Source organism: Seriola dumerili, unplaced genomic scaffold (assembly GCF_002260705.1).
Source record: "Seriola dumerili isolate Sdu_G_001 unplaced genomic scaffold, Sdu_1.0 BDQW01000134.1, whole genome shotgun sequence".
NCBI lineage: Eukaryota > Metazoa > Chordata > Actinopteri > Carangiformes > Carangidae > Seriola > Seriola dumerili.
In genome coordinates this window covers 1150093-1294271 of record NW_019174389.1, presented here as the reverse complement: position 1 = coordinate 1294271, position 144179 = coordinate 1150093, and the positions used below count along the sequence as shown (strand labels likewise).

The 144179-nt window shown below is 40.9% G+C and overlaps 3 protein-coding genes across 5 annotated transcripts; 1 reads left to right on the top strand and 2 right to left on the bottom strand.

Annotated features, from left to right (window-relative positions):
- Positions 1-847: 847 nt before the first annotated feature.
- LOC111224475 (splicing factor, arginine/serine-rich 15-like) lies at positions 848-25378 on the bottom strand. 3 transcript variants are annotated; one of them, XM_022748974.1, is made up of 18 exons: positions 25202-25378; positions 23748-23831; positions 22509-22553; positions 22195-22356; positions 21973-22090; positions 21680-21813; positions 21416-21562; positions 21235-21308; positions 20452-20548; positions 20084-20167; positions 19783-19868; positions 19110-19297; positions 15944-16044; positions 15729-15842; positions 15463-15619; positions 15278-15372; positions 2018-2156; positions 848-1903 (listed from the first exon to the last, which is right to left on the bottom strand). In XM_022748974.1, the coding sequence occupies exons 1-18, from the start codon at positions 25229-25231 to the stop codon at positions 1470-1472; spliced, it is 2289 nt and encodes a 762-aa protein (XP_022604695.1). In that variant the 5' UTR covers positions 25232-25378; the 3' UTR covers positions 848-1469. The 3 variants fall into 3 exon arrangements, with proteins under 3 accessions (XP_022604695.1, XP_022604696.1, XP_022604697.1); XM_022748975.1 differs by having other exon boundaries at positions 848-1900; XM_022748976.1 differs by lacking the exon at positions 23748-23831.
- A 4279-nt stretch (positions 25379-29657) lies between these two features.
- Positions 29658-43577, bottom strand: urb1 (URB1 ribosome biogenesis 1 homolog (S. cerevisiae)). The gene is given in 38 exon segments (XM_022748973.1): positions 29658-30130; positions 31741-32319; positions 32580-32821; positions 32945-33151; positions 33283-33392; positions 33624-33767; positions 33990-34096; positions 34301-34412; positions 34495-34655; positions 34749-34851; positions 35246-35414; positions 35510-35573; positions 35654-35764; positions 35856-36043; positions 36156-36479; positions 36552-36756; positions 36880-37717; positions 37813-37998; positions 38082-38300; positions 38400-38599; positions 38838-38996; positions 39103-39241; positions 39363-39479; positions 40025-40144; positions 40259-40371; positions 40461-40583; positions 40695-40827; positions 40920-41093; positions 41216-41353; positions 41469-41664; positions 41745-41875; positions 41980-42105; positions 42191-42276; positions 42359-42455; positions 42554-42683; positions 42790-42941; positions 43033-43172; positions 43439-43577. Coding segments are annotated over 38 exon segments (6861 nt in total). The 5' UTR covers positions 43572-43577; the 3' UTR covers positions 29658-29945.
- A 22992-nt stretch (positions 43578-66569) lies between these two features.
- On the top strand, positions 66570-139932 carry LOC111224439 (protocadherin-16-like). The gene is made up of 20 exons (XM_022748923.1): positions 66570-68291; positions 120700-120888; positions 121590-121821; positions 121947-122183; positions 122612-123640; positions 124615-124802; positions 124892-124988; positions 125384-125541; positions 126995-127841; positions 130281-130520; positions 131452-131577; positions 131719-131928; positions 132060-132926; positions 133037-133150; positions 133232-133443; positions 133764-133915; positions 135469-135599; positions 135900-136186; positions 136289-136430; positions 136980-139932. The coding sequence occupies exons 1-20, from the start codon at positions 66570-66572 to the stop codon at positions 139568-139570; spliced, it is 9771 nt and encodes a 3256-aa protein (XP_022604644.1). The 3' UTR covers positions 139571-139932.
- Positions 139933-144179: the final 4247 nt, after the last annotated feature.

The window sequence follows — 144179 nt, the reverse complement described above, 5'->3', positions numbered from 1 at the left end:
TAGGTTCATCATGTTTAGGAAAACATGCTTCCCGGTCTCATACATACCTGTCACCGCCACCGTCGGGATCTGGCTGCTTCCGCCCTGACACAGAAAGCTTCATGGTTCAAACAGCGGTGTATAGCCCATCCACGTCCTCTCTGAATCCTGCTGCCGCTCCAGGATCTGCCTGTCTACGGACCATGCGTGTTGTTTCCACACCGCTGAGAGGGGCGGAGCCCGCGGGCCTTGGAGACGGCGTACAAGTGGATCATGAGAATGCCACTTATTTGGTCTCAGAGCCAATCAGCTGCGGTTCACCTCGAATCGGCATTCAGTGAGTGTGAAATGCACAGTTGTATGTGAAGTGTTTAGTTTTATAGTCATATGAGCAAACACAGAGAAATCTATCATTGTTTTTTTCTGACGCATTATTTAAATGCTCATTGGTGCAGTCTGTCTGTGCTTCCCATCCCCTGCTCACACGGAAGCCTTTTCATCAAGGACAGCAAAAATATTGCACAAGGAATGTGATACAGGCTGAAGTCCATTTAAACAATCAGAAACAAAATAAGATCATGGTTTAGCCAGCTCTATCATAAAGATCCCATATCAAAAATCAAAATCATGGGCATGTTCAATATGAGACACTGCAGATTACTATTTTTGAGTAAGTGTATGTTCCACAGTACACAGGCTATGTCTGTTCCACAGAAGGTGCCTGAAAACTGTTAATGTTGAGTGTAATAAAACTGATAATCACCTCTAATGCAGGACAATTTATAAAGTCAACAGTTTTCTTACAGAGGTTGAAAATGTCAGATTGATCAACACAAATTAAAACACCTGATCAAATGGTAGTCCCCCTTTTAATATTCACTGCACATGATCCATTAAGGTGTGATCTTAATGTACAACAAAGGCTGGCCATGGTAACAGGCATTACTCTACCCTCTACTGGCAGGACATGAAATCCTCTTCAGCTTCAAATGAAAACCATCTTCCCTGGTGAAGGATGAAATATCAGTGTGGTACAAAGGAATTTTACTAAAAACAAAATACCAAAAAGGTATGAATCATAGATTTTTACACTCTTCTTCCATACACAAAAACCCCGGTGAGGGAATAAGCTCAAAAATACAGACTGCCTTCTCTTTTAAACCTCCAACTACCAAGATTACAGACTTAAGCATATACTACACAACTTCAAATATACAAAAAGATAGTAAACAGCTACAAGCACGTACAGTATTTACAGCAAAGTCTCTTCTCTGTTGAAATCAAAGGAACATGGGTCACATTCAGAACACCCTGTCTTGTTTTTCATTTGTAACTTCCAAAAAGGTTCTGGTGGTGTAAAATAAAGTAGGAACACAAGCCTCTGCACCCCTCTCAGGGCACATCAGTACTTGTTGAACCAGATGTCTTGATGTTTATTAGTATCTGTCACAGTGGTTCAGCATCCATTCCCGTAAGGTCCGAGCCAACCTCTACCATCTCCCTCTGTGGAAAGGTGGGCACCCGAACCCTGGCCTCCCATTTCGGAAATGCCTACCTTCTCTGTCATCCATGCCCTCTGGTCCCATAGAAGGATGTCGATGGAAAGGAGGACCACGAGGAGGGAAGGGCATTGGCATTCTGAACCTGTCTGGTGGAAACATGGGTCCTCCGGGCATCATTTGCGGAGGCATGTGTGGCATGTTTGGAGGTGAGAGGAATGGAGGTAGATGAGGATTTGGCATGCCAGGAGGAGGCTGCAGAGGAGGCATACCCGGTCTGGGACCCTGTATGACTGCTGGGCCTGGCAGGGTCATCACTGGTGCTACAGGAGAGCCCAGCTGGTTGTCACTGCCTGCATCTGAGAGTGTACCTTTTTCTCTATTAGAATCCTTGGTGGAGTCCTCTGGGGGTTTTAGACTCCCTGCTGCAACAAAAGGATAAGACAATGTTGTCATATCATCATCAAGGCCAAAGAGAACTTTTAATAAACATGAAGGAAGAAAAATCCGCAGTACTTTCTTCTAAATAAATGTCTTACCTGGTGCCAACTTTGAAGGGTCAAACTCAGGGGGGATGAACGGGGCTCCTCCTGGAGGCATGGCTGTAGGGGACAGCATAATGGGGCCAGGGAAAGCAGGTGGACTTCTGATGGGTGCTGCCTGTTGAACCGCTGGCACCTGGAAGACAAAGAAACACAAAGACATCCCAATTAAGATTAAAGTAAAATGAGAAAGAAATCCCTTTGAAGCAGTGAACTGAAGAAACCGTATTAACATCTTCTGACTTCACACCATGAGGCACTTGACTGCATGTTTGAAGAAAAAAAAAATGGGTCTGGACGAGTAATTTCGTACAGCATTTCTGAAAGTTTCTGCAAGAAGACAGTATTATTATTAATTATCATACTCCAGAGCTAACAAATCAAACTACACGCACACAAAAAAACAAAACAAAACATACACCATGTCAAGCATTGTTAAAAAGGTGCAAAAATAGAGGCAAACACACACAGTAATGGTAAGCTTTGTATGGTAAAACAGTCTTTATTCATTGGATATAATCTGCAACAATCTGTAGTCAGGTACCCATAAAAACATTGAGCAACTTAAGTCCTTAGGACAAAAGGTCAGATTTCCTTGAGTTGCATCGCTTCCATTGAAGCACGCAAACAAACGACACTCAGGTAGATTTGATCTACTCATGAGAGGCTTGTTCGAGTAACTCAACTCACAGCTACTGCTCACCTATTATAAATAAGTTTCCAGTTCATCATTGCTTACTCAGTAACAATGTGAAAGTGGGAAAGATTGGATCAGAACTAAGTGAAAGTGTCAGAAGTCAGAATGTTATTCTAAGCAAAGAGGGGCTTTCTCAGCATCAAATCATGACTAGACTACAGGTTTCTAAGGGGGCAGTGCAAGGAGCTCTAAAACGCTTTGCAGGAACTGGATCAGTTGTATCCAAAGCACGATCAGGCAGACACAAAAGTGACCACACCATCGGAAGATCAATACATCAAGCTTAGTTCCCTGAGAGATAGAAAAGCAACTTCATTACAGATACTGAAACTGTTAAATAAAGAACACAAGATTTCAATCAAGAAAAGTACTGTTAAAAGAGGGCTGTCTTGAAGCGGCCTCAGAGGACTACTACAGTTTCTAACCTACTTCTCAGGAGGGGAAACAAGGCTAATGCTTGGGGTGGGCTAAGAAATAAAGACATTTCACAGTGGATGACTGGAAAAAAAAGTCCTATTTGCATTTTGGTGTTGTTTCTGTGTTATTGCTCTATTGTTTCGCTGCATGTTATGCGTGTTTCTCTGTGATTCTCTTTTTCAGCGTCACTGTAAATTTTTATTACATTGATGGTTCTACAAGTTTGAGATTCATGGCAGTAACAGAAAGGTGTACGTAAGGAGATGAACAGAAGAATGATACCGCAGTGTATCAAACCCACAGTGAAATGTGGTGATGGGCATATTCAAGTCTGGGGGTGTTTTGTGTACTCTGGAATTGGACACAGGATTGACTACACCCTGGCCAAGGAGAAGCACCACTCCATTCTTCAGAGACAGGCTACACCCTCTGATTTGCAGCTTTGTGGAGACTGATTTATACTGCAGCAGGATAATGAGCCCAAACACACCTCAAAGCTTTGCAAGACCAAGGAGTCCCGACTGTCAGGGGCATTCCTCCACAGTCACCTGACCTCTACAACACTGAATATTTATGGGGGCACTAAAAGACTGGGTATGCCAAGCATTTTGTGATATCACAAGAAGCTCTTTGGAACATTGTCAAATCATACTGTGCCACCTTGAGTGCATGGCATCATTAAAGCAAAAGGGGACACATTCATGCACATTTTTCAAAGATTCAACTTTTCACTCAAACTGTTAAGATGATATTATCATTTGTAATGAAATAAAATAGTATTAGATTTGAAACAAAGGCAAAATATCTTGACTTGGTGGTCCTTTGTACCCCACTGTAAATAATTGAATATTCAGATGTTTATTCTGTATATACAACATTGTGACATAATGCTGCATATTAAGAGGCTGGATGGACTCAATAGCCAGAATACAGAACAATTAGATGATATTATGCATCATGAGATGTTCAAGTCCTTAACTACAAATGAAAAACTGTTACCCACTCATACTGAGAATAAGAAGCCATTTTACAGGCAAAGTATGTTTATGCAGGTCATGTTGTGTTATACATATTCCATTCAGTATAAAGCAGGTCCGTGCTGAAATAATTCTGTGTAAACTTCAGGGTTATCAGGTGAAAGGGAACAATTTCTATAGCTCTATAGCTTTCAAGTCATCTTCCATTGTATTTAAATTACCCGCCAGATCAAACTATATATGACAGCTTTGTTACTTACCCCTTGCATACACTGACTGTAGTTTTTGACCCAACATCACACCAGGCTCAGATTTTTTTTTTTTTTTTTTTAAATATGCTGTTCAGTCCACTGCTGTCCTTCTTCCTGAAAACAATACCTACAGACTATTTTTACAGCTCAAAGCTGTGTGTATGAGACAAAGGGTATAACCACCACTGACAAACAGGGGTTGCAGTTGTTGTTGTTGTGTTGAAAATATCTTTAATTTTGTGCACATCACTACATAAATACAACTGATTTGTTGACACTAGGCACTTTTTAAACACTGCAACCACACACAGTTAATTTACGCTAAGAGCCATCCGATATGGGAGGATATTTGCCGTTATCGAGGCAAATTGTAGTAGGAAAGTTGGGAATTTTAATTGGTGGAGCTGTCGGCGACAGCTGAAGGAAGCTGACACTTTAGGTTAATTATTAAATCTAAAAAGCATTCCAAGGGTGCAAATCACCATCCTAATAACTGAACAATTCACTTATTTCCTACAATACCCCCAAACCAACCAAAATGTTAATTTAAGTTTCTTGTCCCTGCAAGCATACAGTCAGAGTTTGATAGAGTTCTCAGTTACTTTCAGAGTTACAGTCAACACAATGGCTTTGCTTTAGGTAAAGGTGAGGAGCTAGGTAAGGAAGTGTTAAATTCCTGAAAGGGTACATAGTTCACAAACTCCTTGACAAGGAGATAAAAGCAAACATGCACACACAACTATTCAGACACACTGCCACCAAACTGCCACTAACTTTAATACAAACATATTTACAGGTTTTGAGATATCCTGCTGACCAACAAGCTAACAACAGACACAAGCTATGACTCTGAAAGAGGCCAAGGGTTTCCCTCTGTGATCAGTCTCTGATAGATCACTGAACTGCCACACACAAACACTTCACAAGCTACATTGCACAGGCATACTAATTACTTCCTTTTATCAATGACATAACTGTACTTGTATATTCATATTTAAATTCATAAAACTTGTCAATGACTTGAATACAACTATCAGATGAAGCATGAAGCGACAGTAATTTTCTTCGCAGGCCTCTCAGCTGAGATGATTGTGATGATTATTATATATCAGCGAACACATGGTTTATGCACACATCTGACAGTGACTTCATGAAGAATATTCAATTATAAAACATAAGAACAGGGGTATATGGGTATATAAAATGCCTTCAAGCATAAACATTAACACATAATTAAATCTCTAAATGGCAAGTTATCAGTGTTTGGAAAGTAAAGGTTATACTGTTGTTATGATGAATGACCGAAGAATGACTAAAATTAGTAATGAAGTGACAGTGAAATTATATCAAACTTGTAAATGTAAACTGAAGCAAGGTCTGTTACAAAAGTCAGAATACAGGATGTAAAATAAGAAATATGTTGATTATGCTACACGCTGCACCATTTACTGTATAACTGCACTGTTGAGTAATTCAATTTGATGAGGTCTAATTATTGAGACACATGCAATTTAAACATTGACGTAAGACCTTTGCTGCATTCATTTAATTCAAACTGCTCATTACATTTGAATTTTTTCCTCAGATGGAAGTAATGTGTCATGCATTCAGCCTACATTCCGAAATCTATCATTAAAACAAATTGCATTTCTTCCCATGAATGCATGGTAACTGCCGGTCACACTCACCGAGTTAAAACTCAGCCTACCAGATGCTGCAAGATGCCTCAAGTCTCTGCCTTGATATTCACTCCTTTGTGCCAAAGCTGTTTGTAGGCACACTGGCTGAAAGGTAAGTTCACCTATACATTTTGTTGCTGAAACAGAATTAAACATGCTGTTACCCTTCAAAATGTGCCTGTCTGACCTCCCACTACAAAACATCAGCACAACAAACATACAAAAATACCTCTGTTGATTCATGTGTTCAAAAACAATTACAGATTTGTCTCATGTCTGCATGTTAAAAAATGTATATCGCCCATTAAATGGAAATCATCTAATTCTGTTCCACCTAATTTTAATCATGTGTTGTAGGACTAGATGATCTCTGCACAGGTGATTCATAAATTAATCATTAATCACAAATCAACTATAAACATTAAAAGTACTGAAGACTATTTAGAATAATTTATGTAATATTTGGTGAATCAGTTTCATATTATGAAATATTACTGCAGCTGAATTCTGGCACCCAGTCTGGACTGTTCTCTGTAGGGAGGTATGTCTACTGCCTGTCATGCATACATGTACACACATCAAACAAAGGCATATTACTAAACAATAAATAAAACACACACATCTAGGCCTAGTACAGAATTTAAAGGTACTATATATATATATACTGTATATGTATACATCTATACATTGTAGCAATGTAGGTATTAGTCACACAACACAAGATGTGTGAAAAGAGAAGAAATAGGCACCAAGACAGAACATACTTTGTGTTTCAAGAGAGAATTTGGACATTTCAATTACTTTTTTTTTTCTGGAAACACCTAGTGGCCGTCAGACGAACTGCAGGTAAAAGGCACTAATACACTGGATTGAGGATTTGACAAGAGGTGGTTATTGCTTAATTCACCAGGAGCCAAATTCTGGTCGTTAAGTAAGTTCTGATGGTTCAAGCTTTGGAATCGTAACATTAAGAAAAGGCATTTTTCCCTTTGTGAATACAATAATTAAAGTAACCTGAAGAAACACAGTTGGGCATTGCAGAGAAAGATTGGTGTTTACTAGATTTGACTGTTGTGCTCACTCAAGAATCCACTGATGCTCGATCATTAATGATAATTTGTCCATCTTCGCCTAAACACCTTATCACTCCTGGTTAGTGGTGTGTATTTCTGTCTGCTACAATGTCAACTTTTATACTGCCATTAGGGGGCACCAATGTTGGAAAATTTCAAATCTTACACATAGTGGCTTTAAGCTTGCCACTCACACATGCCTTAACCTTATTTGAATTAGTGGGGGTGCAGGTTTTTTTTTTTTTTAGTTTTGGCTCCTTTTTTCTAAAGTTGCCTACAGCAGCTTTAAAAGTAGAATTCTTTTTTTTCTTTTTTTAAAATAAACAACTAAGGCTTGATGGATGTGAAAAGGATCCAATTAAAATTTTGCATTATCGTTTATATTAATGTAAGAAAAACAAAACACTTTACACTAAATGATTCCAAATCATTACCCAAACATATGAGATGTACAGAGTATCATTTAACTACCTGCAGCCAAGAAGTCAATCACTGAGGCAACATAATGACAAAAGCACCTGCCATATTTTTCTATGTGCACAACCTTTCGTGTTGTTTAGCAACTACAAACACACAATTAAAAGAAAGAGCAACCGGTACATAAGTCAAACAGCCTTGATGCTGTCAGCAACAGGGGGTCTACTCTTACCCTGGTGTTTTACTCCATCAGCAGAAAATACAGGATAACAGCTGCTTCATTTTTCCTGCAGGCTAACTCCACTGAGGAAAACCTACAAGCCAGGCAGGTGGGCTCGTAGGCTTTGATCAGGACTCTGATGCATATCAACTCAGTGCTTTCACTAGTCAATATAATTCCTTTGTTCTTTGTTTATACCTGCTACTTATATAAGACATGAAAAGACAGTAATGAGGCAGCTCTACAATAACCTGGCCTTCAGATCGAAGAGCTCAGATTATCTATGAGTAAAAAGATGACAGAAAAAATTCAAAGGTCCATTCCATTATGAATGAGCCTTTCATTACCTCTCAACCATTCCACAGTATCATCCAAGAGCGGGAATCCCAATATCCAAAGATCATTTCTATAACACTCACCTTTGTGAGGACTCATGTGAGTCTGGTGTTCTCCACACTTGGATATAGACCACTGTTGTATTACTTGATGCAACTGAAGAATTCCCCTCTTTCCTTGAAATGTCTTTTCACATGAAAATGACTGAAAGGAGAAGACTGCTCAGATTTTACATTGTAATTCATGATAATAATAATAATGACTGAGCTACCTGAACCTTACCAGTACACGTAAGAAGGGGGAGACAGACCTGTCATGCATAAAACGTGTAAAAAATAAATAAATAAATAAATTTTAAAAAAGTATCAAAAAGGAAAAACACCCTGAATCTCTCATCATTCTCCTTACCCCTCCTGTCTAGCACAAATTCACAACACTGTATTTCTATTCTAAGCACAGGGTCAATGGTGTTAAAAATGCAAAATCTTAGTGAAATCTTAAATCCAAAAATCAACCTAATGTGTAATTACTATGATATATATAGTAGACTATTGATGACACTATTGATGATTAGAATAGTTTTTAAGCATAAAACGGTACCTTTTCAACAAAACATTTTCTAAATAAATATCCACATAAAAAAATTCATTTGGGATTAGCTTTGCAATTTTTTCATCATAATTCTGCAGCTGTCCGGTAGACATATCATGAATGCAATTTTTATGTTTTTAATATATTAATTTAAAATTTTTTTAAAGGCACATGATTATTTATAAGTGAGCAGTCTCTCTTAAAAACTGACAACTGTTTAACATAAAATGTGTATTATTTAATATTCTGAAAATATAAAATATATATATATATATTTTTCTTTGATTCAACTGGGAAAATTCAAAATCTAATGTCCAAGTGAGAAATTTAAGTCTATTTCATACATTTACAGAATGCTACTTTACTGGCTGCTGAATTTTGTAACTGTTTTTGTTTTGTTTTTTTGTTTTACATTCTGTATGTCCTTAAAGTTCATAGTAGGCAAACAAAGGGGGAGGGAGTCTTAAGATGCAAAAAAGTGAGAGATTTTAGAAAGCTCCACATATGCATGATGGCATATATAACACAGAAAAGGTTTGATCAGCAGCTACTCTGGATTGCAATGTTTTTGCATCTTATGGCTCCCTTCCTCTGTGTACTTTTATTGAGCCGCTTGGGAAGTCTATTTCTCCACTGTTTTCGTGGATTCCATAGCAAAATACATGTTTTCAATGTTACTTAATTTACTACTGAGTTGCCGACTTTTGCTTATTTTACTCTTCCCACTCATATTGTTTTATGATTTGATTTTGTTTTTAAAACAGTGGAGAAAACTGGCTTCCAAAAGACCATAATTACATCAAAAAAAGTGGGGGGGTGGGGGGGTCTGGGGTATTTAAATAGAGGTTGACATTTTGAAAAATAGACCCTGTGTAAACTACACATACGCCATCTTTGCATTCTCTTCAGTTAGAGTTGTCTTTTGTGTGCTAAACTTTTGTCCTTGCCTTGGCCTCTACCATGTTTTTTTACCTTTTCATTCCAGCAGTTTATTTGTGAAAAAGGGCTGCCATTTTTTGTTGTATCCGCTTTACCTCAACGTGCCTGGTTACCTGTTGGAGCAATAGCAGATAGTTGCACTGGAAATGTCCTGTGATGTTGCCTGTTTGGTTATTTAGGACTCAGAACACACACACACACAATGCTTCATCATCATCATCTTGAAGCCTGTGTACCTGATGAGGAGCCAATTTAGGCTTGAAATGTTGTATTCTTTCCAAATGTAAAGAAAAATATCTTTAAAGCGGAACAGTCAACAAAGTATCTTCAATTATTTGGACTCAGCACCTGGACATGAAAGTTGTGCATGTTTCACACACTGGTTATTTATCAATGGAAAATTGATAAATACACTACCAAACATGGACCCAGGGATGCAGACATCCAGGGTCGTTTTAAATTTTCTGACCTTCCAATGAAACGTTGAGCTCATACAAATAAGCTTTAACATCATACCCAATCATCAAAAAGTAGAAGAGCATCAGAGCCAAGTTGTCAGGAGTGATGTTTGGCATCTGGCATGAGATTAGGTAGGAAGTAGGAAGTTATGTACAATTCACAGGATTAGAGATCAGTCACTTGGCCTTGCAGTGAAGAACAGATTTTTGGTATCAAAGAAATCTCTAGATATTCTTAAAAAGCTCAGTCCTGGATATTCAGGTGGGAGGGAAAAAAGAAACCTCTATAACTGAACCACTGTAGAGGGTCCAGGGGAATACTTCTGAATCCTGAGATGAAAATATGGAACACAGGAGAAGATACCCGTTTTTTGGGGGGGTTTTTTTTTAAAGCTACTGTAGGTACCTTGCAAGAGTATTAAAAAAAGTGGCACAAACTCCGTCAACCCCACGGTGTTGAGCAGACATTGCCTGAACACTTCAATTCAACTGCATGTTCACCAGGCGCTGCTTAGCCATGTGTGTCTTTCTTGACACCTTTCTTCCTCGACCACTTCTCTCCTCCTCTCTGCTGCACATGAAGATTGCCGTCAGTGAAACTCCATCCTTTTAGCGTAACATACACTGGCCAAGTCACGTTAGTTGACGTGTTATTTGACACCCGTACCACACACCACACAGGCCATACAGACACAGCAGAGCCAGTCAAAGTACAGTAGCTGAGATGTGCTGATCCAGGGAGCAAATGTGATGAAATTGCAGCTTTTCTGGAGAGTTGACTCGTATTAGTGCTGGAAGGACAGTGACATGTCCTGACATGTACATGTATGCCAAGACATCATTGGTGTGTGGGATTATGTAGATACAAACACAGAAAACATTAGGTGTCGGTGTTCTGATGCATGTCAAACAATGCAGTCTGAGCAAAACGTGTTGCTGGGCCAAACAAAGCCAAACTTAGCTTGCCTTCAATGCTCAACTGATTTGTACAGGATAATGTTGTAAGTATCTATTAACGGAAAAAAAAATAGTTTACATCAGTTTGTATTACTATCTGAGTATCCAAACATGTGGTCAAGTAATCCTGCAATGTGTAAAAGTTTGTCTGTGATTTGCACAGGCAGAGCAGAAAACCAAACACGAGGTAACTAAAGAAGAAAAAAAAAAAAAAAAAAAAAAAAAACTCCAGACCTACACGACTCACATGGATGCTATGTCTTTCATTCAAAATGGCGAATATGCCAAGAGGTGGTGTGTTTTCAGGTATTAAAAGTGGTTTTTCAAAAGCCATCACATCCAAAGAACCTAAAAGATCAATAAAATTCAGTGGTCATTATGTGGGTATTTAAAACTGCTACCGCAGAACTTTTTTTAGTAATAAGTTATTTTCAAAAAGAAAAAAGGGTGTAGCTTCAGACTTTCAAGGCTGACAAGTGCAGATTTCTGTGAAATCCCATAATGCACAGAATAAGAGGGAAATTTAGAGAAACAGCGAGACTTAACGCCGCAAGACTTGACTACTAGTCACTTCCAAATTCAGCCTGTTTCACCAAAAGAAAGGCTGTTCTAGCTGAAATTTGGACAGAATATATGGCAGTTTTTTGCTGCCATGTCACATTAAAAAAACAAAACCTATACACTAACATCAAGAACAGGGAAAGTTTCTCATCCTGCTCAGGGGACACTCCCCTAAGGTGCTGTGATGAAGTTATATATGGTAGCTGGCCTAATGTGACCTTCACGAAGAGTAGACAAGTCAAATCTTTCAAATTATCTTCGAAAGAGTAACAAATCAGTGATTCATTATCTCTACTAATTGATTTTTTGCATCCATGTACATTTTATATTCTTTGGTATAAAGCTTTCATTAATTGCCCTGAATTTTCATCTTGCCAAGAATGGCAGTGTGATGAAAGAACTGCAGGAGGTATAACAAGCTGTTTCACAGCTTCTAGACCAAGTTTAGCACCAAATACATCTGACCTTGTGTCATATCATGATTGTACAGGCAGACATTTGGACACACATCCCTAGTTAGCCATTAACATTTGGTTTTATTCATTACTGCAAAAAAACAAAACAAAAACAAGTAATTTAAAGTGCTTATTTGAAATTTTTTATCTAGTTTAAAGTTGGCAGCTCCTTCCCACGAAATACCACAATATATAAACTTCTACAAAGTGGCATCAGTGTGAGCAACAGAGTGTTGCATTTTAAGGTTTTTGTTTTTATTTCTATATTATATATACTTTTTCAAATAAGGCAGTAGCCTTGGCCCTCATCATGGTCTAAACTGCCAAAGTATTGCTAATGTTTGAAAGGCTGCAAAGCTGTCTAGCAAACTAGAGCTAGTATCTTTTACTTATCTTGTCCAAGTACAGAGACATAGTCATAGCATAACAATTGATTTTAAGACAGACAGTTTTGTAGTCAAGGATCAATTATTTTATCTATGGTGTTTCAAGCTGCATGTCCAGTATAAAGACAGGCTAACTGTCTTTAAACTGAATCTTACTGCATGTAAGGCATGGACAGTGAATATAAAATAAACAAAAACTAGTCTGAACAACCTCTTAAAGAAAACTTCTTAGGAGTGGCAGATGTGATTTGATTATAAGTTACCATTTATCCTTTCATGAGCAATGACCCTGGCATAGTTTTGTTTAGCAATATTCCTCTAACCCAAAACATGTCTTAACAACTTCAAAAATTATATCTCCTGTCAAGTTTTTATTATCAGTTTAGTGCCAGATTTAGCATAAGTTGCTAAAGGTGCTGTCGGCTTACCTTGTCTCCCACTTTGACACTCTTCCTCCCAATCGGACCTTTAAGTCCCCAGCAGCCTACGGTCAGATACTCTCGGCCTTGTGACATGTAAGCAACTTTTCTTCCAAGTGAGGTGCTCAGTTTAGCACGCCTGGTAAGTATGGCAGGTTGCACATAGTCCAGCTGGATCATGTTTTATTTAAGCTAGTTTGCAGACCATTTATTCAGCATGTGGTCATGGGAGAATTTAAAATTCGAACAAAATTGCTGAATAAAAGTTGGATTTTGACATCACATTGGACAACTGGCATTTTTTTCCCAGATTTACTCAGTTGCTTCCACTGAGTTATTGCATGCTAACATTCAGTTTGTATATTCATATTGTATCACGTTTGCGGTTCACACCCGTTGCAACCAAACAGATCACCAAGCTGATCCATCTAATCACATTTCAATATTTTTGTTGTCATTTTATGTTTTGTTTTGCTGTCCACCACTGGTGGATGGTTAGGAGAAATTTTTTGTAATTAGATGTGAAAACATTTCATACACAACTACTGATGTCTTTGCCAAACCCAGACATTTTGGATAAGAGAACTTAGTTACTGAAAACAGAGAAAGAGTAACAGAAATGCTTCCCTCTACACATACCACAGTAAAGTTTTTTGTATTACCCACTTTATTTGAATACGTTAAACTGCACAATACAAGATTACTGAGTGAAGATGCAAATATTTTGCAAAGAAAAAGAAGAAAGGGATGAATAAGCAGTGTTGAATGCAATGCCAATCAGCAGAGGAGCTTATCTGAATTTTGGACGAAAATCTCCAAATTAGATTTGTTGAGATTATTTGGTGAGTCTGAAACAATCCTTATGAGGCAAAGAAAGATGTGAATGACATGGTGTCAGTTCCTATTACAGAGTAAATAACCTGATACTAATTAAAGATGGAAACATGACGATTTCTCTTTTCATAAAACAGGTTAAATTCAGCACTCCAAAATACTATCATATCTGACATCTGTTGCACTCACCTTAACTGAGAAAGTTTTTTAAAAGTCTTGGACTGCTGTGACATGTAACCATTACAGGCTGCCTGACCTCATTGACAAAGTTTCACAATATTCAAGCTCAGTGTTCAAGGCCAATGAGACGAACTACGACTGAAAGGTGAGTCTCTCAACGTTTTACTGTGGGGTTAGGTGAAAGAAGGAATAAATCTGATAGATATAATATTTATCCAATTTATACTATATTATAATCAAAATAAGTATCTTGACATTTCTGCTTCATTAGTGTTACATTACAACACAATTAACCTCTAAATTAACAATTTACATACCATTTCCTGGCTTTTCAAGTAATATAATGTTTTATCTTGGCCTCGATATCAGCAGCCTATTTGTTGTGTAAACTAGACCAGACAGGACAAGTCACTCACAGTAAAATGGTAGATACAATTAGCATTGACCAAGCCTGTGGGTGATAGCATGGTAAGTGTCATTGCTTCAAATATCAGTTGGTTTAACTATTAATGAACTCAATCAATAGCATAGCAGAAGCATAGGTTTTGTTACAATGGTTATGTTTGGCCTAACATAGGCTACATCCACACTACGTTTTAGTTTTGAAACGTATTACATTTGCTACGTTTACATCTGGCTACTCCAGAGTTTTCGAGTCTGTAAAACTGAGACTTTTGGAAATGCTTCCAGCCTCATTTTAATTTGAAAACTCTGGCTGCATTTAGGTTTGGACTTTTGGAAACAATGACATAGACAGCTATGCTTGCTTCCTGACTGGGACTTATCATTCACAATGTATCCCTCCTAGAATCATGGATTTGATGGATAATGGTCCTGGTATTGCTCTAATATGCTGCCGCATTCACTTTGCGATGACTCCCAATCTATGTTTACCGCTGTCATGACCGCCTTATCTTAACTTTTACTTTCAGCAACAGTTCCACCTCATCTTCAGTCCAAGCAAAGAAATCACTGCTATTACTTTTCGCCATTCCTCATTCATAGTATTTCAGACATGCAAGTCAGCAGGTCAAGTATTTTCTGCAACTAAGCAACCAAATGCAGAGTGACAATCTGCTTCCTGTTTATACCAGCCTGCCATGTGTTTTCAGCATTCAATGAACAGTGCTTAGTACTTCTAACATCATACTGCATTACAACTACTACAACATTTCTTATCATTTTTTGGTTTTGAAAAAAATTAGTCATTCACTTGGGAAATTTCTTTATATTTAAATATGCAGTTTTTTTGAGGGGAAAATGAGAGGGTGGTTCAGATAAGCTCCACTACTCATTTGCAACGATAATTTATTTTCCTTATAGCCTCCACAAGAGAGATTGTGAATTACGGCTCCAACACCAAGGTCATTCATTAAAAAGAAGGTGTTTTAAAGACTGTATTAGCATTACCTGAATGTGAGCAGGGATCGTTCCATCTGCTGGTACACTTTCCAATGCTCCATTTACAGTTGCCTGCTTATTGAGGTCCCTGGCATTATTCCATTCTGCATAATGGAAAATGTAATGACAACATAAGAAAAAGTGCATACAGCAAATGAATCTTGGCTATGCTAAATGAATAGCTAAGTGTTTACCTGGATTTAGTGTCTCTGTGTCCAGCATGCCCCCTTCCCGATAGCTCTCCAACTCCTCAATTTTGACTTTGCTCCAGGGAATGTAGGTAACTCCCCGATCCACATCCCAGAACTTTTTGTGCGCCGATTTTATACCTTTGTTCAAAGCCCAAGCAATCTAGGCAAGAATGACAATAAGTATACTCATCATGTTATCAAACAAAACAAGTTATACAGAGCCAACATATAAGTGGAAATAAAAGCAAAATGCTTAAGAGATGGTGTACCTTAACTGGTTTCTGATTAACTTTGTACGACCCCCTACTGAGCTTGTTCAAAGCTGTGTAGGCATCTTGTCTGTGAACCATTACAATATAGGCACAACCCCTCGGAGGAATCATCTGAACACACAGAGAAAAAAGTAGTAGTGACATACAGGATAACATTAGCTTTAAATTGTAGATGCTCACAAGCATCTTTGATGCAAATTGTCCATACTTACATTGATGGACTCAATCTGGCCAAACTCTTCCAAAAGAGACATCACGTCAGACTGCTGTGTTTTCTTGTCTAGTTGTCCAACCCAAAGCGTAGTGGTGCAAACTACAAGCAAAAACAGATTAAAAACAGTTTTAGCATCTATTTAAATGGGAATACTTCATACTTGTACTGGTGTGTGATGGATTGACTTTACATTAGAATTTACAGCTCAATTGTAATGGTTAATCATTGTCCCTGGGCAACTAGAAAGCATGAAATGGATGTCAAATGTAGTTGTCAGGTTCATGTTGTTATCTTTTTTTTTTTTTTTTTAATCTCTTGAAAACATGAGCCAACAGTTTTAAGTGAATTCCACTTAATGACTTATGAACCTGTCTTCACATGGATTTGTGATAGAGAGGGAAAAACAAAAATTACGTTCAAGAAAATGAGTACATACAGTATTTCTGATGTCACCTTCATGTATATGCATGCATAAAATCACTATGTGATATTAAGATTTGGCAATAAATTCCATTGAATTTGGCAACCAAAAGCAGAATACTCTTAGAGGGATCCTAACTTAGCCTAAAAATCATAGGAGTCCTATCTTAGGAGGGATTTAGGAAACTGAGCACAGAAACGACAGAAACTTTTACCTTAGTGAGGAGGTGTGGTTGACCCCTTTGCTAGGTATGGCACATTCTTTTAAAGGGTGTGATTAGTTGATCAAAACAAAGGCCCTGTTCAGACCTGGCATTAACACCTCGGGTGACAAGATAACAAGTGGACAGCTCTAAGCACAGGTGTGAACACACCCAAGATGCGTTGAGGACGCATTTGAGATCTCATCACTTTGACCACATTCAGAGGAAGTCTGAGCCACATGTGGCCACATTCTTTTACAACAGTATTAATGCAAATGTGTCCTGGGCCACACTGAAGGACCATCTACTCAACTGACGTCCTCTGCCACAGTCTAATTAGTCCCGCCAGTTTCATAACGAACTCAAAATATTTTACTATTTAAACTGGTTGAAACCTTATTTCAGTGAAGACCTGTGAGAAGCGCAATGATTCACTCAGCCCCCCATGCTTCTTTCTCTTCATTATGAATACTATTTGATGTAATTTTCTCCTCTGCTTAAGACACTCTTAAGCCTCTTAAAAGTCCTCCTCCCTACTCCAAACAGTTTTTCACCCGAATAGCTCTATTACGTATTACAAACCTTTACCATATCTAGTCTTCACTGTAAGGGGAAATTCTTGGAAAATTTCATAATTCTAAGAATTGTCTTAGAATTTTGTCACTAGTAGCAACTCTTTGTACTAGGAACCTTTATGAATATAGCCCCAGATGTTTCCATGCCAAGCATACATTTCTAAAATTTGCTGTTGGGCCCTGAACATCTCATCTTGTCTAGTGCCTTTCATGCCAATTATCTCCACATTTTGACATTCACAGATTATAATGTCCTTTGGTACAAGAGGTGAGCTGATCATGATAAGTGGACTTTTAGATAACCACAATACAGAGGATTGCCAAACAGTAGCAAATCATTCTTCTTGTTCATACTGGCCATTAAAAGATCCCTGCCTAATGCACTTCCAGTGTGAGTGATGGAGAACAAAATCCACAGTCCTTGTTTTGTGTAAAATGTATTCCAAAGTTTGTCTGAACCTAGTATTAGGCTTCAGCAGTCTGAATTATACAAATCAAGTGGACAACTTGCAAAGTTACCATCCTTTTTTAAGTACAAAAATCCCCTCTTTTTTTACCATCCATCCACAGCAGCTCAACAAGGAGCATTGGCCAAGAGGCCAAGGGAATTTCATAAAAAAAAAAAAAAAAAACTAACTTTGGAAGACATCCACTTGGCTTGACAAAGTCAGGCTGCTTAAAACTCATATTAATTTCAGAATACATTTTGCACAAAACAAGGACTGTGGATTTGGTCCTCCATCACTTACATGAGAAACATGTTTCGAATGGATTTAATTGCGAGTATGAAGAGGACTCATGTCTGCAGCAGGAAAAACCTGTTTTAATGTACATATGAGTATCTGACTTTTACTTGTATCCTTTAATAGTTTTTAAACAGGACATTAAACTTGTAAAAAATAAGGTGCATCAGATTTAATAGTCCACAGCTATTACTTAAATGTCAAATATATATTTAATCAACATTAGGGTACACATAAGTATGGATTGGACCTGGTATCAGCAGATACTCAATGTTGAGGGACTCCTATTGGGCCAGAAAGAACTTGTTTGGGTCATGCTTTCTACACACTTTAGAAGAATGTGTGTGAGTCAACAACGCCCTTTAAACGTGCATTTTACCTTCCTTGTAAATGCTCTAGTAGTTTCACGTCTATGCCATGCCTGAAAAATAACCAGTGCCATTTTTCTGTAAAACTCTTTTAATGTGTCTATTCAGTCAGAAAATAGAAATGTTTCTGTAACTCCACAAGGTCAAGTGTGAGTTAAAACAACCCTATTGTCAGATACACCACACGCAGGGTTGTTGTATTTACACTATAGCCCAGCCAGTACTGTAATTTCAAGGCTGTTACTGGTGTTGATAATTGTGAGTTCAACAAAAAAAAAAATTGATAATGATATATAGAGCTGAAATTAACATAACATAAACAACAGTATTGATGTGGATCCCCTATATTGTTCTTCTTTGCTAGTGTGTTTTAAAAAGACCAAGACAAATATATCAATATAATGCATATACAAAGTCATTACTATTTCTCATACTCAAAGAACTAAATAAACCACATCAGAGATAATATGCAGGTTGACATTACAAGACCATCAACCAAGTCACTGAATATAATAAGAAATATAAGTGACTTATAATAATCACTTTGGGTCCTGGCAGCTTTGATAACTTGTTTTAATAAATTAAACTATTTAAGGATTACTCAAAGAACAAAATCATGAAAATAACTGATGATGGCAATTGTTTGTTACAGGTAGATAAAGAGCAATGTTGTTTATATATATAATATATTAGACATAATATTATATCTATCATATTTGAAATCAAAGTGGCTCCTGTCTACATGGTTACACATGGTAGATATTGTAACTGCAACTTGCATGTAGTGGTGATTCCAGCCACTATGGACTGTATTGTAGGTGACATTCACAAGTGTGTTTCTGTTGTAGCACATACCACTGAGTGTCTGGCTCTTCATGCTGGGAAGACCCTTCTGTCTGCGCTCTCTGTCCCTCTCTCTTTCACTCCTGTCTTGAGAGCGTGAGCGAGATCTCCATCGCTGTTCTCTGGAGCGAGAATGAGAGCGTCGATGCCTTGACCTTCTTGAGCGGGACGAAGATCTTGATCTTCTCCTCCTGGGAGATCTAACACACACACACACACAACACAACACACACACACACACACCACACCACACACACACACCCACACACACACACACACACAACACACACCCACACACACACACACCACACACACACCACACACCACACAACACACACACACACACACACACACACACAATCAGCTAAGCATGGTGTCACTCAGTAGTGAGTTATCTTTTTTAGCATTAGCTGAATAGGTAGATGACAACATGAACACAGAGTTCTGGGAGTCCATGACAGCAGCTGCATGTCAGTGCCTGTTTTGCGCCTAATTGCTCCAAGCTTTCTGATGTGTAATTTACTCTTCAGAAGAATATCAATTATTTCTTAGCCCGATGTAACATAAACAACAGTTTCAAAATGCACTTTGGCAAGTGTAACGTGCCCCAATAAAAACGGGACTGCATTAGAAAAGATGCAACTGAAATCTTCTACAATCATCTATGATGAGGACAGCCTCTTACCTGGAACCAGATCTGGATCTTGATCTCCTGCCATAGCCTCTGTGTCTACCCTCTCGCCTCATATTTGGGTCTTCTCTTAAATTTCCCTATTACAATAACAACATGACAATTTTATTTTTCCCAAATTAATGAGCAGAGGATTAGTCTATTAGAATAGACTAGTAAGAAAAACTGCTGTGAAAAACTTTTGACATTCAAATGCAAATGGATGACACTCTAGCTGGAAGCTAGAAGCTGAAAGTCTCTCTTTCACAGGAGAGACATTCAATCAGGTTAACCTAAATTGGGTTTGAAGATTTACCCGTGAATGTGAATAAGCCTCATTTATGGAGTGGCATCCATCTGGTATCATATGATGTTCACCATGACTCATTCCTCCACTGTGCTACAGGATGACAAAGGGACAGCCAAAGAATAAAGTTAAAAACCATACACCACAGGGACACTGACCACAGTACAGCCGAACTAAAGCTTGTAGCTCCACACGGGTCATCCTCTACGCAACCAAAACATAGAACTGTAACGTTTGTGGTTTGACAATTCATAGGACAAAGGATGAAAAGAGTAACTTAATTTGCTTCAAACAATTTGTGGACAGCATGCTGTATTATACTTGAGCGTATTTGAAAGTTAGTAGAGTTATTATATAAAGCAGTTATAACTGGATACCTCTATACCACCAGTCTGTCCCATCATATGTGGATGAACATTCTCTGCGTTGGGCATCTGACCAGGGAAGTGGTTAAACACATTTTCAGGAATGCATCTGTCATGATAAAATGTACAAACAGTGAGAGACTGGGTGTTACAAACCTACATGCAGCCTACCTAAGTGCAGATAAGACTAATAACATTTATAACATCTGCATTCATTGGGGGCTAGGGCATTGTAATATAAATGAGAGATCAATAATATTCTTATAGTCACTGTGCTTTTAATGTTGTGACAAGTCAATATCTGCATAACACAGCTATTATCACTGACTGATGTGTCACTGGTTATATGCACATTGTTAATGTGTACTTAAGATCTAGAATAAAAAAAAGGTTCACTGCAGTGTAAAACTTGGCACAAGATGTATATTGTTGGCCGTTTTGCTTATCTGTCCTTGAGGTCATTCCCTCTTCTTAAAATGATATCTACTCCTTTTCCCGCAACAAACAATCCAGACTCTATGAATATGAAAATATTGTTCATTTAAAAAGTTTAACTATAAGTTACAAGATATGTCCTACTTCACTGAAGAGTACATTCTCAGTGTTGTTTGCACTGAAGGATTCAAGTTTCCACATCACATTTGTTTAAGTTAAAAACTAGACCAGGACTGGCTTTCTAATGTAATTTTGATGTCATAAAACTAATATTGAAGGCCTATGTTGTGTTGTTGTTCCTGCACTTAAATACATAAAAAGTACAAAAAATACATAAAAAATGTATTTTATGAAACTTACTGTGACTGGGCATTAAGTTCTTTAGGAGTTATATCCTCAGGTTCATCATCATAGTCAAAACGATCAAGGAGTTTCTGAGGAAATATATATATAAATATGTATTACACAGTGAAGTAAATGAGAAGAATAATTTGTATATATCCACAGCAGGTTATGTTGCGAAACTGAGCTCCAGCATTACCTCAGCTAAAGAGCTTTTCTTTTCTGTGTGTGCACTGTAGGGGTTGAGCTGGGCCACAGGCATCTGGGGAGGGTTTGGTATGTTGTTTGCGATGGCAGCTGCCAGGGTCTTATCTGCCTGCTGGAAGTTTTGGAGAACCCTCTGCAGCTAAATGGGGGGAAGGGAGGAGTCATTCAGAATTTAAACAAAACTGCCATCATCCAGTAACACATCTGTATGATATTTGTAGAACTGCTGGAACAAATAAATTAATTTATTGCTTACCTCCTGACCATGGGGGGACTGAAACAGCTGTGCCACAGCAGCTAAGGCATCAGGACTGGGTAGCTGGGGCACAGCAGGCACAGCTGAGGCACTAGTGATAGCAGGCTGTATCTCTGGTTGAGGGTCAGCAGGAACTGTTCAGATACAAGAAAATGATTAACATGTTTGCATAATTGCATGCAGGTCATCAAACAGTGAACAAATTACAACCTCACTTTAGCCTCAGGTAACAATCACATGTATTGTTACAAGCGCTCAGAAATTGCCCAAAGATAATATATTAATTTCTCTACCTTGGAGTGCAGGGGGAGGTACAATGGCTCCATTAGCCATATCCATCAGAGGCTGAATGATGTCCATGTCGAACACACCATTCTTCTGCCACAGGTTCAGGACACGGACAATTTTGCTCTGATTTAAAGAAAAAAAAGCAATACAGCTCTTGAGATATTTCTTATTATCATTCAGTGTAATTATATACGACACCAAAAGCAAAGCAAGCAAACATTGAGTACCTTATCATCCTCTGGGCAACGGTAAAGATTTTGAAAGGTATCTGTGAAGTTCTTCAAGAATCTGGGCCCAAATACATCCTTGTCAACACCAAACTGATGACGTGACTGTCTAACAATGGAGTCGACCACATACAAACCAGGGACCTTTAATTCTGGCTTGCACTGATGTAAACAAACAAACAAAAAAACACAACAAAACAACGACAATTAATTGGTCTAATTATGATAATCATAATTATGGTCTCATGACAGAAATGTAAAGTGCCCTCAAATGTTTTATATTTATGTACAGCAATAAGCTCTATGGTACCTACCTTCTTGATGAACTTTTCAACAATCTGGACAACATGTTTGTAAAGCTAAAGAAAGACAAAAATTAACATCAGTCACAGAAGACTTGATAATACTTTCAATCATGTCAAGTATAACCGTAGGGGTCATGAACACAAATGAAAAAAATTCTCATTTACTACATGATTTCTTTAATATGACAAATAATCATGACATTGTGTGAATGAAAAATGAACCTGCCATTTTTTAATTAGATGCTAGGTTTTCACCTGACATTAAATTAGATAAAAAATTATTACTTTCCAAGTTCTTCAAAAAGTTTCAAAGCCCATTATGACACAAACATTCGTGTTTATTTTAATGATGCCCTCGGAAATGTCACATCCAAAAAGTGAGATCAAGACAGTAAACGCATTGTTAAATTCTGAATTGGTACATAATTACAAACCCCTGTAGCTTGGAATGATGGAAAAAAAACCTGTGTCTAACATTATGCTATGGAGAATAAAGCCTTCAAAGGTTTCAGACATTACTTGATACAATTAATCTAAATGAAAAGTGGAGACTGATTATAAAAATAAACATCAAACCAAAATGTCTGCAGCAATTTTGCAAACTTAACACAATAGAATCTAAGGCTGCAGTGGAAAGGTCAAGAAAACTGTCATTTCCTTATCACTTTTCCTTGACCTGAATGGAAAACGTCATCTGGTCAAAGAAAGATGTGATGGAGAATTCATAAGGACTTAGGCATCATCTCCTTTCCTTTCATACAGGATGGTCCAGTGTACCCTATTCTAAAGGAGATAAGAAATGAAGCGCTGAAGCTCCTTTCCTTAACATTTAGAGAATTCCACCAGCTCTTATGGCTGCCACCTAGATACTTCCAGGTAATTTAGCTCTGTGAAGAACCTTCCTAAGCAAACAAGACCTTTGAACTGCATCCCAAGAGTTATGTCTCCACTCGTGTGCCCAGTACATCAAAACACATATCTTAGCTTAATGATAAAAAAGCCCATATCAGAAAATTCCCTAATGTCTATCTATGTTTTGTCACTAGCCACCAGAAAGGCTGGAGCTGGACTGCCTAGCTATTGCTCACTCACTGACTATCCAATAAGTCACTGATGAGCTATATTGGTAGCCATATCTCAGTCAGTTGAAGCCACAGAAATATGGGCACTTCCCAGGACAAAGAGCAAACTCTTGCATTCAACAATCCACACTACCAGAGGTGAGTAGTTGTGCAGTAGTCACTTTACCTTTATAGCTTTGATGGCTGATTTTGTCACAGACATCATTTTAGCACGGGATATTGGAGGCTTCATGTCAATCATGGAGAACAACTGAGGGGTTTTGAAAAAGAATTGTATAAGTTCATTTTAAAAGAAAAATACTAGTTTACAATAACACTGGAAAACATGCTGGTCCTGCTGTATAAAAAAGGCAAACTAGAGCACCAGACAGCCATTTCTCACTAACAAAACAAATGTAGTAACAGCAAACACTTTCCTAATGTAATTAAGAAAACAGGTGGCTTAAACAAGAGTTTTTCATATGATAAGGAATTGTATGTACAGTTTTCCAACAACCTACACAGACTACTTCACTTGAGTAAATACAGGTTGTCCCCACTCTCACAAAACCTGGGTTTTTGCAATATTTTAATTACTAGATATTCAACATGTCTGCTCTACATAAAGTGATTCATGCTCTTTTTTTAACTTGTGAAATGTTTAGAACTTACACTTACACAATCATATGTCTATGATCATTTTCAAGCGTCTTTGATTTATAAGAGTGGGTTAATGTATATAGGTAACTCAATGAAAATGTTTATTGACAACCTTAAGCTCACCAATATAACTTTACGGCACTGTTTCCTATTTCACATTTGCACCCAACTTCTAGAAGAACGTGCTTGAAACAGAAATTATATGAAAGGTCACCGCTGTTGAACGCATTTTCAATATCTTTATTCTACATGGGTTCATCTTTGAAAGTGCCATAATCGTTTTAGGAAGCTGCACACAGGTTGAGATAGCACGTACTCAAATGTGACATTTTTAAATGTACCACTCCCTACTCCATGCATGATGTCCAGCTACCCCCACACCACACACACACTTACTTAGGAAACACAGCGAGGCAAGACGACAGAGTGTGCAGGTGCTTATTAAAATGCGTTTAACAAATGCTATCCTGTATAACCTATATGTGGTGTGCGTTAATAACGATGGACTCTGAACTTCCTCAAAATAAGCAACATGGGTTGGTAGCAGGGCTGACGTTACCTGGCAACTGAAAGATGACATTAACGCCAGTTTTATTTGTAAAACTGATAGCACGACACATAATGTTAACTAATTCTACAGGAGTGGCTAGGACGCTGTTATTATCCTGCGCTGGCTGACTTTTCATCGTGGTCTCAACGATGCTAAGTTAGCTAGGCACTGAAATCGCAGGCCTTGCAGGGTTACCATTAACGTTGAAGCGTTGTTGAAGCCATATTTACCTTGAAAGCGCCCACACTTAACCAAACTAATGTTTCCCCCAAATGTTTACTAATTCTATAGCTAACTATATTTAAGTTAATTATAGTTACTGTTCGCTATCCTACAAATTAGACAACTTAATCCACCTGACATTAGTTAGCATTAACGTTAGCACTCGGGTCTAGCTCTTTGGAGTGGGATAAAACAAGAGCAAACTTTACCTCCATGTTGAACGCGTTCACTGCATCCATGGTGGTTGGTTATACAGAAAACCGGGTTGACGAAGGGGATATTTCGTTGCTTTATCCTATCATTCGCGTGTAGTCATAGAGCTAACAACATAACAACCAGCAACATTGAAACGCTCAATTTCTGGTGTGGTCACATTGCTAGCGAAAGCTCTACTATGCTAGGAATTGCTACTAGCTTCGCGGTTCCACCCCGTGCGTGATTGCGCATCCGTAAACGTGTGACATCAAGAGATAATGATGCCTTCAATACTATCGGAAAATTGTCATTTAAAGTCATTTGGATCTCTTATTGTATGCAATCGCTTTCCCATATGTATTTCTTGATTGCCAACATGGTGATCAACTTCACTTTACTCTTTTCTTTCAAAAATCATAAAATTACCCGGGATCCACGCTTCGGTCTAACCACGATTAGACTATCATGGAGCGGCCATGAAGGCGGCCTGTCTGCGTAGTGGTGATCATTTGTGACCTGAGCCTCCAGGACCATTCCCACTGCAAAGGCTACTTCAACTGCTTGTCACCGTTTTTTACGCGAATGTTTATGCGGACTTCAAGGCTGGCCTTCATGATGTCCACGTATAGCCACTAATAGTAGTAGTATTGGTCTAAGAGTGAAACAAAAGCCTTGCTAAATATATGGGCTGGTGTTAACGTGCAGAAACAAGAGAGAGACGAAAAAATCATTCAGTTCATGGTCCACGAGCTGGCAAACTTAGGTATCCAACGCACAAAAACCAAAGTTAAGCAATGTGTTTTCTCACATAACATGTGACTGTGAAGGAAGTGTGTATCCCATTCAATTGAGAATCATCACTGTATATGTCTAACCCTTAACTCTCTCTATTCCTAGCAATTGATAAAACATGGATTTAGAGGAGGTCCTACTTTGCACCGCTTTGGATCATATTAGGAAAAATTGAGTAAAAAACAAAAAAAGACGCTGGATACACACTATTCTCTTAAAGTTGTCGCAGGTCAGATTTTTTTTTTTTACATCCAAGGCTAGGAATATCACCTGCTTCTCAGTGCTTCAAATCGTAAACACTAGTCAAGCCTTGCTGAGCTCCCGTTTTGTCTCATTCATGCCCCCAATTAAAACTGAATATTATTGATATCTAGTTTTTATGTTTGATATAGACACAGAAGCATTAAGCCCTGGTACGATTTATAAAGACCACAGCTGCAAAGTGAAAACTGGAAACACTGGTTCATGTTTCATCAGGTTCACAGAGAATTTTGACCATAATAAATTATACCCTTCTACAAATCATAGAAACTTTATTTTATCAAATAAAATAGCACATAAAACAATACAGATGTTTAGTAACTACTTTCTACTACTACTGTTCTTACAGAGACTCATTGACAAAGGACTAACAGTGACACAACAAAAAAGTTTTCTCAATGCAATGATCTTTTTGCCACAGACCTTGGTTGGAGAACAAGCGGGACCTGAGGATGGAAGAGTGAGCATTATTCTTATTATTTTTATTCTTATTTACTTTACACATTCTAATCCCACTACAGAACAGTAGCAATAGGCTGATGGCATTAAGTCAGTTACTCTTTATTTTAAATACTGCAGCATGGCTTTACTTAACAAATGTCGGCATTAATAGAGGTATATTTTCTATTTACTTAAAAAGAATTAAACATTGTTTTAATGTCTTTTATCTCTGTAACAGCATTTATGTAGCTGTTATTAACTGTGATTAACAGCTTGTATACTGGCTTATTTTACAAATTAGTTTTGGCTGTAAGAAATGATCCAAGTGACATTATGAAAGTCATATAAGTCATTTAATATTGCTTTATAACCTCCTGAACAGTGTTTGAATAAAATATTTAAATAAGGCTCTTATTATCCTGTATTGGATGATGTGATCTTCATAACTGGTAAAAACTTAATGTACCACAGCAGCCATAATTTAGTAGAGAAATATATATATATATATATATATATATATATATACTGTCTCTGCAGTTACACATAGTTAACTGTTATTCATCAGTGCCCATTGATTTATTTTTGCATTAGGTGGTATCAGCTGTAGTTTCTTGTGAATTTGCAACACAGTCTATATAAACCTATATAAAACTGTCTTTGATTGAATAAATATATAAATAAATAAGATATAACAACTCAGAAATAAACAAGGGAATACTGCATCATTCAGCAAGAAATGAGTGTCTTATTAGTCCTTAGAGGCTTTCCATTAATGGTCTGAAGTGGTTCACAACTGATGTGTTCTGGAGGGAACATATCCTTGTTTCTCTCACAAAGATTATGAAGCACACAGCATGTCTCTGCCATGTCCTTGACAATCTCCACACTGCACTCATTCCGTTTGCTCAGGCACCTCCATTTACCCTTTAGCCTCTCAAACACATGCTGGGCTACACTGAGCACTTGTCTAATCTGAGTATCAAACAGCTTTTGTTCTGTAGTAAACCAGCTTGTGTTGATGTACGGTGTCTGAAACCAGTGTTGGGAAGGTTACCCTGCATCGCCAAGCATAAAGCAGCCTCTGTCTGTCCCACAGATCTTGAGCAGCCTAATGGGGACAATTAATTGAAGAGAAATAATAAATAATGACAAAAATATTATCAATTATGACATGTCATAAGCAAAATATTTCTGAAAACAGAAATCAATTAATAATAGAAATAAAGAAATTTATGATAACGATTCCCTATTTTTGGCACAGGAACTCATCTCTCAAAGAATATATATAATGTGACACTTCCATATTATGGCCATTGCAATGTTCTTGCATATTACTGATCGCAAAAAAGTTATGGAAGTCTTCCACTGTCCACATAGTTTTAAGTCCTAGTATTGTATGTGACTAGGATGTGACTACAAACTCTCACTCATGGGTATATTAAGGAGAAGCTCTCACCGCTTTCATTCATGCATCATAATCAGCAGGGAGCCGATGCCGTCGACTCTGCAGACTCTTACTCTCAGCATCCATGTTTCGTGGAGTTTCAGGCACTAACAGACAGAAATAAACCCGCACATACATCTGCTGCAGCTTCAGCTGCCACGCTGTTTACTTGTATAGGCGCAATTCTCTAGACTTCTATGCAATAGAGTATTCACTCTCGGACCAGAAATACTAAATCTTCATGATCGTATCTTAAAGTGTGTGCTGTGCACTAGGGACGCCCCCTAGTGTACTGGAGTGGGTAGTACCAGGATGTTTTGAAAACTACCAAAGATCCATCAAATCCTAGGTAAAAAAAAAACAACTACTACTAATAATGTCCAAAAATAAAATAAAGTGTAATAAGGAGCGGCTCATCACACCCACTCATTAACTGCAAACAGAGCACCAGAGCACAGCATGAGGTATTTTCATTGGTCATGTCACCCTACCCACTCAGTTTCCTGGCCAAACCCACACACTGCATTCATCTGCTGAAATATAGTCAGCACAACTGACAGGAGGGAAGAACAGCTGGAGTGGAACAGACAAACATGTGGGTAAGAAGTGGAAGGATTTTTCTAAAGTCTTATAGACTAACTTTCTACAGATACTGTTTTTCATTTTCATTTTTCTCTGCTAACTTTTAAACAGCATTACCTCTCTCCCAAAATGAGAAAATGGCTGTAGAGAACTCCAACACCAGCGCTGTTCCCTATGAATGGGAATATTATTATGATTATCTTGATCCTGTGATTGTGGATGAGAGCAAGCTGAAACACAATAAATGTAAGTCTTTGTGCTTTCTATAATTGTGTATTTGTCTTCTTGTGTTGCATGAAGGTAACAACAATTCTCCTCTTCCCTTTCAGATTCAATTGTTATAATATTTTGGATAGTTCTGGCTGCTTTTGTGGGATCCCTCTTTATCACTTTGAATCTAATGTCTAGCAGTGGAAACTTAACACGGTAAGTGTGAAGCATCATCTTTCAATGTGTCACTGCCTTGAATCAAAGCAGAGGGAAGTGGGTTTACAATAAACTGACAGACAGACAGAGCTTGTGTCACAATGCTCTACAATAACATTTAAACATTTCCTCTTATTATTATTGCAGGAGTCACAGATGCAAAATCAAAGGAAGCCAAAGTATATCATCAGCTTGACCTGAACCTGAAGGAGAACACTTTTTATGGATACGTACGAAAATGTTTATAAATTGAGGTGATGAAGACAAATTCAGACTGATAATAATTTAAAATGCAGCTGTGGAGATGATGCCAGGGAAACAGAGAAAAGTTAGATTGTCAGTATGTTAGAGAGTAGTCAATGATTCTGCTTCACTGAATACCTACAAAATGCAAGGCTACATTTACCATTAAACAAAAATGGTCAGTAACTATTAATCATGTGTGTTAAAAGCAGTGTGTGTATGTGAACCCTAGAAATGAAAAGGACGAGAGCACAGGTGTGTTATTGGGATTCATCCTGATGGCAGCTTTACTGCATTGAACCCAATTTCTTGCACATAGTCCACAACATTCTTTGTGTTGTAAAACCAAAAGTTTACACATACAATTACAAATAATACAGGAACCATGTGTTAAAAAAATTGACAAATGTATGACAGATTTGAAAATCAACCTTTTTATAACAGAGGGTTTTATAAAATATCTTCAATCTTTTTACAGGAGCAAAACAAGGCAGAAAAATATCAGAGAATACAGTGTTTCTTTTCATTTGATCTATTTCAAAGAACACAGTTGTGTTCAGACGTCCTGTTTAACTCTTCAAGGAGATGATGTCATTACAGATGGCTCTGATGGCTGTTTGTGGTGATTTGGATGCTTTTTGTCTCTTAGACTTGGCTCTGGTCACCAAACTGACATGAGACAGGAACAGCTCTGCTGATGTGGCTCCACTCCACAACTCATGGATGTACAACGACAACAGATGCAGCCCTGCATCTGGAAAGGAGAGAGAACAAAAGGCTTAATTTCTTTATAATGCAACTAATTACAAATGAGCTTGAGGGACACATCAGAGAGACCGTACTGACTAAGAAAAAATAAACATACATTTACGTAGGTTTAATAATCCAAGACCATTAAAAAAAAAATCTCTATTATTATCAAGCAGTGGTGGAAGAAGTATTCAGATCCCTTTCTTACCTAAAAGTACCGATACAAAAATGTAAAAACTACTCCTTTACAAGTACATAAATGTCTGCAGCAAAATGTAGTTAACGTACTGAAGTAAAGGTACTGGTTTGGTCTCTCTGGCTGATATATTATTAAATATTACATCAATTGATTATTTATACTGAAGCATCAGTATGTAAGCAGCATGTTACTGTAGCTGCTGGGGTGGAGCTAGCTTGAACTACTTTTATATACAAGGACACCCGATAAATCTGAGAGACTGTGAGATCATAAATGGGAGAAGAAAGAAGAAAATGTTCAAATACACAAATCTGTTTTCAGTTTGGATTTTTGGTGAGATGCTGGACCGTTTGAACATTCATCGACATAAAACCAGGTGAGAAGTTTACAGGGAAACATTTGGAGGAGCTGTTAACTCAAAGACAACTAAAATGTGACACCAACTACAAACTGCTTTTTGTAAGACATCAGAAGCCAAGAAGGTCAGAAACCACTGGTTTAATCTTTAACAACGTGTTGTATAATCCACTGTGTAATATCTTCATCTTAAAAGTAACTTGTTACTAAAGCAGTCAAATTAATGTAGGGGAGAAAGTACAATATTTTCCTCTGAACTGTAGTGAAGTGGAAGTATAACGTAGCGTAAAATGGAAATACTCATGTAAAGCACAAGTACCTGAAAATTGTACTTAAATACTCTACTTGAATAACTGTACTTAGTTACTTTCTACCACTGTCACCAGGTACGCATATTGTCTTTGACTGATGCATGAGAGTGTGTCAAAATCAAGTTTCTCATCAGTCTTAATCTGTGTGACGTCTGTACTTTTTGTACTTTTGAGTGGCTTTGTGAATGATATTAATATTAATGATATTGACTACAAATGTGATACACATAGGGCTTTATATCGACTGATTGCAGTGTTTTGTAAGAGCAACACCTCAACAGCATTTGGGATTGGATGAGAATTAAAATAAAAGTTGCAAAACCTAACAATGTCTTTATCCAGTTACATTGTCCACTGCTGAATTGGACAAATGTTCTTAGGGCCCGAGCAGCGAAGGGTGCGAGGACCCTATTGTAACTGTAGTGTTAATTTTAAAGTTATTTTAATATCATAATGACAGTCATAGGACACATATGCCAGACTTCTTTCATTCAGAAAGTTTAGTAGTTAGTCTTATTTTGTAATGTATGGATTTTGCATAGCCCAACCTTCCCCCAAATTTCACTAAAAGTTCCTCCCCATCAAGGTGAATTTTTGTCACTCTTGTTAAAACCTTGGGCAACCCTGCTCTAAACGTCTCCGTGACGCCCGTGTGTCAATACAACAAAGAACCTGTGGTTGTATGCACGCACACTAGCAGTCACAAATGTGGGAGTGTGAGTCTGTGGATAAGATGACAGCTCTTACCATATCTAGACTGATCACGAGTGGCCTCTGGCAGGCAGGCGGAGACGACCGCTTGATGCAGCTCTGGAAGGTGGCCTTGGTTCTCCAGTAAGCGTATCATAATGTTGGTAAATCGCTGAAAGGTTTCTACTCTCGCCAAAACATTGGATTGACACTGAGCCTCAAAGGCCTGGTGGTAGAGTCGAAGGAGGTCAGCTTTGAAGCCAGGATCCAGCAACACAACATCCACAATTTCCCTGTGTTTTATCACCGCCTTTTCAAACCACTGCAGGAAGTCCTTTGTTCTGTTTTCATCATACGAGTCCTCCACCAAGCACCTCAGGGACCACTTGGTGAGCAGGTGCGCAGTATCACTGGCCAACCGACTGGGATCTAATTTGTCTCTTGGCTGAACCTGCTGGGTTTCAGAGAGGGGAAACACAGGCTCGCAATGAACAAAAATACTGCTGAGGTAATGTTTACACGCTGTCAGGGGACTCTCTCCTTGTTTCTCAGTTTCAGTGTCGTCTGCCAGGTTCTCTTTTTCGGTGCAGGCCTGGGAAAAGGAGCCTTTAGTTCGCGCCTTATCTTTCCCCATCCCTGAGGAGGAAGATGAGAACAAAACTATGTTTATCCCATTAAAAATACATGGAATGATCTAGATACTGTGAAACAGAACAAAGCTCTAAATTCTGTAGTTTGCAATGGAAAAAGTATGAAATGCAATGGCTTCATTGTAGGCCCTGAAAGCTTCGTATTAAATATTAATCATAATTTTGGGGAAATTAATGTCAGCCATTTTAGTCATCATCTCCTTCAAGCTTCTTGGTGTGGCAGAATTTCAAGAAGGATACACTCACCCAGCAATTCCTTTACTTTGCACTTTTCAGCCAAGACCTGTATTTGGGAACAGAGTGCCGTGTTGCAGGACAGGGAGGCCCAGCAGAGGAGCAGAGCGAGGGCTTCGGTGCAGGAGAGAGGCTGTGGGAGGAGTGTGAGCCACTCGGCCTGTTTATTTACATTGAGAGCTGTCCCACGATGCTTCAGGATGGAGCAGAGAGTCTGCAGGAACGGGCTGAGCTGAGCAGCCTTCACACCCAACCTGACAGGAGGAGGTCAAACAAACACTGACATTCTTGACCAAAAGACAGTCAACATTTGTTATGTGTGATGTCAACTTTTGTCAGCAACTTCTGACAGCCAGTTTTAAGGTGAAGTGCTTTACCGGAGGTGTCTGCTGATGGTTAACGCCACACACAGGAAGTCACTGATGAGTGGGAGAGGGAGATACTTCACTGAGCTCTGAGGTTTCTCCTCTTTAGATGAGGTGGTTTTAGCTCCATCCACCTGTTTCTCCTTCTGCCCGAGGTTAGTGAACCACAGCATGTGGAGCAGATCTATAATAGCACTTAGCAGCTGCTGGTCTCGATTCCTGAGGAGGATAATGCGAACAGACTAATGTAGAAAATCTGAAACTGACTAAAGAGATTATTGTGGTAAAATGAATAATAATGTCAAAATAAAGAGCCAAAATAATAAGGGGGACCTTACTGCGAAGCTTACCTTTTTTCAACCATCTGTATCATCCAGGTTAGGAGCCCACAGTTTTTGGTGAGGTTATAAGCTGCTTTGGTCACACGGGCGGCCTGGCACAACACCCTGATAATCTGTGCCTAGTGGAGAGAAGTCACATGCAAAATAAATCCGCATTATACATTAGCTATTTATTTGTTTTCCTTATGAAGTGTATTTCAGCACATCAATCACCCTGTCCTCTATCTAATCTGTGAGTTTTCATGCTTATGTTCTTAATTCGTCCCTTTATTCACAGAGTTTAAGACTCTGTCATTTATCTTGACTTCACTGTTAATGTGTTGAATCGTTGTGATTTCCGCAGTGTGTACCTGGGCGTGTTCATCACACAGGGGGCTGCTGCTGAAGCCTAAAAGGCTCTGAAAGATGCCTTGTTGGTCGCACAATTCATAGCAGTGTCCATCACTTATCCCTTCCTCCAGCACACCCAGGATCCACTCGCGTTCCATCTTGTGCTGCAGAAAAAGCAGACAGTGAGTAATCCTCCCACAGAAACAGATAACATCAGTCTAAAAAAAATAGCCTGACCTAAGCAAAACAAACAAGATGAAGGTTGAAAGTTGTTGACGTACAGAGTTTCTTTGGACAGTCATTTATTTGTTCAGGGTAAAATTCACCAATCAAGATTAATGACTTGCAGAACAACATGTTTTCAGCAGTTTCCTGTAATACTTTACCTCCAAATCGAAGCCATAGAAGAGCTTGAAGAACTCAGGGACTCTTCTGAAGTCCAAACTCTGATGGGACAGCAGGAACCTGTTTAAAACCACATACATGTGGTCCTCTGGAAAATCAGGAAAAACAAGGGGGAAAAAAAAGGGCGATGAGCCTGAGGCAGAGTCAGCTATTGCAGTGGTAGTATATTGTTTATAGAAATGAAACAAAGCATACATTAGTTCAGTCTAAAACAAGTCTTATATCCTTAAGTAAATATTGTGGGTGAAATGAGACTGGTCAGGGACTAACTCAAGTTTTCAAGGTTACTCACCAGGTTTTAACATCTGCTGAGCCGCTTTTGTGATGTAAGTGGTCAGGACAAAGGGAAGTCTTTGATTCTGCTGTCGGACTCCATTCTTCACCGTGTCCATCAAGTACAGCAGCTGTTTGACCGAAACAAGCCCGTAAGTGTTTCTGGAGGTGATTTCTTTCAAACACGCACACACCACCTCCCTGTCTCTTTACCTGTCTCTTCTCCCTGAGCCGAGCACCCTCCAGGTGTTGGTAGAAGCAGCTCAGCACATGGTACGCTGCCGCCCTCACCTTTGGGTCGTAGCTACTTAGAGCCATTACAGTTAATCCAAAAGCGTGGCTGGATACAAACTTGAGGCAGTCAATCACACACTCTGTCACATAGAGGATGAAGAATGCGACACATGTAAGCCTTGATGACCAAAACAGATGAGTAGGTGAAGGTAGGTAGGTTGAAATATACTCACCTGGCTGCAGTATGGTGCTGAACAGAGGCAAAAGAAAACAGGGATCGTACAAATTCCCAAGGTCCTTCACTCTGTTATTGCTGTACAGGGGCTCCTTGCCTTCCTATAAGAGAGGGAAAATATATATGTTAAAGGTCAGTTCATCCAATTAACAAAAAACATTGTCTCACGGACTACTAGTGGTATCTAGTCATACAGATATGTGAGGTTTCATGATATCCCATCAGTGAGATTTCTACCAAGCACACCAGTACAGTGGAGAGTCAGATTTCATTTTTGACGCTTTAAGAAATGAAAAACCACACTTGAAAAACCTAACTGTGATTGATTTGGAACTACTTTCAACCAAATAAATTGTTCAGAATATGTCAAACCAAAACTATCACCACACGGGGTATTTGAGAAAATATATTTGTGATTTGGGGAAACTGAGCCTTTACAGTAACTTATTGTACAAGTGCAGTTCCCGGAAAGTAAATATAAATTAAAATATCAACCTCCAGGATGATTCTGCGCTGCTGGGGAAAGTGTGCAATAGTGTGGAGCATCCTGTCACTTTTCAGCAGGGCCAACAGGTCGTCTGAGCTCGTCTGCTTCCACAGAGAAGCTCCCAGGCTTTTCCTGGTCTTGTGGTGCTCTACAGCTGCTGGGCCCCACAAGAAGGATCTGCATTTGGAAACTCAGGCTGAGTGTTTGCAACAAACAAGCACACTTTTTGCATGGACAACATTTTTTTTTTTTTTTAAACGAATGGAACTTACTGAAACTTCAGCAGACTGACATGGTTTCTTTCATATTCCTGGAGAAGCAGTAACAGATTCTGATCTGCAAAAACAAATTAAGATGTAAGAAGAAAAGACAACAACAAACACAAACTTGCAAAGGCCTTAGATTTCATGTTTTACCTGAAGTATTCAGCGTAGCTCCATATGCTCCCAAAAGTATAACAAAGTGACTGATGTTACAGACTGTTGGGCATTTCTTCACCAGACAAAGAAGAAGGGACACCAACGCTTCTGAGATGCAAACAAAATAAACATGGTTGTATTCAGTGATTGAGGAATAGAGCTTTAGGTTTGTAATGTAGTCTCTTTCTATGTGCGGTACCTTTAGCCTGATATCTGCTCGGCTCTTCATCAGACTCCAGCATGGTGGGCAGGAACAGGGAATGGCTGCTGGTCATCATGTGAAGGGTGGATAAAGGTATCAGATCCTTCTGGACTTCACCGCCACCATACAGCAGGTTCAACAGGCTGCTCAACGTGTTCAGGAAGTGGTGATCCCTGTACCGATATCTACAGTGGAAGAATATTTCATTAAGGGTCATTCATTAAAAAAAAAAAAAAAAAAATATCTGATGTGACAATGCTGATTAAATAGCAGAATAGATTTCAACAAATATCTTACTTCAGTCCATTCTTGACAAAGCTGTTCCATTCAGATGCAGTGATGTCTGCAGCTGATGTCTGTGTAAAGAGGATAGATTATTAAATGCATGAAGTGAAGACATAAATGTAGAGTATGTATGAGGACAGTAAACCCACTAGGAGTGTCTGCAGTCTTTCCAGGACACTCTGCTCCTGCTCTGCTGGGGAAGTAGCCTGATCTTTAGAGTGACTGTAAGAGGTGATGAGACACTTGAGGGCAGCAGATGTGACAGACTTCCTCCAGGTTTCTAGTTCTTCTGGGCAATCGGCAAGTTTCTCAGTAACAACGTCCACTAGTTGCCATCTGGAGGAGAAAACATTTAGGTAGTAACACGTAACACTGATAATTTGCTTTCTGTTAAGAGTTCATGATTACCTTTCAAGACTGTCCACTTTTTGAAGAGCACTGGGCAGATTGTTGATCAAATCCCTGATGTCCTTGATGTTTGCAGAGAGTTTGATCAGATTGGCTAGTGTTTCAGCAAACTGGCCTCCAGAGGCTTCTGTCAGGTTTCCCAGAACACACTGGCACAACTTGGTGAGTAGTGCTTGCTTCAGGACTTTTAAAACTTCTTTTTGCACTATAAAAACACAGCAATAGAGCATATCTAAATTAATATACAACATGTAATGACAGAAGAAAAGAGTGATAAATCCCGCTGCTGTATGCTTTTAATCAACAGAGAACTTGTTTCAGGACAAACCTTCTTTGGGTCTGGCTGGGTCCTCTCTACTTGCCACCTGTAAGTAGGTGTTGATCAGTGGAAGGAATGTTTCTGTCTGGCCTGAGAGCTTCTCCATGTTTGCTGGCTCTAGACACCACACCTCAAAGCAGAGGCGGTGGGTGGAGGAGTTCTGCAGCAGCAGGGAGCTGATGGCCTGCGTGTCTGAGAGAGGCTGCTGGAGACAGTGCAGCAGCACATCTGTGTGGATGAGTTTGGCACTGCTTGGCTCACTTGACAGAGTCTGGAGTAGGAACGCCTCCAGCGCAGGGCTGGAGCAGGACAGCAGCAGTGTGCCCAGGCCGTGGAAGTGTGCCTGTGTCAGAAAGCTGCTGTGGTCCTGGGAAGGGTTCGATTTACACTCTGTAAGGATCTGCAGTGCTGCATGACCGTAGACACTAAGGTTTGCCTGTGTGCCCTCGCTGCCGGGAGAGATGAGGCTCTCCTGGGGGAGGAGTAGCAACTTGGAGACCACCTCCCTCAGATTACAGGGGTCCATGTAGCTGTGGAGAGACAAGAGGGCGTGGAAAGGTCTGGACTGTGTCTTGGCAGCCTGAGAGCCCTTCTCCATTAATTCCTTCAGAGCAGCTTTTTCTAAAGCTCCCATGTAGCTACAGAGAAGCTCCAGGCGACTCAGATCACCAAGAATGGGAGCGCTGATCTTCAGCAGGGCCAGAATGTCATCAGTCAGCTGAGCACACAGATGCTTTAGTCTGACAGGGTTCAGAGTATGAGGAGGCAAAGCAGACAGCTCCAGCGCCAGAAACCACTGCTCCAAACATGGATGCTTGAAGATGGAGCCAAGAGCCGAAACAAGGATCTAAAGAGAGAGGGGCCCACATTAGATGCACTAAATCTAAAAATAGACATAAACTTCATATTGTTGGTCACTGTAAAAGCTGAACTTTTTCCAACCTGCTCTTTATCGGCTTCTACTGTGGATGACTGGTTGAGTTCCAGGAAGAGGTCTGATCCTTCTTGGAGGTCCTCTGCTATTGGCTCAGGCTTTTTGGTTTCCTGAAAACCAAGTAGCTTTGTCACCAAATCCCGGAGCTGTCCCATTAAGGTCTTCAGAATGGCAGCTCCTGTGTCTTTGGAGAACTGTGCAGAAAAATATGATGTGATGTGTACACTTTCAACTTGGCATTTTACTGAATAGTGAGCTTGTCTTACTTGTCTCTTACCGTGCCAAAGATTTCCACTGTTGATTTGATGTAGAGTAAGATCTGTTTGATTGCTACTGGAAACTCGGCCATCGAGATGAATGCTAGAGTTTCTTCCACATTTTTCGTGAAGGTGTCCTCAAGCAAAGCGCTTGGTCCTTGGCTATACGCAGCTTTCATCAGTGCAGTGTATGAACTAGGGGTTGGCAGACCCTTTGAAAGGCATTCAGAGGACTTGAACTGCAAAAAACAAACAAACAGAGGAACTGTAATTTTCTACATGATGAAATTAAAAGATCACCCTTTTTTAACCACTCTCTTGGTGGCACTAAAACTGACCAGTTCCTCGCGGCACTGCTGCGGTAGCCATCTGGAGTAATACTGATGAAGGCGTGTGACTGCAGGATGAGGAGAAGCAGCGAGTTCGGAGGATACGAGCTCTTTATCGTACTGCAGCAGAGCCAGACAGAGGGGGAGTGGCTCTCTCTGACAGTGCAGCACATCAGAGAGCACAGCTGATAAGTACTCATATACAACTCCTGAGGGAAAAAGAGACAGATTGTTATCAAAACATATCATACAATTACTTCTGAAATATTAATCAGAACAGAGAGAACACTTCAAGCATGAAGATGAAAAGTTGCACTTTTGATGCAGCAAATTATAAATTGTCAAGCTGCAAAAGAAAATTTAGGTCTGCCCCCAAAAACAGTTGCTCTACTCTTCACTTTTTGACTGAATAAGTTTTCTGTTTGTCCAAATTAAGACAGACTTCACCTTTGTTTGCTGGCAGTTTGTTTCGGGCCTCCAGAGCGGCAGGTACCACCACACTGAAGGGGAAGGTTTGGATAATGAGGTCTTCACTCAGTGCTGGACCAAATTTCTCCATCTCACCGTCATTACCGTCCATAATGACATCCAGCATGTCCAAGACGTCTACAACATAAGGTCAGATTGCAAAAAAAAAAAAAAAAAAAGTTTCACAGACATGCTTATGGATAGAAGAGATCACTCTGAGATTCCATCTATAAAAAATGCTCACCGTCTATGTGAGAGACAGGGATACTTGCAGCGTCGCCCTCCTGGCTACTCAGGTTAGCTTGCAGATAAGCTGCCTCCTGGACCAGGCTGGCAACCTTATCTGTGTATGTGTAGGAGTTGCACACGAGTTTCACCAATACCTAGAGTCAGAGACCAGGAGTTCAGGATCATATAACTGCTATGCTACGATTCAAAATTTCTTATTTTGTCTAACCAACAGCAAGACAGTAACAGGTAGAAATGTTGCGTAGATGGACTCACCCTCTCCAAGAACTGGATGACAGCCTCTTGTTGATTTGGCTCTACTCTGGCCAGCTGGTCGAGCCAGAGCTCAAGTTCAGTCCAGGTGTACTCAAACACCCCACTGTCCTTTAGCACCTGAATACAAGTCAGGAAACACAGAACAGTGGTTACCTTTTACCAACACTGCTGGGAGAAAATTTGGTACAGTTTATGTGAAACTCTTGCAGTTAAATATTAACATAGATATATTTCCTAAGCTGCTCTCACTTCATTAACTTCATAAATATGCAGTTTTACCACTGTATTATTACGCTTCAGGACAAACTGCTTTTCTTAACTGTAGGGACTGAACCAACTGCTAATTTACCCCCTGGAAATGATGCTGTACCCTCAGATGAAATAATACATTTTACAAACTGTCAAACTACAAACTTTTACTCTTGACATCTACTGCAGGGAGGAACCTATGCTAATGTATTTAAAAAGTGTATTTGAGTTTTTTGTTCTATTACATTTTGTTGATCATGTGGCTTTCTAATGTAAAGAGAAAAGTCCCACTGTTTATGAGGGGTAAACAGTTATCAAGATTTAAAGTTATATCAAATATCTAAATATCTATGTCTCACGTATAGTGTAAACTGAAAGCAAATGCACAGAGGAAAAGAGGAAATGTTCCTCACTTTCAGAACCAGCATCCGTGTGGAGGTTTTCAGGTGGCTGCTGCTGCTGCTGACAAACATCTTCAGAAGCAGGTAAAGTACTGACTTCTCCCCAGATGATGATTCAGTGTCTGCAACATCCTGGGAATAAAAGCAATACAGATCACAATGCTGATTACAGAGCAACACCCTCTAAACCACGATCACTGAAAATGACACAGTAAATCATAAAATAACACAGTGTAACTTCTTCACCTGTATGCGGAACCAGGAGAACTTGCTTGCGGGGAGATCTAAGGCCAGCTGCAGTATCTGATACTGCAAAACTGGGGGGACTTCCTCTCTCATTCCTTTCTCTGACACAATCCCTGCAGAGGTTAGGACAGTGATTCAGCTTGAAAGGCGACTGTTAAACATCACACCGCTACCGAAAGTCATACCCACACTCCACTCTTACCTTTTAAGAGCTTGCTGAAGTCAAATTTGCACTGGCTAACCAGATGTGGCACCACTTTCTGGTAGAGACAAATGACCTGAAGAATCAGAGCCTTGAGCATGATGACCTCAGCTGTCTCAGCATCTGCTCAACATAAAATACAGGAGTCAGTCCACTGACATCGCTTTTCTTTTCCCCTTACCTTCACAGGGCTGACCAGAATAGACAATATAAATGTACTGTAAATGTTATTACCAGGCACTTCGTTTTTATTATCTGTCTGTTCACCGCTCCCTTCTGTTTTGGCCTTTTTCTCTTCACCGCTTGTCTTTTCCTTCTTGCTAAGGGACTGCCACTTTGCGACTATGCTTGTCATATCTGGCAAAATCTGAAGCAGGGCACAAAAAGCAGGTACTTGAGTTGCTGAGTGGTGCCTCATTATTATTTGTGTGTACAATAACAGCACTTTCCTGAGCATACCTTGCTGAGTGTCTCCCTGTACTGCTGCACCAAGTCCCCCATCACATCAAGAGTGTACACATCCGAGCTGTTCCACTCAGACTTATCCAAAAGGTACTCTATATTCTTGTGGGCCCTTTTCAAGATGAAATTCATCATGGACAGAGTTGTGAGCTGCACTGCTGTGTTGGCAAGCTGTCAGATACAAGAGCAGATATTCTGAAAATAAATGTCCAAATACTATACATATTTAATGCTTTTTTTCCCCCATTGTCGGCCGTGATAATGAATTTATTTTATGAGGCTCGATCACTTACACTGAGTCCCTGTGTAAAGAAGGCCTTGTTACAGACAGGAGGAAGAGATATCACCATAATCATGGAGAGCAGGCGAGGAAGAGGGACGACCTCGCTGGTTTGAAAGACTGCAGAAAGCTCTGGTTGGGCCTGGTAGATCTGACACAGAAAAGCAAACAGGAGGGTTATTGTCTTTAAAAAAAAAAAAAAAAAAAAAAAAGCAATTAGCTAACACAGATGTCTCAATATAAACAAATACACTAGGAATAATTACCTTTTTAAGTAGCCTGACATTGTCCTGCCAAGCACTTTTGAGGCGGGGGGTGTATGAATACTGAGTCTCCTTGAAGTATCTGGCCAGAATATCAGGGCTGGCTTTCAGTACGTTCACCACCAGCTCTGCCACCAGTTCATCCTCTGTGGCCTGCTTCAGCCCCACCAAGAACTGAAGCAAGACAATGTTACCAGATCTGGAAAAAAATGAAATCACATATTAACATGAGGGGTTTTCAGAGGAATAAAAAAGTAAACTTGTCATCAGGTTACTTACCTGCCAGCTGTGCCAAGGCTGGCATCATGAAAGCTGATGCCATGCTTACGGGAGGAGCAGAGGTCAAGAAGGAAACTGTGAACAAGCTCCCGGATGACAGATATCCCAGCATGCTCTGAGTTCTCCGACATCTTACGAAAAAATAAATAAAAAAGTTAGACCCACAAGTTGAGAAACAAATTTGGCTGACAGAGCCTTCGTTTCAACAAACACAAGAGAAAAGCAAATAGCTTACTCTGTTATCATCAGTGGTTGCATCCACAATCCCATTCCATTTGTACAGTGACGCGATGTTCGCCAACACGGCGGGTGTGAAAAAACGCACTTTCTGTGTTTTACTTATGCCCTTGTTTAGTAAAACCTGCAGAAAGACAAACGACACAGATGTAATTATCAAGTCTATACACTTGGTTTTAAATGAAAAGTGTGAGCAACTGAAAACTTACTCTAGTCTTCAGTGTGGACAAAATGAGATTGACGACAGACATCCTGTCCTCCTTCAGACCCGTGCTCAGGATCTCTGGCAGGAGCTCTGACACACAAAATTAACATGTCATCGACACACCGGAGGGAACAGCTTGTTGTGTAAATTGTAATCCATATCTAATTATTACCTTTGATCTCTAATATCTGTCCGACTGTAGCATTATCTCCAGACACCAAAAAGGACAGCACAAACTGGATAAAAGCCATGCGGACATCAGGTTTTCCCTGGAAATGTACAGAGGTAAATGTAAGCATAAATATCTAAAGAGCCCAACAACTCCCATACACACTGAAAACCGGTAAAGATAAATGTTACATCACACCTTTTTGTCCTTTCTCTTTGCCAGGCCAGACAGCGCTTTATTGATGTGAATGTGACTTAAGACTTCTCTAGCAGCTTCTGGTCCTTGAGACACCAAGGCGGAAAGGAGACTGAGGCACTGACGGACAAACCTGTGAACGTGAGTTATAACAACATTAGGTCCATTGGCAGAAGGCACATCGTAAATTGTGCTGAGGATTGACACTAAGGGCCCTGTGCTGAGGTCAGTAGACCAACCTGTGGTTTTCTGAATGGAAAGATCCCTGCAGAAGTTTCATGTAGCTAGAAACAATCTTTTTCACAATAGCATTGCCGACCATGTTGAAGTGGGTCAGGTCACTGGCTGTCCTTAGAAGGATCATCTCCAAGCTCTCAAAAATCAGCATCATCTGGACAGAGGCAAGATTCAATTAGAGACTCACTGGTCCAAAAACAGGAAGTCAGCCAGTCCCATCCACTGAGAAAAGCGCTTCATCTTACCTCACTCTCTATATGCTTTTCTCCCTCTAGCAATTTGAATATCTCTGCACACTCCATAGAGATTTTAATATACCCTTCAACCACGTCATACAGGTCAGAGCATGGCAGCTTCTTAGCGGTTGATATGAATGTCTCGAGCCCTGCAGGGGATAAAAAAAAAATTTAATCAAAGAAGAGGAGAGGAGAGGAGATGAGATGAGAGGAGATGAGAGGAGAGGAGAGGGGATGAGAGGAGAGGAGAGGGGATGAGAGGGGATGAGAGGAGAAGACTGCAGACAGTGTGTGTGCAGGCAGTAGAGATGGTGCTCAAACACTGACTGCACCAAAGTGTATAAAAACACTACTTGGACTTAAATGACTTCAGCGAGATGTGTGTAAAAGCAACAAAATGTGCATATACACTCACCCTTAATGGCTGTGGTGGGCTCCTTTAGCATGGCTTTAAATACGGTCCCATTGAACTCCGCTACTTTTTCTTTTTTCGCCGGAGTGTCTGACTCCGCCGAGTCTTCGCCGCGGCGCTTTTTACCCATTTTCATTTTTAGAAAAACAGATTATAGTGATTTATAGGTTTAATTTCACTCCCCTGCCATAAAACTTCTGTCACAATCTCCCACGTTGTGGTGTAAACAGAAAGCTGTGCAACGAAATGTCGTCCGGTCGGAAACTTTATGATGCTGACGCTTAGTTCCGCCCTCTTTAACTTCTGTTCCCTTCATTGTTCCAGCTCCATTCTCTACAGCTCTATAAGGCTTAAGCTGCATTACCATTGTGTTCCCGATGAAGCTGTTAATACCTCTTCAATGTAGATCTACTAATTAGGCCTAAACAGCTATAGCCTATTCTCTTATTAGCAGCCAAAATACATAAGAGGCTATTATATACACACAAACAGATAGGTGGGTGCATTCCATTTACATTTGATACTGTGTAAACCTGCTTGTAGCCCTTTCCATAAATGATACACTGAAATACTAGGCTATTATTATTATATCAGTGAATCTTGAAGAATGTCCATTTGCTTATTGTAATATGTTATTTGTAGCATTAGATCTGTAACCACCTGGGAAAACTGCCAAGAAAAATGTTTTGGTCATGGTTGTTTTCTCCTGCAGTTATATATCTCAGGTTAGCAGGATGAAAGAGGATGAGCAACATGTGCATTGTCATAGTCTACAGTAGTCTGACCCATATGTTTAACGTTCGATGAGCATTAGTGTGCTAATCAATTTGACATTGTAGAACTGCTCGTTGCTCTATATCTTCTGTAGCAGCTGGTTTTGTCTCACAAGAAAGCATTCAGCTATATTATTAATGTATTAGGTTTGAATATTGTGATGAAGAGTCCTCATATACATTATGATTAGGTAATATCAGAGACAACACAGATGTCATCAATTTCATAGAAACCTCTTAACAACAATTTCATTTTGTAAATCTTTGAGAAGATAAGCGTTTCTGTGCATTTTTTGTTTTTGTTTTTACAGTGTCCAGTTGTCAACATACCTTGTTTTAGTTTCAGTCAAATACAGCATAATAATTTTGGGAAAACACATTTTCCTGAGACCACATAGACATAGTTGTGGTTTAGCTTTGCTAGCCTATTTTAAGCGTATGTGGTTTTCAACCAAAGTAGAGCCTCCTCTCAGTTATTCTTTCAACAAAGTTTTGCAGGCCGTGCCCAGCAATATCTCAAGGCTGATGTGAAACTGATAAGAGCCCAATGCTCATTAGTGAAACAATTAAAAACACAAGGTTTTCTGAAATATAAAATCAATTTTTGTCAAGTTGTGGTAATTGTCATGTAAAAAGTCTTGCAGTGTCTTTTAGTTTGTAATTGGATATTTATTAGATGATAATGAAGAGGGAAACTCAAGCAGCTCATCTGGTGACTGTGCTCAAAGCTTCATTAAGTAAGGCTGCATTATGTTTCGCTTACACATCACACAAAGACTGCATTTACAAATGAAACACATGTGCTGTCAGTGATTGCTGGGGTAGACAAAAGTTATTATTATTTAGAGGTATGAATGAGATTGTAATCTGTTCCACACAAATGGGAATGGCAGCATAAAATCTGCAGTATTCTCATGAATAAATGTGCTCTTTCAGTTGCCATTCAGTCACATGACCACCAGGGGTCACCTTTGTTTGGGTTGAGGTTGAACTTTGATGTTTGCGCAAACTTTTCACTGAGAATCGACTTACAGGTTAACTGGCTCACAGCAGCTGACCTGATTATACAAGACGCCCGATTGATCAAATGCCATCCTGTCCACAGACATGCTGTGAATCACTTTTAGAGGCAGATGCAACATGTCGTATGTTGTGAAATAGTTTAGTTACTGTGAGGAGCTTCCAGATTCACTATGTTAAAAGATCATTATGTAAGATCCACTGTGAGGTTGGGCCTGCAGGCAGTCTGCTATTGTCTGGGATGTTACTTGGAATCCTGGTGATTTGATTATAGCCCACTGCTTCGCATGCTATAAAACACATCTGTCTGTGGTGCAGAAACAGCCAAACACTACTTTGAAGGCATTTTTAGAATAAAGGTCTAAATTGGGCAAATAGGACTTTGCCTGTAAGACATTACACCCTAAAGTATTTGTGATATGACAGGGCAGCAGTGTAAAACTTTATTTTGAGGTTGTACTTCAGTTTTCCCAATGTAATTACACAGCTACTGCTAATACACTGTCTGATGACTCTGATTTGTGGGAAATAGTTCAAAGGGCTTGGGACCCATTTATTAACTCCCCATTGTTGTGAAGCTTGTAATGTTTAATTTTTGTTTATAGGAAACTGCATAGGTTTAAAGTGTAGAAAACGAAACTGTGACCATGTTGTTTTATGTGTAAAAGTGTTCTGATGTAACTTAGCCAAAATGTGATCGTAAGCTTGTTCACAGCTACTGACTGAACAGAATATTTTGCAAACGAATGCCTGGGTGAAGCATGGCAAACCAGATTAAAAATTATCTTTTATCATGGTGCAGCGATATAAAACTGTAGATATATAATCTAAAAAGGACTAAAATGAAAAATTAGTAAAACATCCCTCTGAAACTAAAATCTTACACTCAGAGTTACAATAAGAAAATGTGATCCTAGCCAATCTTCTGGCTTGACAGTTGAACGTGATGAAAATTAGTCTTTGAATTTTTATGCTTTTCATCACAGGTAAAATTTGAATTTACTTACTGGTGTCAAGACTGATGCTAATACAAACCCTATAACTGTGTTCATACTTCACATTCATCATGTTTGGCTTCTGTCTTGCCTATAATTACAGAAGCCCCTAATGCTGAACAATGTTTATAAAGAATAACAATTACATGTTTAATAAAAAGTCAGAAATAATGAACTAAAACTGAAGCCTTCACTCTTTCAGGCAGCATGGAATTAATCTTAATCACCTGATCTTTGTAAGAAAGGGTCTGTTCCCATTTTCTACACGATTTTTTTTCATTCTGGTGAAGTCTCTAATTCCTGCAGCCATCGGGAGTGCTGCCCAGTCACATTCTTGGTGGTGGAAATGAGGAGCCCTCTAGCACCTGCTGCCTTTATCTGAAGTCTGACTGAACAAAAACACAAGCCTGACGTGGCAGCAGTTCTAAATTTTTTCTGCAGTGTAGAATTTATGACAATAGAAGCACAGTGACAATAGGAAATTGATTTTTTTGTTCCATTAAAGCAGCCAGTTGAGACTTTGACCTTGCTTTGTCAGGAGATCCCTCCTTCAGTTACTTACTTGACCAAATTTTATTGACATGAAATTTTGATTTTGATTTCCAACCTCTCTCTGAATCAACTGATTAGTCTATGCACCACTGTAATACCCGCATTGTATTGTAAACTGCTGCAGAGCCGAAAATAGCATTTAAGGCGCCATGGTGACCGTAAACTGTTCACTGTTCACAGGTTAGAAGATATCAATCCCTTTAACATGTGCTAAACTGGTGTGTATTTGAACCCAAAGTCATTAATACACCAGAGAGAGAATCTGCTGTGCCGCCTCATTAGGACCTGTTGCTGAAGTGCTGCTGTAGTGGGACCAAGCTGCTATGTCGGATGAGAGAGGAAGCAGGAGTGGCACAGCTATGCAAAGCCTTTTCCGGTCCATAAATGCCATGTTTATTTTTGAAGTTCTGGCCTGATGTGCACTACCTCCTAAAATACCATCTCTGTGAAAGAAAATGTCGGGTGTACAAAGCCTGTCACAACTCTGTCAGGGATGGTCAGGCCGTTATAGCGCTGGGATGTAGGAGCGGGATGTTTGTCAGTTCAAAGAGGTTTGAGCCACGTGTAGCTCAGGCAGAGTGATCATGTCAGCAGCAGGGTAAACGCCTTCCCTTTTTTGCAGTGGAAAAGAAAAAAAAGAAGTTATTTATGACACTGGTCTCTTTCATGCCACAATGTGCTATACCACTCAGCACTGATATACGAAGGAAAAAGCATTAGAAATTGAGTAAAGCATAATTTTGCTGAATACATTAGCGTGGATATTTTTTACGAGTTATTATTTTTTTAAGGTTTATTACAAAGTTTCAGATATTCCCCTTTCTTTCATATAATACACACTTAAAAATTGCACACTTTTCTCTTTCCTTTTGGTGCAACAGTAAATCATAAGGTTATATACTATACTTATGTTTACTTCCTCTATTACGATGCCAGTGGATCTGGATAGAGATGCTGGGTGGTTTCCAAGGAGCTCTTTTCCACAGCTGAAGCCACTTTACCATGCCTGTTTTCACCACAGTGCACCACAGGCCCTTCTGTGAGGTTGCTGTGCTTCCGTTGTGAGCCTCTCACAGCCTCTCAGGCCCTGCTCACGATAACACTACAGCCAGCGCTGTTGAAGGATCAAAGATCACCCCACGCCTAACAAACAGCTAGACACTTGGCCTATCAGAAACATCTGGGAGTGGTCGGTTGCAGCTGTTGGTGCATGCCCACACCCCTGAAACAATCAGGACTCAGGCCAGATGTAGAGATCATCTCACGTAAGGTACAGATGTTTCTGTTCCTCAGAGTCTCTCACCACAAGGAGAAGTAGGATGCTTTCTGAAGTCCTATTAAATTTAGACTGTTTGTGCTGCACCCAGATTGGGTTCGGTGCCTTGGGATATGCCACCGGCTTGTGGGTTGTCACTATTCGGCAAGCTAATTGAAAACAGTGCTGCTTTCAAAATGCTTATGGAAAACAGTGGAAAAAAAGATGTTGTTTTTTCCAAATTGGTGAGTGTGAACCACTAAATATCACCTAGTTTGACCCCACTGATGATATCAAATGTTGCATAACCTTTTCATCCATTTGACATAATAAGCATTTGTATTGCAATTCTAGAAATATGTTGCCAAAATTTGATGCCTCTTTAAGTGATTTTATGTTTACCACAGGACAATCCACAACATCCCATATCGCCTCAGTGTCAAATCCCAACAGCTGGGAACCCCACTGGGGTTTTTGCTGTCACGCTCTTGTGTGGAAGAAACATTCAGAGAAGTAAAAGTGACAAAACCACCAGAGAACAACATCCCTGTTGGGTAGTTTCATGTAAGGCACGATATCTTATGAGCTGATATGTTTGGATGTTGAATATTGCACAAAACGCGTCACTGAATTTTAGCTGCTTTTAAGTTTTTAGACATTTTGAGCTATTATTACTTTGATTTTGAAAGACAATTTTTTATATTGCCCTATAATGTTTGATCTGAGCCAATCTCATCCTCAACGCTCAATTCATTATTTCACTATCGAATAAAAGTTATTCTGCTGTGACATATATTATGTTGCTTGTAGAAACTTTTCACACACAGTACAATGTCCAATGAGTGATGAACATAGAACATAAAAATGCAAGCGGCTTTGTGTCAGTGTCCAGTCTTGGACATGATACATTCGAATCGACTGTGGACATGTAAAGTTAATGACTCGTAGACATGAAGATACCTATAGAGTGATGGCAGAGTTGACATATTAATGCACTGGATATGATGCTAATACCAGACCTGGGATGGTCTGGAGAGAGTCTTCCGCTCCTGCAGTCTCCCCGTGGTGATTAGAAAAACACTTTGGTGAATATTACACCCTGTTATTCTTTCCCTCTGCTGTCTCTGCCTGTTCCCTCTCTCTGCACACCATTAAAACAACATCTTTGGCACAGGCTCACCGAGCACGACACAGTTTCGTCAAGTACCCTCACTGTGACCCCCTCCTCCTCCATTCTCATGAATGAAATGGTTTTGTTCTGTACATCAAAGGGAGGTCTACTGTTTGTACTGGCTTTTACTTTCTGTATATCTCTTCCTAAAGTCTTTCCCTGCAGTGTGAGCATGATGAGTTAGAGCTTCCTCATAAGACTTGCGGGCCCTGACAACATCAGTGCCCCTGCTATGCAGTAGTTTTTTAGTCTAGAACTGGATGATCACCCATCGCTGAAGTCTCATGTCTGCGTTACTTTTGCTGTCTCTCCATCATCAGTCTGACCTCCAGCTGCCTGGTGGTCTTACTGTGGAACCACGCCCGGACCCAAAGGCCTTTAAATCTCACAGGATTGTTACCTGTCACACGATGTCACTGCAGAATACTGGTTGAATCCTGCTCTCATTTCTTTTCAGATCCTTACTCCAGATATAAGAAGTAGAATGGAGAAGATCAGCGTGAGCAGGCAGATGAGGGGAGTTAACAGGGGTTTTCTCATACATCAGTTAGCAGATGTGAAACAGCAGCTTTTCCAGACAGTGATAAATCTCTCAGGAGCTTTTCTGTGAGGGCACAATGTTTTAATTAACAATCAATCTCTTAATTTATTGGAGGCCATAGGGAAAAGTATCATTTGAATGCGAGCCATGCTTTCTAAATTACTTTCGTTTTGTTTCTTCTTTCCATGTTAATTAAAACTTCTCTGGGAGTATGAGGTTAAATTTCAGGTCATGATAAAATCTACAAGTATTTATTATACACATAGAGCTACAATGCTGTCAAAAAAATAGTTTGTCCAACCTGTTGTGTCTCACATTTTGCGTTAACAGATGTAGTTTACTGGTTTCCTCTACCTTTCCTAATTTACTTTCTTACCACTGGATCATTGAGAATCTCTAATTTGACTTACATGCTGTTTGACCTTGGGGAAGTGGTTTGCAGGAGGAGTATATAGGTGTGAATGAGTTCAAAATTGAGTTTCAAAATTTCACATTTGTTGAGTATATTGTTTTGTCCATGCTTTCAGTTTAATTGAAGAAAAAAAAAAATACTCTGAAAGGGTTTCAGCCTTAGAAACACTGATTCTGCACTGCTAACTGGTCTACTGACATGCAGAAGCCACAGGCTGTCTCCCATGCATCCTGAACTTCTCCCACCCTTCTTTGATCATACAATTACTTTATCTCTTACGACAGCCTTGCCATTTGTTAATTATTTGGCTAAAGGCGTTGGCTCTAAGTTCTTGAACTGATGAGTAAGAAAGAAATTACTCCCTGTGCTTCAGGAAGAGGATTGGGCTTCAAAACCTCAGGGAATCATCAAAGGGTAAAAAGGGGATGTGGTTATTTACTATATCTGAGGTTATGAAATAATTTCTTTCACCATTTAAATGATTACACCGGTATATTTATCTGTAATTTCTGATGCGAAACCTTGCCTGTGTATTTTTAGTTGTGGGCTCAGCAGCTGGTTTATAGAGTGCTACTGATTATAGTGTTTGTACAAACCAAAGCACATATGGTTTTGACAGTATCATAGCAGCTCTTTTCATGAACATCTGTGCATGACTAACACTGAAACATGACATACTGATGTCGACTCTTCCCATGGGCCATTTATACATTAGAATTACTCCCGATCACCTCTGTACTCCATCCCTCTTCTTGAGTCTACTCTGGATTTCTGTGGCTTTACTGTTTAGCTTTTTACCTAAACTCTTGACACAACTTTATTATGTTTCCCAAGATGGGCTTATTTTACATGATAGGCTGTGTTGCATGCAAAAGCAGACTTCACTTGGGTGATTTAAAGTCATAGACGACAACTGACCAGCTGTCCAGACTTCAGAAAATGGCTGTACATGGTCACAGCTGTGAGTTACTGCCTTTTGATTTCACTATATTCTTCAGATTCTCACAGTATAAATATGTAGTAGGATTCCTACATTCAACAGCTGAGCCTGGCCAATGAAGAACGCAAGTCTTTATAATTTAAAGGCTTTGCCCCAAGGACAAACAAAACAAGCTGTTAAGCACATATAGAATACATACATTTTTATGTTAACCACTCAAGATGCCATCCCTCTTTTATTTACTTATTGCTCAGTATATAGGCAATCTATATTTGCTCTCTGATAGAGAAAAAAAGCCTTTATTAAAAGGGTAATCAGAATAGTATTTTCTTTAAGATGCTTTGGGGATTGAATATGATATTACCAACTCACAGGCTGTGGTGATCTGTATTAAGTCTATCGAGAGACTATTGCATCATCTGTTTTAAGGATTTCATCTGCTACTTTTTAAGTATTTGTGTAAATGGGGCAAATATTTCCCTTTCCACACCTAAACTCATGTAATATATAGAAATATAAATGAAGTGTAATGATTGGTTTATCTAATGTAATTGTAGTCTTATTATTAATTCATGACTTGTGCTCATGACTTTTGTATTTAATACAAATGAAGACCTTTGAACACATGTGCATTTGAGACGTGTGGAAGTTGCATTACTGAAAATTTATGGTGGCCAAAGGATGAACAGACAAGTGTACCAGACCATAGAGTTGGATGTTGACCCAGGCAGACCAGGCAGCAGAGAGTTTAGAAAACCCTGAGGATAAGGATAGTTCTCTCGGCCGATATGTTTCAAACAGCTTCCGCTGCTTTCCATCATCACCACTGGGATCCGATGAAGGATGGCTTTTACTTTATTGTCCAAAAAGATGCATGTCTCCAGTGCTCACTTCCTCAGACAAATGGCCAGCTACACTTGACCTCTTATCCCTGATTCCTGTTGGGATTTCTGCTCATAGCTGAATGATGATGACAATAGCACTTCCTCTTTAGCTGTGCACCTGGTGGTGAGCCTGTGGATGCCAGGATCCTCTTGTTTTTCGGAAAACAAGACAGTTTCAGCTCAACATAGAATTCATATTTAACCGTACTGGAAAATTCAATAAACTGACCATGAATATTAAACTTCACAACAAAAATGTAGGAACAAAATGAAGAAACCATCAAAGGAACACAGAGGAGTAAATTAATCCCTTGTATACAAAAATGACAAATTCTGAGGTAATCTTGTGTTCTGCATTGCAACCCTGTAAAACAATAAGCCTGTCAACAGCCTCTGCGTTGCTTTTGATGAGATTTTTTTTCTAATTCTGAGTGACATAAATAAAGGATGGAAAAACATGTAAATACTGAAGTTTCATGTATTGAATTGGTTTATGCACTGCATTCAAGAAGCTGTTTTGTATTTGCATCTGCATAAGGAACTGTTTAACATTTCTAACCATTCAGTCCTGTTTCTTGTTATGTAAATGTTTGCTCATGAGCATGACCATATGTATCATGTGACCCTTGGACAAAGTGTTGGTAAAGTTGGCAGCCTTGAGGCTTGATTCCTTACCCCCCAAATACATAATTGGCAAAATAACATTCTTTGCACACAAGTCCCTTTTTGAAGCCATAACCACAGTATAAAACAAATAAATCCTATTGATATCTATAACAAGAAAACTGCGCTTGGACCATCAATGCACCGACATTGCTCAAAGGAACATTGGCAACTACCAGTTCATGTGGAACATAATGAAACTGACACGTCTTTTGGCCACCATTAGTATTGGGTCTGCCTCCCCATATGGACTTGATTTAAGGAGGTTAACTATACATGGACATTCATAATTTTGTTTTTTTCCTGTTAACTCAAGCGGGGTTATGGACTACTGACTACAAATCATTATTTACTTTTCAGTATTGATTATCTTTTGTCTATGTGCTGACAGTGATTGACAAGTTCATAGGAACTTGTGAAATAAGATGATTTTTTTTCTCCCTCTGCCATAATACTGGGATATAATTTATTGGTGATAGGAGGGTGTGGGTCATTTATGTTTCCTGTGGAACCAACTGAAAGCTTCACATCTGCCAAAGAAAATGATCACAGCAACAGACTCATGGCAGAGAAAAATAGTTTCCACTGTTACATATTATTTCAGTTTATCCTGTCACTCCATCTGTATGCTGCTTTGAATGAGAACCCTATTTAGTAACATTGGCTGTGATCTGCTGGTGTGGTCAGGACATACAGCTGTAACAGAGTAAGAGATGCAGGAATTCACCCAGGTTGCTCCGTGCTGACCCTGATAGTGATTGTTCACTTCAGTGCCAAGGCTTATTGCCATGGTGTGCTTCAGAATGACAGACCAAGTAGAGTCAACAGTTTCTAAACTCTCTCAAGTGACAGCATTGTGAAGTGTGGAGTAATGGGATTAGAGTTTTTTTTTTTCCTTTCCTCAAAGAAACGTTTGCTTGAACAATTTAATTGTTTTGGGAATTCCAGGGCAACCCTCTCAATGCTGTGCATTCCTTTCCTCAACAATATAATGCATTCCTGGAGAATAAAAGTGATCTCCATCAGAATAAGTTAGACTCCCTACAATGTCTGAGGAATTTCGTCCTGCAGGAGAACGACATGTTGGACTGTGTGATTGATAGTGTATTAATCAGAAAGCATTCACAGTGGACCGCCCAAAAGGTTGTGATTTTGCTGAAGTGGGTGTCATTGATAAAAGCCAGACTGCTGTTAACTGGGGCAAGCAGATCTGATCCTGTGTGCTATTAAAAAGCAATGAAAATTTGAAGGAGAATATAACATTAATATATTTGGATGTTTACGGTTAACACAAATACTTCGGAGTAATGAAATCAGTATGTATTCACTTTAAATTTCAGAAGCACCTAAGGTTAAATTTCCAAATCACAATAGAGCTGCGTCCTCCAGCAGGAGAAATTCTTTTGCTGACATGCTGAATTACTCTCACGCTCGGAAGGTCTTTCTAGCTTAATTTCCACTCCTCTAGTTACTGGACAAGCTCTTTACTGCATGGCTTTAGGGAAAATGCTACTTTTATTGATTTTCTTCTCAATTGTATATGTATTTTTTTTACTTCCACTGAGATTGTTGTCAAAAACATGATCTGTAGATGAATTTTCATTAACTATAGGTGTTCGTACGATCCTGTTTGGTCCATCCAGTTTGCCTATTTTTAAGGGCCAGGACAATAAGGACACTTAATGTCTGACTGTGATGACTATGTACCACTTTTAATGACAGTTAAGCTCACAGGATTAATATAAGGTTTGTAGGTTGATTATTCAACATCTTGTGTCCCAGAAGTCCATACTCTACTTTCCACTTGTGAAGACAAACAGACATCCTGCAAAATTAGACTAGTCTTTACATATTACAGCTGTATATGACCACAATCACACACACACCCACACACACACACACACACACACACACACACACACACACACACACACACACAAACACACTAACACTTACTCACTTGTACTTAAATGTGTCACTTTCTAAATCCTTTGACAGCCCCTGTCTCAGCAGGATATGAAGTTCTCAGTTGATGGTAGGAATTAAAAAGCTACACCAACAAACATGGTCCCAGAAACACAGGGCGGAGAGCCTGTAGCTGTTTTGCAGCAGCCTTAAATTATTTAAAGGTGGATTTTCCTCTATTACTTAGTAGATGAACACATTTTGGCAATCAACATACAATATGTAGGAGAAAAACAAAGGCGTCCCAGCCAACTCACTGGCTTTGTCATGAGAGAAGGGACGAGAAACACAATATTGTTGTGGTTAGTTAGACTTCAGACTTTTTTTCTTTATAGCATTTTTAATCCACACAAGCATTTGCAGAGCAGGCAGGGTCTTCGTCAGCAGAGCCCTGCTTTGCATTTATGTAGTCACACACATTCACACCTGGGACACACAACCACAGCTTTCCTCATGGGTCCCTGAGCACTAAATGCTCCTCCGGGGTGATATTACTGCAAATGAACACTCTGCATGTTTCGTACCTTTTATTCAGATTTGCAGTGAAAAGACTATCTCCTCCCTTTATTTTCTGTTACAATGTGGACGATGAGCCTGCAGTTTATAATTCATAGAAAGCAGGGGTAACAAATTTAAACACTAAAAATGAACCGTGATGGTTTATAGGAAGAGTTGCTTTTGAGTAAACTGCTATGAGAGCAAAGGAAACAGATATGTTCTTTTTCTGGAAGCTCAGACAGAAAATAATAAAGTTTTCACGCTGGGTTCACAGGGAGGTTTGACCCAGCAACCGCAGAGCGATGGCAGGATCACCTCTGCAGGCAGCTCTTTCAAATACAGATACTGTATATCCGACCCTTTCATGTTTTTAAATGCATCTGAGGGCAAAATAACAGAGATGTGGAACATGGGGTAAAGCAAACTAAACATTCAGTTTTACAGACTGTTAATCTACTTGGTCTGAACTCTTCGGTGTCCCTCATTGCAACAAATAGAGAATTTATAGTGACTATAGTGATCATCATCGACTGTACTCACTCACTATATACCACCATGGTAGACTGCCTATTTTTCTCCCTACAGTAAATTTAGGTCATAAATATCATATTGTTTGAAATATAATGACTCTGAGCCTGCGGGCCTTGATTTCAGGGTCCAGTCTAGGGTACCACAAAGAATTTAGATTTTTTTTTCCCCCTTTACTATAAAGATTTATTGTTGCAATTTCTGGAGTCGGGAAGCAGTAGTAACACTAAACAGAAATCTATAAAAGATCTTTTACATCATGATTAACCAGAAGATGACAAAGAGCTGGTACTCCCAGAATTTTTCTGAACGAAATGAAAACCACCTGTGCACTCAATATCTAATATCCTCTGGAAAAGAGCATGGATACACACAACACATGCACACAGAGATATACGTGACGTGTGTTTTAATGCAGTGCAACCTAAAAGAAAACAAAAAAAAAAAACTTGATGAACTTATCTCAGGTCTTTTGATTCGATTGTGTGTAAAGTGTGTAAAATACCTTCTGAGCTTGTCCCATTCACTTCATTTAAAGGTAACATTCAACAAACCAAAGCTCATATTTCCTCAAATGCACCGGATCTGGAGAAAATGGTCCACTGGTGCTTCTGGTTAGTGTTTTGTCTACATTAGACCTCCGCTCAAGCACGTGGCCAACCCCCTGAAACACCGCTGTGGTTTCTCCATCAAATATTCTACACAGTTCACTTCAAATACATAAATACTGTCCATTGAGTTATGGTCGCGATGGGGCTGTGGAAGAGCAGCAACGTGTAACCAGGATCCTTACTGACACAAACTGACAGATGAAAAAATATGGGTATGTTGAGAAACTAAAATTTGTACTTTATTGGCTTAAGTAACAATTTATGTGTTTGGTGTAATTTTTTAATAGTTTTTAGTTAATAATCACATTAAATAGTTGATTCAGAGGAAGAGCATTTTTCAAAACTTGTGCTCGAGTTTAATCATCTTTGTTATTCCTTTTATTTCATTGATAAATAAAGATAATTATTTTTTACTGTATGCTGTGAATCAGCACAATGCGGTGAGATCATGCTCTGTTTTGATTCGTGTTCATACATGCTGTAAAAAGCAAGGTCTTATTTTTTTTTACCTAAGGCACACTTGCAAATGCAAACGATGAAATCCTTGTGAGTGTAACAAACACAATGCAGTCTTCTGTGATCTCTGGGTCAACTGCTGTACAAAGCGAAATAGAAATCAAATGAAAAGGTAGTATTTACAACCTCATAACACAAAGAATTACAAGGAAGGAGGATATAGGAACAGCTGAATCCTATTCAGCTTCCCACAGTATTAATATTGCATGTGGCAACTCAATAATTATGGACTTCAATGACTGTGGTGCAAAAGTTAAATTCATAATGTTTTTCAGGGAGCATGCATCACATACATACGTAATTTCATTTTATCAAACTGTGTGTGTATCAGGTTGGATACACATTTGTTCTGGATGACATGAGGTCCTCTGCTAAAACAGCCTTTCACACACTTAACTGTAATCTTGATTAAACTCGATCCGTTTATTATTTCTTCCATGGACTTTCAGCAAGGCTACAGGAGCCAAGCTCTGTGGTTTCCCCTCTAATCCATGTCAAATGTCACTAAAATAGCCATCACAGAAAAATTACTAAGACCACAACCTTGTGATGTGGACAGCATCTAACCTCAAAGTAGAATTGCAGATTTATCCACCATTACAGCACCTTGTTTTCTTTATTCAGGGTCTCCGATGACTCACAGGAGGACTCAAGATGCTCTGAAGACGAGGCACTGAACCGGATTAATGCAGCGGACAATCTCATGCATGGTAAGAGAACATGAAAAATTCAAACACTGTGAAGTGAACTTGGGTAAAATGAATGTGATTTAGGTTTTAAGAGTTAGAGAGCAAAAAAAAAAAAAAACAAGCTTGAAACCAAGTCGTACTTTTGTGTGCCACTAAAGCGCTGATGCCAAATGGGCAACAGATGCTTCTCTGATGTTTTGATGCAATTTATCCACAGTGCAATACCTAATCTGTTTGCTGTTGTCTCTTCAAAACCATAAACAAATGCATCAGCCTGACGTTTTTTATATTTAGCGTCAGTACATCGTTTCATCTTTCATCATTAATCAAAGCCAGAGTAGACAATCCTGTCAAGGGAGCCTTTTGTCTGATTAGTATGGTGTCAACAGGATATTTGGCCATCCGTTGTCTTGTCAATGGGCAGGGTTTGCACAAAATTAAAAAAACAAAGGATATTTGCAATAAAGAAAAATGTATCTGGATAAGACAGAAAACGTATTATTTGTTTTGCTTAATAAAACACACAGTGACAGGCTGCACAGATAGTGGGTCCGCGTCATAACTTGAGATGACAATATGAAACGGTCCAACATGTTATCAAAGAAAAGAAATAAAAATAAACAAAGTACTTTGTTTTCTTTACAACTGCTATACATCTTAGTACACTGGCATTTATTGGATACCTTTGATGACTCCATGGTTTTATCTTACTTACTAATACCTACTTACTTCATTTCATGCAATCTGCAAACACTATTTGGTGTACAACGTAATATTCAACAGTTTTATTACTCTTTTGATGCTTTGCACTCTAAACCACAACTATCTTATTCATAAAGAACACAACAAAGGACAGTGTCATTATAGTTTGTCTGTCTCCCAGTTTCACCAGAAAGTGGCATTAAAAACATATGAGGGACCGATAATGCATTTGAAATGATGATTGTGCATGTAGTAGTAAAGCTGAAGGCTCTTCTGACTAAGCAAAAAAAAAAAAAAAAAAAAAGTCATCTGATTTTTGTGTTTGTGTGTCCATGTGAATGTATATGTGGACTGGCGGGTATGTGTGTGCATGTCAGCGGGACTTTGCCTCCTCTGCTCTTCTCTGTCACAGTAATAATGAGTAGCTGGCAGCACTGCAACTCATTCCACTTGGTGATATAGCAGTTCACAGACTGAGAGTGGGAGACATAACTAGGTTGCTTGGAAGAAAAAGGTTTAGCCAGCAAAAATGTTGAATTGTGGTAGGGATCTGACTGACCAAACTATTTTTTTTCCCCCCAAAGTTTTATTTGTCTTATTCAGCACGATACAGCTATGTTGGTTCTATTCATACTTATTCCATCATAAATCATGTGTCTTTATTTTGTTACACCAAGCTTGACTCAGTTTTTAAATGGTTTTTCTTTAATGATGATAACAACAAAAATCAATCAACCTACAAAAAAAAAAAAAAAATGAAAGCAAGATGATTAGTTGCACGCATTCACCCCACTCATGTCAACTGTTTCACAACAACAAATAAGACTTGAGACGGCCGAGCTCCTTTGTTGTGCTCTTGTTTATACTCTAAATGGATAGTGACAAGGGTTTAATAACTTTCAGAGCTTACAGTGATTGACAAGAAAGCGAAAGCAGGGTTATGGCTCCAGCACTATTAGAGATAAAAGCAGAGGTCCTCTTGGGAGCTGACTGGAGATGTAGGCTATACACTTCTTTAAAGAGTCACGAGTTGTGAGGAAACGTTAGTGCCTCTTTTCTAGACTCCTAGAAAAACAGCCCTAGGAGGTTTCTTGACTTCCAACATCTGAGGGAAAACACTGTCTGTATGATGTATGATAGGCCTCCTTTTGTTGAGCTTGTTTGGTCAAGGTATAAGGTGAGCCTCACTATGGCCCCTGTGAGCCACAAAGTAGAACGTGATGCTATCAAATGTATATTTCCAGACAAACTTGAACATGGATTAAAGTGAACTATAATGCATTTCAAAAGAACGCTGGAAGCAGAGATAAACCTGTTGTTTAATATCTTTAATATAACTTTTCATTTAATATGTCTTTCTATAGCCACTTCAACTATTCAAACACCCCCACTTGTCAGAGTGTAATCAACTTTGAATACTTTTTCAATGTGCTCACAATATACTTCATTCAGGATTTCTCTATTGATTTTAAACACTGTACAGGGAGTACAGAACATGTCTTGAAGAGTTACACTAGAACTTGTCGCTAATATCCTCTGAATGTTTCCCAACTGTCACCTTGAAATTCACCTTCAGTCTCATATTATGTCAAAAGAGTGTATGTTGCTGTATTCTTTGGTGGTGTTATTCCAGAAGAACCTTGTGGGTTTAATGTGTCAAAAACATTCAGTGTAGCCTACATTTTTATATCCTATACTGTAACTATTTAACTATTTGACCTATTTGAGCTGAGCTTCTCCCAATTTAAAACCTCAGAAATGAGTTGCCACACTCACCCAAACTTCAGAGCCGTTTCAAGACTTTTCTAACTTTCTTTCAGTGCCAGAATAGTTGAACCTGTGCACAGCTCCATGACAAATCATGTGGACCAGTGACCGAGCAATGCTGCTGATTTACACTTCCCTCTCGTATAGGATGGTGGCACCAAAGTTCAGCAATAACCTGGCCTGTCTCTCTGCAGTCGGCGTGGCTCCTTGAGGCAGCAGCAGCCGCAGCAGCAGCAACAGCAGCAGCAGCAGCAGCAGCAGCAGCAGCAGCAGCACTGGAGAGGAGAGCAGGAGGTTGCTCTCCGTCACGTGTTGAATAAATTAGATTTAGAGAAGGGAGGGGAAGGAGGGGGGGGGGGGGGGGGTCATCAGCGCGGCCCCACACTGTTTGGTTTCACTCAGCGTGCTGCAGCAGTGTGTCTCCGACCAGACAGGCAGACAGTGGATGCCGATAAGTTGATAACGTCCACTGGAGGAGGACGACAGGAAAGTTTTTTTTAACTACTCATAATCGCCTGACAAGGAATTGGAAAAATAACTAAAATAGGAATTTAAAAAGAATTTAAAAAGAAACTAAGTGTGAGCAGTGGGAGGAATCTCTGGCAGAGGGAAAGCAGGTTTCTGAAGTCCTGAGATGGATGTAACTTTCACTTTGGGCTTTGTCTTCACAAGGAAACAGTGAGAGGAGAGATTTTTCAAACTCGGCTTGTCCTCTCTAACACAGAGCAGAGGAGCCGATGAATGTGAGTATCTATCACTGCATGACACACATCTCCTCACTCCACCAGTAACCTGATGCGATGAAGTTGTCCATCAGTGCAGTTTATCCACAACCACACTTTTCCCTTTCATTTCAGTAACGTTTAACACACTTTACAACTTACTCGCTGACCCTGTGTCTGCTGTAGAGACTTTCCAGTGGGAGGATACATGCAGCCTATAACTCATTCACTTAAGACGTTCGTTACTTTTTTTTGGTTTCTATTTCTTTTCATGCCCACACTTCTATGTAACGGTATAGGACATACAGATTCATTGTAATTATATGTTTAGCTCGTTCATTTCAAACGCTGTTCCAAAGTTGATTTAACAAACCCCTTAGCGCAGGCGATTTCCAAGACATATGGTATTTTAATTTAGAGCTGCCACCCTTAATGTTTTACATGCAAAAAACTGTTTATGAGGTTATCATCAAGTTATGAATGTTATGAAATGTTGTTGCGTTTGTGTATTAGATAGAACTCTGCAGTGTTAATACTGCACAGAACACCCTCAGCCTGCGCGCAGACTTTGAAGAGCAGCCAAAAATATTTGAACTGCATGTCAAGTCGCACTTTTTTTTTTAAGCCCCTCTGAAACATTCCTCTCAAATTGGTCAACCTATGGAGTTATTGTATTGTCCTCGGAGTGCTGCTGCCGCCGCCGCCGCCGCCGCCGCTGCGCCCCTCTGTCTCCCTCGTACAAGCACTTGAACACATACCAACTGATTACCCGCATGTCGGCACAGTTATTGTGTTGGCAGACTCGTGCTCATTGACCGTGAAAAGGTGTTCCTTTCCCTCAATTAATAAATTAATTAAGTCTCCACTGGGTTCCATCAGCGCGCACTTTAGTTGTGAATGTGATGGTTGCCATGGTGCAGCTGCGTAATTGTGCTGCCTTTTTTTTGACTTTAGACACAACAAGGGCTGCAGGCTCCTCCTTTTCTTTTTTTTCTTTTTTTTTTCCCCCCTCACCACCCATCATCAGTTAGAGGAGAACTGCGGAGTCCTGCTTTTGGTGTAGCCTAATAATTGTGCCACTTCTACAGCTGTTAAGTTGTATTGTTGCCGCCACTTTTTGTCTATTTTATACTTATCATAGTAATTTGGGGAAAATTGACCAGACTATAATAGTATCCACACCACTGAGGCTTGTAGTAAGTTGTAATTATCAGCATTTTTCGTTTATTCATCAATATATCCATCTACCCACACATGCCTCCATTTCTATACCTGCTTAGTTTCTATTTAGTTCTAAAACGTTTGTGATAATAAGTATCAGTTTCTCTGTTATTATTGTAATGTGTGTCATTGGACTCTGGGTTGAGTTAAAATGTAGAGAAAACAAACAAAAAAAGCAGCATTGATGGATAAAACCAGAATTTGGGCCTCCCTAGCTTTTATAAGAATCCAAGGATTATGTCATAAACCCTTGGTGCAGTGCATGAAGTAATCATTTCACTAGTCTTGTCTTTGTAGCCTGCATATGCTGTTGATGAAGCTAGTGTTCCAGACTCCTAAAAAGGAATGAAAAACACAAGATATGTTTCTCCCAGGGTGGCCACCCCAACACCACCCAGAACGTCTCTTGTTGCTTTACATTTGTGGAAATTGCTGGGCTGTAGTTGCTGCGGTTTTACTCATCTTCTTGCAGTGTCGTCATCAGTAAAATAAGTCAAGTCTACATCAACCCATGGGCTTTGAGGGTGTCGTGCCAGAAGAACACTGTCAAATTTGAAATTCATTTTCTCTTTAGTGACAGACTCTGTCAACTAAAATAAACCGTCTATGTCAGTGCTGAAAGAAAGAAAGTTTTGTGGACACACTCAATTTTTTGTAAAATCCCAATCAGTCCTGTCCTCTTCAGAAACATGCATGTGACGGTTCGCATATGTGCTGAACTTTGACCTCAGCTGTAGTAACGTCCAAACCCTCCTCGCGCCCCTGCTACTGTAACTCGATGCACATATGTTTTTAATGATGCAACCACTTGTGCTGCAAACGCAATATCAGATGGTGTCATCTTCAAAGACATAAGGTGTGTGTTTTTTTATCTGGAACATCTTACACAAACAGCTGAACTAACCCATGCTGTTCTTGCTGTGGGAAAGAGATGATCCCTCTTGTCACAAACCCTCAGAAACCTCCAGCTCACCGTGAAAAAGTAGTCTGTGTGTTTTCCCGAATATCGTGTTTGTTATGGCCGGGGAGTGCATGTGTATCTGAGGCCTGTGATGGTTTTTCCTGGCCTTTTTAACATGCCCCGGGACCTAAGTTTCAAAGACTAATGCAGAGCACAGAAACGTGGCACTTTTGAGAGGCAATAGTCTGGCAAACATTCAGAGCTTTTTAGTTTGCTTTGTGCTAAGCCTGTCATCCTCGCGTCCAGTCAATCTGCAGTTCTGTCTGTGGTTTCCATTATGGCTCCATTGAGCTTGAGGCAGCCTGGCGTGTTCCTGAAACCACAGAAGTTTTCTTTGAGTTAACTGAAATCATGACTTGGAATTAGAAGCTCATTTTACGTAGTCTGCCACTATAGTTGTCCCTCCTGGCCTGTTGGTGGTGAAAATGGTTTGGTTGTGTTAATTAAAATAGTGCAGCTGAAGTACAGTGTTTGGGGTCAGGTTTGTGATGAACTAGGATATGTACTGTATCTCTGGAGATCAGATACTCTGGTTAGATCAGTAAAGCACCACATTAAATTTGTAAGCGACTATATCAAATATCGCAATATGGTTGTTGTTTAAGATATTAGCTAAAGATAAGTGTTTGACAGTTATTCAATATCCCAAGATACGTCTTCTCAGATGAAATTATAGGACTTGGCATATTCACTGAATTAATTGTGATGTTTAACAGTTTCTTTTACTCTTCACTGTTAAAAATCACATTTATATTTTATGAGAGGTTTGGCATTCCTAGGCATTGGCTCATGGACGGAGGCAGCACTGTTTGTTCAGATGTATTGTCCATTGTAGGGTTTTCCAAACCAAAGGCCTGCTTGTCATGATAGTAGAATAAAAAAGACAAATGTTACTTCACAGAAAAATGAAAAGTGAAAAATAAATAAGCAAATGTATTTTCAGCTGTCATGAAAAGTGGATCTGTCACATTTTGCCAAACATGATCTAGACCACAGTGGAGAGGTGGGAAATGCGCCACTGATGGCCCCAGCATGCACTGATGCCATGGATTTTTATGCTGATTCCAGTCATGCTAGAAAAAAGTACCCAGGATGGTATCCAATGTATTCAAACAGAGGTTTTTATTCTGCATGCAAATCCTAGAAACCTTGGATTTGGTTGGTTGACTGTGTTTAGAGGATTCAAAAGAAACTGGGTCAGTGCCATCGTTACTACTAACAATGAAGTGCACGTGATGTGTTATAGGCACATGTGTTGGTTTTAGAAAAAGCAACCACGATCATGCTTTTATGAAGCATAAAACTAAATATTTTAGTGTCGTGGCTGAAGGTACATGGGGGTTAATCCTCCAGCAGTTACATCATCTTAACAAAACTCTTCACCAGTGTTTAACTACCAGTGGGAGGGACTCGCCATGATCTAGGACAATGATGCAAGGAAAACATCTGAATCCAAGCCACAATGGGATTGGCTTACTAAATACAACAGCTTTCAACCATCAGCAGCTATTCTGAACTGTTTTTTCCGGATTGCTTTCCCTGAAACCCTACGCACGAATAGGTTGTTGCCTTTTTTTATCCCAGCTGCTAACTGGCTTCTAACTTCCAGACTCTCTCAGTGATAGATGCCCGGGTAGATGACAGTGGTTGTCGTCAGTTTGGTGAGCGTGTTAGCTTTAAGGTGCAGAAATTTCTTTTAAACTTCATGCTGAATCTTTTTTACTCCATTTTTACTTCTCAACCTGGTATTGTGCAATTAGCCTACCCGAGTGTGTCTGCTACATCCATTAGGCTGCGCAGCTCTGCAGAGGTCCTCTGCTGTAGCTCAACCAGAGAATGCATTATTTCAGTTGTGGCATTTGGACAACGATTCTGGCCTTGAAAGTTATTCTTTGTGCTTTGGAGTTAGCTTTGTAAAAGTGCATCCCCAGTGTTGCAGTAAAGTAAATCAATACTGAGACTTTAAAGTTCAAGTGCTGTCAAGACTTTCAGGGTTTCATGGATATGCTTATGTTTTAGCAAAGAGCAGCACTCACAAAGCAAACCAACATATGGTGTGCAAGGGTAAATTTGTAGTGCTTGCTTTTATGGTGCTGTCATTTGCAATTATTATGGTCTCTGTGGAAGTAATATGACTCAGGACTGAAAGCAGAAAATTGATCCAGAGTTCATTTTTATTCCTAACAGTTAAATAATGAACTAGAATTGAACTAGTAGCTCCGAAAATATGGTAAGAGCTCTGATTTTCATGTCATAATTCAAAACAAGTAATACTCCAAGGTTTTTCACTACTCACACTACATTGAATTCAAACCAGTTTGAAGTTAAAGTTAGTATGTTCGGTGTTGTGGGCTCCGAATCATGGCAGACTGAAATTAGCCCTGGAATCTTGTGTGCATATGGCCAACTTCCAGCAGACCTCAATTACAATGCTGCAGAGCCAGAAAAAGGGAGAGAGGTAGACTGCATGGAGCCCTTCAACTCTGCTGTACAATTCTGTCACTCAAACACACTGTCACCACTGTGGCTGAGACACATCGCCACACTGCATTCAGGGGAGGTACTTAGTGCACACGCACACATGCTCACACATGGATACACAGATGTTTTGTGAGTGTTTCCTTGCAGGTATCAGCTAAACCACTGGGGGGAGCCTTGAAGAGCTTTCACTACAAAACCCAATTCCTCTAAATTTAATACATTATAATGTGCTTCTGAATATATTTCCTCAAAATTAAAGCTAATTTTACTTTGCAAACAAGTCAGAGTGGTTATGAATAACATTAATTCAGACAGAACCACAGACAATTGGAAGCTGGTCTTTTTATTTAATGAAAACGACACAATAATTTTATGTGTGCCAGACACTTGGTGGTTTTGGATTATTCTGCAGATGGTGACAGTCTTGTTGAACAAGTTCCACATTGCTCCACAGTGTCTCTCAGTCTCAATTACACATCCTCTGCAGTGGTATGGGTCTATTGCCAGAGTGTGCCTATTGTTTATTCAAGGAATTCTAACACCCTCACTTCTTTTGAATATCAATATTTGGATATTTTTTCTTCTTGATTTAACACTCATAGTCTTAATTCTCACAAGTATTGGAAGACAGATATGTTTTCTTGGGGAGAGTTAAATGTTTTAAATGGTTCTTGGAGCGGTTTCTCAGAACTGCTCATTCCATGACAGCTAAATGTGGTGGCACAGATAAATATTAAATCCGGGACCTCACCTCCTAGACTTACATGAGAGGGTACTGTTATGGTGAGCAGCCTGGCAAAAATGATTCCTGCACCTTTTTAATTGGAGTTGAATAGTGAGAGCCAAAGACTCCCCGTCTGAGGTAGTGTGCTCCGACCTGTGGTTTTGATGTTTCTTTAGCAAAGGAGAGCTTTCTGGTATGTAGAAGGAACAAGGTGTTGACTTATTATGTGAACTAAGAAGTGTAGGAAAATGTTATATGCAGGGCCTATTGTATTTGCTGTGGTTGGGAATACAGCCCATAAAACATATGGGAAAGTGTTTAAGGCATATATTTGTTTTTCTTAAACTAACTTACTCTGTATTTCGACACAGAAATAATACACCTTCTCTTCTGCTGTTGTCAGGTTTTGACATTGCTCAGCTTTTCCTCTTTGTGTGCCTCCAGGTTTAAAAAGAAGGAGCCAAAATGAAGACAGCTGCCAAGGGTTTTGGGAAGTCTATAATGGACCCTTCGCATCGTGAAGGTTTGTGGAATAGAAGGATAATGTTAATGGTGTATGTGGCCTTGGAGCTTCTAACAGTCCAGTCCCCAGTGGTCCTGGGGACTCTTGAGCTACAGCTAGATGAGGAACAACCAGCAGGCACAATTGTAGGTGACATCAGTGCCGGGCTTCCTCCTGGCGTCACAGCATCCCTGTACTTCATCTCAGACCACGAGGGAACAGGCGTGGGCAACGATTTGGACATAGACGAGAGCACGGGCATTATTAAAACTGCCAAGGTTCTTGACAGGGAACTGAGGGATAGATACAACTTCATTGCAGTCACCATGACAGGTGTGACCGTGGAGGTGACCATCAAGGTGAATGACATAAATGACCATGCCCCGACGTTCACAAGAAAGCGGGCGACATTTAAAATCCCAGAGCAGACAGCCATTGGGACAAGGTTTTCTCTTGAGCCGGCTGTGGATGCTGATCAAGGCCAATTTACGACACAGGGCTACCTTATTAAAGATGGAAATGTTGGCCAGGCATTCACCTTGGAGACCAGGAAGGGAAGCAGTGAGGTTCTCTATCTGGACTTGGTGGTCAATGCCATTCTAGACAGAGAGAAAAGATCCACCTACACTTTATCTTTGGAGGCCTTTGATGGTGGTTCCCCCAAAAGGACTGATCAGATGACATTAGATATTATTGTACAAGACATAAATGACAACGCTCCTGTTTTCAACCAGAGCCGCTACCATGCCATAATATCTGAGAACCTCCAACCAGGAAGCAACATCCTGCAGGTGTTTGCCACAGATGCTGATGAAGGGGACAACGGGATGGTGCTTTATGAAATCAACAGGAGACAAAGCGACCCGGACCGCTACTTTGTCATCGACTCCCGGACTGGCGTCATCACGCTCAACAAGCCGCTTGATTTTGAGATGAGGAGAGTCCATGAGCTGGTGGTCCAGGCGCAAGACAACGCAACCCAACCGGAGGTGACCAATGCGTTCGTCACCATCCACGTCAGAGACTACAATGACAACCAGCCCACTATGACCATCATCTTTCTCAGTGAGGACGGATCTCCCAGAATCTCCGAAGGTGCACAACCAGGCCAGTATGTAGCCAGGATCTCAGTCACTGACCCAGACTATGGAGAGTATGCCAATGTCAATGTGTCGCTGGAGGGAGGAGATGGAAAGTTTGCCCTGACCACTAAGGACAGTATCATCTATCTGATCTGTGTGGACCAGATTCTGGACCGGGAGGAGAGAGACACCTATGAGCTGAGGGTGATGGCGACAGACTCAGGCACGCCTCCTCTCAGGGCCGAGTCCTCCTTCATCATCCAGGTGACCGACGTCAATGACAACCCTCCTCTGTTTGACCAGCCAGTATACAGACAGGTCATCCCTGAAGTGGTGTTTCCAGGGAGTTTTGTGTTACAGGTGACAGCTAGAGACAAAGACCAGGGGCCCAATGGGGACATTAACTACAGCATCCTACAAGGCCAAGGCGCCTACTCCGACTGGTTCAGTATAGACTCCATTACAGGGATTATCACCACTCTCTCTCAGCTGGATTATGAAAAGAACCCCAATCCCAGTATAACTGTGGTAGCCAGAGATGGAGGGAAACCCCCCTTGTCCTCCACTGCTGTGGTAAACATCGTACTTCAGGATATAAATGACAATGAGCCTGTTTTTGAGAGAAACTTCTACAATGTCTCCATCAAAGAGAACACAGCTCCAGGAACCTGCATACTTGAGGTAGGACATTTCTTTTTGCAGATTTATTTCATTAACAGTTTGTGAATTGATTGATTTTGTAAACACACTCCCACACATCAGCACTGAGCTCATGCTCAAGAGTCTGAACTCAACTTGGGGGCAATTGTGGAGAGCATAACAAATGGAAATTTATTAGACAAATAGAAGAGGAATTTGTCAGACTTTTTAATGGTAAAGTTATTTAAACTGGACTGCCTCAGAGAGGATTTACCTGTGGTTTTAGGCCAAGATGATCTCCTCTTTGGCTGTCCTCCCCTTCACCTCTCAAAAGGTTTCCAGGGTAACAGGCAGTGTAAAGTCCTCTGTCAGCCAAGGCACAAAGGGGTTTTTCACGTATTCGCAGGCAGAGACAAATTCAAGGTTTTATCCCAAGAAATAGATGTCACTTCACTCTCAAAAGGCACCTTAATTAGGCTAGTTGAGCGTGAGAAAAAATGGCTATAGATGACAAGATGAATTAAAGTTCAGACAAATTACAGCACCCCCAGTGACCGCAGTCCTTTCTTGTTAAAACATATTGTTTTCTCAATTCGCTTTTAGCAATCTTATTAAAAAGACAACACTCACAAAAGCCAGCTCTTTTTACAAGTGTAGAGGTCCATACAAATCTGTTCCTCAAGTGTCTGCAGTAGTGTTGCATGGATCAAGGAGCTGGATACAGAGTGCAGTCCAAACAGAGGGCCCAGCAGACGGGATCTTGGCCCAGTGTTTGGCCTTGGGAGAGGGAGGAGTGAAGGGAGACGAAGGCCTTACCACGACTCCTGGCTTGAATGCAGAAATAGAAGCTACGAGGACTTCTTGTGGGAGGTCCCCTAATTATAAATTGCAGGGACCACAAGGATAAGGAGAAACGAGAATGTACTGAAATTGATTATGGAATTTGGAAAGTGAACCAAAGAATAATTAAAAAAAATGTATGTTTTGGAAAACTGTAAAGCTCTACGATCACTCTTTCCAATGTGGGTTGAAGTTCATGTTCTGTGAAAATATCTGAAAAACCATATTTTGTTTTCTTTCAAACTAGAGATGGTCAGACTTTAGTCTTCCCTCTGCATTGCCTCCAAAAACATTACTACCTGCTTTCAAACAACTCTCAGAGTATGACATGCTTGATCAGTGGCCTCACAGGGTCCAAGTATGAAGTAGTTCTTCAAAGCCACTGCTCTCTGGCCTCTCTTGGGCCTGCCTGGATGCTGCAGACGTGTGTTTGGCGGGCCATGTGAGAACAGACTGCTCTTACTCAGGGTGCCAGCTCTACATCCAAACATCTCAGCAAGACATCTGATGACTAACTTTTTTTCTCTGTTGATGAAATTCCCAATGTCCCCTTTTTCCATACACAATGCTGTCCAAAAAACATTACAATATGGGTATTGTGATCATTAATTCAAACGTTTGAAGTGGCTCTTTTTTTTTTTTTTTTTTTCTCTCCTCCGCAGGTCACCAGCACAGCAGTTCATGATTATTCTAATGTGGTCTGGCTCCACTGTGCTGTGCCTGGGATATTTTGTCACTTTCTGCTAAACATGATCTGGTTTATGGGTGACATTATAATAAGATGTGGGGGAGAAAAATATAACTAAAAATAAGAACTTAAGCATATTAACACCAATCAGTCTTGTAATTCAATATTTAAGATCTACTGCTAAGAAAATAGGTCATCCTTGAGAGGGGAAATCAAATACAACATTAAACACAACATTTTAAGAACCATGAGCTGCATTGTGGAACGTGGTTCATGAGCCATTACTAATTCTATTCTTCATTATTAATTTTCAAAGTGTGTCCACTTTTACACATTTTCTGGAATTTGTAGAGGTTAAAAATCTCTGTCGCATTATTTTATATATCTCATTTTAAATTGTGGGTTGCAAGCATGCATTCACTCTCGAGGTACTGTTACATTGTTACATACGCCAGTGCGCGTTTTATTACAAATGTGTGACGTTTCTTTTAGAAAAATAGGAAAAAGAACAAGATGAAAAAAAAAATCATTACTCGAAGGTCATTTAATTTGGCCATTAAGCATAATGGTTTTTGATTCCTAACATGGAGGAAGAAGAGTAATATAAGATGTCATTAGGGATAATGAGGCACATCAGCCAGCCTTAATATCTCCAAATTCAGTAAAGCTTGCTGTCTTGGCTTTGAGAGTTATGTGTTATTTCACTTATGAAATAATGAAGCTTTCCAGTTAGTTATGTCAGAATCTTGCATTGGGGAATAATTTACACCTCATATCCTTGTGGTTTTTGGTTGGTTTGGAGTGCGTCTCTGCTAAGAATTGTCCCTCTGTCTGTGTTTGGGGGGGTCGTTCTGGCTCCAGTAGAAAGGCGAGAGGGGGTCTCCAGGCAGCTGAGGGGGAAATGAGCCCTGACAAGCACTGGCATGAGTGGCGGAGGTGACATGAGCAGGGGGGCTTCCTTGTCTGTCTGTTGGTCTGTCCCGCTCCAAATTCTTATCTGATTTCACTTCATTTCACATTAGCTGGGTGTGAGGATAGGCCAGACCTAATTTTCAACCCCCCCCCCACCCCAATGTTCATGACAGAATGGACCGCTTGTCATTGCTGCAGCCCCCTTAGCAACATGAGAAGAACGCAGATTGCTGCGAGTGAAGGCGCAAACATTTTGTCTTTCTTGAAGCTGTAACCCAAACTTTTGCATTTATCTGCTCCCTCGCCACCCAAAGTGCTTCCTGTCTCAGTGATGTCTCGGCAACGTTTTGACTAATGAAAAAACACTGGTGATAGCGTGTAGGATTGTTATGCTTTGGCTGGGATTTTTATGTGCGCGAAAGTGCTCTGAATCTGCTACTTATAGTTTAGATAACTACAGATGCAGAGTCTTTTTAAGCAGCGTAACATACAGCACCACCCAAACACATTCATTATTTCAGTGAAATCTTTAAAGGCAGCATAGTTGAAAGCGGTACCTCAGTGAAGTGGCACTTCTCTATTCCTGCCAACATAAAAGCAACCAGTCTTTGGGGAAAAAAGAATACTCATAATTGCCCTGGAGAGAAAGTATGAATGATTGAAAGAATGTGTTTCTTTCACACTGGTGCCTCACATTTTCCACGCTCTTTTTGTACTATAGTGACCACCTACTGGGTACTGCCAGGCAGGTGCTAATAACACTGATTCCATTACCTTGTGCCATTTTGTCCTTGAGCCTGTGTTCGCTGATTATAAAAGGTGGCTACTGCAGTGGTGTGAGATAATATCTTTCATGATCCAGAAGTGTTCATAATGCTCTTTACAGTACATTCAGGATAAACATCTGGCGTTCACTGTTAAATTTCAGTGCTTGCTTTAGTCGTCGCGTCCTCAGGGGACGTTGGAAAAGCCGGCATTGTTTAAATATATCTTGCTTTTCACAATCTCATTCATTATTTTGTGATTGCAGAGGTTAGTTTATGTTGAGTTGTGTAGCTCTCTGCTGCTCCACAGAAAGTTTCTTCTTGCAATGTTATAGCTGCTACTCTTAAGTTTCAACCTTATTTTCTCAGCAATTCTTCCATTAGTGCTTAGAAATTGCTGTTTGGCTTTCACCCAAACTGAGGTTCTGCTCAACAGCCAGGTAAAATGCAACGATTTGGTGACCGAGAGGGACACCTGACTGCTCAATCACTCTCTGTAATAGTCCGTCTGTAATGGACTTTGCTAACTTCTCAAGCCTAGCATTTTCCAGGGTATCCAAATGAGATTTCAATTTTTTTGCAAATAAGTGAGACTAACTATGGAACTGAGTGAAATTGCCAGTTTCAGATTGGTATTTCTGTACAAAAAACGTGTAATCAATTCTTACCAGACATTTTTCTGGGGATGGTTTGTGTCAAACGGAATGCTCACTTGTCTGTTTTAATACCAGACCAGCCTGTCTCCCCGTGAGATTGGTTTAGCTTGAGGCGAGCTGACTCTGCTCTTGGTCTCCTCTGTTTCTTTTTCCTCATACTAACTACCGAGCTTCGCTGTGGCTCTGCGGTATAACAGTATTTTCAGGGAATGGTAAAATTGCAGGAAACTGGATGTGCTACTTAATGTGTTCGCAAATGTAATACTTCCTTGAACACTTACTCCTGGGCCTAGCAGGGGCACTGAAGCGAACATAAACACTGATGTACATCTGGATAGAGTGTGGGTGTTCAGGTCAAAGTTACTGGGCTTGAGACAGCTGAGCGCATTTTATTGTGCTCAGACGTCCATCAGCAAATCCACTGCCTCCCTCTTTCCTACAGCACAGGAAGAGGAGAAAGTTGTGGTGACAATTTTAATGTTATATGGTTGAATACAGAAGCGGGGAGGAAATAGTGCTCATTAGGGAAAACCAAAGCTGTGAGTATTTGAACACCAAACTGTGAAACAAAATTGCTCTCATGGACTTCGGGCTGTGTTTGTTCTAGCGCTGCAGCTAAAAATTATTTTCATTATTGATTAATGTCGTGATAATTGTTTTGGATTGGATTTTTAATTATGTGAAGTCCTCACATTTGAAAAGCTGAAATGTATAAATGTTTGGTATTTTTGTCTGAAAGACGACTTCAATTTAGTCAACTGGATAACTGAGTAATTGACTTACATTTCAGCAGCATCAGTAGTTATGTCAGATACAGTAGTCGATTGATTTGGAATATTACTAATTCCTTTTAGCTATGAAACTAAGTTAAGTTAGTAAGTTTAGTCTAAAACTATCTTTTAAACATCACCTGCTCAAACTTATATAATATATAAAAGTGTTGCTGTGTCATACAGGTGCCACCACCCGCCAGTAATATTTTGCAAAACATGCAATAAGGCTTCTTTGTTGGTTGCTGTGTGTTGCGTGAATGCTGAGTGGTAAAGCAAGCAGTGTTTACAGGACTTCAGGGAGACTTCACAGAGGTCAGTGCAGGCTGGGATGCAGTCACGCGGAGTGTTGGCTGTGAAGCAAAAGTTGTGAGAGATAAAAGCCTGCTGGAGGGGTTTCCTGCCCACATCTGGCAAAGAAAGAAGATGGGCTTATATAGCTCTCTCATGGGACAAGAAATTTCATGAATACAGTCTGTCTGCCCGACTGTCTCCTGCAGGTGAGGCAGGCGTCTCGTCACTGCTTCCAAGTTTCTATGAAAGAGTGTGAGTGTGTGTGGAAGGAGAGAGAAAGAGAGAGAGAGAGAGAGAGAGAGAGAGAAAGAAAACAGTTTGGTCTCCTGAGGGACAGTCAGCCTCTGGCAGCTGTGACACAGCTCCGACTCAGCAGCTGGATCCAGCTGTTGATCCCTCCTCAAACATCTCTCCTCTGACTCTGTGGGGTGGGTTCTCTCTCACTCTTCCTGTCTCTTTATCTCTGTTTGTCTCTCTTTACTCTTACTCCATGTCCATCCAGACTCCTTATCTCTTCCCAGTTCCCTTTCCCACACTGCTGTGTCCCCCATGTGATCCAATTACACCTCTTCACTTCCCCTTTTCCCCCCGGAGTGGTGGTGACATGTGCATCGGAGCAGGTGAGAGCAGCACATCTGCCTGCCAGGGGATGCTCCAGCCTCCCTGGAGTGGCGCGAACACACTTCCTTGTGGGTCCCAGTCAGACCAGGCCGAGGCTTATCTAATTTGATGATGCAAGAAATACATGGGTTTAAATTACCGACAGAGTGAAGTCAGACTGCAGGTGTGTGTCTTCCGGCTCAAGGGGAGCACTTTTGCTTGACCTTCATAAATAGAGACAAATATCTACTTCGCCTCCCTGCTCCTTTGAGACGACTGAGTGGGAGAGGGGGGATAGACGGAGAGGCTCGCTGTGACGAGGGCTGCCAGGCCTTCTGTTCTCACAGCCCGTGGTCCCCCTGCACATGTGCAAGGCAGTTGGCGCTGCTAAACAAGCTGGGCATCAGGAAGCGTCATCTGCTCGTGATATTCACTCTGTTCCAAAGCAAATCTGTGCTAAATCATCCATCCAGTCCCCTGCTGTCCATCAGAAGCCACCAGACTGGAAAGCAGACGCTGAGTGACAGCTTGCCAGGTAACAAAAATCACTAATCAGGGAAAAGTAGATCCCAAACAAACAGTAACAAATCAAATTTTTGGTGTGATGATGGAATCCAGGTATTATAGTTACTCAGTTGCAACCATGTTGTATTTTACATTCATGACAAAAGTGCCTCCTCCTAGAAAAGCATGTACTATATATACACAGCACTAGAATATCTTAACCACTGAGCAAATCGTCTCCATATCCAGAACTTCACTGTTACAAGGAATGCATGGCTTTCGTCTGCCAGCAACCTCAGCCCCCCCCTTTTTTTTTTTTGTGCTCCAGCCTTGCTGCTGCACTGGCTGCCAGTTGAAATAACGATTGAGAAGAATGTTACTGAACCCAACAAGCGCATGGAAACACTGGTGCATTCAGTTACCGGGCGTGTGGTCAGATCAACCTATTTCTGCTCTCAGTGCAATCAATGTCGGTTTACTACCCGCTCTGATTGGGGCTGTGAAGGGAGCTGAGCACAGGGATTAGTCAGCACCTCATATCCTCATGTGAGAAATAGGTGATAGGGGGTAGAGTTTCAGGAAAGAGGTGGTAAAACAGAAATGCAGAATACAAACAAGGCCAGAGGTAAAGAGTCTAAAGCCAAGGCTATCTCTCTGTGTGGTCAGGAAAATGTGGGCCCTACACTGTGGCTGTTACAGCAGGATGTTTTGCAGATGCTTGTTAACAGTAATGATGCTATGAAAACTCCCAGCTCCTGTACTTAGTGCTGGGTATTGAACCTCAGTACATTTTTGGTAATGACTAAAATGTAACCAGGCACCTTGTATGAATAATGCCTTCTGAGATTTGTGTTCCCCCTTATAGTTGTTCTTTGATCAGCCAGTTTTTAGATTTAAATAATTATTTTGGCAAATTTAGCATGCGGTTTTATTTAGCCAAAGTTCTCAAAATATGTCTGCTTGTTTAAAGACAATATTATTTTATTCATGTAAGAAATTGTTTTCTTACATGAAAAAAAGTGATTACTTGAAAAAACAGTTGCATTCCTTGAAGATATCTTAAAAAGTATTATTTTGTTATTGGTACTGATATTTATATATCATACTTATTCAAATGATACCCAGCCCTAATTGCATTGAAATAATAAGTTAGATTGGGTGATTGATGAATTAGCTGATCAACAGAAAATTTCTCAACAGCAATTTTAATCATTGATTAATGGTGGCCATTTATCAAGCAAAAATGCCCAACATTTTCTGGTACTCAGGCCTAGCTCAGTTGTAGTGAGTAAGTAGTTTTTTCAAGCCTTGTACGACGGAGGAAACGATAGCAAGAGTGAGAGAGCAACAAACCATATGGAGAAGGAGGTTTGTGGGGAGAGACGCTCCGCTTTTACATCGCGGTTAGCCAACGTTGTCTGTCTTGGCTTCAGACACTGAGGCACCCAGGCCTGCTCCAACCAGACTCCCAGTCTGTGTGTACTGATGCTCCACGGTGGTCCACCCTCACACTGTTGGTTGCATATCTTGAAGCCTTCGCCACATCTGCAAGAAACGCCCCTTGTGTTATAAAGGAGGACATCTGTTATGGCTTATCTATTCTAAGGTAATGCATCCACACTGCAGATTAGTTGTAATGAGGAGACAACGGCTTAGCTTAACACAGACGTCCTCTGAGGGCTGGGAGGTGATTTAAAGATTTAGCGGGGGAACTAATTACCACAGTGCTATGTACCTCATCAATAAGGCTAATTTGGTCTGGTGCTCCAGAGTTTATGTTGAGAGTGGTGTGCTGCTTCTTTTAACCAGCGTGTTGAAAGGCCAAATCTTTGTTTAGATTGTTGTGTGTAGCATGGTGCTGTGAGGAGCCGGGAGGCAGCATAAGAAGCAGTGGGACTCTCTGCTGTAATTAGGCAGCGCTGGTATGCAGGAGTGCAGGACTCAAGATGTGTGATGTGGTATCAGAGCAGGCGAACAAAAAGCCAGGGGCTGGGGTGTGCGTGTCTTGGTGTAGACGGGGTTTAAGGGTGGAAGAAATTCTCTAATCAGTGCCCTGGGTTCCTCCCTGATTGCCTCACAAATGCATCTTGTGGGATCCAAAGTATCAACGCAGGATTCTCGGGAGCAGGGAAATTTATGGGCCAGATATTATTTTGGCGGCTCATGGACAAACTAAAATGATGCACATCAGTGCTCTGCACCACATTTCCATTAGAGAGTAGGTTTAAGGCTTGACACACAGCCAGTCTGAGCCAATCGGGGCAGAACCATATTGAGTTGCAGCACCTTGGAATGTGAACTGAAAAAAAATTGAAAAATACTGACCTTACATTTCTGTGTTTTTACTTTGAATGGCCTGTGCTCACCGTACAGAGACCCTCTTTCAGGCTGTCAGGAGAAGCTGATCACACTCAGAGGGTGTATGAAAAAATACTTTGTGGTCAAGTGCCCAGAAAAAGTGCATATTGTTTGCAGTCGTCTCACCACTCAAATCAATGCAGACAAGGAGCCGGTCAGTGCAGTAGCCGGCGTAATGGAGAAACAAGTTGTTGATGCTTTCAACAAGCCAATGCATCATTGCCAGGGCTGTGAGCATCCAGACATCTGGTTTCAGAAGCCGTCTCCAGTCAAACCTGGCTGTGTCTTTATAGAGGATCCCTGGAAATGATGCATAATATATTTCATCAGATCCCTGAACTACAAAAGCCTCAAATCCCAGTTGAATTTGTGTCATGTGCTACAGAATACTGTATCATCTCCTCTGAACATCCGCTGCTCTGGATCCATCTGCCCTTCTTTACAACCAAGTGACCTTTTGAATCACCTGTTCTGCTGCTCTGGTTACAGAACACTTTCAGAGGTTTACTTTTCACGTCATAGTTGTGGAGTGGCTTGAGTACGACCTCACTCTCATGTGGTGGGCGGTTAATCTCACTGAGCAGGACTGTGGGGCTCTGCAGATGTGAATGATCTTGGTTTGCAGACCTGTGCAGATCTTTGGTTTGGTGCCTGGAGAGAACTAAAGAGTCACCTGCTGCCAATTTTTACTATCAACAACTTATTGCTTACAGGCCCTGATTAGCCCCGACAGCGGATATGTTGATTAATGTAGCAATTTACCTTTTGTATGTGAAGTCACGGCATGCTGGAATAACACTAGCCCATTCAAAGATCTGCCTCGGACCGGATAGTTTGTCTTTTTAACTCTTTGGTAATTCAGGAGAAGTTAAGACACAGCTGCTTGATTGTTTTGTTCCCTTCGTGTGTCCCATTCACAGCTTTCCTGTGCAACCACCGTCTTCCACTGCTGGTCACAGAGCAGAGCAGGTTTTGCTCAAGGGCACTTAGTTATTGAGGAAGGGGGAGTGAATTACTCATTGACATTTTCCCCACATGAACTGTCCCTGTCAATCGCAAGCCTACCGGTCTAATGTCTTGACAATAGTCGCAGTGAGTCAGCCAGTGAATTTGAATACAGGATGCAGGCAATTTCATCATCACTACTAAAACAAAAGCTTTGATGAAATATAAATACTGTTTTGAACCCAGGGGAATCCATTGAGTGATTTTAAAGTTGATTTTGACAACATCTGTGAGGTCTCCTGGGCTATATCCAATAGATGTGGGGTCTCCAAAGCAAACGGAATGATTGATAAGACAGTTTAGATGGCGAATCTCTTACTTGTTGTGCTGCATGATAGATAATACCCTCACGTAGAGAGGCTCATTTCATGGTCACGATTTGATGTAAAAGCTGCCACAGCACGTGCAGGATTTTCAAATTGTACATTATGATTCCAGTGCATCCCCAAAATGTAATTCTCAGTGCTGTGAGCATCATGTAATGATCACAGTAGTTCTCTCCTCCGCATTAGAAATGTCACTCATCAGTGTGCCCGAATGCAATTAAAATATGACTTAAAACATCCAAACCTTACCGACATGCGAGCACAAGGCATTTCATCTATACCACGACATGTAATTTGAGTGTTTAAGCTTCAGCTCTGGAAGTTTAATGCACCGTTACAATTCTAATGTTTTGGCAGCCACCTTTTGTAGAGAACAGTCATGTACTGAGTATATTAAGACCGTGCTGGAAAGATGAGAAAATAATCAGCCCTTTTTTTCTGGCTTTAAATCTCAGCCACTTTCAGTCAGCGTTCTTCCCCTGTCACCATCCCTGTCATCGCTGCTACGGCGCCATTTTTTATTCATGGGCCTTCCTTTGCAGTTTTTTTTTCTTTTTTTCCTCAAGCATACTAATTCTACAATTTAATAGGCACAGTGGTATCTATGCAGTTTTTATTCTCTTATTACCATTGAGTCGACCTTATGAAATGAACTGCGCGGAAGTCTTCTGCTCGTATAACCTTCCCTTAACAAGAGCAAACCTTTGTCCTTTAAGAAAGCACATTTTAGACATTAGAGTGAGTTTGAGTGAGTAAAGAAGATTTCTGCAGCCTCAATTGATTCTGCTCGCATATTTCTGAAAGAAGGCCTTTCTTTGGGAGACCACTCTGAGCCCCTCTGCCTCCTGCAGTTCTGTAAATGACTTGTAAACAGGCTGTTTAAGTGTGAAGTCACCCTATGCCCTATTGCTTCCGCTCTTTATTCATCACGCTAACTCGCATACACATAGAAGTATGGTGAATGTTTTTGCTGAATAGCTGGGGGAAGGGCAGCATCGCTGTTGTGGGACTTCCAAGAAATTCTCTACAGAAAGTTATTTCTGCAGGAAAGAAAAAGAGACAGACACTTTTTAGCCTGTCCTGCAGCTATTTATTACACATAAACTTTGAGTTTTGAGATTCTAAAATTGGGCAAAAGACTGATGTGCAAAAGAAACATGAAGATGCTGAATGGAAATCTGAGATTAAATAAAGGACAGTAAGAGGAATATGACTTTCACTCTTTTGAAGAGGCTAGCTGAAAAAAGTGGAAAATGATTGAAACAAATGGGGAAGGCGGGAGGAGGAACAGTGAGAAAGAAAGCAGATGCTGAGAGGGAAAAGGAGGCGATTTACCTCATGCAGTGTGCGTGCAAAAGTGGCGTGTAGATGGAGCTCAAGTGGTGGTTTGTTACCATGGCAATATTTGGGGAACGAGGGAGGGAGGAGAGTGGCGTAAACAACAAACCCCATCCATTTCACGGGCAAATCATCATCACTAAGTGCCTGTTTTTCCGTTATAATTGTGGTGTGAGTATTTACACGCCAGGACAGTCCCTAAATGAATCGAGGAGAGGTGAACTCGTAAAGCCTTGGTTACTAAACGGCACAGTTTTTGTTTTTTTCAAGGTACGGGATTGCTAAGAGTTAGCTGTCCTTTTCCCAGAGTTCATTGCTGTTTCTTTTCGGACTGCCTCACAGTCTCAGCTATCACACGAGATTATCAACACATCCTAGAGGTCTGGGGAACATGTAGCAGGGTCTGAGGATGTTTGTTTGGAGATAGAAACATCATGATCTCTTGGCTGGAGAAGGTACATTTATCCTGGTGTATAAACACAGACCATAAACTCAACTATCAGATGAATCTATATTGTATATCAACTGAGGTTTTCATTTGGAGGGAAGAATCGGGGGTTAGAAGAAGACTGACTATGTTTATTCGACATGTTGCCCATCACCCCCACACACCCCCCTACCAAACCCACCCACCCTTGCGTGTTGTCAGTGGCTGGGGCCTCTGCATCTGTCACGAAGGACAGACATGGGGGAGAGTTCACAAGGCCTCCTCTCTCCCAAACTCAAGCTCTGCCAAGACATCTTTGTCCCTGCGTTTTGTCTCACTGCCTGGACTTCCATTCACCCTGTCACCCCCAGCTCTCCTGGGTTGTGATAACAGATCAGGGGCATCCTAATGAAGTGCCAGCATGATTAGATTCAATTTGCCCTTCTTTTTTCCACTTGGAAGAGAAGAGCTATCAGTCTAAAAAACACTTCCGTCCAGCAGACTTATCCCACACCTCCATCCCCCTGTAGCCCGGAGCAGCCAGACTGTTGCTAACATTCGGCCTTTATCTCCCGCAACTTAGCCATGTGAAGAAACAAACACAAATCTGTTATCTCAAACCAGACGAAGCCTATGTGGGCACTGTGGACCACAATGTAAACACTCATGGAGAGCTTCCATTGGACTGACGGGAGTCTGTCTGAAGAAAAAGAGGATGTTTGTCTGAAATCTAAATTTCAGTGGAATAGTCAAAGTTATAATACTAATGTTTTCACGACATGTGATAAGATAACAGAGGAGCGTGCCTGTCTGACTGGTGGAGACACTAGTTTCACCCTATTTGTCAAAACTGAATTATGGTGTTGGGTCTGGTTACTGACAGGATATCATAAAAATAATAATTTATATTGTTTGGATATTTTCTGAAGCAATGTGCTAAGTTTCTTGGCAGGTGTAAGATTTTTCCCCTCTTAATATCTGTAAGATATATTTAAGACTGATAGTAAACTGTCTTTATCCTTCTTCAGACAATCAGTTGGACTGAAAAAACTAATATGTGTAATGCATTTAAAAATATATAAGAAAAACAGTGTTTTGTAAGGGGATGAGAGAGATAAACTATGTAGCAGTTTGCGTGCCAGTGTGTTCCTTTCCCAGTCTGGGAAGGTGGGACAAAGCTGCAGGATTTGGCCGGTGTTTGTGCAGGAGAAGGGCGCATCAAGATGAGGCCAAAGCACACAAGCTGAAAAGATTTTTTGGCTTGGACATACAAGAGACAATGCTACAATCATGGCAGATCCATACCCATGGACCAGTGGGATCTGTAAGCAATCCATGACTTAATTGACCTAATTCTACTGTGTGTGTGTACTTGTGACTGAGTTGAAGTCATAAAATTGGCCTGTTATTGATATTATACGACACGACAAGTACTTAAAGATGGGAGCTTACTGAAGCAAATTAGGTTATGTTGACACAAGGCACCCAACACACTTCAGGAGTGTTGTAGAGAGAAGACAACTAAACAGTCTTAATTCACTGTGACGGCTGTAGATGTTGCCATGTCTCCCAGTGGCCGGTAGGGACAGAGCGGCTCACTAAGTGTGAGTAAATGAATGAATGAATGGATGAATAGGCTCCTTCCCTTCACATCACTTTGTATGAAGAAAGCTGTGAAATGCAATTCACATCATGAAAAGGGGAATAAAGTAACAGGTAATCTGTGGGACAGGTGTAACCATGGCAACTGATAGACATAAGTGTCATTCACCTGCTGAGTTATGCTATTTGTTGTTTCTCTGTAAATGCATAATGAAGCAGTAGATGGTACCCTCTTCTTTAATTAATGTGTGCTTGTGAATAAGTATACTGTAAGACTAGATATAGCCTAGTACAAAGTGATGATTCCCTCTATTTTATCTTTGCTCTACATTCCATGATTTTAAACCTGCAATAAAAAAGGCAGTTTGAGGAAAGCAATGGCTTTAATTGCAAAGATGGAACCTATATTGATGTATTTGCTCCACTATCTAGCTGTAACAGTTGGGTACCAGGCAGAGTGAGTGTGCACCTGTGCAGAGGGTGTCAATGACAATTGCACTCCACATTAATTGGTTTGGTAGAGCCCTTACAGTGACAAAGCTTCCACACAAATACACAAACACAAGCAGAGTGGATGGAGGCGAGGATGTAAGGGGTGGAATTGAGATTATATGAATGAATAAGTAACCATAAGTGACATTACATTCTGGAGCCATGAATAATGACTCACCATCCAATAATGCCCTTAGAGCTAAATTTTCATTCACCCAGTGCAACGACAACAATCAGCTCCAGTGTCTGTTTCTTAAGTTCTGGTAGAGTTGGGCTGATGGGGGGGACTCCTGCAGCACTGTCCGCATCCTGGTTTGGCTTGGGCTCTGCCTGAAGGGAAATGAGGAATGATCTCCTTTAGGTCACAGGCCATGATTATGGGAATAAGTATATGATGGAAGAAATACTTACAAAAACTTTCCCAGTGTATGTGTAGCTGTGGCAACTGCTGTAGAGTTGGCTTAGCAACTTCCAGGCCTTTGTAGACCATTTTAACCACTTAGGTCATTTGTTATTTTCTAGAGAGCTTCCTTGGAGCAACTCTACCATTTCGAGCGTGAGTGCTTTGTTGAAATCGGCACTTTTTTAAAAAACTCAGCTGATTTATTACAAACAGTGTTGAAGTGATTCAGTCGTCTGCTTAAAGCGAGTTAATATTTCAGAACAGCTTCTATGCTTTTTGCTGAATAGCAATTTAACTTTTCGATCCTTGACTACAAATCATATATAGTTTAAATTTGTGCTGACAGTTTTCAAGCGCATGCTTTACAGAATTTGGATGTATTTTTTCCTTTCGTTCCAAGCGGCCTTTGTTTCCCTTTCATTTATGTGTGACATGAAAATCAATCAAGCAGACACTTGTTAAACTTGTTTGAGTTAATCCACCCGAGCAAACATCAAGTCTGAATTCATTTTGACAAAGTCACACTGCTGTGAGTGCAGATCATTACTGCAGAATAACTAGAATTCATGCAGACTTGATGGATTACAACATTCAGGCATGGAATGTAATAATGGAAAACAATGGAGACCAAAAACAAGAGAGAAAAAACACATTAAAACTTTGGTGACAGCAGCATTGTTTGCAAAATGTGTGGTCACATTTTGCAAATATTGCTGTGATATACATGTGACTTCTAGTTAACACTGATCCTTTAAGACCTATAAAGGCTGCTCTGACTCAAGGCTTCATTTTTGTGAAGAAGTCCACGTAGCCGTCCTTCTCTCCTGAAGATTTGTTGCTTATGACTCATAACTTTTTGTGATTTTGTGAGGGGAGAGTTTTTCTCTTTACTGGCAAGCAACTGTGGTAGTTTTCGGTACGACCTCTCCTTTACTGGTGCAGCCCTTAGTGCTTTACCTTCTGTGAAGTTCATTACTGGTTTACAGTGTGTAATAAGCCTCATTAAAGCGATCCCAGTGGTACTCACTCCTCTGCTCGGAGGGGCGAGTGCAGGATTTGGTGTGGTCTCCCCGAGGCTTGGGTGGTATGGTGAAAGCGATTAACGGTGTGACGTCAGAGAGCTCTGACTGGAAAGAGGGGCATGATATGCTCACATAACTGTGTTCACACTGGACAGTAGGTTAGTTTCCAATCCCTGCTTAATCCTGAGAGTCTTCAGATGTGGGCACTGGAGGAAGCCAGTGGAAATGAACACCGTGGCAGTGGTGTGCTCTGTGGATGACAGAGAGGAAATTGCGTGCTCATACAGCACCAAACTAATTCAGGGTTTTCGAATCTTTTCCAGGCTCACCAAAGCAGACTTTATTATATAACTCTCTACCTTTTGTTTTCTGTTTCTTAGCTCATTGGATATACAAAAACAAAGAACAGAGGGGAAACAGTGTTTTTCTAAAGCTCAGTGTCAGACTAGATTGATGGATCAACCATTTCCCCATATTCATGCTATTCTGCAGAGTAAATTATTCAAATGAATTCAGCGTAGCCAGGACGGCTCATAGAATACTTTGTGTGAAACTCCTTTTTTGAGATACAGAGCTCATTTAGCTATGGCTGTTAGCAGAGTGATGGGTGATACTGAGAGAAAAGCAGATCGGTCCTAAATAAATCAAATAATTCCTTTATCTCTTGCCAAGGACCTTCTGACTCTGCTTTCGCCTTTTATTAAAAAAGCTGCGCCTCAAGTGCTGAAGAAATATTAATAGTTCCAGACCCGTATTAGTGTTTGGGATAATTGTGGTCATGCCCCCATTTTTCACTGTCATGCTACTTTTTCGAAACTTACTGTAGTAACTGTTTGTTCCAGTTTAGCCTTGTGGTAACCAGTCCTAATTAAGGTTGTATTTACAAGTACATCAGTATCCTTGTTGCAATGTTTCTTTTAACCCGGAGTGCTAATGTGAAGCGAGGGTCTCTTTAGAAGACCAGTCTAGACCCTTTTCACTCTGTGAGCTTGCTGTTGCCAGGCTGTTAAAAAATGCTGGAGGAGTTGCCACAATGTGCTTGTATAGAATGGCTTATGGCACAAACACGGCACTGTCTCTGTCCGTAGGGACTGTTGATGTGGGACAGCTGCTTTATGATGGTAAACTCCCTTCCTGAGAGCTGAGGACCCCCTGCTAACTTGCCAGCATAACCACATTGTACGTGAATTGACTCAACATGTTGGATTAGCTGGTTAAATACAGTTATCCTTTCCCTCAAGAGTACAATCCTGACATTTAGGGCATTAGAACACGAACAAAGACTGTTCAATCTTTCTCAGGGCTTGCTTTTCTTGTTTATTCTTGGCCCAGTGTGGGGAAGATGGCAACCTGCATGTTAATTATGTTTCCCAGTGCAACTCCATGTAAGAGGTTACATGTTAAGATGAAATCAAAGATTGATAGAGACAAACATGAGAAACTGGACAGTTTTTTTTAATGGTTTACAGTTCTGCTGTAGATACAGATAAATAGCTTTTGTGCATAAAGGCTAAAGTACTTTGAATATATACACTGCATGGATACTGCCAAACCAGTGACAGGGAGCTCCAGCCATCTTGGCAAGTGTCTGCGTAAAATAAATACAGCAAGAAAGAAAGAGGGGAAAAAAGCAAGTGAATATTGGGATCCAAACCAGAAACCAAGTCGTGTAGTTTTTTTCGTTTTCCTCTGTCATGCATACAGGCTGAAACACATCTCAACGCCATGGAGGAAGAAGACAGCGCTAAAGAGATAGACAGACCGAGAAGGCAAAAGTGGGGAGTTAAGAAAAAAGAGCAAGAGAGAACTGAGTAGGGGAGAAGAAAAAAAGAGAAAGCGAGAAAATGGAATAAAAATAGGCTCATGATGGAGCTGGTGTCTCGATGAGGCAGCCCACTAACCTCAGAGGCGCCACACTCCCTGGCTTATCCCAACCCAGCGAAAAAAGGAGGGGCCACACCACAGATCTTTCTGACTGCCAAGGCTCCAGCGCCAGGCCGGGACTTCCCCCTCTCTCTCTCTCTCTCTCTCTCTCTCTCTCTCTCTCTCTCTCTTTCTGTCTGGTCGTGGGGGGGCCAGGCCAAGTCTTTGAAAGGCAGCAAAGCGCCGCTCCTCTTTCTGGATGACACGGCAACCCCTTGTGCCTCAGAGCAGGAGCAGGAGCAGGGATGAGCGCACAGCAAGGTGTCACTTCAGACCTGCATGTTTTTTGTTTTTTTTTTCTCTGTGCGTGACTGCAGGGATGGTGCTGTTGGTTTAGTAAAGTTACTGATTCGGTGTGGGAGCTGGCTGCTACTGAGCCTGACATGTGAACAGCCCCGGCAATATGACTGCATGCTGCAGTGTAGGTCACATCAATCACAGTGAGTTGGCGGCTGATGGAGCAGACACGGACCTGGCAGGAGGTAACTGACCTGGGAGTAAAATTCCACAGGTTTGCCACTTCCTGTCCACTTCCTGTCCTCCTGTGCTTTCCTGGGCTGGAAAGCAGTTTGATCAGCTTAATCATCAGATGTATAACTTACATTTTCAATTTGGACAATCACATTGAAATCCAGAATCCAAAATGTGTATCATTTGCAGCAGATTTCAGACAGATTATCAGATGTCTTAGGTGACAAAGGATTGCCTGATCTCAGACCAGGTTTTTGCTTTGGGGAGTCACTTTAAGTAAAACAGACTTTATGCTGCATATGAAAACAACTGAGTCTGATCTCTCAGGAAGTCTACACTGTCATCTGGGAAATATTGACAGACAAAGAAGGGAAGAGAACTAGACAGCTCAACATGCTCGCTCATCTGGAGGATATTCAGAGGAAAAATATTTTCATTACTGTTTGAAATTTTACATATTAAGCGGATTACAGAGACTGTACACACATATTTTTTCCCCCAATTGAAAAAAGAACATCTGGATAGCATTAGTTGTGTCTTACGAAGTGTATTGTGCTTCTTTCGGTTTTGTCACTTTACGGCCAGACAAAGTATTCCACATAAAATGTGAACAAAACGATGGGGTATTTTATTGTTGTTTTTTTCCTCTTTGCATCTTCCCCTTGTAAGGCAAGTACATACAGTATGCTGTAATTAACGGGCGGAAAATTGAAACCTATATTTTTCCACAGCCACAGAGGTTTAAAATTTGCTGACTGGTTACATTGCTTAGTTATTCTATATCAGGAATTTGTAAGTTGAGTCTTCCTTTTGTTACCAGAGACCTGCAAGATTACAGACAGCTCGCTTCCTGTCTCTACAGAACAAAGAGGAAATGTTGAAGCATTGAAGTAAAATACCTGTTATTCTGTTCTGTCTGTTGTTCTGTCTTTGAAGTGTTTTTAAAGTTCTCGCTTACAAACTTTGTGAAAGCACGTGGGTCAATTTTGTCTCAAATGTCTGTACAAAGGTCATAGTTCAAATACAGAAGAACCCATTTTGATCATGGTTGGAATGAAAATAGTAGTTGTCGCTAAAACACATTATACAATATATAATAGGATATAACAAGAATTTAACTCTGACCTGAATGAAGAAAAACTAGGCGTGCAAGTCACCTCATGAAGATGAAATAAACATTAGAATGAATGTTCAAATTCCCCTTTTAACAAGCAGATCACACTTCATCTTACTTCTCCAGCTCTTTGTTGTTATTTATGCCAAGTCAGAAAGATACTTGCAATTTATTAAATGTTTTTTTTTATCCAAGAAGTTTCTACCACAGGTAATCTCACTGGGAGCCAAAACCCACAAGTGAATTTCAGTACAATGTGTTTTCATCCAGCTACTAACTTGTATATTTTCCATTTCTTGTCAAACTTAATCAGCCAACAACCAAGGCAAAATTGAAGCCACAAGACAGTGAAAACCAGTGCAAAGCTTAATTTTTCAATTGCATTTGACAATAGTCAACCTCAAAATACCTTTAATACCACAAAATATTTTGCCTCAGGCAAATATATCTATTAGTCAGTGTTTTTTAATTAAAAGTTCTCATTATTGGACCATTTGGAGCAAAAGTTTCATTTCTGCCCATGTCACACCGGTGTTCTTTATTTAGTGTGGTCCTTGATAACACTCCAGGGAGAGTGTAGAGTTATAGCTTTATTCAAAACCGCCCAGTTTGCACTCTAAGACCTTTTCATCTGGTAGCAATCTCCCCGTGAGCAGTTTCAGCCACCAAAAGCCCAATCCATCAGCCACTGTCATGTGCCGCAATGAAATGTGAAAGGGAGTGTAAACGCAGACGCATAATGGTCTTTTAAAATGGAAAATACCAGTTTAAACTTCATTTGTGCCCAACTGCTTTTTAGACAAACGGGAAAATAAGGAAATCAATTCAAAATCCCCCCTATTTATTTTAAGATGAACACTGAGCATTAGATGACACACGTTCTCTCTTTTTAAACTTGCTGCCTGCTCATTACTCCTAAGATAACAATGGGATTACAGTTACATGTGCTGATTTCATTCATACACAACAGATTGGTTTTAATTGATCGCTCTTTCATGTTTCATGAGACTGTCACCACAGTGTGTTTGGGCTTGATGTGGAAAATGAGCAGCAGATTGCATAAACTCCAATGCAAACAGGGAGAAGAGGTGCTGTGTGCATGCAATGTAAGTGATTGTTGCCAGATTATATGCACCATATGTATTCCTTCAAGAGGGTAGACCGTATTTCCTTTCATCACATAGTGGAGCCATATTTACCTACCCCGGCTAACTGGTTCCATGCTTTCCAATTGAAATTGTCTTGAGCCTGTGGAAGATGATCGCTGCACAGCAGGTCATAGAAGGACAGGACAGCCTTCAGCTATCTCCCACACATAAAACAAATCATATCCGCTCAACCTTAAGGAGTAAGACCTGGGATAAAAGGTAATATTAACTGTCTGTCTAAACAGATGAAAAGCAGTCTAAGAGCATGCAGGCTCCTCACTCCTGCCCCGAGCATCGGGCACACGGTCAGTGTTGCAGTGAGTCCCCCGATGAAGGTCAATGGAGGGCTGTGTCACGGGATTATGGGATGTCTGCCCTTACTAGACTGAGAGAAGGAAATGAGAGGTGTCTAAATAAAGCCAGTTAAAATGAGTCAGACAAAAAGCGAACAAGCCTGTCTCTCCACTCACTTGTGGCTTGAGATAAAATAGATAAGTTACACGCTGAATGGGATAATATAGGGATACAGAGAGGGAGAGGGAGGGAGGGAGAGACAACAAGAGGGAAAGAAGAGTAAGTAACACGGAGTGACAATCTTGCAAATCACAGCTGTCGGAAACACATGATGACACAGTTTTTGTCAACATTATTGGATGTCTCCTGTGGAGCAATGACGGCTACAGGGTTAAAGTGACCCTCTGACTGAGACAAGATGGACACAATGTGACAATACACTGAAGCAAAAAAGATCAGTTAGACCCATTCTAGAGTTTTCTGTATGCTCGGGCTTAGTCTGGCTTTTGACGTCCAGCTGCAGGCAACCCAGATCCGCAATCATGAGGTCTACAAAATGGATGAGTGGATGGATTGTATCTTTCACAACAGCAAGATGTCCCAGAGAATGAAACCCCCAGTTTACTGGAATTACATTAATTGTCAGGGAGGACTATGGATTATCTTAAATACAGCCTGTGCTGCATTTTTATTTGCTGCCTTGTACTAATGCAGAAAAATCTGGAAATGTATGGGGTTGAGCCTAATCTGTTGTTTTCATATACTATAATTATCTGCTCACAGTGGGAAAACACACACACACTCACATACAGAATAAAAACAGCTAAATATCTTGTTCATTTTTAACAAGGCTAACACTAATATCTGGGGGGTTGCATTGAGACACTGCGTCAAATCTAATTTATCTTTTCAGCGTCATCTCACAGTAAAATCATAAAGATATTCTATATCATAGACAACAACTATACTATATGATGTACCACGCTGACATACAAAATTATCCACACGGGGAACTGCTGCGACTGCTGTAGAATTACACGACCATGTTTTTGAAGGTCGACAACCATATATCAGCCTTTCACCATTTGGGCAAAGGTGATGCTAAAGCTATAGGTCAAAGATGCTGGACTGCATCATTTTCTGGGGGACGGCTTTTGTTTTCTGTCTCTTGTACAAGTTTCACCAGAAACAGCTTCATTTACCCAGAAAACCTTTGAGATTGTGAAGAACCTGCTCAGGATTTGATGCTGATAAAACTGATTGACCTTTTTGGTCCTCTTTGTTTTCTCATTTACGTAGCTGTGAGTGGTTCTACCAGGGTGAAGTGAGGCCCAGCAAGTAGCAGCAGTAAGCAGCTGCTTCTCATCTTTCTCTACAAGCATGTGTGTTATGGCTCTGCTCTGATTGGGTATCACGTAACCTTGTATCTCCTGAGCCCGTTGAGACTGTGCTGTTGGCACTGGCTGTTTCATTATTGCACCACAGAGATCCCCGCACTTCACAGAATAGCTCATGGCAGAATAGATTTTAAATGCACATCTGTCTGACATTTATTGTTTTGTTAAGTAGACTAAACACTGTGTAAATGACAAGATCAGAGATGCAATTGGGGGGGAATGAATGCATGATGTTTTTCCAACTACAAGCACTCATAAACACTGTATGTGCTGAATTTGACTGTAGTATATTGCAGTTTTTCAGTGATCCCTGCTCGCTAAGAGCATTTCTTCCTCTCTCTCTTGTCAGGGGTCACTCGCTCAGATATAAACCTGGTCTCATTCCAGACTCAGACTTATATCTGTTTCTCTGTTTTTGTAAGCGGGCCCTCTCCATGGCTCCTCCGCTTCCCGCGTCCTTCGCGACGGTCCTTAGGTTGTTTGTGAAATGGAAGTAGCGCAGGACTCCTCTGGGACGTAATGGAGAAGGGAAGGTCTGCAGCCCCCTCACCTCTGTGTTCCTGCAGAGTCCCCGGTGGCTCAGTGAACAGTGGGCTTGCTCTCGTGGTCTTTAGACTTCTTCTGTGTGTGTGTGTGTGTGTGTGTGTGTGTGTGTGTGTTTGTCTGAGAGAGAGGTCTTTACGTTTGTGTGATGAGGGTGGGCCTTTTTGCTTTTTTGTGTTAAATGTAGATGTCACGTTGAGTTAGTCCAGCATTCTGCTGAGGTCTGGCTAGACTGGAGAACAATATTTTTCCAAGATTGCCCTGGAGTGCCAGTAGCCAAAATGAGGGGATGCTGCCGTCTAAACTTCTGCCCATTTCTGTTGTTGCTCTCCATGATAACTTTCTTGCCCAGTCTTTTTTACTATATCCTTTCAACAAGTTACTAGGTGCATATTTTATAGTTTTGACAATAATTACACATTTTCTGTGCCAGCCTATCAGTCTCACTTTAGCCCTTTAACACAGTGAGCTCCAGTGAGATTCGCACTCTGTTATCGTTATCTGCAGGATGCACCAGGCAGACTGCAGGAATACAGTCTGACTGAATGGTGGTGCATTCACTGTGGGTAAGATATAGTATATCTCCAGCACATAATTTCCATGGTATCGTTTGTAATTCATTTGTGCTTTTCTGCAGTTTCTCATATTTCACCCTGCTAGTTTCCCTCGCTGTCCCAAAGCTCTATTACCTTTCAGGCTTGTTTGAGCACATCAGATGTAGAGGCAGATTTTCTTTTCTGGAAAAAATTAAGAAACCATTTATAACAATAAACTAAACATTTTCTTGGATGAGACATGAGGCAATGCTTCACTAGAGGGAAATTAGCCTGCCTAATTTGTTCTCAACAAAAGATCAGGGACGTCCCACGTTCCTCGCCAAAGCATTGAATCTATAGCATGTGAAACTAAAGAATGTAGCTGGTATGAATGAGGACTTGTTTGGTTCTGAAGTGAAGGTCCACTCAGTCCCCCCATACTATGAAATCGAGTAGTTCCCATGATTCTTTTTCTCCTGTTTTGTTCATATGCCTCTGTGCTGGTGGCAGCCGTGGGCAGAGGCTTTATGTTTTCAGATTGTCTGTCCATCCGTCTGGACGCCGTCCCGCCTATTCTCATGAGAATGATATCTCAGGAACGCCTTTAGAGAATCTCTCCAAATATGGTGCAAAAATTCACCTCGACTTAAAGATGAACTGATTAGATTTGGGTGGTCAAAGGTCAAAGGTTAAACTCATTGTGACATCATAATGTTCTACAAAAACTCTTTTCTGGGAGGAGGTTGTGGCCATAGTTCACATGTGGTCAGATACTGAATTGGTGACACTAATCTTGGGTGCACACCTTGAAACTGTTGTGATTGTATACTGTAATAATAATAATAATAATACATTTTATTTGGCAGCGCCTTTCACAGCACTCAAGGACACTTTACAGAAGATTAAAAACACAATAAAGATAATAAAAACAACAGACAGTTAAAAAGAAAACAATGAAATTATAGCGAATATGCAGATTGAAACAGATGAGTTGAAGTCTTGATTTGAACTGGGGTAAAGAAACAATGTTACGGAAGTCTGCTGGGAGAGAGTTCCAGAGTTGGGGAGCAGAGCGGCTGAAAGCTCTGCTCCCCATGGTGCTGAGGCGGGCAGATGGCATAAAGAGGTGAAGGGAGGAGGAAGACCGGAGGGAACGAGAGGGGGTGATAATGACTGTGGTACTGTAGATCTTCTGTTGTTGATGATGTGTGTGTCAAGCATCCCAGTTTTAGAATTTGTAGCTTCTCTGCAGAAATGTCCATATTTGAAGCATTGTTGACTGTCATGGACGTTGTGTTCTCTCAGAATCAGCTTTATTGGCCAAAGATGTCAACACAAGGAATTTGACTCTGCTTTTTGTTTCTCTCGATTAACTTACACAGTAAACATGAAGCAGAGCAAGAACAACAAAGCTTAACAAAGTCAAGTCAAATCTTGTTTTATTAATATAGCCCTATATCACACATCAAAAAATACATTCATTAAATTTTACTAAATTCCCTCAGAGTCTTCACTACAAACATTATATAAGTCTGGACAGACATGGATGAACTGCAGCTTGCCTGGTTGGCGGAGGCATACAACCGTGAGGCGGTAATTCTAGTTTAAGGCTGCAAGTGAGAAAGTTTTGTGGGTTGTCATGCACACCTCCACTGGCTGGCTGAGTCGGGTTGGCTAGGTGGTTTCTCTGGGCAGCTGTTCCAGCCCAGTATTACCCAATGCCCAGGTGGGAGTATCCGTGACCAGGCTGTGGCAAGAGCAGCACACTTGGATTGCCAGCTTTAGCACAAATTCCATCAACACCCACATGTCGTATGTCAGCTGCACTAATCTGAAGCTGACAGTTGTAAAAATAGGGCTGTTAGCCGGCAGATACATATTCACTGACTCGGCCTATGGGAGCCTCTTGGCTTAATCCCACAGTTGTTTCCCTGATTGAAAACAAATGCATCCTTCATCACTGCTGTCATCAAAGCCCAAATTCCTTATGACCTGATGGATCTATCCAAAAACATTTGAATAAATTAATAAATATATAATAATAATAATAATAATAATAATAATAATAATAATAATAATAATAATAATTATTATTATTAATAATTAATTATAATGTTATAATATTTGTTATACTTTGAATGTAAATTTGAACATAGTTACTACACAGCCAGTATTATATATATATAGCCAGCCACAGACAATATTAACTTCTGGCAGTGACACAATACATATTTACGCATACTTATAAACAAAAAACAAACTTTTTTTTTCTTCTTTTGAGTAGAAAGGATATGAGTCAAATACATGTATTCTGTTATTGTCTGGCCACAGATCATCAGGGTGGGTAAGGCCAAGGGTCAGGGTTCACAGAATGGCCAAGAGAATGCTTAGCAACTCAGCGGGGCCTGAAACACTAGTAAATCAGAGACATACTCACTACTCAGAGCTGTGCTCCACGATTCTCTATCAAATCAGTTTTCTCCAAATGGAACTAGAAACACACTAAGAGGATCTCTCCCCTGGTCTTCCACCTCTGCTACTCTCTCCCGCTCGACTTCTCTCTTTTCATTTGGGTCTGGAGATCTGTTATATCCATTAGTCTTAGGAGGCCTGCGGCTCTTTGTCTGAGGGGATATGTCAAACTGTTTGCAGTGGATGGTCTATTGGCACATAACATCACACAGAGAATTGAAGCATGGGCTTCAAAAGAGAAACCGCTAAAAGGCTGACAGACATAGTGAATGGAGTCAGTAAGCCAATAACCATGGAGACTATTTGTCCCAGCTTTGACATTCGAAAAACACAATAAACCGTGTTAATTTATAATTTGCAAAATAATTGCATAATAATTCCAGATGTAATTTCAGTATTATATTATGCTGTGTTTTTATCTTTATTGTTTATAAGAAATAATGAGGAAGATGCTGAAGCATTGGAATTTAGATCTAAACATCTAAAGAGAAATTAAGTCACATGGGTGCACCTGAATTTCATAGCTTTGTGCTCAAAATGTAGGAAAAAAGTAATAAACTATATGAACTTAACTTAAAATAATTCAGAATTCTCAACTGGGTGACCGTTCAGACACCCATTTGACAGATCACAGTGGCTTCAAGCAAGGCCATACACAGAGTATTTGTTCTGTGCAGAGGAAGTCACTGTGCTGAAAGAGAAGATGGCAAATGAATTGACTGACCCAAAGGGATGTCTGGCTGTCCAAATGACTCTACCAGAAACAGAGGGGGGAGAGAGAGGTCAAGATGCTACTATAAAACTGATTTGACCTTTGAAATATGTTCTTTTCAATGTTATACACAGTATCTGTGGATGCAGTGACTCACAACACCTGCTGTCAACATACAGTGGTTATTTCAGAGAAAACAGAAACACATGAAAGGAAGTATTTGTTATTCCATCCTTTGTCCAGAGTCAGTTGCGTGAAGCATTAAATAAAATCCTGACATACTGCAGTGAATTTAGGCGACAGTTGAGCCTTGGCTTTGTTGGTTTATGTATGGGTGGTTTGTTATTTCCGTTGCCTCCTCCGCTCTCTCCAGATCCCCATCCTCTGTCCCGGCTCTGTTTGGCAGTGCACATTGTTGTGTCGCTTGTGGTGTCAAGCAGCAGGTCCACCAAAGTCATCCAGAAGCCAGGCCTGGAACCGTGAGAAAAGACTGCTATGTGATTGGATTAGCTTTTGAGCGCCACGTTGCTTAATTAATGAAAATGACCCGGGAGCAGAGAGTGAAGCCATTGTCTGCACAGTGACAAAGTCCCTGCCCATCAACAGTATCTCTAACAGGATTTCACAAAGTACGCCAGGCGTTCTTAATTTGTTGGCTTAGACCACTACAGAAGGCCCCTGGCAGCTGAAAAGTTGTCTTTCCTTTATTTTGCGGCAGCAAAATTTCAAACATGCAGTTCAATTGAGCGGCATCAAAAAAAATGTTGAATTTTAAATAGCATTCGTTCATAAAAGTAGCAAGTTTAGACTTAGCCAAGCGGTAGCAGAGTCTTTTTCACTCGCTGTGATTTAACCTTCATTTCCATTCAGTCAGCCAGCAACTCACACCTGCATATTATGGCACAGTTCAATGCATTCATTGCACATGTGAACAGTAGCTATGGTTCAGTTGATTATGTGCGAGTCCCTCCCTCTTTCCATCCTCCTTTCAATCTTCTTCCTTTAACATTCTGTTGAGGAGGGATGTAAATGTGGGCTGGTATTATAGGGGTTACGACCCCGCGGGGTCTTCTGAGAGGTTCAGCAGAACCAATGTGACCAGATTACTTTACATTCCTCAGTGCTGAATGGCTCTCTCTGGAAACTATTACCTGGAATTACCTCAAATCAAAGACTTCTTCCTATTATCTCAGCAGGATCAGTCAAAGCAGACCACTCTGTGACTGCCAACTAAGATTTTAAAATAACAACACCGCATACCCGTTCCCTTGACAACCAAACTATGTTTTTGTTTAATCAGTCAACCAAATAAGTTTCACAAATCCTAAAAAGCTTTAGCTATTGCAGCAATAATTTATCAAAGAAAGTATTTTGCTAAGGCAACATTACTGTAATTAATTGATCTTATTAAATTTACACATTACTTGTCAAACAAACTAATACAACAGGCTTATCTACAGTAGTTATCTAGTGTCTCAAATAGTCGTACCGAGATAACTTTTTAACAATGCCCACCCACCCACCCACACACAGACACACACACACAGACACACACACACACACACACACACACACACACACACACACACACACACACACACATGCAGACTGCTAAGGCCCACACCTGTCAGTCTTTTTCTGCAGCCTCATGTTTCAATCACTGCTAACACCTACTGACAGTGGCTAAATATTGCCAATAGCTCACCCTCTCATCGTGTCGATGAAGATGTGTCAGACACAGTGGTGTGCTTTGTGTCTGCAGCCTGTGGAAGACAGACTGACTCTTGTGCACCGAACAAACGCTTCTGACCACCATATGAAAGGAAAGCTTATTCTAGAGCAGCGGCACGGTCAAGTCCTCAGGCCTGGGAGCAAGCAGTGGTTGTGAATCTGAATAGTGTAATGTTTTGAGAAGTCCCTTCTATAAAAGTGGATATTATTATTCTTATTATAATTAGTGCAGGATGTTCACACCGTCCATCCAATCTGAGACAGAACTGACAGTGTGAGAGTTCATACACTATGTTTGTGGGAAATAACTTAACTTATATATTATTAGTTACTCTCCACTATACTCACATCTTTAGATCAGTGTCTTTACATCACTTTCTAAGAGAAAACAAAAAAATAAGAAGCTTAGGAAAACTTCAAGCTTAGAAATCTTGACTTAACTCAACCACTGTGTTTGACATATGTAAAGCTTAGATGGTTTATACTAAAGAATATACTCACTGTGGCAGAGGCTATTAACGGGCTTCCAAATACATAGGCTATGCATTGTATGTTTTGATTCTTTGATTCTCTGATGTTTTTAAATTTAAAATTTGTTAAAGCATGAAAACTGCCTCCTTCTTCTCACTGCTTTTCCACCGAGGCCTTTTGTTATTTTTCTCCCCCCACAAGTGTTCATGGTTTCAGATTTCAGATTTCTTCTCTGAGCTTTGGACTGCATGTGAAACATTAACTTCACATGCTCCAATTCATTGAACATGTCTTCATAGTTTGATTTTTGTTTTCATCATTTTTTAATTTGATCTTTTATTGTATTATTTGTTCTTTTGAAAAAAAAAACTGCAAGGGATGAAGCAAAGATTTTGCTGCTTTTTAGTCACAGCACATTTTAAACAATGGCAAGGGGAAATGTAAATGTAAAAATATATATAAATATATGTACAAAATGTAATGAATGAATTAGATCCCTCTCATGAATTCATTTTGGCTATTTTGTGAGCTCTTGACAGTCTTAGTTCTGTACTGGTGTTCAGTCCCAAGCTACTTATAGCTGGGCCTCTCTCTTTAGAGGGGTGAACAACAGCTCAAAGACAAATGATCTGCGTGCTGCATAGTACTATGACCAGGGTTTCCTGGGCAGCTCGCCCACACAAGTGAATTTCTGTTTTTCCTAGTGCAAGAGTGTTTCATAAGATGTTTGTGTGTGTGGCGTTAGCATATATGCTGCTCTGGTGAGCAAAACACAGAAAACGTAGCTTTAACCTTTCATAAGTGGATACTGAGAGAGTAAAAATTCTAACATTATGTGGGAAAATCAACATCTTGCTTCCATTGTTTTGTCCTCTTTATCTGACTTTAAAATAAGTCAGCATAAAAACAGGAATAGCCTTTAATTTCCCCTTTGATTAGATTGGCGGGGTGCTCTATTCCTTCTTTGGTCTCCCTCCAGCAGGCTTGTGTGATAGGAAAGGTCCTAATCCCCCAGAATAATGGGGTCTGTTGTGGGGGAAACTTATGAGAACATATGGTCACAAAGTGTGTGGCTCCTGCGTCATGCCTGGCAGTTTGTAACAGGATCACCAGAGCGCAGCAGCCTCTTCTTGTATGTATCTTCATCTGCATAAATCTTAATATGTTGAACAAATTTCTTGTCTAATGGGGTAAATATCCTAATTATATATGTGTGTGATTCTCAAGAAGGATGTTTTTGTGACACAATTTAGGGTATGAGTCTTTTGTTCCTTTGTAAAATTGCTCTCTTTTGCTGACTTGCTTCGAATGGCTTCACAGTTCACTGGCTCTGTGAGACAGGATCTATACTGGCCCTCAACCCTTTTCTGTACAATCTGTTGTCCAGACAAGGTGTGAAAATAGGCTTTTACTACAGGAACTCTACAGTCACTGTGTCCAACACTATCAAGATGGGGGTAGTGAACAGGTTTTATTCCCCTGGTGGTCATTTTTAACTCGCACCACACTTGGGGTTGGGAAGAGCATGTAAAGCCCAGCGATGACCTACTGTTTAAAATGTACATCATAAAAATGTCAGTTAGGGGAAAAGCATTTATCATTTCACAGATTCCCACTGGAAAACATATTAGAAACAAATGGGTCCAGAATCTGGGGGGATGTAACCTCACTGTTTTACCTGATGCCTACAGTATAGCTACTAGCACAACCTACCCTCTCCTGGTCACCTATAGCTACCTTGTAATGCAGCTAGTGTCTCTGTCTACTCTAAACAGCTGTAGCAGTTGTGCAATCACGCAGAGACACACCGAAGTGTTTGCTTTGAAAACAGCTCTAAACCAGGTGTGAAACTGATGAGGGCGACTCTGTGTCTTGGTGAAAATATTTTAAAGAGCTGAAAACATTTAGACCGTTTAATAGGAACACACAAAGTGCATTGTACGAAAGTATTTCTGGTGGACAGTGAATGACAACAATAGTTTGTGATGTGTTTCTAGTGGCGCACACGCTCACGCCAATAGGTCTGTCCAAAATCCTTATGTGTTATATGGACATCTGGGCCAGGCTTTCCCACCCAGAGTGTGACTTAAAGTAAGAAAGTGAGAATTAGGTCACTTGCGCAGTTTTGTATAGTAGTCTTGTGTAACATGTAATTTAAATACATAAAACAACACATGGTGACACCTGAGCCAGCTCTATTCACTGGAGGAGACTCTGAGATGTGGTTGAAAGCTTGGAAAAGCTCATAAGTAGACCTATGGTTATTATGTTATTAGACGTAAAATATATATGTTACAGCAGCCACATGTGCCTTAATGTGTATGTGGCACGTATTTCAATACTATACATAGAAATATTAGACAGAGACCAGATTTGTTCTTGCTGCATAAACATAACTAAAACTTTGGATGGGATGAAATTGCAGACATATTCCTCAGTGATGATGTTATCCTCTTGCTTTCCTCTATAAAAATAATCCCATCTGAACAAGGTTTCAGTCTCCACGCTATGAATTTACAAGATCAAAGTGGACATGCAACCATTTCTTCTCATTGATGTGCCACAGTCACTTGAACATAAACAATTGTCACAGCTAATGTGCCTCGCTCACTGAATTCTAAATAGAGCAAACCTAAATATTGCTGCTAAATGTAAACTCTATCTATCCTGTGATCACTGACATAATCCTCTTCAGGCTGTCTGATTTACAAGACCCTTAAATAAATACATGTACCTACTGTGTGTCTGATATATATCCAACATAGACCATGCTGTGCTGTTTATAAGATGTGAGAGATACTCTGTGCTCCATGCTGAAGTCACTTTCCAGTGCTGACTTGGGGTCAGCCCCACCTGCTGTTTTAAAATCAGCCATTAGTGAAAAAATATGAGAATATATAATGAGTTTCCTTACAAAGGGATGATGAAACATTTGTCTTATCTCTTTGCAAACGTAACTACACATAGGTATTAAATGACACTGTCAACCCCAACCTGAGCTACGATCAGGCAAAAATATTTCTTACTCCGTCTTGCTGAACCCTGAGTAAACTCTTTACTCTACATTACACATAAGCAAGTGCAGGATCTTCTTTAAGGTGATATCTTGATTACATCTTTGCATCATCTGTCTTGAAATGCCTCATAAAGCATCACAGGTACCACCGATCACCGATACTACATCTGTAGGGGGAGGAGTGTTAACAGGCCACACACTCAGATCCATGCCGCCCACTCCTCCAGCACATTTTCTCACTTCTCCGTGTCCGTTGCTAATATTCTCATTAGGGCCAATAGAGCGGCCGTCTAACATGTTTTCACAGCCGGTGTGTGACATCATCACATTTCAAAAGCACCTCATAAACACATAGTCCTCTGCTGAGGTCGGGTCTGGGAAAGCTTATAGCCACCCCTTCACCCGCCTAGCCATTGTCTCTGGAGTGACAGTGATCTAAGAGACCATGAATGATGAAAGCAGCTGAAAAAAGTCTAAAGTTGAGGAGATTATAACAATTTCTTTTTAGAACTGTGTTTAAATAGTTCTGCAGTATCTGTTCTTTGTTAACTTAAGCATTAATTACTAATCAGGTCACAGGTGTTCTCACTGAGCACTCTGGGTACCAGGCTGCACTGTGTGGAGAAATTCAATTTATTCTGCCATTTAAGATTTCCTGGAATGTCTACAAATAATCCTTCCTTTATTTAAAAAAAAAAAGAAAAAATCCACCTCGAACAGCAGAGAAAATGTCAAACAAAGAAAAGCTTACAAAAAAAAAAGTCAGTCACTGGTCAGCCAAAAGGTCTTAAGTCAGTTCCCAATAATAAGCCCGAAGACTTCAAATGTGTGAAGTGTGTTTTCCAACAGTACTGTCCTTTTTAAACCTTTAAGCAAAGGCCACACAGCATGCAGAACAAAAAGTGAAATATCATTAAAACTGAGGCTTTGATCTCAAACGTGAATGTTTGGCAAAGAAACAATTGTTTCCCCACAAAACTACTTAATGGGGCTAAAAGAAAAGGTAGTAATCATCCACATGCAGTTGAACAGCTTTTTGGCACGGTGGATTATTATGTGCACATGTTGCGAGCGGATGCTGATATCATTCTTCATTAATTATTGATCAGTGATTGAAGCTTTTGCTCGGCGTTGATATTTTTGGGTCATCATTTTCATTTACTTCAGAATCAGCATTAGAAAAGAAATGAGTGTTTTTGCTCTGTGTGGACAGACAGATCAGATATTGAGGATTATTGTCAGAACATTTCATAACTGTGCATTTGATTTTACAGTAAATGAGGAAAATCTGTGTCTATTTCATCATGCTAGGCAGAATCTTGCTGTAACGCCACAGGTGGTGACCATGTTGGATTTTAATTCAGTCGTTCTGTGTCAAAATAGTGATGTCTTTGCTTTTGTGTGTGGGTGTGATGTTTCAGAGGAGAGTAGCGACAGTTTTTTTCCTTCAGTCATGTAATCACACACCGAGTATTCGCAGTTTTACTAGTTCCTCTCTCCAAGCATTTGCCCTCTGAAATTAAACGTAATCCCTTTGAGGAGTGGTTGATCTGCTTATCGTTTTGCTCCACACAGAGCCAGTTTCTCCCCCTCAAAGAATCTATCATGTGACATCTGAATCTTTAACCCATCAAATGAGCTTAAGTTATACTGGTGAAGCAAAGTTTGAGAGATCCCATGACTTGCCAATAATCCATAGTCCCCATTTCCCATTGGCTTTTTGGATTACAATATGTTTTCTTTGTGCCATTTTTCTTTTTCGCTATTAACAGTAAAACAGGCCACATAGCCTTGGGTTTCTTTATGAAAGCCACAGCTAATCCCTCATTACCCCACAGGCCTTTATTGAAATGTTTGCAAGCCTTGTATGCGGTCCTGCTAGATTAGCGGATTCAGCGTTTCACAGTTGAGAATTTCCAATGCATCTGCAATACATGCATGTAGATAATACCTCCTTTTCTAGCTCTTTGCAATGACCCGTGCCAAGTCAATGTCAGGTTATTTTCTTGTGCTTTGCCTTATGTCTCTGCCATCATGCTGATCTATCAAAGCCAGGGCCCCTCACAGCAGCCGCAGTTAAAGACACTTTTGTGAGATGCTGCAACTGTTTGTAGTTGAAGGGAATAGACTCTAGTGTGCTGATGTAATCTGTTAAAGGGAAGGAAAACATTGTATAGTTCTTGCTGAATGAGCCCTGGAAGGCCCCAGCCTCAGAGGAAACTGGGAACAGGGGGTTGGAGGATTAGAATGTTTTTTCTCAGACTTTGGCTTTACTTTTCCCCACTTTTTCCTCACACTTTTTTCCCTGTTTCCTCTCTTTGTAGAGGGTACTAAATCTGCTCCTGGCCTCATCGTACAATGAATCCTTTTACATTTTCAGATGGGTATGACTGGCATATGTAAGTTAGTGTTCTGTGTTTTTAAATTGAAATACAATGGAAGACCTCAGATCAGTTTTAAAGTGTTAAAGTTTTAAGTACAACAGAACAGAGGATATCAACACAAAGATCCATTTCAACTTTCTGAAACGAAGCTCAGACTGAAACTATAAGCATGTGGTCACATAATGGTCATGCATTATCTTGAGTGTTGTTGGTGTTCTTTAATGTGGCTTTATTTTCCAAATCCCAGTGCTTCCTATAAAGAGAAGACATCAGCAGTTTTTTGAACCATAATAGAGTTAAAACCATAATTTGCTTCCCTACCATGTGAGCAAGATGCTTATATGAGTCTTGAGGTCCACAGTTTGAGATTAGCATAGAGGTTTTCCATGCCACATCCCATTTGATGATTTCCTACTGAAAACCTAAACCGAGAGGCACAATAATAGATGGGGACCAACACGAGCTTTAACATCTCAGACAATACTCTGCAACATGTGATCTATCAGAGGGATTAGCTGTAATGTTTTCATGAAGACAGTTGTGTCATAAGGCAAGGTTAATCAGCACCATAGGGGTGTGCCATGTGCTCCGTCTGTTTCACCAGCACATTTTCTCTCCTACTGTTATGCTCAACTGGGTCACGTTTATCTTCTTCCTTAAACCAACTCGGCTCCTTCAGAGCAGTCTGCCCTGCAAAGTTTCAATATGAAATGCATCATTTATTGCTGGAAACAGAGATGTAGCAAGTGAAAAATAATGCTCCCCTTTTTAAAAGGTTGGTGAAAGAGTTGAATGCCCCTCTACTTTTGTGTGACAAATGGAGAAAAAAAACCATTGCTCTTATTAACTTTTCATCAGAATCAAAATCTCTGGCTTCTGTTTATTTTGATTTGGTTGTTTATTTAGTTAATCTTTCAGCACTTAGTCCGGCTGTCTTAGAGCTGCTCTGCCACTTGCACCAGCTCATCCACTATAGCCATGAAACCAGTGACCCCAGGGCAGCCTTACTGTGTTCATTTTGGCTCTTCTCCCATTTCAGAGAGGCACCAGAAAAGACACGAGTGCATGTGTCTTTCAGACAGCCTATCCTCCTTACTACAGGACTTGAATTGCTTAGTAGCCCCTGTCATTAAATAGCCTCCACCTCTCTTTGATCTGGTCAAGGTCTGTGTCCTTCCTTTCCTCTCACCAGTATCGGCTCTGCTGCTTTCATGACCTCTTGTGTATGCCTGTGCTGAAGTATCACTGTGACTGGCGTTATCTCCAAATGAGGATACGCTTCGGCTTCTACACTAACATCAAGCTTGAAATACACTGACAGTTTTATATCAGGAATGGGCTCTTCAGAAGTACAAAGCAGCCTCATTTTTCATTGTAACAGATACCAAGAGAATTTTCAAATGTTTGCCTCTAATAGAAAGACTGCCTGAAGATGAATCTGCAGTCAGTTTAGAAGCAATACCACATACCTGTATGGTGGCTCTGTGGTGTTTTACAGACAGAAAGGGCCAAGAAGGACTGTTACAGAACATTTTTCAAGCTGTAAAAATACCATTTATCAAAGAAGCTATAGTGAAGTCACGTACCCTTTACTCACAAACCCACATTTGCCCAAATCAAAGTCTGATTTGCATAAGTACAGTCTGTCGCCTATGAGGAGTGGCATTTAGAATTTGAGCAACTGTCTCATTAAATAGCAGCAAATTGGAGCTCCATCCAAAGAAAGTTGGACTGTTTTTCCTTTCAGTCCTTTGTTATCCTTTCACATGAAGTAATCACACTGTAGCCAGGTTGGTAAACAAGATTAAACAGTTCTTTATATGATTTCTGGCTATTGAAGTAAACATTTACCTCCTGCGGTTTACAGTGAACTTGCTGCTGTTTGAAACGCCCTCCTACAGTTCACAACCGATCTTTAGTCTTTTTAACCGCTCGTTTCACAAACACTGACTGCACCGTAACACCCTCACCGTCCTCCGCGTTCCCCAGTTGCATAGACATAGGAAGATAAACAGTGACCCCTGACCGTTGTTGTGTCTGTTAGGTCAGGCAGTCCTTACACTTTGTGACACATTCCACTCCTTCCGATAAATCTTCCTCAGGGATCAACCTTTGATTTATTCCCGCCATTGTCACAGGGGTCTAGAGTCAAAGCGTCCAACAGAGAGTCACAGAGGTTAGCGCTCAGGGTCACCCAGCAGGATATGATACATTAACCCATTCAACTCCTGTGTAATGTCCTCTAACGCTGCTTTAATGGGCCCATTTGTTTAACTATTATGGGCATGTTTGAAAGACTAATATGCATGACTATAAATAATTTGGTCAACTGAACAATAGCACTTTCAAAACAAGAACTAATATAGAACTAATGTGGAATAATGAATTCCTCAACCGCACACACGACCGCTGCCAGTTAGTTCTAACAGTCATGTAATTGGTTATTCCACAAATGGTAAGTAGCACGTCAGTGAATTATGAAATAAAAAAAAATTGTGAATCATTCCTAAATACATTTATTTATTCAGAATAAAGTCATACATGCAGATAGAACATTCTCCTGCTTATTAGTATCAGGAAGGATCAAGAAGGGCATGTTGTCTATGTTGTGTCATCTGGTAACTGTTTTTAACATGTTACTGATGATTCAAAATTACAATTAATATGCTGCATACGTGAGTTGGTTGGTGGTAGAGGGCAGCGTTGTGTGGCAGGAAATAGCGAAAAACTCAGCACCGCCTATCCGCACCAAATGGCACTAAGACTTAAGCAGACAAAAATACATCTTCTAAACTGATTTTTGATAAACAACTTTAGATGTAAGACTAATGACAACTGAATCTTTGTCAATATATTATGTAAATGATCTTACATTTTTGCTGTCTATTTAGTTAACAGCTCTGTGATAACTGGTTTGCAGCAATTTTCATCCCGCTGTTTTATCTCATCACTTACACACAAAATGTGATGCATTCAATCATATAAAAGTAAAAAAGACCTCTGACTAGAGAATTGAGTGGATCAGCATTGCTGGAGTTGGAAAAGCATCCGGTGTGCTCCTGAAGATCAAATAAGAGAGGAGTAAAAGAGACACTAACATCAGCAGACAGAAATCTTTTGGCTTCCAGCTGAATATACTTCTGATGATGAGTATGTTATTCGCAGGAAACTGATGAAGATAAAGCTGTGCTGGCAACCGATTATCTGTTCTCACACAGGAGAGGATTTGAGATAGACCATGCACCATGACATATGTTTTGCTGGAATCACGTCTGACCGTAACCAAACTAACAGCAGAAAGTTCACGTTGAACTTGTTGAGTGTGTCTGCAGATAAGGAGATGATGCATGATGACCCGTTCACCTCTTTTATGTGTATGATGTATACATTCAGTTTTAATGATGATGTTTCTCCGCTGTGTTCCTGAGGTCACTTTAGCTCAGTGCAGTTTCTTCGGTTTGTTTTATCACTTTCATCACTCATACGACAACACATTGGGATGAAATGAAACGCAGAGGATGACTGGAAATGAGGTTTCAGCACTGCCAATGAAGCATTGACTCCAACATCTAAATGACAGACGTGAATGCTACAGAATTGTAGCGCAACGTATTAAAGCATTAGACAAAATGTTGTCTTTCGGCTTGACTTTCTTGTTTAATAAGTGGGTTACTGCTTGTGGCTTGTTTGAAGATCATTTCTCGGTCTGAGATGCCCTTTAATACCATACCTCAGAACGTCGGGGCAGTCTTTAATTACAAAGTTAGAACAACATTTACTTGGATCATGGAAAAACACAAAAGACTCAAGGGAGAAGTTAGGTGCCAATTTATCTGTGATTTATATTACCCTTCCTTTTTCCTGTCCCATAATTCACTTGTCTGCTTCAACGTTGCTGTTATTGATGAAGGCAGGAGGATCTCATCTGCCTCCCTGACACACAAGTGGCGAGTGGCTGGCTACCAGATGAAAGAAGGAATAGATTGTCCCAGGGCCGAAGGTCACGCAGGGCAGCTGGACGTTTGGCTGACCTGTGACCGAGGACCTCACATGTTAGTCAGAACTTTCTGCTTGATTGGATTAGATTAGGTATGCTCCGTACACCTCTCTGTGTAAATCACAGACACACAGATGCATGAACTCTCTCAAACATGATAGTGTATTGTGTGTATAGTTGGGTTCGGAGTTGACATTTGGGACCTCACAAGACTGGAAAATGAGTCAGTTGAGTCAGTGCTGTTGTACATGAGGAACAACGCCAGCAGTGAAAAGAAGCTTACAGCTTTCTAGGCACTTAATTACATTCGTCAAATTCTTTTAACACACAGAGAAGATGTGGTTTTAGCTTCATTCAGTTTCAAGATAACAAGATAAGAAAGAAATGGCAAAATTTTCAAAACATTTCCACTAATGGTTGGTTTGTGCTGTGTGATTTCATCATTTTCATTCATCCATTGTCCACTTAAGTGTCACAGAGCCTGTAGTCTGTATTGGGTAGAGGGCATGAAAAATCCTCAGACTTCCTACTTATTTCATGGCATGTCACACTGAGCTGATATTTGTACACAGTGAGGTTTGAGGTCTGATAGAAAGATAATTAAGTCTGTTTTAGTCAGTGCTTTAAAGAGAAGAGATTCATTCTTCATGTGTTTTAGAGTTTGGCAACAAAGTCCAGTTGCCTTCGATTCAATTTGAGAGAGAGATAACTATGACCTGGACGAATGAGAACATTCACAGACAGTTTGGCAACAAAGGAATCTCATTCTAGTAGCATATATTTACATTTATACTTGCTTGATTTTGAACAACCGCTGGATACAGTATCATGTTGGAAGAAACCCCTTCCCTTATTTTCAGTGAAAACCAGATAAAGCCCTTATCAGATTATAGCGTAGTAAGGCATCGTAAAGGCAAAACCAAATCTGTCAGGTGTGTCTTCTGCAGGCCTTCATATGCACTGTCTGCTGTTCTCATCACACTCCATGCAGCTTCATTAAAAATATCCTCATTCCTTTGGGGAATCACAGTGGGACACAGTCAGTCAGGTTAGTCTACTACTCCACCACTACTATATGCCTTACTCTAGGGAAGGGCCAAGCATCCTCTGTTTGGCTGAGGGGATTCTGTCATATTCAAGCTCCTTCAACCACATGGCCTTTAAGTTGTTCTGAATCTGGTCTCTAACTGTAGACCAGCTTGCTTTCTGAGACCCTCTCAGGAGCAATTGCCCCCAACAAAACAGCAGTTTATGGAGGGATCTGCCTCAAGCAAAATTTAATGAAAAAATATGCAGTATCCTTCATATTAATGTATTTGGTATTTTATATATTCAAGCCACAACAAAAAGGGAATGCATAATCTGAATACATAACAGAGCTTTCCCATCAAGCTCAAGCAGCAGTCCCGGTTTAATGAAATGCAGTGATCTTATTTAATTTATTTGTATTGTTTGTAGGAAGCTGAGGCAAAAGTTTTCACTTTATTCCTTTTTGCACTGTCTTGCATTAACACTCCATAACTTTCCCCACCGTTTGTGGTGGTTACAAAATTACATTAGACAAACTCAGTGTTTTCTACATTGGCTGGAAAGAACCACTAATGGTAAATTTTGTCGTCTAGCATTTCTAAAAACTAACAACACATACAAAGGTGCATAAACCTTTTTCGCAAACACTAACAGGGTGGAAAGCTTGTAAAGTCTCATCACCGAGCCTCTCTCCACCAAATGCACGCAGAACGCATTCTCCTGCACAGCTGGATAAGCAATTAATACTGAAGCATATGTCCAGACACTTGATGATAACAACCCCATCCTATGTAAGTCTCATTGCTTAGCAATGAAAGCAGGAAATGTAATCACTGGACTGGCTCTTAAGTGCTCTTGGGTAGTATGTGTGGTGAATTTGAGGTGTGTATGAGTGTACCATGGGGATCATCAGGGGGAAGTCCTGGCTAAGGCTCAGCTTTTGTGTAACCCAAACAGGAGTTTTATCTGTCAGGTTTTTTTTTAATTTTTTTTTTTTAAATCTTTCAAATAGATGAAATAGATGAAACATGTTTCAGACCTGTGTGTGTTCCTTTTAAGAGCTTGCGTGAGTGTAATCTTGTGGAGGACATGTTTACTGTGGAAGTCCCTTTTGCTGTGAGAAACAACCGGAGTGCTCACTGACTACCTTATGTATACTCAGAAGGGATTGTTTGAAATGAATCACATGAAGGAGGGGACTGGACATGTATACAAGATAAAATATAATTACCCTATCACCTAAATATTTTGCTGAGAACTAAATAAATATGCTAGCAAGGAAATGAAACCCGCGTATGAGTTTGGAGACTCAAAAGAATTTGCGCGAAAAAAACAACTTATCGTGAATCAGAGCGAACATCTCAGATGGTAAACATTCAAATATTGCATAGTAACCATATTGAACATGTCAAATAGGAAACAGGCTGTACCATAACAAAAAAGTGTTGTAGTGTAGGAGGTGACGTAGTTTAACACGCATGTGGAATATCTGCATGTTGAAATATGGAAAATGTCATTATCACATTTTCCAGCAAGTTTTGAAAACAAGATAAAAGGTGTATGGATGACGGAGTGCCAGTATCTCCATCCATTTCCATGTGACGGAGCCAGAGTTTTATGTGAAGAACAGCTGTTGTTTGTTGTTGGCAGGGAACTGTTTGGAAAGTTACCGTACATATCGCGTGTGTGTCGGTGTGCACTCATCTGTCTTATCTGCACATGATTCTCTGTCCACTCGGGATGAATCTGTGGTGACTTGTAATTATGTGACTTGATGAAACAAAAGAAAGAGATCTAAACAGACACTCAGCTCTCCTCACCGTCTCCATTGCCAGAGCGTGTTGTCTTTATGTGTCCGACCCACGTCTGAACCGGAGATGACTTCCTTCAGGACTGGGCTTGCAGTGAAACAGACTTTGCTGGAGAAATCACGTGCGCGCCAGCACCCGGCCTGGGCAGTCTTCATTTGTTTGCAATGTTCATCAGTCAGTGACAGGGTGTGTTTATGTGTATGGTTCCAGTAGGCCCTTCATGACCCCAATGCCCCGGACCCCCCCAACCACCACCAACACCCCTCTCCCCCTTGCCTTGCAGAGAGCAATGCTAGAGAGTGCTTCACGTCTCTTCCCTCAGGACTGATTATATTACTACAAGAGCAGCGCAGTAAAGCTGCAAGGTTCTGGTTGGAGGTCGGTTATTATTAAACAGTAGGCTTACAATAACGCTCGCATGCTTGAATGGTTACATGGATGATGAAATTCAGAGTCCATCACTGTGGACAACCCTTTAGGACAAGGCAAGATCTCTCTTGAGACCGAAAGTGAAGTGCAAATGAAGCGCGAGTCCTCACTTGTTTGATGTAGACAACAGCATTGATTAAAAATATGATAGCTTCAGCAGTAGAGATCATATCTGATGTCTCAGAAAACCTCCAAAATAAATGCTGCCTAATATGTCCTTTAGACTGTGTAACAGCTGTCTTCTGAAAACATACATGTTTTGGTTGTTTATCTTGTTATTAACAATATCTTGACCTATTTGTGTGTTGAGAATGTCAGACATTTTTATTGACTTTATAGACTTTAGGACAGGCAGCTGAGATGGATGTTTATTAACTTCTTTAAACATGCTGTTAACCCTTTAACTGTGTCAATGCACGCTCTTCATTCTTTTGAAAAGAGTCACAGAGCAACATTCTCCTATAAGAATGGCTGATAGGTTGACTGATTTCATTAAATTAAGGGTTGGTGCCACATGGCAACAGAATTATGATCAAGTTAAATTGTCTCCAAGCCACATCACAGCAGGAAAGTCTGTCATCTCCATCATTACACTGAGCCCCCACTGCCTGGGGTGAGAAAACTGAGTAATGACGTGAATCAAGTGTCACATAGTGGAGCCACTGCTTCATGTATTTAGAGCAAATGTAAGCACTGTGCTGATGATCTATTGATTTATTTACATTTTACATCACTGAGGTAAGTGGCTGTGTCAAGCTATTTCAAGTACCAGCCTTAACGACACACCGGTTCCTCTGTGTAACACTGTCACTGTAACCATGTAAGGCATACAGTATGTTGAATCTGAAATTCAGTTTCTACAAAACAAATGACGTGTTATAAACACACAAAAAAAATGCAATTCAGAAAACTTTATTGTGTGTTAAAAATTCCTCATGCTTGGTTTGCTGCAAATATAGAACATCTTCCCATTCAGAGTTTATTTGTGTGATCCTCCAATGAGACTGGACAGGTCTAAACACTCAACATAAGCAGCACAGTGACACAACCCTCTGTCTCTGGTTTCTAAACAGTCTGTTTTAATTATTGTTTTCCAGCGAGCTTAAATTAAATTACAATGACAGTACGGCTGTCAATAAACATCCTCTTCATACTGAGTGACTTCTCTCTCCTCAAAAAAATCAACCGCCTAAAAACGTCTGTGTTTTCTGGAAGATGCCTCTTGTGCAATGCTTTTCCCATTTCCCATTACGGTCTGAAAGATGCAGGCAGTTGAGGGATAAAGTTTTGGTATTTCATTAGAGCTGCACTGGTGCTGTATAGTAACAGCTGCAGAGCTTTGGAAGACTTAAGTCCCTGCCACACCACAGATCTGGCTCCCTCTGCTGCGCTACGAACCCCGACCAATCCCAGTCTTAGTCTGACTGCTGACCTCAGCAGGGCCTCAGGGACAGTACTGTAGATGCACACAAAGTGAACACTGCTTGGATATTTGTGTCTATATGTCCGTATCAGCGTCCATATGTGTTGCATCGCCTGCATCTGTATGTGATTGTGTGTAGAGGAGAGAAATATGAAAGCAGAGCAGAAAGATCTGATTTATGATCAGACAAATTATCAACACAGACAAGACGATTTAAATCTGATGTCTCTAGTTTGTCATTTAGTATAAGTGATTATATGCGCTGCTTTGAGTTGATCTTTGAATGAAAAATTTACATTGTGGTTGCATGGTACTTGTTTTGAATGTCTCTATGGAGAATACAAATCCATGTGAAAGATGAATACTTTACTGTCTACTTCTGAGTAAATCTGACTCCACTGGTCCTGTATTGATGAATGCAGCGGTCTCTGCTGCCTGTTGTGATCAGAAATATGCTGAAAGACAGCTTGATCACAGGAGTGAAGCGGCCTGTCCTGTAGACCTGCCTCACTAAGAGGAAAGGTTGAACTCCAGCATTGAACAGGCTTCATCCACCTCATCAAACAGGCTCATGGATCTCTGGGAACCACGGTCCAATCTGACTCTGCAACCGCATCTGTGTTCTGTTTGTGCATGCCATGCTCAGTGGGCATTCTCCCACCCACTGCAGGCAGCTGTAGCACTAGCCTAGCCCACATCAGTACTCCTGCACCCCCACATGCTGTGCATGGTTCATATTAGCTCCCCTCCCACCTAGCCAGACCCTGGGATCCACCGCCTGGCCTGCCTCAGCAGACCAGACCTCAGGACAGCTATTGGATGGCTGTGAAGGGATGACTAGCTGAAACGGAGCCAAGCTAGAGCCTGACAGGGCCAGCGCCACGGGTATCTGATGCGAGGTCACCTCCCCTGGTAGATGTCTTGTGAGAGCGGATCGTCTCAGCAAGCTTCTAGCATCAGTTCACCGCCCACACTGGACCTTGGGCAGAGTTTGAGAGGCTTTTAACAGGCTGTACTAAAGATTTTTTGTGGTGCTTTGGGTTTACTGGAGGTTATTTCAGCAGTGTGTGCTGATGTTGTATAATGTGAGGCTCAGTCATCATGAAATGTCATGTCAGATTTGAAAATGCAACATTTATGCTTCTGGGAGTTTGCATACATTATTGTTGTATAATTTAGCATTTCATCAGTAATTGGGTCCCCTGAAATTAAAAGTCAAGTGTGTTTATGTTCCAACTAGACATTTAGTCTTAGCATTAGATTGCTCAAAATATAATGTGAACAAAAAATCTACAACCACTACAAAGCAGCTAATGGCACAACAATTTTACATCCATTAGAATTATTAAACTGGGGTAAAAGGTAGATTCCTCCAATGCACTTGTTTATTTTAAATCTTCTAACCTTCACATCTTGTTGCGAGATTGTCATTCAAAATGATTATTCTTCATTAGAAATAACTCAAACTAGAAACTTTGTTTTCTTTCCATTGGCTAACCAGTGGCCAGCATGCATAAGAAAATAGTGGCAGGTTTGTCTCTCCCATTTGACCTTTGGAAAATAAACAAGCCAATGTCTTGAGCAGGACCCTCTCAGATGGGTCACCGGGCTGCCTCTGTCATTCCAGGTGGCCAGGAGTTAATGCCACACACACCCATACTCTCACACTTCCAGCAGGGTTTTTGTCATATTTATTTTTCTGGCCAAAGTAAGACTTTCCTTGAGAATTATCCCTGATATTGTGCGAAAAGATTTTGTCAGTGGTTACAAAAGCTGAACATTGTAGTGAAGTCCTCTCCAGCTGTGAGCCTACACCAAGATCAGCAACATTTCTGGTACGCAGGCCAGTATCCCAGGACCCCCCCCCCCCCGCTAACCCTTCATCCATGTGCTTCTCAAAATTAAGTTGCTAAAGTTTTTTTTCCTTTTTTTTTTTTTTCTTTCATCCTTTTACAGGATATTTTACATAAGAGCTACAAATCAAATTCTCTCAGTTTACCTGTTGGGATCATGGCTCATATCAAACACTGACTGGGTTAGCACACACCAGAGGGTCTTTAAAAACACATTTAAGTTGTTTTCAAGGTGTTGACATTCCTTTGTGATGACCTAGGACCTGCTTCTAGACAGACTGTTGTGCTACACACAAACTATTTTTATAAAGCAGCTACATGTGTGTATCTACCCTATTTCCTCGCAATAGGCCTTTCTGTAATCATTTTTGCAATAATTTGTAGTTAATTAACCTGCACAGATAATTCAACAACTTAAAAATAGTATTTCATGTCTGGTCTTAAATGCAGCTTTCATTTAATGCAGCTCTATTAGCTCTTAACTTTTTTTCTTTACACAATATCTCTCATCTCTGCTCATTTAGCCTTTTCTGGAACCCTTTTCTCCTTAAATGGTTTGATGCTTAATCACTTCCAGATGCATGGTCCAGATGAAAGACAGATGCTTCGCTTTTAGAAGAAAGTTTAATGAAAGTTTTTTTTATTTATTTATTTTTCAAAATGCAGGCCACCTAACTTCTAATAACAACTAACAACTCTTAAATTGCAAACTACAAAGACTGCCTGCATATATTAGACAAATATTAGGACACTTGAAAAAAAACTCAGTGGTGGCGTTTTGGAACCGTGAAAGATTCAGAGACAACTTGGGGAAGGTCTGAACTCTACTTAAGAATGAAGAGATATTTCTTATTCTGCAGACACTTGCAGATATACTTCTGTTCTTAGATTCTGTCTTTATTTACACCACATATAGACCGAATGACAGACTGTTTGCTTACTAGATGTTCATTAGGGGAAATTTATGATAATGAATGCCAAGCTGCGACTTGATTAGGGATTGAGTTTTGAAACACCAGTCAGTCTTGTGCTGGAAACTTTAACCACATAAAGGGATGGATTCTTGACATTATTAGTCAACAGAAGTGCATTTGTTCCAGAGCCGTAGCATTAGATGTTCATTTAAAGTGTATGCAGGTAATAACAATAGGGACTTACCAGCAATCCTGGAGACACAGCACAGCACAGCTCTTCGAGACAGTGCCCTATTCTTATCAACAGAACAAAACACTATACTCTGCTATAATGTCATTTAACATTTATCATCATTTATCATCATTTATTCATCATCTTAAAAGAAGAGAACAGAAATTCCCCAAAATAAACAAATTAATCAAATTTGGTGAGTGAGAACTAAAGAATAGCTAATATAGTCTTCCAAAATTGTCAATTATCACTTTTAGGATTCTGGCTAAATGTCTTAAACTGCATGTTGCATCACATTTAATTCCGCAGCACACTGACCTTCTACTCGCTTCAAACACAGAAACTCTGTCTCGATGTTTTGACTCTCTTTTTTCCAGCAGTGTAGTAGTTATGGTGAGTGATGTGTGAGGGGAAAGGAAAAAGACAGAAACCTTATCCTGTCCTGTGTCTGCACTCCAGCACCAAGTGTCATTATATCCCTGTCTGCTATATTACCTCCCCTCTGTTCCTCTGCCAGATATGTGAACCTTACACCATACTAACCTGCTGCCCTTAACCCAGGTCCTCCACATTTATGTCAGTGTACTACACACACCCAGAGAAAGATGAAAAGCTTTATGGAACCATGGTTGATTTAGAAATCAATACTTCTTTGTCTCCCTGTGTCAGAAAGCAGTTCATTTTATGCCTTAAAGGAGCTGAGATGATATCATCTCAAGAAGCTTGGACAGTGGGACCTGCTGAGCCCGTACATTTGACGACATGGTGCTTTGTCGCTGCAGACGAGTCAAGCAAATGTTTTTTCCAAAAATAGCCAAAAGGTACTTAGACTGGGCAAGTGAATTATATCAAGACTGTATAATTCTGGAAAATTTACCATAAAATAATATCTGTTGTCATGTTTATCCTTCAGCACATGTGTAATGGATTTTATTAGTGTTAGTCTACAGTTGTAGTCTGGTCAAACCATTAGCCGTGCAAGGACAGTTGGAACCCATTTCCATAGTGGAAGGACAGTTCTGGATGATATGATTTGGCGGCTGGCACATAACTGTATATTTTTGGAGAAATCAGTGTGATTAAGATGGTTAGTGACCTTGACAGTTATATGGTGTTTCGCAGGGATACCCCAATACTGCAGATGTGTTTTAATGGACATCTGGACGGAGAAAGTTCTTGACAAATCTGGAATAAATTGTCCTTGTGAAGTCATGCAGGGATACTGAGGGAGGTTTTGTGAATTTGAATTGCTAATAATGAATGCAATTCTATATATCCATTTGTTCTGTAAACATAAAGTATGTGTGGCTGTGGTAATGCAAGTGTAATGCTACTGAGGCTTTTACAACAGAAATTATGCAAAGGATAATTGAGAGCTGATGTAAAATTTTCATTTAAAGGAGTCATGCTTGAATTGCTGTATTTGAGTGTTTCCTGTGAATAGAATTCATTTGGCAGGCCACACACAAAGATTTGCTCTCAACCAAATGGATTTTTTCCCAAAATCAGTGGGGTTGTAGCGTGGTGGTGTCAGTGTAATCCCCTCAACAATTTTGAGTTCACATGACCTCGGTGGCCTTTTGCCTTGTGACTCGTTCAGGTCAACATTTTGCATATTTTAAGGTGCACATTATAAAGTGTCTCGGAAACTGTTGGAATTTGATTACCATTAAATTCACTGTGAATATAAATGGTCCCAGAGTGTGAATTCTCATTTTTTTGTTGACCCACTGACCTTTCCTGCAGTATCACCACCAAGCCAACATTTCAATTTGGAGACTAGAAATATCAGAATCCATCAGACACATTTTGCCATAAGTAGATTTAAATCAACTCGTGGTCAACTCGTGCCACAAATCTTAACTTCTCTTAGACCCTCAACTTGCTTTCATTTCCAAAGTTAAACTAACATGAAGCTGCAACTGCAGCCGCTTCTCCCTTAAATAGGCAAAGCTATGCCTGTGCATTTTTAATGAGCTGTTTTTTTCAACTTTTCACTTAAAAGTACTAAAATTAGCAGAGATTAGAGGGATACACACAACATACTCCTTCAAAATATAGAAAAATAACCTCAAAACCTTGTTCAAGTGATGTTCTCCTGACAGCACTGTAGCATAACATAATCTTGCAGCCAGGTAGTAGTGCCCCAGGGAGACCACTGTATCTGCTTTAGCTTTCTCATATGTAGACGTGCCCTGTATAAATATGTATACTAACCGAGGAACACAACAAGGCAGCTTGGATGAGACTTGAGCATCTTTCATGCTGTTTTATGTGGGACGTCTTTTGAAATTTCATGACTTTTATCACACTTACACAAAGCAGCCAGACATCACAGGCCACAGTTTGGCAGTATTTAATGTCACCGTTTTGTAGACCTTACACATGTCTTAAACTATGCAGTGGAGATTTCAGCTTTTTTTTTGTCTCCTGAGTAACGACCAAAATCTTTCACATATGGCTGGTCAGAACCCAGACAATACTGTCTGTGCTGCAAATGTTTGGAGTTTTGTTATATTCGTCAACAATGTGTGGGCTTCTTCCTTCCACCGGGGCGGTGTGGTCTCTGTCTGGGCCTTTAGTGTGGTGATGGACATGTCACGAAGTCTCTGACCTGCCTATCTGCTACTTCAGCGAGTAGTGAAAGAGGCCTTTAGGAGGTCTCCGCCTCACTCTCCTCATCTCTGCTTTCCTTAGAAGTGATGCCAGGACAATAGAGGGAGAGGAGTGTGCACGGCTTCACACCAGCTGTGAAAGCTCAGAGCAATTCTCTGTCCAGATTTCTGCAACTCGCCCACTCGTTTGATTTTTTTTGAGCCTACGCTTTCCTCTTTGCCTTTACTGTCTTCTAATGATCTTCATGTCACTCCAGCAGTCTATCACATGCTTTAATTGCTCTTGTGGAATCGTGTTGTTAGAGACTTAATTGGTCATGTCTGTGAAACTGTCATCAAAATTATGTTTGACTTGGTTGAATTAATATCTGGAAAAATTCCACTTTTGTAAAACAATAAAATAAAAACTTTATTTCTGTAAATATCTAAACAGATTTACATAAACTGGGGCATTACTGCAGTTAGATAAATATGGCCGCTGAAATCTCTTGTAGGTGGAGCATTCAGCCCTCTCACCTTTAATAAGTCTCCACCATTCAATAAACAAGGTTCTCTTTATTCTAGATCCCAAGGGATGGAACGTTGTTCCTTTTCAACATCCGCACTGATCTCTGTAACTTAAGTACTTCTCTAAACCCATTTCAGCTGCTTGGCCAACTGGCCAATGTGTCACATATGGTGCTTTAAGTTTGAGCACTCTCCAAGTGAGATAAAAGCAGACTCAGTCATAAATTTGAGCTTAAGATTTAGAAATGTCATCCAGTATTTTCTGAACATTTCTTTATGTCACAAAGTTTAATTTGGGCCAGAGTCACAGTAGCCACTGCTGCCATATCCATCTGTGCTTGGTTTGTTTGCAAAGAGTTCCCGGTGAAGATTTTGGTGTAATCCGAGGGAGTGCAGAATTACTTGGTCTCGCTCTTTTGCTCCGCAGGCATCCTGAGACCGTGATGAGCAATGACTCTATCCCCAGTGTTTGTACATTTGTGTCTTTGCTTATGCATCTAAGTTACACTCGGAGGACGTGTGCATGCAGAGTTTGATTGATGTGTGTGATAATTTCCCCGTTGGCAAACATTTACATGCGCACTCCGTCATTTGTGGCCTATTTAGATTGGCAGAGGTGCAGTCCTGATTGGCTGGTTTCACCGAGGTCTACGTGAGACAGATTTGTTTGACTGGGCACTCTAAAATACGGGGAGCGTGATTAAAAACTACATTGCCTTCATTTCACCCCTTGTTGGCCTCAATGGTTTCGGTTCTACATCATTCATTTACTCACAGCTTTTTGAACTACTTCTTTCCACGGTGGAGCTTTATTTAATTTTTTCATGGCTGCAAAAGGTGGGGAGAGGAGCAGTAGCTTGGGCAAATAAGGTCACATCGACATACGTGACATACACATGTGTGTGCCTTATCCACAAAATCTTAAGAACAAGAAGTGGAAAGCTACAGTGGTTAGTCATATACGAGAATTGTGATTGTAAAATTCAGCTCTAAAAATAGAAACCACCCAAATCCTGGGCTTGTTCTTTTCCAGGCCTGGCTCTCTCTCTCAGACCACAGAGTAAGGACGTTAGATGGGCCAGAACACTGGAGCATCCAAAAGCCTCAGGATCATTATTCCATTTGAACATATTATACATAAACATACAAAGGCATGTTCTCTCCTGTGAATCCTGTTCTCTTGATTGGACAGTCACTCAGTCAGAAAGTCTCCTCTGGAAGGCTCCTGGAATCTGATGGGAGAACCACAAAGTGCCCGAGTTATCTTTGGATTCCCCCAGCTTGTTTTACTAAGGACTCGGCCAAACGTTGCCTTTCCCCTGCTGATAAGACAGCTCCCATCATGCCTCACTCAAAACATGGAGTGTAGGGAGAATACTGCTGGCTGCTGCTGATGATCTAAGATTACTCCTGCTTTTGAACTTTTAATCCAATAAAAAATACCGCTTGCGTAATACCTATACATTGCCGTGGAAAGAGTAAAACGGCAGTGGGAAACAGAAAGAGAGGCCCCTCGTATCCATGTCAAGATGACTTCGACAAAGTGGTGAGTGGTATTTTTCTCCCCCCTGCAGGGCGTAGAATTACTACTTATGACTGGCACATCTTACATTACTTTTCTAGTTGCAAATATTTCCTTGTTTTTCAATTCCCTGTATGCTGACGTAGAGGAGGTTGTAACCTTAATATATTCACTGTATGTGAGCACATATTGGCCATTGAACATTTGAAAGGGAAATAAAGAAGTGTACAAGTATATAGAGAAAATACTGAGATGAAAGATGGATGACTCCTTGCTGTGACATTGTGGCTGAACTGCTGCATTACGCAACATCCCAACCAAACTTCAATCTTTGTTCAAGACTTTGTGAGAATCTTGTTTCATCTGTTAAGCTTTACCCTCACAGTCTTATTGATTTATTCAAATCTTTTCCTATCAGACATTTATGGTAGAAATGTTGATGCCGGAGGCCACATTATGTTAGGTTATTCTCATCTCTCAAGGTTCATGGTTTGTGGTCTGGCTAATTGTCCTGCTCGTTTTTCATTTGCATATGGTCTCACATGTCATTTCATATGGGAGGCTGGCACATTATGATCTCCAGGACAGACGAGCCTCTCCGTTCCAGCAAGATGACACCGATATGCTGCTATTAACCTACAAATGAGAGTGCAAGTGGAATCGCAGTCTCTGCAGATTCCAAAGTAGACTGATTGCTTCAGGCATCCTACTTACAGTGGTCAGGATTTATGCAAATGTGATTGTGTGGTTTATTATCTTACAGTGCCCCCCCCCCCAAAAAAAAAAAAAAAAAATCCTACACTTAACTCATGGAACATATTGTTCTCAAGTTTTCAAACCACATATGGCTCCAAATATCTTTACCACTTAACACAGTACTTGGAGCGCTGGGAGAAGTGTAATTATTAAAGCACTGGATCCTCCTCATGTAAATTAATTTCATGGCGCACACATCACTCAAGTCTCCTGTCTCTGCTAAACTTGTTCTTCACAGAAAAGCTCAGTATCTCTGTAGCACACACTGTACCGCTCCACTTCGCCCAAGCTGAAACTTTTCTTTAACTCAAAGGGAACCCTCAGTGCAATGTAATAAATTGGATGTAATGAACACAACAATAAGTTTTGCTGTGTATCATTATAGATTCAGAGGAAAAATGGGTTAGACTCCCAATCCCAACAAAAGTGACTTTCCTTTTCTTTTTCATATTTTTTTCTATATATTATTTCTCCCATTTTTTCAAGTTTTCATACCATAAACATAAATGTCAGCTTTCTACATGTGATTTTTTTTTAATGTTCTGTATGTGGTTGTACTTTATAAAAACGTTTTTATGGATGGTTGTGGCTAAAATGGAAAGCAACAGGGAGACTCATATAGCCTGTACATTCAGTGTCTGCAACAACTCAATGGGTCAGTCACAAGAGAGGAAATATTTTGCTGCAGATCTGCTGGGAAATGTTTGTAGCATATCTGCCGGCTGTTATTGTTTTTTTTTTTTTTAACAAACCCAGGTATTCATGCTAAAATGTTCCTTCAGTGCTCCAGCTGACACTCATCAAACAACTGTGAAGAAAACAAGCACATAAAGCTGTGGGGTTGTTATAAATAACTTGTCCCCCCTGCAACAAAATGATAAAATATTACAGTAAACTGCACCCCCCCCCAACTCACATTAAAAGATGGAGTAGCTTTCTTGTATTGCTCTTGGTTTCCCCTTTCCTCATGTGGTTTATTATTCTTCTCTTTGGCTTGCATCTCTGCCAGCTTTACAACTCCCTCACTCCCACACACCACTCACCCTCTGTTAGGAGTTACAGTCCAGAGTGTGGGGCATGCTCTCTGCTGAGTCCCCCGTCTGCCATCTGCTCAGGAAAGAGTCTGAGACTGAATTGCCGCAGCCAAACCTTCAGCACCTTGAATGAATGATTTCCATATTCTCACACTCACAGCAATGCCTTCAAAAAGTCGGCTTTTGATGATAAGCATGGCTTGCCTTATTTTTCTTGGCAATGTTCCTGATGACTAGTCCGTTTTACGCAGAGGAGGCTCCCTGCTGCTGACTGCTGGAGCACCAGAGCATGGTTCGAGCTTCTTTTTTCTTCCAATTAGTGTTTTCCTAAAAAGATCCATTTATAAAAGATGGGAGGAAGGAGAATTCTAATCAACTTGTGAGGTTTAATCCTACTGTAATCTGTTGCAAACTGCAATCCCGAGCCAACACTTGCAAACAATTATATCGCTGGTACCTAGGGGCCCGATCTGATTGGTCTGTTTGCCTTGCGCTGTCTTGGGAGATCCTGTAGTAATTGAGTCGGCTCCCTGGCTGATGGCTTGTGAGCTGCTTTTATAGCTCCAGCAGTTCCAGCCCTCTGTAGATGTGTGGTGTTATTAAACCCAGACCGCAAGCGGGACATGACATTAGGGTATAATGCGTTGCGCTGATGCATACTGTGTGGTATCCCACTGTTCCCTAGCTGTCCCTGTCACTGTCCTTTGCAGACAGACGCCACTCCTGAAGCAGGCAGTTTTCCCTGCTGGCAGCCGTCCCAGTAGCCTGTAGAAGTCATCCTCCTTTCCGCCAACCCCTTTCATTCCCTCAGAGCCCCTCTCTGCCAAAGGGCCTGTTTGGCTCATGCTCTGGCTCAGATAAACAACAAAGAATAGGTCCAAAGATGCTTTCACAAGGCACCTGGTACGGTGCTCTTGTTTCGGTTTGTGGATTGTCTTTAGTCTTACATCCTTCTAATAGAATTTAGATTTGATCTGCTGTGGCTTTACAGTAATATTAATGACTGTGGAAACTGCTGAGTTTCTCCAGTAAGATATTTCCCTTCCAACTTGATAAATTTTAATTTTAATGCACATTGTGGAATGTTTGACCATTGCATGTTTTCTTCTCTCTAGGTAACTGCGACAGATGCAGACGGCGGCTCCTTTGGCTCCATTACCTACTCCCTTGGCTCTGGCATTAACAGCGCTGTTCCCTCTCAGTTCACCATTGGCAAGGAGACCGGCCAGATCTGCACTAGTGCTTTACTAGACAGAGATCAAGGGCCGGCCAGCTTCGACTTTACTGTTACTGCAGTGGATGGGGTGAGCCACCACATTTTGAAATCATGCTTAATATGAATCTATTGAGCCACAGAGTAATCCTATAAACACAGCAGCCGTGCTTTTCATACTGACAGGAGAGCAAAGACATGGCCAACTGTGCAGAAAAACTTTGATTTGAGCAGCCAAGTAAAGAGGAAAAGCTTGAATGACTCTCCATGGCGGGCTTACTCAAAAGTTAGTATAGCATCCTGTTGACTTGATGCCAGATAATACTTAAAAAAATAAAAGGTTAAAAATGAAACAAAATTACTGTGGTCATGTTAAAGCAATCAGATGGAGAAATGCTTCGACTGTCAGGCAGTAATATTTTAACAAGTTGGACTGCCGCCTCCCTCGTTTTTGCCACCTGGTCCAAATGAAAAGCCTGCACTGTATTTTCTGCGAATGAAAAGCCTATGAAACAGATTGTTTTGTTGAGGCGAGCACTCTCACCCTCCACGGGTCATGACATATTGCTCTTTCCCGAGGGAAACTATCAATCTGTATCCCTGCACGAACCTGCTGGGACTATATTTTAGAGGCTATGCTATACATCGAAATTTTAACAGGGTTTACTGCTGGTTTTTACTAGCACCATTAATGTGGCCTAAATCCTGCTTTTAGGTGTGTGTGTGTGTTTTTCTGTTCATGATTTAGTGTATGTGAAGGTTTAACAAAAGAGCTTTTTGTTTCCTCTGCAGGGTGGACTGAGCTCAGTAGCCTATGTGAAGGTAGATCTGGTTGACATTAATGATAACAGACCCGCGTTCTACCCAGTCAGCTATGCTGTTAGTTTGAGCACGCAGAGCGCCCCTGGGACATCTGTTGTCAGAGTGACGGCCTATGACCCAGACTCAGGCGAGAATGGCAGAATTACATACAAAACAGTACCTGGAGGGGCCTCGCCGTTCTTTACACTCAACAAAGACACAGGTTGGCAAAAGTACTTTTCCTGTTCCTGCAGACAATTTAATGTATTTTTAAGATTTCAATTATGGATTTTTTCCAAAAATGTTATCTTGCAATTATAAAAAGAGCCTGTTTGAATGTTTTTGTAGGAGTGATCTCCCTTTCTCGGTCCGTCTACGGAAAGGCCAACTCTGTCATTCCCATGGTAATCTCTGCTCAGGATGGCGGTGGGCTGGTTGCCCTCGTCAATGCCAGAGTCAACATTAGTGTGGTGGCGGGGCTGGTGGCGCCACCTGTGTTTGAACAGACTCAGTACTACTTCACTGCAGCGGAGGACGCCCTGCGGGGAACAGTCATTGGCATTGTCCAGGCCAGCAGTAAGACAGGTGGGAGCTCCACACACATGCTCTCTCTTCTTCTGTCTCACTCACTCACTCACTCACTCGCTCACTCACTCGCTCACTCGCTCACTCACTCACTCACTCGCTCGCCCACTCACTCGCAGCCCATATTGAACAGTTCAGTATACATTTATCAGTCACACTGGATCATGCTGAAAAGAGTTTTTTCTCTGCTCCCCGCACCACTTGTACAAATAGGTGTTGAGCCACTATACACATATAACTCTGAAATAACATCAGTCAAAAATTCCATGTCAGAACTTTGTTGATATAGTAACGTTCTGAATTTTCAGAGCTATTACAGTCATGAAAATTGAAAAAATGACATCTTTGGAGTGTGCTCTTACTTCGGTGCTTTTAGTGCTGCCTCCTGCGCTGTTGTGACATGTGTTTTGTCATCTATCTCTTTTCAGGCACCTCTAAAGATATCTCCTACACCATCAGCTCTGGAGACCCTGCAGGCTACTTCACAGTGGATCCTGAAACTGGGGCTCTAAGGACCAGTCTGCCCCTGGATCATGAAGCCCAGTCGGCTCTTGATTTGGAGGTGCAGGCCCGCAGTGGCAACCCTCCAGCCTTTGGCCAGACCCGTGTCCACATTACCATCGCAGACATCAACGATAACCCACCTGTTTTTCTGCCCTCGTCTTCGGAGTCCCTGTTGCTGCCAGAACACACAGAAATGGGCACAGTGGTGTATCGGGTACAAGCTGAAGACAGAGACTCTGGAGCTAATGGACAACTGAGCTTCGACCTTTCTTCTCCTAGTGGAATCCAGAGGACCTTCAGCATAGAACGCAGCAGTGGAGAGATCCGATTGGTGGGGAGCCTAAACTATGAAACCAGCCCCCGTTACGACCTCCAGGTGGTTGCCAAGGACAGTGGGGTACCCCAGCTTAGCGCTACCTTCATGCTCGTGGTTCATGTCCAGGCAGAGAACGACCACGGACCGGTGTTTGATACGCTCACCTACCGTGTGGAATTAAAGGAAGGTACTCCGATAAACACACGCTTCCTGCAGGTCAGAGCTCTGAACAGGGAGACCCCTGGCTCAGGTCACTTCAGCCCCCTGGCGTATCACCTGCGTCCAGATGGAGATGCTGCAGGGTTTGGCATTGCTGCAGACAGCGGCTGGCTGTTTGTGAAAAGTGCTTTAGACAGAGAAGTTAAGGACATGTATCTACTTACAGTGCTGGCCAGCGCTGGTCATGGACAGTTAAAGAAAACAGGCAGTGCCACAGTGCGGATATCGGTGACTGATGAGAATGACAACTCTCCTCGGCTCACACAGGAGAGGGTCTTCATGGCTGTGAGAGAAAACCTAGCTGCAGGAACAGGCTTCGGTCACGTGTCGGCCACAGACCGAGACAGTGGCCCCAACGGACGCCTCAGTTACCGCTTCCTGCACGCCGACCGCCACTTCCAGATAAACTCCCACACAGGTTAATTGAAAATTTCTGTGCATGTGCAGTCGCAACTGGTTTATTGGATTGAAGTGTTGAAATAACAACGTGGATTGCTTAGGTTTGCTTCATTAGGAGAAAATCTGTGTATTCATACAACAAAGCTATATATGTAAAGATGTGGAAGAGAGAGAGATGCTTAAATAACAACAAAAAAGCTGACTAGTGTTTTTGCTGACTGTAATGTCATGCTGTAATAAAGCTGCTGTTGACAGAGGAGCTAGCCCAAGAAATGAAAGGCAGCACAACTAATATTATTTGGTGAATTTTGGATATCTTTTAGATGATGTGAAATATCTGCCTTCAGAAAACACTGGAGCATGTCTGATCCAAAAATTCAAAACAGTTTCATCACATCTGTCACATTTTCTGAGCTAAAACCAAATCAAAACTAAAGTGAACTGAGCATGTCATTCCTTTCTACATAAGCTCAAAGATCCTCCATCAATGTGAAAAACAAGCTATCAGGAGTTTGTACAAAACATTTTTTTATTCTGTGCTGCTAAACATGCTGCTAAACATTGAAATTATATGTGGAAAATCATTGTTTAGTCAACTCACTGCGTCATCTGTAAAAGATGAGAGACTACAGTACTGCTGCCTCTTCCCCACTGTCATAAATTAGTCAGATGATGGTGACAGCAGTACTAAGCGTCTTGCTGGGCTCTAATTGGCCTGCTGAGCCTGTTAGTCTGTGGGTGGAGACTCAGACTCTGATTTGTGATCAGTTTCTGGCTGAGATGTGAGTCTCTGCAGCGTCTGCCAACCTTCCAGAATTCCTCTGTTTGTGTGTATGTACACATCTACACGAACATCTGCAGACTGCAGATGAATGTCTGTTACTTGTGTGTCACTGAGCAAAGCCTGCTGGCTCTTTAGACTCTCATCATTATTCCAGTGCTCTGGACCAGGGCCTCGGCATATAATCCCTCTCATCCCCCTCCTCTCCCCAGGTGAGATCAGTACAAGGACAACTCTGGACAGAGAGCAGCAGTCTAGTTACCAGCTGGTGGTGGTGGTACAAGATGGAGGTTCGCCCGCTCGTAGCGCCACAGGCACAGCCTTCATCACTGTCCTGGATGACAATGACAATGACCCCACTTTTACCCACAGCCAGTCGGGAAAAAACCTCATCATACAGGTGATGCCACAACACCAGAAAAACAGACCAACAGGAAATGAAATGTCTTTCATGTCTTTAGTGATATCTGATATTTTTTTAACCTGTAGGTGACGGAGGGTCAGTCCTCTGGAGTCTTACTGGGCACATTGCAAGCCAAAGACCCTGATGAAGGGGAGAATGGCACTTTGGTCTACTCTTTGTCAGGTATAGTAGCCGCAGGAAGTAAAGAGAGTTTTTTTTTTTGGCATTGACTTTTATTGTTTAATTGATTTTATTTTTAGATTTTCTTGTTTATTTTACAGACTTACAGACTATTGATGCTACTTTAGTGTGTTTATCTTTGTTGCTTTAGCATGAAGCACTTTTTTAACTGTGTTTAGAAAAGTACGATGTAAATAAAGTGGATCATCACTGGTATCCATGCGTGCAAATACGGTCAACAGATGACACCATCAGTTTGAGTTGGTTAGTAACTTAGGTCTAAAAATGGCTTTGACTTAATGCTAACAAAATGCTACCACTGGCTCGCCGGCTTTGTGTATTCAGCCCTCCCACGCACATCATCTCCACTGAAAGTTTGGACTCTCTGTCTCTCCCAGGTCCCAGGGCTGAGCGCTTCTCTTTGAACCCAAACACCGGCGAGCTGCGTTCATCGTCTCCCCTCAGCCACTCAGAGCGAGCTGAGTACACTCTGACGGTGACAGCCACTGACAGAGGACTGCCCCCTCGCAGCACCTCATGCTTGCTCACCATTCAGGTCAGACTTCCACTGGAGCCCGGCCAGCACAAACACCCTCACTACTCACCTATTTAATATCAAAGAATAGACTCGGGGCTGAGAGGATCCATGTCTCTGGGCCCCTCAGACTAGCTGCAGACATATCAGCCTCACTTCTGACAAGCTTCCCTCCCATCCCCTCCCTTTTCTTCCCCTGTGAATTTTCAAAAGGGAAATTTCTATCTGAAATGGAAAAGTGGGTCTGAATCAAATACTCCCAGCTGGCTTGTGATGAGGGCCAGCTGTAGCCTGCTCTGATCAAGGTCATACTCAATGACTTCAACACTTTTTTAATACAGTAGCCCTTTTTGCAAAGAGCGGCAGGGCTGTGCACTCACGTAAAACACAGCATTGAAAGTAATTCAGTTAATATTTAATATAGAACAGAAAATGGACACAATGGAAGAACCCTGGAAGGAACTTAGATTTATAGGTTCCAGGAAAATAGAGTTGCCATATAAACAGCTCCAGTAAGTGCCAGTTCACTTTTCCTCCTTTCCAACAAAAAAAAAAAAAAATGAAAGTCATAATTATTAGTTAATTGGATTAAACAGTGCTAGTGTTGTTCTTGCCCAGTGACGCATTTCTGTAATTTCCTTCAATCATCTTTTCAGACTGATTTACTAAATCCATTGATGATAGGACGGGACTATACCAATTTATTTCTGGAACACTCCTTTTCCATCTAATGTGGAACCAATTTACAGCGTGTCATGTAAGATTTCACAACAAACACAGCTTATTTATGGAGTGCCTACTGTGGGAACTGTGCTGTAGGAGACAACGCTGGAATACCCAGATCACCCCTTCAGCTTACAAAACATATGCTGCTGAAAATTTGATCAACAAATCCTCTTCATCTCCCTCCTCTCCCTCCCAACTCTAAAATTTTCTCAATTCATGCTTGTCTGAAAGAAAAAAAATCTTTTATTAAAACAACATGTCACGTGTTACTTATGGTGCTCTTTTCATACAAAGGAGAGATGTAATAATGTTGTGGTCTTTGAAGACACTTGAACTGCTCATCAAAAAAAGTGTAAAGCTATACACAGTACAGGAATATGTCCCAGTGCTAAATTCAACCACTCTCATCATGTACGTCTCTGATTGTGTTACTTTTATCATCTATTATTTTTCCTGGCAGCGACATAAGTATCAGATTAAGTGTGATTAATGTTAGCAGGCGTGTTATTCAAGTCTATAAAAACCTCTTGTAACTGGTTTCATTTATTCCCAGTGAACACATTCGGTACAAGCAGGAGGAGTGGACAAAATCTGGTTTTGCTTTGCCTCAAATCCATGAAATATTTTCATTCTTTGTATTGAAAATTGTCAACTTAAGTTGCCACCGGGCATTTAAACGAAGCATTAGATCAACTGTCATGTTGCTTTGTCCTCAAATATACATACAGTGTTTTTTTCTTCCCTGCAGGTTCTCAGCATTAACAGACCTACTTCTAAGACCAATTCACTCTCCATATCTTTCAACTCCGTGGAGGAAGCCAAGCCTGGCTCTGTTATTGGCTCAGTCCGCCTCCATGACAGAGAAAGCCCAGAGGCAGGGGAGGTGATCTACACAGTGGTTGGGGGTACAGACCAAGATGGTACCTTTGTTGTGGACCGTCTGACAGGAGATGTGTATCTGGCTCGCCCCCTCGACTATGAACGAGACACACGCTACACCCTGCAGATTGAGGTGGATGACTTCTCTCAGGCCCCTCCTAGCAGCACCCTGGTCCACCTGGGCATTGATGTGGAGGACAGCAATGACCACGCCCCTCAGTTCCCCGAAGACCCGATCACCATCGTCATCTCAGAGAGCATGGAGCCCGGTTCATCTGTCTATACTTTCCAGGCCATAGATAAGGATGGCAGCGGTCCCAACAGCGAGCTGAGGTACTCAATTCTCCACCAGTGGCCGAACACCCCTGGCCTCCTAAGCCTCGACCCCTCCTCTGGGGTTCTGTCCTTGGGCCAGGAGCTTGACCATGAGGTCACCTCCAACCTGATCCTGGTTGTAAAGGCAACAGACTCTGCCCTTGAAGCCAGCCAGAGGCGCTGGGGTTCTGTCACAGCGAGGGTGTATGTAACTGATGAGAACGACAATCCGCCAGTGTTCAGCTCGCCAACAGCTGTCAGTGTGATGGAAGACCAGCCGGTGGGCTTTGTGGCGTTGTATGTCATGGCCAGAGATGCGGACCAAGGGGAGAATGGAAGAGTGACCTACAGCATCCAGTCAGGCAACACTGGAGGAACATTCAGCCTCAACCCTAACACTGGTGAGTAAGGCCCAGTGCCAATGCTGTAGGTCCTGTGTGCTTTAGGATGGGGTGCTGGATGGGTTACTGACTGACCAGTAGACCAGTCTGCATCTCACTGAGGCCAATATTGCAGATGCCATGCTAGTATATTGTTGAAATAGATCATGTAAAACATTATATAATCGAACATAATTTGGGGTTATGCAAAATCATTCATATTGTTTCTGGTGATAGCATCGTGTAAGTTCTACATCTAAGAGATCTCTCTGCTTTTTATTTATTTATTTATTTTATCGTAAGCAGCAGATACTACAATCAGTTTTCAAATCTTGGACTTTCCGTTACTTCCTTACTTTCCACTGGGCCCACTCATTTTTTTATATATCAATAATATTAAAATATTCTTTATCTGTATATGTTCAGCACCTTGTCCAGCACCACTTTACTGTGTCATGCAAATTCTCTTGCTAAAATTGAAATATTTTAAGTTTAAGTGAAGAAGAAAATCTGCATCTGTTCACCTCTGTTTGGGTTTTTTGGTGAACTTTTTGAGCGTTTGTGCCACCTCTGAATTTTGCCTTGCATTGCATGTGGATTCACCTTTTCACATGCTTCCACACAGCCCCACCCCCACACCACATTTGCCAAACCTCCCCCTCCATAAACACACAAACTCTTATAATACTCTGCTTACTTCTAAGTACAGCACAACTCTTGCTTCACCTTTCATGACTTATTTCTCTCAGTTGGAGGGCAGACAGACGGGGCAGCCTGCCAAATATTAAACACACACGGACACACATACACATACACACACATGCGTGAGTACACACATGCACCCACAGCCCATCATCTGTTATTGTGGATCTATTCCCATGAAAGACCAAAGAGCCTCCTGCTTGGGCTTCTGGGAACCATTAGAGAAGGGATCAGTTACGCGTGTTTATGTGTACGCACGTGCGTCTGTGTGTGTAGGCATGCACATATGTGTCTGCGTGCTTGCATGAGACTCTGTCACTTAGTCAGCACTGACCTTGGGCTATTTGGTCCTGTGGGCTTTGTTGTGGTGTTTGAGACACGTGTCGACGTTGGCTCCGCCCTCCCCTTCAAGTCGCCAACCAGGATGCCCCCCGGAGCAGCTCGGGGATGGAAACATTCAGGGTCTGTCATGCATGTTACCTCTGCTTCAGCCCAGTATGTGCGCTCATCTTGAAGTGTTTTCATGCACACTGGTTATTTGTTAGAATCATGACAGAGTTAATCCTCTGAGCACCTGGTTTGCTCCTGTTTTGGGGTCATTGACCGAGACCTGGGACCATCTCTAGACACTCTGTTTTCATTACTTTTGGCATTACAGTTACCACAATAGAGAGAACTATCAAGCTATTATTAGGAGTCTGTAAAGTCACAGAGTGAGACATATCCTCATCGCTCATTGTCAGAAGCGAGGTCATTAATTTCACTTTTGGAGCTGTTGATATGGTGAATTGCCTCTCTGCAAAAGACAACACCATTCAGGGATTAACACATCAAATGTTGATAAATGGCCTCTGCATTCAAGATGAGAAAGATATGTTTGTTGTCAGAGCAACCTCAGCTAACCCTTATACTGCAGCCCAAAGTGTTGGCGCCACAAACTCCACATAGGCTTAAGATGTTGGAATTGAAAACATCCAAAATAAAAACTTTCCCCTGTTTCCACTGTTATGTTTTTTTTTTCTACCCATGTGTTATCTGTGACCAGGGAGACGACAGGATCACAGAGGAGTCAAATTTGGTGAAAATATTCCAGCCTGTAACTCCTACCAGATTAAAAGCTTAGGGGCAAGTTATCTCAGTTCGAGCAAGATACAAAGTGAAAAACACACAAGAAAGTTAAAACCAAAACAGCACTAGCCCCCTCTTTCTTTAACAGTTGCAGCTCATTTTAAAGCATGAAATTGAAATTGAATCAATGCAAGCTCTACCCTCTTAGGGCAGGATAATGAAAAGGCAAGGGTGCCCCTAATTTCTTCAGAGCACGGCAGGCCTGGTTGTTGCGTGTCTAGAGCGTGTGTTTACTGCTTCTCTCTCGATGGCTGCGGCATTCTCCAATGGAAAATCTCGTAAACTGTGGCCAGACCATTGGGCTGTTACAGCAGTGGTGGTGGTAGCACTCAGGTAGGCAAAGCTGTGTGTGTGGAGGAGATTAGCCCTGATTTGGCCCTCACACGGCAACTTTTCACACCAGCGTTTTAAATCACTTGACTACACACAACCGTGGAAAGTGGCGTGTTTTATTGCCTTTGATAGCATGCTTTCATACTGTAGTTGTCGTGTGTAAGTGCCTCTGGGAAACAGGCTGTAATAAGGCACACCCACACACACACACACATACACATACACACACACACACACACACACACACACACAGGAAATCTCTCCTCACATTTCCCCCTCTGATTCATCTCTCTACAGGCTCTCTGTCTATTTTCAAACCTCTGGACCGTGAGGAGCGGGACATCTTTAACCTCACAATAATCGCTGAGGATCATGGGATACCCCAGCACTCGGCGAGCCAGCTGCTGTGTGTCCATGTGATTGATGTTAATGATGAGGTTCCCTGGTTTGAGGAGAGCCAGTATGAAGCCCAGATCTCAGAGAACCAGCCTCCAGGAACTAGTGTGTTGACAGTGTCCGCCTCTGATCAGGATCAAGGTGAGGCATACAATGTGCACTCACTTAATTACTGTAGCTGTGGCCCATATAATCATATTTTTTAATTAACAACGCTTTCCCAGTGAGCACTGATTTGGTAGTTTTCATTTCAAAATAAAATTGGAAAGCAAAACTTGGTTGGAATGTTTATTTTTTCAACATGTAAGTTACATATGACCATTGTTTCATTGTCATTTAAATGACTATATTTTGATGTGAAACAGGTCCTAACTATGTATTGAACTATAAACATAGAAATGCTTATTATACAGCATGTGTAACTTAGACATCTAAAAACTTTTCAACCAAATGTAGCCTGACTTTAACCAAGACACGTAGTCGTCTTTTGAACTGCAAATTACCTTAATCATGGCGTATGTGTGTGTGTGTGTGTGTGTGGATTATGTCTTAAAGGACATCAAACTGTGCTGCTTCAAAATGCCTGTAGTTATTCTCAGCCTTCATGTGCGGAGTACGTGTTCACATTACAGACATTAACAGTTGTTTTTAATTGAGGACTACACAGGAGAATGGGGGAGGGGGTACAGAAAGGGTGCATTCCCCTGGTCTTAGTCAGAAGCACATAAAACAGAAGGATTATAAACTTTCTCTCCAAAAGCAATTAGTGAAGTAAACAGGTGAGGTTGCCAGACTGCTCTCTGCTAGCACGCAATCTGGCATCCAAACACCTGAGGGAGGGCTGTCACTGCCAAATGCTTAGACAGCAAAACTAATGACAAGCAAACAAATAAGTATACAAGCTATTAGCAAGAGAAACACAAATGCTTTCTAAATGGTGGTCTTTCTCAAGTATTTTCAGGTCAAAGGATTGAACTATATGAGCTTTGGTGACATTTTCTTAATGATTTAATTTTTAATTTTTAATTAATGTTTGAATTAAAGCACAGTCATTATGTGTGTTTCGCTGCAGGAACCAATGGGCAGGTGACGTATGGTGGTATCTCAGAGAAGGCTTTCCGCATCAACCCAGTGACAGGTGTCATAACAACCACTAAGTCACTGGACCGGGAGCTCCAGGAATACTACACTGTGACAGGTACTGCCATCTGCCCTACAATATGACAGACAAAACATGACTGCTTCAAGTTATTTTCTGATGTCCAAAGTAAATGTATGGTATTAATTATCTGAAATCATCCTTAATACTGTTATGTGTTTTTTCTTCTGTTTTTTGCAGTTTATGCAAAAGATGGTGGCCTTCTACCCAACTATGCCAAAGCGACAGTGAGGATCAGAGTGCTTGATGAGAATGACAACGTCCCTGTCTTTGGACGTCTCTACTATAGCATAGAAGTGCCTGAAAACCTGGATGCTTTGCCTCTGTTCACCCTCAGAGCCACTGACCCAGATACAGGAGACAGTGGGGAGAAGAACTACAGAATTACAGGTGAGAATTTGTTTTGATGTATCATTCAGTTTCTAAAAAAAATCATCTCAATTCCTACCATTTTATATTTCTATAACCCGGGGCAGTGATGTTGCAAACTCAAAACACTTTTGCAATTGCTTTCCTCTCAGCTGGAGATCCATCAGGAGACTTCCGCTTGGACAGAAGGTCAGGTGTGCTGTCCACTTCAAGGCCTCTGGATCGGGAGAAGAGGGCTGGGTACACGCTAACAGTCACAGTTCAGGATGAGGGCCAGCCTCCTCTCAGCAGCACCGCGTCTGTGGAAGTTACTGTTCTGGACATCAATGACCACAGCCCCCAGTTTCAGAGCAGCAGCTACACTGCAGACGTTTCAGAAGATGTTCCCATTGGCTCACTGGTCCTGGAGGTGAAGGCCATTGATCTGGACCAGGGCCCCAACAGTCAGGTCCTGTACTTTCTGAGCCGTGGCTCCCAGAGCATGTTCATCATAGATCAGAACACAGGCCGCATTATCACAGCGGCTCCTCTAGACAGAGAGAGAACCGCCTCTTACACCTTTGAGGTGTGTGCCACTGACTCCTCCCCAGCAAACCCACGTAACTCCACTGCTCAGGTGACCGTCTACATTCAGGATGTGAACGACAACGCTCCCTTCTTCATTCAGGACCCACTTATTGTGAACATCTCCGCCAGCAGCGTGTCCAGCCGCAGAGTGCTGGCCACCATGAGGGCAGAGGACAAGGACTTTGGGGCTAATGGCTCTGTTTTTTATCGTTTTGCCAATCCTGTGAGGGGCTTCACCATTAACTCGCTGACAGGAGACATCCAGGCTACCGAGAAGCTGCAGACTCTGACCCAAAGCCAGAGGACTTTGATAGTTCAGGCCATGGATCAGGGCAACCCGGCTCAATCTTCCCTCGGGGTGGTCATCATTTACATTAGGGAACAGAGCTACAGGGGGATTCGCTTCTCTCGCACAGCTAGAGATGTCAGTCTGCAAGAGAACGCTGCTAAAGGTTTGTGTGATATAATATTTCAACCTTTTTACTTGGAAATTTTTGCATGTATCATGGAAATGAAAAGTCAATGTTAAATGTTTCAACACAGCATGTTTTTCACCCTGTAGGCACAGTAGTAACACAGACTCAGGCCCAGTACCCTGATGGATCTCAAACTGGTATCAGCTACAGTATTTTCAGTGGAAACAGAATGCAGTCTTTTGGAATTAACGCGATCACTGGTAAGTGCACAGATAGCAGTGTACGCCACAAACTGAGGTTTTCCAAATCTCCAGTGACTCATTGTTGTTTTTGTGAATTAGGTGAAATATGGGTCCAGAAATCTGAAGGATTAGACTTTGAAGAGACCCCCAAACTCCGCCTTGTGGTGAAAGCTGAGACGGCATCCTCCAGCTCCTACATGGCTGTCAACTTAATTCTGCAGGACGTCAATGACAACTTGCCACGCTTCCAACTCCAGAACTATGTAGCGTACATTAGAGAGGCACAAGGCTATGATTTTCCCATTATCCAGGTGCAGTAGCCTCTCCCCCACATATTTATTATGCTTGGCTGTTGTTTAAGTGTGAAGTTGTGGAATAGAAAAGCACTCAAGCTTCAGAAATCTGGATAGTTTCAGCACCGTAGAGAAATGACTGTTCATTTGCCTGTGTTCTCAGTGTCCCAGCTGAATATATAGAATCATTTTTGTCATGAAGCCAGATCCATATAGCCCATTTTTATGAACTCTTGACTTTTAAGTCCAATATTGCTCACTAGTTCATGTTACACTGCAACAGCTGTTGCAAATATTTCAGTATTTTCATTATGAAAATGGGTTGGTCATTTCTTCAGGTTGCGGCAGATGACCTCGATCAGGGTCAAAACGGCCAGGTGACCTACTCTATCAGGTCCTCGTCCATGAGTGGCTTGTTTAAGATCGACCCAATGACCGGCAGCATCACCACTGCAGCCATAATGGACAGAGAGATCTGGACTCAAACAAAGTGAGTTTTGCTCTTTTTGCTCTTTGTCTGCTCCTCCTGTCATGTGGTTCCACTCAGCTCATCTCTGCCCCTGACATTTTGACATTTGTATGTTTGTTATGATGATTATTTTTACCAGCAACAACAGCAGGGCTAGTATTGTTTTCACCTCGTGAGTCTTTGTGTGTCTGTGTGTATGTGTGTGTGTGTGTGTGTGTGTGTGTGTGTGTGTGTGTGTGTGTGTGTGTGTGTGTGTATCATCATGGCAAAATGTGGTTCTGAAGAAACCAAATGTAGCGGGAGCAATTGCAGAGGTGGTTTTGAGGACGTTGGCAGGTGTTTATATGTCTGTGGACAGATTTTGTGCAAGATGCAGCCACACCACTTTACAGTGTGTAGTTACAGTGTGTAGTTCAAAAATGGGTGTGGTCCAAACAAGAGCACCGGAGGTAGTTGGTTAGAAAAGGACGGAAGAGCCCTTGGCCCCTCATCTTACACCCCTGGATCACTGTATCCCAGTTTCAATCATTCCCATCCACTCTTAGACATTAGCTAAAACTAGAGACCATTTTGTGCTGAAATCACACCACACCTGTCAACATGTTGACGTTCAGACCCATGAATACTCTGTAGTCATTACTACATTATTACCAACCACGACAGCGTGCATCTGTCATCGTAGAGTGTTGCAGGGACGACTTATTTTTGTAGGCCAACCCAGAAGTAAGCATCACCCTGAGTCCCTAGACAAAAGCCAATGGGATTTTTACATTGGCTTTTGGATTATTGTAGAAAATAAGCTCTATGAAAAAAAAAACTTGATGCTAACCTTAACCCACTAACCGTGTTGTTGAGCATGATAATCTCAACACTGATGAGTTACATCGGTTTTCATGTGCAGTGTGATTTAATGTCCCCGACAACCTCTGTAGACTACTGTACCACCTGTGAGCAACTGCCTTTTTTAACATGTAAAAGTTTAAAAAGCCACTGACATATTGTATGTTGTAGAATAAAATGTGAAAATATCTTCAGCTTGTGTTAACCACATACCTTCTTTCAGCCATTAGTTTGTGCATATTTTCATTAAAAACCCCAGTATTTAAAAAAAAAGCACTAACTAACTAAAACTAACTTTCAGTTGGATTCTATGTTTTCATGATTTCTATTGCAAGAAGAGATTATTACTGTAAAAAAGTCCTCTTTTAATAAGGACTGCTCAGAAAAATGTTTCACTTCTAGAAAGAGAAGAGAAAAATTGGGAGGAAGTACAAATGAGCTGATGATCATATTCAGAGCCTATCAAAGTTATAAAGAAAATAAAGCTTGGCCTGAAGATTTCATTTTAAGATCAGATTTTAAACAAATTTAGTTTTATTGATCTTTTTAGATCAGATTATAATTTTTTTTTAAGTTTTTTGTTTAGTGAAAACAGTGAGCCTAATTTATTGTTAGAAAAACAATCTTCTAATGCTCACTGTGAAACAAAAAGCGGCTGGTCTTGGTGGGGGGTGAAACACTACGCAACCATGTTCATTAAAGTTCAGACAGTGACATTCATTTTCTGGCACCAGGCTTGTCGTTACGGCAACAGACCGAGGAACCCCGCGGCTGGCTGGCTCTGCCACCCTCACTGTGATCATCATCGACCTCAACGACAACAGTCCCATGATTCCTCTGCCTCGGGAGATCCATGTGCCTGAGGGTAAGTTAGCTTCACAGGGGAACTTAGTCCAATGATCTTATCATAAAGCCTCGCATCACCCTTCCTGGCAGCTCACTCAGCAGGGCTCAGTGAGAAAAGTCTGACCCTATTATGAACAAGCTATTGCCAAGTTCCTCTGTTCATTTCCTGTCTATTAGATCTAGGCTTTCCAGAACAGGATATTTCTTAATAAAGAGCAAAAAAAAAAAACTTTTTTTCCCCTTAGTCTGTGTGCTTCATTTCAGCTATAACCTAAATATTTGCTCTTCCTCTCCTGCCCTCCCACCTTCCCACATACAGATACTCTGATTGGCACAGTTATCACCCAGGTAACAGGGAATGATGTGGACTCAGGGCCAGCCCTGTCCTACACACTACACTTGGATACAAACAGCCAAGGAATGTTTGGGATTCATCGTTACGGAGGAGGAGTGTCTCTGACCGGCCCTCTGGACTATGAGGAGAGGACATGGTACACTCTGACTGTCCGCTCATCTGACTCTAAACATCAAAGCGAGGCCAACCTTACTGTGCTGGTGGATGATGTGAACGATAATGTCCCCACCTTTACTCAAGACTTGTATCAGGTACAGCAACCTTCACACACCTAGTATTGGCATATTTGTTAAATTGCTGTAGTATCTGTAGTAAAGGATATAGATATATTTATGCTGTGTTTTTCTCATTAGGTGACTGTGTCAGAGCACCTCCCAGCAGGCAGTGCAGTCATCACAGTAACAGCTACCGACCGTGACTCTGGGGAGAATGGGAAGATTACCTACAGAGTAATGTCATCAACTAGGGGCGTCTTCTACATTGACCCAAGCAACGGTAAGATCACTGTGTGCACATTTATGGTTGCTTATAACCGTTTTCGAACCAAAGCTCCCCTTAATTACCCTTCATAAAAAATGTTATCCCCTAAGTCTCTACTTGGATGCAAATTTGAGGTTTGGACATATTTGCAACAGGCATTGCAAAAATATTTAATCATTTTGTTCATTAAACGTCATTGAAAGCCAGATTTAATGTTATTTGCCTCAGATGTTTTGCTTGAGATAGCATCTAAAAATAAGTGTGTTATAAAAGAGGACTCTTTTTCCCCTCAAGCTATTCTGTCTCCTGTTCTCAAGAGCAATTCCTTTACCTCGAATAATGTTCCCTTAAACGCTACGTGCTCAAACCTGCTACACTGTTTACAAAACACAATTGAAATTTGATCATTTATTTGAATAATCCATGGTATTTCTTTAATAGAGAATCACCCTGTGTAATGATCAACTTGGATGATCTCCAATATTATGATCTCCAGACAGAAGATTAAAATCATAAAAGTCATAAAAGTTGCTCTTTTAATGACCGTGTTCTGTTTCCTCACAGGGACTCTGTTTGTCAAACAAAAAACAGAGTTTGATTTTGAGAATCCCTCCATCCTGGTGGTAATTGAGGCACGGGACCAGGGCACTCCACCACTTTCATCCATTGCCACTGTCCAGGTGCAAGTGTCCGATGTCAACGACAACGCCCCCATCTTCCACCAGTCAGAGTACAGAGCCACTGTGTCTGAAGATGGGCTTCCTGGATCAACTGTTCTGATCCTGGAAGCTGTAGATGGAGACCTGTCTCGGGACAACTGTGGTTTTGATTTTGCCATTGCCAGTGGCAACTCAGGTAATGCCTTCCAGATTGAGAGCAGCGTGCGCTTCTTGGAGGGGCAGGGCTTCCAGACAGTTGGCAGTCTGATCCTGGTGGAGGAGCTGGACTTTGAAGCAGTGCCAAGTTATAACCTGACGGTCGTGGTATCAGATCGTGGAATCCCTCAACGTAGCTCCAGCGTGCCTATCCTCATCAGTGTTTCAGATGCCAATGACAACCCTCCAGCTTTCAGCCGGGCAGAGTACAGTGTGGTACTGAGTGAAGGTGCAGCAGCTGGGACAGAGATCTTGCATCTGTCTGCCACAGATCCAGACTCTGCTCCTAATGGAGAGGTGCAGTACTCCATAAGCTCAGGGGACGAGTCCAACCTTTTCCAGGTTGACAAGTGGACCGGAGCCTTGAGGCTGCAGAGACCTCTGGACAGTGAGAGACAGTCGTACCATATGATTGTGGTTCAGGCTACTGACGGTGAAGGGCACTATGCTTTGGCCCCAGTCAGCATCGAGGTCAAGGACATCAACGATAACCGGCCCTTCTTTCCCCTCAGTACAGTAACTGCGAGCATCAGGGAAAACCAACCCCAGAATGCCTTAGTCACCATGCTGCATGCAATCGACCATGACAGAGGTGTTTTTGGACAGTTGAGGTACTACATGTTAGACAACTCTAAAGAGGGAAGAGAGGCCTTCCTAATCAACAAAACTTCAGGAGAAGTACGGACTCGCTCTACTTTTGACTTTGAAAAGGTAGCCTCCTTCCATTTTGTGGCAGTTGCCATGGATACTGGCAACTATTCTGCTACTGTAACTGTACAGGTTTATGTTACAGGGGAGGATGAATATGATCCTGTTTTCACATCCTCAGAGTTCTCATTCGAAGTGCCTGAGGGAGCAAAGAAAGGTCAGATTATTGGCAAAGTACAAGCCAGAGATGAGGACGGAGGTGTGGATGGGATTGTCCTCTACTCTCTAGCTGACAGTTCGCCTTATTTTGAAGTCAATAAATCAACCGGAGCTATTTCCTTAAAGATGGACAGCTACAGCAGACATGTGGGTCGCTCTAAAAGAGAGGTGCGTCTGATGACGCTGGACGTGACTGCTCACAGCCCTCTGGAGACGTCCCGCATAGCAGTGGCTAAAGTTACTGTGGATGTGACCCACACATCTTTTGGTCTCACAACAGACATGAATATGCTGCTTATCAGCGTCATTGCAGTTTCACTTGGGACCATAGTCATATTAATAATAATTGCCGTGGCACTATTTTTTGTTAAATTAAGGCGTCAGAAGAAGGAGCAAAAAGCACACGGACGAACACAGACATCAGGCACCATGCTGCATAAGCTAGAGGAAACAAAAATAACAGCAAATGAAATGATTTACCATCAGACCCTTCCTGGATACACAACTAGTCAAAGTGGAGGCGGTGGGGGTCCATACACTCGTGGAGGATCCCTGGATCCCTCCCACTCCAGTGGGCGTGGCTCTGCGGAGGCAGAGGCGGCAGAGGATGATGAGATCAGAATGATTAATGAATACCCACGAGTGTCAAGCATCTCTTCTTCGATGCAGGAGCGCATCTCTGCCCGAGGTCCGGACTCTGGAATCCAACAGGATGCAGATCAGCTATCAGACGTGTCCTGTGAGCCTTCCATAGACTGGTTCAAAGGGAAGAAACTGGGCAGTCTGAATAGTACTTTATTAGCTGGCCAGGTGCCAGTCTACAGGGATGAGGGGGGTGGGTATGTGGGTGTGGGACGAGGACTCAGCATCTCCCACCCTAAAGACTATACTTTCCCAGAGGATGGAAAGCCTGCTGTGGATGGCTCCCTGACAGCCATCGTGGCCAGTGATGAGGAGCTGAGGGGCAGCTATAACTGGGACTACCTGCTAAACTGGTGTCCCCAGTTCCAACCCTTAGCTAACGTTTTTACTGAAATAGCACGTTTAAAAGATGAAACAGCTCCTCCTCATCCTCGCAGGTCATTTCATCACAAAGCAAAGGCCGAGTCAAGAATCGACCCACCGCCTCTCATAACTTCTGTGGCCCACCCAGGGGCTAAAACTGTACCTCCAAAGCCTGCTGTAGGGAGGACCTTCCCCCACTTGGCTTCTTTACGAAGATCTCCCATCAGCGGCGAGGGATCCATCTCCTCAGTCGCCATGTCTCCAAGTTTCTCTCCCTCTCTCTCCCCGCTGGCAGCGCGTTCTCCTGCAATTACGCCCTTCAGCGTCTCACAGGGCCCCTCTGCATCTATGATCAGCACAACTGAACACAATTTGGAACACAGCGAGGAGGCAGAGCTGAGGATTTAAATTCTAGAGACAAATCTTGAGGGTGGATTAAAACTGAGTCATTGCTGTTCCAGACTTATTCTACTGTATGACCACAGGGGCTGCAACCTGAAATGAGTCACGGCTTGTCTCTTTTCTATTCTCCTTCTGAAGAGAACAAGTACACAAGGTTATACTAAGAAGTCCAAATAGCTACAGCTGTGGTGCTTACTGGAAAAACTGAACTACACGACTAACAGGCCAAAATGGACCATGCATTTTGTTTTGTTTTTTTTCTTTGTGTGTGTGAAAGAAACTCCTTATTCTTCTGTTGATCATTGTTAATTTGCACATTTGAATAGGGATTCATTCATGATGTCAATATTTTGTATAAAAGCATTGTCTATATTTTTATACGTATATGTGGTTTCTGACAAGAAATGGAATTAAAGTGTCAAAAAAGGTTGCTAAAACCTCAGAATATATTTCTATATTTGTATATTTGTAGCTTGTACTGTATACTTGTTTGTACTGTAAGTTGGTTTTATCTCTTGTAATTCTTAACCTTGTGGTTTTAAATGAAGCTCTTCATTAATGCTTTATGAATTGGGATTTTTGTAACAGATTATTGTAAATATTTATAGAAGAAGAGACATCCTTGCTTGAACAAATGAAACATCAGTCAGAATAGCGTATTGTGTGATCAGATTTTCTACGGATCCAGTGTTTGATCTCACATCAAAAGGTAATCATGAATGTGAATTGTTGAAAAATTGTATTAGTCCTCAACACACGTCCCTTCATTTTCTGCAAAGCATAATGAAACTTGACATCCAATGATCCTGTCCTTCAGGTGCCCTGGCTTTAATTTCTCACTACGAGCCTTACTGCTTTTCATTTTGCATTGTGAAAATAATCCATGTGAGGCAGAACATTGAGCAGCTATGTATGTAAAACTGTGTGCTCTATCAGCAGCCTAATCATTACAGAGAATGTAAGCAGGTCTTGGTCATTTTGTCTACTCATCCAGTGCTCCTCAGTAAAATATGTAAAGAAACATTACTTAAGCTCTTAGTCAGTGCTATCTTGACACTGAGATTGGCAGCAGGTTTTTCTAATTGCTGTCCAGAACAGTTTTGTTGTATAGATTTACTGCCAAACTGTAATGAATGTTATTTTTGGACCGCATTTGTTCCCTCTTTTCAATAGCACTATAAAGAATACTATATGGATTAATAAATGTTACATACGGTATGATGGAAATATGAAAACATGTATATTTATGAATGTTCAAACACTACCAGAGAATGTTTCCTAGTTAATGAGAAGAAATTCATGTCATGTACATGTTCAGCCATAAATCACATTAATACTTTTACACAGATGCCTACACCATAAATGTATACTGTACATGATCATAATTGTGTTTTTGGCAGCCATTACAAAATAAAATAATGTGTTAATTTGCATTAATAACTACCTAGAGCTCTGTCATTGCCTTAATGCAGATTCCTCTCTCCTTCCAATTGTTATAGGCTAGAAGTATTTTGTTTGCTTAATCCCCAGTTTTTGACTCTTGTTAACATTATATATCAATCAAAACTAACATTTTACAGTATTCTTTATTTATTATATAGGTAGACCTCAGACGCTGAGAGATTTGAGAGATTTGGTAAATTATTTACAAGGATGCTATTTTGACCGTGGCCAAATATACATGAACACTACCTACTGTATTTGATAGAATGAAGGTACCTTGTTGTCTGTATTGTTTTGTATTGAACAGTGTTACCTGCCACTTACATCTCATGTTTGTCCAAGCTGTGTGTATAATGGTGAAGAAGAGAAATTCCTCCAAATGTTCTCACATATCATTCTAGACTTGTCCAGAGAAATGTTTTGAGCAAAGTGCCTGATTAAAGTACTTATGTGAACACACTGTCGCCCGTCACATCATTCTTAGCTCACTATAATGGCAGTGTGTAACAGTGATGAACAGTTATTGTGTGCAGTTAATCCATAACGGATTACAAGTATAAGATCCCAAAGGTTCTGTCAAAATAAACGTGGCATTTCCTAAAGCGTAAGACATGACCAGTGTCCTAGGGCTTATAAATGTGACTTGGTGTTTTTAATGATTTACACACCTTCAGAAGGATCAACAGTTAAAGTCACTAGCAGTACCCTGTAACCTTGGGTTTATACCTTGTATAAAACTGGAAACTCCCTATTGTCCCAGGAGCAACAGGATACATGGACAAATGGACAAGCTTCAGTCCCAGTATTGTCCCAATCTTAAGAAAACATATCTCAAATGAACAATATTGGATTTAATGATAGTCATTAAGTGTTATTTAGATCTTGATAGGTATATATGATGTAACACAGTCACAATACCATTACCAAGTTATTTGAAGTAATGACTTTACAGATGCCCTCGTTTCTATTGAAAACAGCCATGAAAAAAAAAAAGTCTGCTTTTGCTCTCGCTCTTGCTGCAACCTCTTCCAGCACAGATTAAGGACAAAACACTGGAAAGACATTGGAAACCAAGAAACCACCATTTGCTTCACATGAAACTCTCAGTTCAGCCTTATTCCATTTGTATGATATTTGTTTGTTCAAATTAGCTCCACATTAACATGGAGCCAGCCTTATTTCCACCCTCCTTTTGTCTTCTAATGCCAATTCATCTACTTTGCCAAAAAGAAAAAAAAAAACCTCATTCACATTATGTTCTGCAGCTCAGAAATCATTCATCATGTAATACTGACCACACCAAACCCCAGGTCAGATCTCAGATTTTTATCTTTAAGCATATGCAGCTGATGTTCTCACAAGAATTCTTCAATTCTTCACTGTTATTGTCCCAGCACTTATCTTTGTTATACTACTTCATGTCTATTTTGCGGTTTCTGCTAATTGTCCTCAATTTCTATTCCCCAGGTCTTATAACATGTAAGAACAGCAGGGTGAAGAAAGCAGAGTTAGCAAATCTCTGTCTACAAACAGGCATTAGTATTTATAGAATGTTTTGATTTTGTACTTGTTTTACCTCAATGAACTTTTCAACAGCAGAAAGTTCAAGTTTTTCCCCCTAGAAGTGCCTTTGTCAGAATTATTTTGAACTTGTTCACATTTTAGAACTAATGCATGTCGATAATGTTACTAAATTGTGTTATTTTTTAGTATCAACCCCCACCTGTCATGGGAACTCATTGCATCACTCTCATATTGCCCAAGGCTGGACAACACTCCTGCTGCCTGATGAAACAGAGCTGAAACTGGACTAGCACTGTGTCCGCTCCACGGCCTGCCTCCAACTGGTTATGGAGCTGAAATCTAAACCCTGTGGTATTCTGAGCAATTACACACACACACACTGAGGTGAATTCATGTGAGTATTTTTTGTTCCTGGACTGGAAATATGGGCGGAGTTGGCTGAATTGGACAGGCCGTTGATGATACACACGGCCTGAGTGTCATAGCAGACTCAGGTTATGAGATGAATGCTGTGACCCAAACCAAGCACCTTGGATCAGAGGCCAGTATATACACAACAGAACTCAGATAATATGAGTAAGAGGGCAAAAGCCAAGTCATTACTCAAGGCTTAAATTAAAGGCTCGGAGTAAACCAAATGAAATCTATCATTTTCCCTTCAACACAAAGTGGATACACAGGAGGCTGCTTTCTTAACATGCAATCTTCAGTGCCAGGCTGCCCTCTTCTCTTCTCTTCACTGACTCTACTTCTGCTTCTTACAGAGTTGTCAATGCTGCTGTGCTTATATGATGCTTGATCTTTATCAGCAGTCTTCAACAGCTAGTCAATAAATTTACTTAATACTTTCTTGTATTTGTTCACCTTGGATGTTAAAGAGATAGTTCGGGTTATTTGACGTGGGGTTGTGTGAGATACTTTTACATAGTCAGTCTGTTACCTGCAGTAGAAAATGTAGTGCCAAATGAAAGAACTGTTTGACGGCAAGATTAAGCAGGGATAATATTCAGTACATAGAGTACACTTCAAATGGTATTGACTTTTTCTGTGGGCATTTTTTTAAGTGGATAAAACATGTTTTTGTGCCTGGCCCCATCCATAGCAGCACATCGCTCAAACTGGCAGCACACCGATCCAAATCTACTGTATGTTTAAGTACCTCACCTCGCATCAAATAACTGAAAGTATCACTTTAATCCCCAAAACCATCATGACTATTGTTCATGATAACATTGTACTCATATCAGTTGTAGAGGTTTAGGAAAAACTGATTCTGACAAGATTAATGCTGATTCGGGCAAAGATCACAAGTTGTATCAAACTGCACAGAGAAATGACTGAGAACTATATCCTCTCTTTACTGTATATTGCAAATCAGTGAAAAGTCAAAGGTGTGTCTTTTGTTTTTCAGACTTCTCGCATTTGCTAAAGCTAATTTAGCCTGCACACAAGCTAAATCAAAAGGGAAGTCCAGCCTCACACTGATGTAAATTAATCAGCAATAGTCATTTAAGTTGACCAGGAAGTCTACTTTCTGTGTTTACTTTTGCTAGGAAGGAACAGAGTTTTAAATAATTTCTGCTAAATTTATGAATTAATGTTTTGTTTTATTTTATTTTTGTAAAGCTGTAAGGGTTAATGACCCTTT

Coding starts and splice junctions, on each gene's coding strand:
- LOC111224475 (XM_022748974.1), bottom strand. CDS start 25,231: ATGGATGCAGTGAACGCGTTCAACATGGAG. Junction 20,168..20,451: donor GACAGACTGGTGGTATAGAG/GTATCCAGTTAT, acceptor GTCATCCTGTAG/CACAGTGGAGGAATGAGTCA. Junction 2,157..15,277: donor CGATCCCTGCTCACATTCAG/GTAATGCTAATA, acceptor TTTGTCTTCCAG/GTGCCAGCGGTTCAACAGGC.
- LOC111224439 (XM_022748923.1), top strand. CDS start 66,570: ATGTTAATGGTGTATGTGGCCTTGGAGCTTCTAACAGTCCAGTCCCCA. Junction 122,184..122,611: donor CCAGGCCAGCAGTAAGACAG/GTGGGAGCTCCA, acceptor ATCTCTTTTCAG/GCACCTCTAAAGATATCTCC. Junction 133,444..133,763: donor ATGATTTTCCCATTATCCAG/GTGCAGTAGCCT, acceptor TCATTTCTTCAG/GTTGCGGCAGATGACCTCGA.